Source organism: Diadema antillarum, unplaced genomic scaffold, assembly GCF_040938485.1.
Source record: "Diadema antillarum isolate AM-2024a unplaced genomic scaffold, OU_Dant_1.0 scf00000122, whole genome shotgun sequence".
NCBI lineage: Eukaryota > Metazoa > Echinodermata > Echinoidea > Diadematoida > Diadematidae > Diadema > Diadema antillarum.
The window spans coordinates 1,406,535-1,550,713 of record NW_027271011.1 but is presented as its reverse complement, the minus strand read 5'-3'; the positions used below and the strand labels follow the sequence as shown (position 1 = coordinate 1,550,713).

The 144,179-nt window shown below is 38.7% G+C and overlaps 2 protein-coding genes and 1 pseudogene across 2 annotated transcripts; 1 reads left to right on the top strand and 2 right to left on the bottom strand.

Annotated features, from left to right (window-relative positions):
- The first annotated feature begins 2,336 nt into the window (after positions 1-2,336).
- On the top strand, positions 2,337-15,518 carry LOC139720113 (prostaglandin reductase 1-like). Its single transcript, XM_071631483.1, has 9 exons — positions 2,337-2,609; positions 5,130-5,175; positions 5,957-6,007; positions 7,653-7,820; positions 8,295-8,412; positions 8,865-9,020; positions 11,866-11,971; positions 13,155-13,273; positions 15,230-15,518. The coding sequence occupies exons 1-9, from the start codon at positions 2,501-2,503 to the stop codon at positions 15,338-15,340; spliced, it is 984 nt and encodes a 327-aa protein (XP_071487584.1). The 5' UTR covers positions 2,337-2,500; the 3' UTR covers positions 15,341-15,518.
- Positions 15,519-19,629: 4,111 nt separating this feature from the next.
- On the bottom strand, positions 19,630-22,113 carry LOC139720132 (podocan-like). Its single transcript, XM_071631502.1, has 2 exons — positions 21,282-22,113; positions 19,630-20,231 (listed from the first exon to the last, which is right to left on the bottom strand). Exons 1-2 carry the CDS (start codon positions 22,111-22,113, stop codon positions 19,630-19,632), a joined length of 1,434 nt encoding a protein of 477 aa, XP_071487603.1.
- A 37,644-nt stretch (positions 22,114-59,757) lies between these two features.
- Positions 59,758-137,544, bottom strand: LOC139720131 (uncharacterized; annotated as a pseudogene).
- Between the last annotated feature and the right edge of the window lie 6,635 nt (positions 137,545-144,179).

The following is a 144,179-nucleotide window of genomic DNA, read 5'->3' as shown; positions in this document are numbered from 1 at the left end:
TTTGTTTTACTTTACCTATGATGTTTGATTTTATTTTGTCACTTTGATTGCGCCAATCATAAGAGTGTGCATACACGCTCTCTAAAGTAAAAGCGTGTGCTCTGCTCACCGCGATGCCAAAGGCTGCCTTGAATGGGAAACTGGACGATTTTCAGCATGTAATGGATCAAATTAGCTGCTTGGTGGAGGTCTGCTCTCTCCGAGTGTTTTTATTCCAATTGCATATGAAGTTTTTATTTTGGAAAACAAAACGACTCCATCAATTATATCTTCGTATATACGATCCACTTAGCGCTATGAAATTTTCTTTCAAATATTGATCATCAATGGGATTGCGTGATATACAGATATACATGCTTTGTATTTTGCTTCACATTATGCAGGGCTCGACACTAACGGTGGCCCGGTGGCCCGGGGCCACCAAAAATGAAAGTCGGGCCACCAAATTTCAGAAAAGGGCAAATTTGGTGGCCCACCTTGGGCCACCAAAATTTTTTGAAAAGTGCGTCAATAAATTCGTAACTTTTTGCGCCGGAAATGCATAAATGCATGCAGTGAGTGTGCGACTTATCAAAAAAAAAATGGACTTTTATCAATGTTCTTTTTTTTTCGGGCCACCAAATTTTTCTCTCGGGCCACCAAAAATTGGAAATTGATGATTTTGGTGGCCCATCGGGCCACCGAAAAATAAAGTTAGTGTCGAGCCCTGCATTATGTTTGAGCTCACATTCAAGGAAATTATAATTTCCTAGTTTACCTATATTTGTGTTGGATTGATCCGTTATTTAAAGAATCCTATTATACTGTCATAACTGTTGTACATGAATACATAAGATGACACTATTTTCATGATTGCGCATAAACACGTATGTTGATTACATGAATACATATTTTATATAACAATATATAGTTATGTTGCCATACAATGTATATTATATATTATAATCATATAATGTTTAATATTGTGTGTAATGGTTCAGCTTTTACCAATGCCATGAATGCAGTTTGACAATATCGACCTTTCTCCTTGTAGAGTATTCAAAGGCATTACAATTGTTATAATGTCGCAAATGTCTTTGCATAAAAGCATTTATGAAAGACAGGAAGATCTTAGTTGCTTAGTTAGACTCGAGGATGGCGAATAAAAGTGGGATATATGTCAATAAATGATTCTGCCAAAAATGCTGTTTGTTCTTACAATATCTCTTAATGCCTTGACCTTCTATAAACGCTCAAAAGGGGATCACCCAATGCATATTTTCGATCTCAAAGTTCAAGATGTCTGCGAGTGCAATGTCATTGTTTACTACGTGCCTGGTATATCAACCTATAGGTCCATTGCCCGACATCTTCCGAATCTCCCACTAGTTGGCTATTACTGTATGGAGTGACTCGGGTGTGTTTTAACGCCATTTGTGGTCATCTACGTGCGAATATATAGGCTCGAAATTGTTCTTTCATGACTAGTCATGCCTTGAATATTTCTGCAGAATGTGCCATTTTGACGATATTATCAGACTTATAGAGGCTGTCAAACGTCATATTACAAGCGTATAAACTGCTGTCCTAAATTAATCTATCACTACCGAGATTTTTTTTTTAATGACGACACCATGCGTGGACAGTCATATAATAGTATGCATTTTAGTGCCAAAATGTTGTAACTTTTATTCTCCATGTTTTCAGTGGAGTTACAACTGTGTCAGTCTACCCGCATGTGCAGTTAATCATAAGGCATATGTGACAACGAGTAGTGATAAGTTTTAAGTCATGTTAGCTAAAGTCTTCATTCTTCCTATAGTTAAAGGGCATCTTCCCTCCTATCCTCATTAATAGTGCCCCCCCCCCCCCCCATGAATATGTCATGATTGTGAAACTGCCATGCCCGTTGAACTAATCATACTCGTAAGATATGAGGTTATGGTCGAATATATTGATAGTACACCTTATTATTTTTCCAAACAAAGTAAACCAACTGTATTTCATTTGTAAGATATGTTTAATACAAAAAAAAATAAAAAATCTGAATAAATTGAATTGAAATGGAGTTAAATTGAATTATGGGGAAGCAGATAAAATGAAAATTAATAAACTGCAGATATGCTGTCTCACTCGGGATTTGATTAAACTGCCTAACTACTTGGTGCCTCACGTGTATGTGCAGTATGTCTATACATTATCAGAGAGTGTGCGACTCCATTCTGAAGGTGGTTTGACCAATTATTGTCGACGTGTACGCCGCGGAATGGATAGCAGTCTGACGTCACACTGTGCGCTTTCTATTGTGTGTCATTTCTTTGACACTGCGTTTTTAGAGTCACGATTACTGCCTCAAGTTATCTCGGACCAATGCACATTTACGAGTAGCAAGCTCGGCCAATCAAGGAGTGGTGCCCGTTGACGAGGGATATATAAAAACCTGTTGCTTTCTGAAGGAATCACACTTTTGGGTCATCAGCATCACCAGTAACACACAACCACCCATCATCAGAAAGAAGAGATGTCTGGCAAAGCTAGGAGGATCGTTCTCGCCAAGGCGTTCGAAGGGAATGTGACTGGATCCAATTTTCGGGTGGAGTCCTACCACCTGCCGGCCCTAAAGGATGGTGGTAAGACGTGTTCCTATATTCCTCACGTATACAGCTGTATCGATAATCTCGTTAGTTAACGCGATATTATCTGAAAATCATCTGAAACTGAATATGCATTGATTCGATTAAAGTACATTTATATAAGCTTATGGTTCAGCAACTCAAAATCTTGTGAGGTCAATGTGAAATATATTTGTGCGTTCTGAGGTCATAAGACATCGTTATATCCTTATAAAAAACTGTTTTTTAGTCGTCTTTTGTTTTTAATACTAAAAAAAAAGTTGCGAGCTGGGTGATTTTGTTTATCCATTAGTAGGTGAGTAATATAAATTCCTAATATAGTCAGTCTTGAACTATTGCACTATGTGCACTATGTGCAGTTGTACCATCCTCATCCGATAACGTTTTATGTTGGCTTACGTTATGTTTATATTTTGATGATAGTCAAAATGTGTCACCAATATTATTAGTATAGCAATGCCACTTAAAACGCAGTGTTTCAAATATTACCAACCTCTTGCGATTTTCCTTTCTAATCAAGTTTATGCTTATCGTTAACTGCGCAATGCGCATTTTCGGACATACGTCAAAATCTTATCAGGGAAAAGAAGAGATAAAGTTTTGGAGGAATATACGAATAAATGGATGGAACAATGTATTGATGCTTTTTAACAACAAAATTATCTACTTTCTCTAATTCCTTACTTCATACCTGAATGAGAAGGAGCTGTATATTATGATCCTGGGTTGCAATGGATATTTAATTCAAAGACATGGCAGAGGTCATCATCAAAATAATGGCATTGTCCTACTATCATCCTAGTATCAGCCATATAAACTGGGTCTTTGTCCCCTGCGTTGATAATGACTATAAAAGTCGACAATAAGTCACGTATAAACTTTCATATTAACATGCTTGCATGATTTATCTATATAGCGATTTATCTAATACACAATCCAATTTGCATGCAAATCACCGTTGCGTAAATATGACATGGGTTTTCATATTTCTGTTGTGTGATTGACCAGATTAAAGTACATAAAATTCAAACGACTGGATATTATGTGCTACTCCAAACGTAACGTAGTTATATTCATATAAGATATTGAATAAAGCGAACCGCCCCAACATGGGCTAATACCTTCCCCCCTCCCCCTGTAATCTACAAAGTACTGACATTTTGGATCAGGAATAGAAATCAAGTCAGTTTTATTTATTCTTAGGATTTCATAAACAGTTCACATCGGAGTGACTGCATGAGTGTAATATTTCTGCAGGAAAATCTACAGTGAGCATTGTAAAACTTAATAAAAAATAATTCATATCAAGATACCAAAGAAGATAAAGTCTATTATGTGTGTGTTAAAACCTTAAATTTTCAAATGTATACATAAATATATTGAGTAAGTAGTCCACGTGTTGGTGCAGTAATATCAACAATAAAAAAAAAGAAACAAAGTTTATGCTGTCATCACCAACATCAGGTGTGCCGGAATATTGTGGGTGATGGCAGCATGAATTGGTTTCTGTTGTATTTATACATATCCTATGTATGCATATCCATATACACATATGAAGAGTTTGTTTGCAAAAACCGATAAGTTCATATTTGGCAAATGGAGGTATTTGCGATTAAAGGTCAAGAAAAATAAAGAGAATAATAAGAAAAAATTTGCTTCTTTTAACCATAACTTAAAAACAAACCTTTATATGTATTGATCAATATATCATTTAAAAGATATTATTTTGTACTTCATGACAGAGATCGTACTTCAAAATCTTCAAAAATGGACTTACCGGTTTTTGAAAACAAACTCTTCCTATGTATATATGTATATGCATATGCATATATCAAATATAATAGATATAAAATAAACCCTCGAATAATATTTTATTTACTCATTATTTATCTAGCGATCCACGTCCCACAAGCTTTGCTTTTTAGTGGATCACTATTTTCCATAATCGAATCTATTTTCCGCATGGTCACAAAGTATATAATGTATACATAATTGTTCCTCCTAATTATGGTATATACATATATAATATATATATATATATACATGTAAATATATGTTGTTATTTATCTCGGATCCCTTATGAATCTTTTGCAAATGTTTGAACAATATTATTCATGTCATGTATACTTTGTACTATCTTTTGATTTTCGTTGATTGGAAATAAACTATAATCGAATTGAAATTGAATTGAATTGAATTGAACCCTTCATATATATGAAGAGCTTGCTTTCAATAGGCACTTAATTCATCATTTTCAAATGGTTTAAGCGCCTTCATAATGTATAGTATATGACAAGTTATTCTGCGTATGTGTATAGTATGTTCTAATGAATACATATCTATATACTTGTAGTTTACTACATTACTTAAATACGCCTTGTATTTAAAGATTTCAGAATGGTGGCATTTGTATAATTATCTTGCACACTTATACATACATGTAACCAGTAATGCAGCATGCTAATTTTAGTTTGCCATACATACATTTCTTATGTTAATCCTACGTTTGTATTCCAGAGGTGCAACTAGAGGCTCTTTACCTTTCCGTGGACCCTTACATGAGGTTAGTAATGTTTAGGCAACAGTCGTGCATTTCTACCAATTATCATTATATTTGATTTAATCTAAGTATGTTGTACAATATGACTGATATATTCAATTTCTGTAACATTTTTAACGTTTATGCTGAAAATGGAAAAAGAGTATGTGAAGGAATGAATGAATGATTACTATATTGTATATGAATATTGTCAATCTTTCTGACAAGGTAAAAAAAAATTGTGCTGTTATTCTCGCTGTAGCGTCGATATGATATGAGAAGTAAGATATAAATCGAATTGAATTACGAATGAAACGTGTTAAAGTGACAGCATTTTACTTATCCATGGTCCACTCTAAAATTATTTCAAAACGTGTATGATATGATATTACTATTTCTTTAGGCATTTCAATATTGTGTTTAGGAAATAATATCAAGCACGAGAAAGAAGATGGCACATGTTTCCCTGACATTGTGTTTGAATAACTAAAAATGTGTGTATTAATGTGTTTGCCAAATTGTAATCTATCAATAATTATGCTTCCTAACATTCAACATTTTGGGAAGTATCTCTTTCAACTGCTTGAAAGAATCATTATGTGTGTTAAACATTCAGACTGTTTTGGCTTTTAGTTGCCCTTTTCATTAAAAAAATCAAGTTTCTTTTCGGCATAATGGTGTTGAGAAGTAACAACTCTGGTTAAGAGTAAAGATGTCATTTTATAGCAAAGCGTATGAAATCGTCGCCCCTATATTTCTATCCTCCTTTCGTATCTCATCCCCAACCCTTCTTTCTCTTTCGAAGGGTCTGGCCAATCAAAGTGGACGATGTAATGGTTGGAGAACAGGTTGCCAAGTAAGTTTTCCGCCGCAGAATACCATCGTTTCTTAATAATATTCCCGTAACCATTCGGAGACGGACATTAATGATTTAAGAATGCTTGATATTGAGCAATGTGACAACTTTGTAAAATCGTTTATCCATATAATTTACTGACTGGTTAACTAATGACAAGCTAATGTTTCAGGTATACCAAAAATGGCTATTTATATATTTGCGGTCATTTTGATCACTGAAGCTTGATTAAAATACAGGTGCAAAAGACAACACAAATTACCAATGGGAATGCTTCACGTTCTGATAAGACAAAAGAAATTCATTATTGGAAATGTTCAGGTCCTGATGCCATTTTTGAATGGGAAATATTAGAAACAGGCGGCTTGCAGTATAAAAATTCCTCAAAACATTGTGTAAAATGGTTTTCTTTATCTGCATCTATAGTGGATTCATCTTTAATGTTCGATGTAGCAGTCGAGGAAATTTCAAGCCAGGAATAGATGAATTGATAGGCAAAAATAAAAATGCCGAATACAGGAATTGGCATGAGAAGTTAGGCCATTGATTGTATAGGAGGTATCTTGATATCTCATTGGTTCATTCACGCTGTATAAAGAAATAAGTCAGGCACACTGTATGGGATTTGCACGCAATTTCAGAAGAAATTGTCAGCAAGATCACGTGATGTGCGTGGTAAGATGTCGGTGTGGTGATTTCAAAGCTATCAGCCAGTAAGATATCCAGATATTTTCTATTTTAGATAGAGATGAGCGAGCTCGGCAGACTGATAAATGAATGCAAGATGCATCGATAGGTTGGACACATTTCATATAATTTCATTTCATTATTCTTATTTATTTATTTTCCCCATCAAAAAGAAAACAAACTTATCACAAGTAACAATAAATTATACAAGCAAGTGAAAATTAGGCCTATATCCGGATATAAACTAACTACAAACAAGCAGATTGTAAGTCTACATGATATAGATATCAAACAACCATAATTCATATCAATAAATTTTATATAGTGATAAGATGCGCACCTGCAAAAAATGATATCCATGCACATAATATACTATATCATTTTGATCTTCATGAAATCAACGCGAATTGAAATAGGCCTATTACGGTATAGATGAGAAAGAAAGTGTACATACAGAAAGATACAAATAATATAGAAGCGTTATTTTGTTTGTTTGTTTGTTTGTTTGATTGATTGTTTGTTCATTGTCTACCTGAGAAGATGGCTGGATAGCCCATTTTCAGCTATCTAGTTGATCTTCCGTGGAGTCCAGAGTGTAGAGATGACTGAGCTGACGGACAGAGTAAAACATGTACAGCTTATACTTCGCAAATGAGATGGTTTATGGACATGGAGAATAAAAAGACATGAACATGGACAAGACGATTGTCTACTCTGAGTGGTTTAATAATAACACTGTTGACATTGCCTTTTGAGTCTCAGAAGTGGTGACTATCCCCCGTTCCTCGGTTGCCAATTTAGAGATGATGGATTCTCAAATCTTGCGCTTGTCACCGCAGCAATAATGGCGAAAAAAAAAGGGGAAAATGACGGAAAGAATCACTCACGTAAGTCAGATACCAGTCAAATTTCACCGTCTCCTAGTCTGACTGCATGTTTGCTCTCGTCCCACCTACAGGGTTGTCAAGAGCAAAGATCCAAAGGTCCCCGAGGGTTCCATCGTCCAGGCCCAGACGGGTTGGACATCCGGGTCTATTGCCAAAGGGAGTGACGTCACAATTGTGGCTGACTACCCGGATCCCGACTGGCCAAAGTCGCTGGCTCTTGGTACTCTGGGAATGCCAGGGTAAGTGAATGATTGATTGATTTGTATTTTTATTCCACTTTGAGTTTACAAAAGTATGAAATAAACATAACTAAGTTACAATGATTATTTAAATCATTTCTATACAATAATATTTTGTTCATTTTTTTTTTGTACAAGAAATGATTTAAACAATGATATATGTACTGATAACATCACTTGCAAAACTTGGAATCAAAAGAACTAAAGTGGGGGTGACAATTGAAATCAAAGCACAGCTTGTATTTGTCCCCGAAAAAAAAAAACAAAGACAAAAACAAATCAAGTGACATCATTATGAGACACATATAACAATTATACAGAATATATATTGAAATGGCATAAAGGTCTTCATTTTGTTTTGTTTGTAGATTTACAATTTAATTTACGACATATTTTTATTTTATAGTGTGTTTGATTACTTGTTAGTCAAGAATCTTCTCGGTCTCCACTTTCACTTCAAATATCTCAAAACAGGAAGACCGCCTATTTGGCTTTCCTGGACATCTGCAAGCCACAGCCTGGAGAGACGGTGGTGGTCAGTGGTGCGGCCGGAGCAGTGGGAGCAGTAGTCGGTCAGATCGCCAAGATCAAGGTAAAGAACGAGACTGGTGAAAGGAACGTTTCTTGACTTCATTTCCGTTAGAGCTTCACAGCAGCTGTCAGGGCGCTGCATCAGTTTTCCCGTGCGATGATGATTGGCTATGATATGAAAATCTTATGGCAACACCGTTGTCTTAAATCTCAGAGCATAACAGCAAGCTGAATATAAATATTAGCAGCTGTTGATGAACAGATCGATCCGATCTAAATGATTTTCGGAACTTCAACAATGTCAACGGAATGGTGAAATATTACCTCTAATCCTCCATTTTCATAAATGATAACTCTCCAATTCGACTGTTTCAGCTGTAGGAGCTATACGAGTCGACTATGGACATTCGAGCCATGACCTTTACCTGTTTAACCAACTCCGCCGAAAATACACCTGATATTAATTTTTTTATTCTGCAATCTAAAACTGTCTTCGATTTTCTCATTTCAAAGGGCTGTAAAGTCATCGGCTTCGCAGGTTCTGAAGCAAAACTGAAGTACCTGAAGGATCTAGGGTATGACATCGCCCTCAACTACAAGACCATCAAAGACTTGGACAAGGCTATCAAAGAAGCCGCTCCAAAGGGGGTCGATTGTTACTATGACAACGTGAGTATCAAACGTTCATGCTCTTACATAATATATCTTGGTGTAACTTGCCTCACCCTCCCCCCCAAAAAAAAAAAAAAAAAAACACACACACACACAAAGACATACAAAGAATATTGCTGAATGAGAACTTCCAGATGAAGACAACTAACTGCAAAACATTGCTGTGTGATGAATATACTTTTAAACGTTTTTTTTCTCTTTATGATGCTTATGATGATTTTAATTATGAGACAGGAGAACAAGACGGTACAGAAGAAGTTCAAATGTTGTTTCTCTGCCGTTTCGATGAATAAACTGCTTCACACAAATTTCCACTGATTATAGCATCCTGAAATTTATTATTAAATACTTCCGTTGTTAACGCTATGAATTTTACGATTTTCTTCGTCATCATCACAAATACACTCTTCTGTAATTCTCAGGGCTCAGTTAATTTTGCGGAAAGTTTTGTTGCAATCTTGAATTCACATCTATCGTCTACACTCTCAGTACAATGGGTTGTAGTTAACACGGGTGATAATATGTGTCACTGATTTTTTCGCTCTAGAATCAAATGAATGGAAAACACGACCCTTAAAATGCATCACAGAAATTAAACGAAGAGCATGTGATTGATTAATGAAATTCGCGAATCTATTATTTTTTTAAAAATAGAAATAGACTTTTTGCTGCTATAAAGCAGCAGGCCTGATTTTCATGAACGCACATCGCGCCTTTAAAATTCGGATTTTGTGTTTTTTAAGGCAAAGTCCCTTGTGACCATGTAAATACGGTGATAATACAGGGTATTGACAGATTTTATGTTAATGTGGGTAAATACCCTTCACGGTCACAGCAAGTCCAACGCCAAATTCACTCGCATTATAATAAATCGCTGGACTTTAGCCCCCGGCTTTGATTGGTTCGTGCGCGTCCTTTGCTTGGGCATACAAAAAAAATGTACGTTGATAATTCGTTCAGGAAGTGCGTAGGCGTCCGTTGGTCCTACGGTCCACCGTGACTCAGCGACTTTTCAAATCGCTCTCGCATTATAATATAATTATGCTGATAATATGCGACTGGCTGAACTTTGAACGACTTCATAACTGTGACTTTTTTCTATATAAATGTGCACACTGTAATATGATGACGGTGCAGATTTCAGTCAGCATGCACTCTACCATTCTGCATGATTTCCACGTGGCTGTAGGCAACTATGCTCAGATCCATCACTGTCCATTGGGGCTTGAATATCACACCATTTCTATCTTACAGAAACTATTACTGTGTAATGATTCTGGACTTTGGGTTCTGAGTCTTTGCAGGTATATGCGGGTCAAATTAGTGTATAACACATGTGATATATGAAATAATGTACCATATGTTCGCGGCATGAAATTTTCGCGAACTGCTTGTGGTATTCAATGCACTTGTGTAGACAATAACTTTTGCGAGTGCACTTTAATTTCACGAAATTGAAATGCACGCGAACATTCCTCGTTTTAAAGTAATTCGAATTAAGGTGATAAGAAGGGGGAAATAGGTAAATTTAAGCCTACGAGAGACAGAAAGGGGGAAGGGAGAGAGAAGAGAAATGGACAGACCAACAACAACAACAAAGATGGAAATAAGAGGCAATTAGTAAGGTATGTTGAAGTAGAAGTGTGCCGCATATATTCTTATTCAAGAGGACAAAACAAGTTAATGTTTTTGCTGCTATGAATGTATACATTCATCAAAACAAGGTGCGCAAAACAAGATCCAATAAAACACAATAGTAATAATTGATATCATCCAGTCTTCAAACACAACTAACAATGTTTGACCCGAAAAAAAGAAAAACCACCTAAACCTAACGTAGGCCTGTATGAAAAGATGTGGACCCCTAATTCTACGCACTCACAAACACGCAGAAACATCCTCACACACGCACGAACACACACACACACACACACACACACACACACACACACACAAACCCATGTAAAACTGTCGTTACGCTCCTCCCGAGGACAAATAAAATGTTTCTTTAGTACCCTAGCTGTCCTCAGTCGATTGCGAGTTGATAGCCGCTGATAGGTTTCATCAGGGAGGTGCTAGAGAAGGAGGGACAACTACTGCTCTCCTTTGAAGTCATGCGCGGCACCGCCGAGAAGTTATGCATTCAACTACAGGTATTACCCATGTGCTTTGACAAAAGAGAGCATCAATAATCGGAACTAGCGCTCTCACATCTAGAAATACTTGCCCCTACTGCAATTCGCTCTCTCTTTCAATGTGATGGCAACAATGAATTTGTGTACCTTGAATTGGAGCAGCGAATCAAAATGCAATGTAAAACTGACAATTTTAACAGCAAATAGTTTAAAAGCACGCTGGAACACGCTTTAGCGGAGTACATTATTTGAAAGATCAAAATATACCAGATTAAAAGATAGAAAACTAACATGCGGAAATATGCGCATTTTACAAAAATATTAGGTTTTAAAGAGGGTCTAATTTTCATTTCATTTCGATTTGCGCATTGCGAAGAAACTAGAAATACATGTTTATAATATTGAATTCTTCCCTCAACTATTCTAAATCAATTCGAGTATTTCATTCAAAATTTTACGGTGAAATAAAGCTTGTAATTCAACGAAAGAAGAAATGGGTTCTTCGTCTCCGAACTTCGTCTTGCAACTAGAGCGGTGCCGAGCATGACTTCAAAGCGAAGTGGAATGCTAGACATCCCATTGTAACGCCTTGAACCCAAACATGTGTTTGCATGAATTAAGAAGAGTTGCCACTCCATCTCTGTAACACCTCCCTGGTTTCGTGTTTTGCTTACTTACATACAATTCATGACGCTTTCTTTATACAGGTAGGAGGAGAGTTTTCCAGTTCTGTTATCTACAACATGAACGTCCGAGGACGGGTTTGTGTGTGTGGCTCCATCAGCGCCTACAACTCCGCTGCTCCCCCGAAAGGTTCGTTTGCAGAGTTTTAGGATTCTAAAGGAGTGTCATAGATTAAAATTAAGAGACTAATCACAGGGGGGGGGGGGGGGATGGGCTTAAAGGTCGTATACCCGTTTTGCAAACCTCACGAAATTTTGTATAGCTGAAGAATAATGTTTCCCATACACCACACAGTTAAAAAAAGAAGAACAAATCAGAATGGAGAAGAAATGAAATCTTACCCCATGTCAATCGAGATGACTTCCGTTAAATCCAGTAGCCTACGTGCTTAATACTTCTTTGGTCAATATGTTTTTACCTACGATGTCCCGGCCTATCTGCCCAGATGTATAATTTGGTACCTGGCACCGCCAGGGTAATGATAATGGTAGAGCCCTCCTGTAGAGAAGTGAAAACACTAAAGAGGCTACCCTGGATAAAGAAGACTATAATTGAAATTGTATTCCTGCATTGCAAAACAACAAAAGTGGTCGTCAGACATGGATTTTTAGTTAAAAGCTGATTCTGAAAGAGCAGATTTTAAGCTTCAAAATTATACATTAGTCAATTCAAATGAATCCTTCTTACCCATCTGAATATTGTAAGAAAAAAAACCCACAAACTTTCTAAAATGTGAACTGAGAGAAGGGGCACTGAAGTACAGGGTTATTCAAGCAACTAAGTCGTACTGGCTGTGCGATCAATGGGACAAAAAACAATAAGAATATAAATTACCAGAGCAACAACGATAAGGAGATTATCAGATTAAGGTGAAATTGATCATACTTGATTAACACATTCTGTCAATGATTAATACACGTATCAACTTTAAAAGCAGCAGCATCATTGGTTCTAAAGTTATATTACGGTTAAAAATAAACATCATGCACAGTCGGGTTTTTTTTTTATGAAAAGGGGGAAAAGTCATAACTAATCACATTATTGTGGACAAAAAAGTGTCCCAAACTTTAACATTATGTAAACAAAGAATTGATCTTTCAGAAACTATGTAAAACTCAAGACTGGCTAGACTGATCCATTACACCTATTTTCAGTCCTCACACGAAATCAGCGCGTGCGACCTTTCGTTGCTTTTGTGATGCACGGTTACAATATAGATTACATGTATTATGATAATATCGGAGCGTGCTGAAAATTTGGGCTTAAATCACCAACATTCATCCGCCTCTTATGTTGTTCTCATCATCCATAGCTACTTCCCTCCAACTCGCCATCAATAAGAGCAGACTTACCATCACTGGATTCCTGATCTTTGACCACTACGACCGCTACGACGAGGCCCTTCAGGCCCTGATCGAGTGGGTCAAGGAGGTAGGTCCAGAGGACACTTTACTAGCCTATGATCACCATTGATGAGACGATATCAATGGCGATGATCATGATGATGATGATGGCGGTGGTGATGATGACGATGGTGATGATTATGATAATCGTCGGTTATCATTTTCATGATTTTTATGCCTCCGCCACGAAGTGGTGCCGGAGGCATTATGTTTTCGGGTTGTCCGTCCGTCCGTCCGTCCGTCCGTCCGTCCGTCTTTCCGTCCGTCCGTCCGTCCGTCCTTCCGTCCGTCCGTCCTTCCGTCCGTCCGTAATGAATTTTGTGGACAGGGTAACTACCAAAACCTTTTGAGGTATCCTAATGAAACTTGGCATGTATGTGTATTAGGGGGTGAAGTTGTGCCTATCAACTTTTGGGTGCACATGCTTGAGGTCAAAGGTCAAAAGGTCAAGGTCAAATGCTTAAAATTGTACTATTTCCCCCATATCTATGCAATGCCTGAAGATATTTTCTTGAAACTTAGTGTATACATGTACTACCCAATTAAGATTCTCTGGTGAAAGTTAGGGGTCATGAGGTCAAAAGGTCAAAGGTCAAAAGGTCAAGCAAAATGTTAAAATTTCACTTTTTTCTCTGTATCTTGGAAATTGTTCAAGGTATCTTCATGGAACATAGTATATATGCATCTACTGACTGGCAGTGGTTATCTAGGGAATTTAGGGTTCATGGGGTCAAAGGTCAGGGGTCAAAGGTCAAGGGCAATACTTCAAAATTTTACTATTTTCCTTATATTTATGCAATGCCAGCAGGATTTTTTTTTAACTCGATGTATGCATGTGTAACCCAATAGAGATTCTCTGGGATTTTTTTTTGTTGCCAAGAACGTCAAAGGTCAACAGGTCAAAGATCAAGTGAAAGTGCTGAACTTACTTCTTTCTCCATATCTCGGAAGTGGCTCAAGTTATCTTGAAACCTAGTACATGCTGAATTTATGTATGTTCTGCCTGACAGTGATTCTCTTATAAATCAAAGGCCAGATGAAAATGATAACAATTTACTGTTCAATACAGAAATTGCGCTTTTTCTCCATACCTTGAAAATTACTCAGTGCATAAACTTATGAAATGGTCAATGTCAAGTTAAAGTTCTTAAATCCCCAAATACATGCTCTCCTATTCATCCAATTAAACATAGGTCAAGGAAGGTAAACATTCAATACATTTGTGACAAACATGTCATTTTAATATTTTGCCAATTTTGTGAAAATGTAATCACACATTGTCCACATGTACTATAGACCTATTAGGAGAATCATGCATTATGGCGGAGGCATACCAGTCGCCATAGCGACATTTCTAGTTTTAATTGCAATAGGCATAGTATAATTATGATAACGATATTGAGCATAATTATGATGATGATGATGACTATTATATAATCATTGTCAGTATCATTAGCATTACTATCATGTTATGGGTAGAAGCAGTAGTAGTATGTGGTAGTAGTAGCAGTAGTAGTAGTAGTAGTAGTACACCGTAGTAGTAGTAAAAAAAGGTGGTCACGTGAAATGAAATGATGCTGTTTTAGTGTGAGCATTGTTCCCTTCAGCCATGTTAGCAAAACCAAAATTATTGCTTATAATCTGCTGCACACTCAGGGTTCGTGATAATAACGATGAAAGTAGAGGGGAACTGGCACCTTTTACGTACCACTATAGTTCCTTCTTACAAAACTTTTTTCTGATGTATTTTATCTTGTTTCTAATGTATATGTGTTTATGATATAATTCCTGATTTATTCTGTGTTATGTTTTGTTGGAAGAAGAATGAGAATGAAAATTATTAGACTGAACTGAACTATAGAAAGATTACTTATCATTTTTTTGAATGCATCATTTATCCTACCTATTTTTTCAGCCGTCTTTCTAGACTTTCATTTATCTATCCTTATTTCAATCTTTCTCTTTGTATTCATCTTTGTGACAGGGGAAGATCAAGTATAAGGAGCACGTGACCCAGGGCTTCGAAAACATGCCTAAGGCCTTCATGGAACTCTTCTCTGGTTCCAACTTCGGGAAAGCCGTTGTCAAGGTGTAACCACGCCCTCATGCGTCCGCTTGGCAGTTAACTGCCGAGTATTAACAACACCACGGACTTCTCATTAGTAGAAGCGAGATGAGGTGACGTCACAAGCACACTTTGATAAAAACAACAACAAAACAGAGGGCTCGTGTCACACTATCTCGTTCTGAATTGAAGTTTTCCCGGCGATAACACAACACAAATATGATGTGTACACAAAATGCAGCGTTCTATTAATTAATTTCTGTGTTGAAGTGCAAAATAGGCCTAGCGTGCTGACTACCACATCTTTGAAGACATTTCTTCAATGTGGGATATCATTATCCCCAATCCAGCGCCAAAACAATTTGAAATGTCCAGGCTACGTATGGTGCTTGCACGATAACCCGTGCGAAATCTTTTTGAATCACGCGGTATTTTTTTTTTTTTTGGTAATGTTTTGACCAGTCAAGAATTCTCTCAAAAGTCGCCGTAAGGACTTCATGACAAGAACGCCATGATGTGACAGGGTCTGTATTCTTAGAGCTTAACCTTTTAGGGAGCTCATTAGCATTCTCATGACGTCAACGATACATCCCACGACTTCGCTGTATCGACATGCTTATGGTTCTGCGCGAGATTGCGTAAACCATGACATGAAGCAAGAGTCGAGTACGTACACAATGAAGCCACCAGCGAACAGCGCCCCCGTTCTGTTTGGTGCGGGCAGTGTTCGTAACTATGGGATCAACCTCCTCCAGTTACTTGTAAGATTTCCGTGGTCATGGCAACGAGCCGCATTCTTCGGATTTTCATTGAATAATGATGGAATACAAAACGTGTGTAACATTAGTATGAATAGGCATTAATTCAAAAGAATTCATTCAGTGGTGAAATTTCTTTTTTTTAATATTTTGTCGAATAGTTTTGATCATCAATTGATTACACATTTCTGAAATTAGACGCATTTAATTCTTCTGATTCCCATGTGTTACTCGTCGAACGATGAATCTAACCTATATATAGTAAGTTGATAATTACTGTTTTGTGGAGATGTAAGTGAATGTTCCTTGCACACCTTTGCTGTATAAGGTGAACAAATTTAGTACCTCTAATACAAAACCGTTATTAGAATTATCACATGATGATAAAGTGATGTTTGATAATCACTATATCTCGAGGAAGGAAAGAGAGGTGGATTTTTGATCGCCTAACTACTTAAGTTTCCCTTACTTTGCATTCCCGGTATTCATGGTAACTAAATTTAGTTACGTCAACTGCTTTACGAAAGGAGACTTTGATCATTTCCAACACTCTTAAAACATCCGAGTCAGAACTGACCCGGAACTGGGTCCGTTGGGGTCACACACCGTTCCGGGTAAAAAATGACATGGAATTTGGTTATGAAGACCCCGAATGGGGTCACCCTGACCAATTCATGACTCTGAATGGGTCATATCTGACCCCATTCCTTGTCAGTTCTGACCCGGAACGGTGTGTGACCCCAACGGACCCAGTTCCGGGTCAGTTCTGACTCGGATGTTTTAAGAGTGAATGATAATTCCGAATAATGCATAATACAATTGAATACATGGAAATAAAAACAGTCTAGGTCGAAATTTAGCCATCAACTATGGAGACCCCATGCGAAGTAATGAAAATATAGATAATCGTTCAAATGACTGCTTAACATTTCACTTTGTATACAAAACATATCCGTAACTGAAAACAACAACAGGATTGTATTTGTTTCTTTGGTTGTTTCATTCAAAACTCTGTCTAATGGACTTGGGTCTTTTTTATATTCAGGCATTTGTTTTTTAAATCCTGATGCTATACGGTTCGGTCACCGACGTCATCAATCTGTTACCATGGTAACACATCATCTTCAGACCGAGATGAGGTGAAGGTCTACAATAATGTTCAGCTCTACAACAAGGCCTAAACTGACAAACTCCTTAAGAAGCATGTTTCAGCTTCTTGCCTTCTCGCATTGCCCATCTCAAAAAGGAGAAAGGGGGCCAGAAAGGATTATCAAACATAAAAAGTTTTGCAAAGAAAGTCGTCTATTTGCAGAGTATACAAACACATAATAAGAGGCATGCACCACAATTTCACACGCTGAAGTTATTGTAAACTGAATTAAGGCAAGATTGACAGAAAATGGAAAGGATGTTAAAGAATGGCGACTCCTTTTCCTCCCCTTTTGGGCTAGTACAATGAAAGTGATAATCTGGTACCCTGCGGCAGACGTTTCGGAGTAAAATATGTTGAGTGTGCACGTATCAGTGGCTATGACGGTGTACCTTTTGAACCATTTCTTACTGGGCTTTTTATTTTATTGTCATTTTGAAAAAAAGATCACTCTTATTCCTTCAGTCACACGTCCCTCTTAAATCGTCCCTCTTCTTCAATTATTTTTATTCTCTATCCCTCTTCTCTTTGTCTCTCTACATCAAGACGAAATTGTGATGATTTTCAATTATTTTGGTGTAGTTACTAATAGGTATCAATATACAGTGTATGTGTAATACTTTGTTGGAATATAGATGGAATTGAAATGAAATAATTGATTTTGGAAATTGCGACTATGCATCTTCGCTCAGTCATCAACAAGAATAGAGTTGAAGATCTGTCTTGTAGGACTTGTGAATACTTTCCTATTCACTTTCGAAAGGATGACTTTATTTTTGTGATGCTATGCACTTAAGGAAAAAAAGGCACATTATCAAGATGGTCCCTTTTTAATGTACAATGCTCAAGAATCATGACCAATAAAATAATGAAGACAGGGATCAGTTTTTCTCTGTCTTTGCAGTAATGTTGTGTCATTCGTTCTTTTTTACCCTTTATGGCAAAAAGTAGTCTTCTCAAAGGTTTTCAGATACCGTAGTAATTCTAATGCATAGCCAAAACCCTGAAGAAGATACAAATAATTGTTACTGAATTGTCCGAAACCCTAAAGAAAACGCGTAAATTAATTGTTACCCTGTATAGTTACCCAATATAACCTATATGTTTTATATATATATATATATATATATATATATATATATAATATATATAGTTTACATATACATGTATATAATGTATATATGATAAATTGTTATGAATAGATTATAATGTACTTAATATGAACACATTTATTGCAAAATGAACTAAGCGCCATTTGAAGAAAAAAAGAAAAAGTAAATCCATAATAAGATAGAGCAAATTAAACTTTTTCATTGATAACTTACTTGTAAAATAATAAGAGATATTCTACAAATTATGCCAAAAATATCCTGAATTTTCTTATGATTTTCTTTGTTTTTAGCAGCTTTTACCACAAATATCTCAACTTGATAAGAATAGATTTAGCTCCATTCGCGATAAAACTCTTCATATATAGTTGTATAAGGGAAAAAAGATATAAAAGAGCGATATATCGAACAAGGTGCATTAGTTTTTAAGTTTTCAACTTTTCGGCCTATTAGACAGCTGCGGTGTACACTAAACGATATTCTAACAAATCAGAATATGGACGTATAATATTAAGTTCTACAGTGGTAGATAAGGTATGAATGATAATTCAACAATAGATTATACATACATGAAGAATATAATGATTTAAATATCCTAAACGTCTTAAGGACGTTTACATGATGCGAGTATTAGTTGATAGTGTGTGGATGTGAGAGTATGTGTGTGTGTGTTTGCGTGTGTATTCTATATCTTATACATATCCCTGTACATTAGGCCTACACAGTTGGCTATACTCCAGCAAATACCACCTGCCCTTAAATCATTCGTATACCTGTTCACATTAAACATACAGAACTCGTCTTAGTCCTGGTGCAGGTAGCGTACATGGATTGCATTTCAACAGTAACAACAGTGCGTTTTCCTTCTTATTGGTTAGTCATAGTATACATAGCTGGATTGCGCGTGTGGTAGATAGTGGAGTTTTCGTCAGAATGCGGGGGTCAACTGTAAGTACAGATTTGAAAATGATAATGTCATTTTTACCAATGGGGGCTTCTACATTATCATCACTATTCCACAGGACAAAGTCGTATTTTCATTACAATGGCATCGACATGTGTAACCCCTTTGTACACTTTTGTTGAGAGGGACAACTCGGGTAAAAACGTCTTGTCCACAGCGTTATAAAGTACTAGAAATCAAACAAGAAGCAATCGACAAGTAACAGGTGGTTAAACGTCTCCTCTACTGCTTGGTACGAGAGTACGTCGTTGCCTTTTCTGTATGATTGTGAGTAACAAGACATAAAATAACGTCCTATCTGGGGAACCAAACATATGCTAGCTTGTCATGTTCATTTACTACGGGGGAACAAGAGGGTTACAGTATCTGTTAAAGATCATGTATTTTGCAAGCTGTTCCCAGAAGTAAGGCTGTCCCTCAAAATCTCGCGGCCACATAAGGTACGCCCGATTATCACTGAGGAACAGACGGATCAGGAACGGCAGATCAGCGTCCGGTATTTCTTCCCGAAACACCAGCACGATCTTTTCCGTCTGCACCTCATTAACATGGTCCAGGGCGAGTCTGAATTTTAGAAGGAACATGTGGTCCCTGAGAGCTTTGGCGCTGATGAGAAAGATCACCTTGAAGCTGTTTTCCACAAGAAGGTTGACGGAATCCAGGTAGTACATCCCAAGCCGAAGGGCCTCATCTCCGATGGCAAGTCGGCCATAATCAGGCAGGTTCTCTTCCATACCACGTATGAAGATCCTATCCGTCCACTCCTCGTCGTCATCGTGTGTGACAATGTACATATCATATTTAAAATCTTCTCTTTGCTCCCGTGGGATGATTTCCCGGTAACCAATGAAGTGGATCTTGCACAGAAAGAGCCCGTACCTGATTTTCCAGCGATTGTAGTATATCACGATCAGACCGAGTGTAACAAACGTAGCGCTGGCTACCAATGAAAAGTAGAGTACATACTGTGGGCCACACTCTCTAACTGGATCAAATTCAATCAAAAGCTTTCCTGCAGCAGATTTGAATGAACCTTCGTGAGAACACCTGGTTGCGAGACTATATTCAAGCTTGATAGACCTCTGAGCTACCCACTTAGGTAGCCATTTAAGGGAACAGTTGCATGCCCACTGATTATATTCCAATTCAAGTTCCAAAATAGTATGCAGTATAGGCTCGAATGTTGTGAATTGCAGCGTGACGAGCTTGTTGAATGAGAGATTCAATCGGGTTAGATTCACAAGGTGTTGAAACAGATCGGCTTTCAAGAAATTTAGATTATTGGAAGCTAATGATAGTTCTCTCAATTGGATTGTATCTTTGAAAATATCGCCGAGAATGTAGCGTAGCTCATTGCCTGCCAGACTAAGAATCTGTAGACTGAAAAGCCCATTAAACACTGGAAGTATCGAAGACAGTATGTTGCATCCATTAAGGTATAACACTTGCAAAGTTGGTAGATTTTGAAAGAAATCGGTGGGCATATAAAACATGTTGGTACCAGCAAGGTTCAATACGCGTAAATCACGCAGTCCTTCAAAAGAGGACATACTGTTCTTGTCATCCCAAAGGTCAAAAACATGTATGCCAGTTTTCTCAAAGCTTATTTCCTGCAGAAGAGGTGTGTAGTTTTTGAATGCTCCAGGGGCAACCATGTCTGGAGGAATTCCCTCTGCACCCCAAAAGTTTAATACTCTCAGAGAAGGCACATTCAGTTGAAATGCAACTGAGATAGAGCACTTAGTCAAACTTAGATAATTCAACGAGATCAGATCCGAGAGAACCACGTGCGATAATGGGTCCAGATTGTTGTTCGATAAATCTAAAAACTCTAGATTCTTCAAACCATTGAATGCGCGAGTCCCTATTCGCGCAAAGGCGTTCAGTCCCAGGTAAAGCGTGGTGAGATTTGTCTTCCACACATGATTGTCCAAATTTATAGAAGAAATTCTATTGCCTACCAGGGACAGCACTCGTAGCGAGGACATACCCGAAAAGTGGCTAAGTTCAATCGCTTCCAGCCAGTTGGCATTAAGGGCCAGGTTATATACGTCAGTCAGATTTTCGAATCCTCTTGGAATAAGTTGTCTAAGTTCATTGATACCGAGGTCTAGCTGACGAAGGTATTTTCCCTGTAATGCATCGAATAGTCCAGGTCGTAAGGAAGTGAGGCCCATTTCTCTGAGGTATAGGTATGTTATTGATGACGACGACCTTACACCCTCGAATAGGTGCTGAAGCTCTTTCTCTGGTAGCAGTATTCCACTCATATCTAGGCCTTCGACTCTGAGGGAGGAAATGGTGGCTGGGCTAACGAAGCGTATCGGGTTGTAAGAAAGATCTAGAAGATCTACTCTGCAGTCCATGACAAAAGATTGTTCTGACAGTTCAGTAAAATTATTTCCCGGAAGTGAAACGATGTGAAATGCCACGTTGTGGCAATCCGTCCAGCTGATATTCCGCAAAGCGTTGTCTCTTAAACCAAGTGTGGCTGGTACAATCATCGCCTTGAAGATATCATCCGAGACATGAGCAAGGTTAGTACGATTTAGCTGAATGTTTGCTAGGGCACCTTTGGCAAACATGTCCCCTCGTAGTACCGGTAGACGTCCGTTATTCGACAAATCGAGACTTCGCAGAAACGACATCTTCAAGAACGTGCCACTGTCAATGAAAGAAATATCATTTGACCGAATGATCAGAACTTCTAATTGCTTGTAGGGTGAAAACGATGTTTTGTACAAGGCGGTGATCTTGTTCATGCTCAAATCGAGAATCTCAGTGTCAATGGGCAGATCCCTCGGCACCGAAGTCAGGTCCATAGCTCGACACATCACGAGGTGAATGTCTCGCTCAAAAAGACATTTCCTAGATGCAACTGGTTTAGAAGTCGTCTGCATTGTAGGCATCGATACGAGGCTGTGTATTATTAGAGTGAATAGGACGAGATATGTCTGGGCTGAGTAATGCATGTCTTCTGCCATTATCGCCGTTCTCTGTACCAGAAAAAAAAAACAAACAAACAATGCAAAACATTGACATTTATTCAATCATGAGAGCTTATGATGTCAACAAACAATGTAAATCGACGTATCAGTAATAAGGTCGTATCTAAATACAAACAGTTAAGATAGTGTAGTCAACAGGATTCAGCTGCGAGATGTACTTTTCAAATATTTTTAGGAGACAGAAATATACACTGCAAAGATCCCGGTGTTAAATATGAAACACCGAGCTGGTGTTAAATTTCCGGTGCTCATTATGGTGCTAGATTAACACCTCCTGGTATCATTTAAAGATATAAAATCGTTTTTAATAGTCTCTTAGTTGCTAGTCTTCTATTTGATTTTGAACTTCGACAAGACGATCAAGTATTTTCCGATAACGTACTTGATTTTTGAAAAAAAAAGTGTGAATACATTTACACCATAGCTGGACGGGTGTTATACCATTGCCATAAACACCAGCACTATCAAATCAACACCATGCGATGTCATTGTTGAATTAACACCAACGCAGTGTCAAAATATATCACCAGCTAGTGTCAAATTAATGCCATGAAGTGCCAAGTAAAACACTTTTCAACACAATTACAACACACTTTCTGCACCTGTGGGTGTGGTTCTCTATCTACACTTGATCGGTGTTAGATTTAACACCCATGGTGTTAAAATTCTAACAACGATGACTTTGCAGTGTACCCACACCCCTTGAGTCTGATTTTGTAGCTTACTGCCGCTATTTGGTGTTCTGCAATGTACAGTTTTCCCAGGCAGTCTATTCATCATCAACACTCATTGCCAATTCGTAATTCACAAAACAAAGACCTTTGAGTTAGACAGTGTATTATTGGATTTCAAAACTGACACATCCAATCTGTGCTTCATCATTATGTCCACATTTCTAACATTTCCAGTTTCATTAATCTCAATTTAGAAACATTAAAAATCAAAGACAACAAAATGATTTTATTTTTCTAGAAAGCGTTTAATCCATTTTTGTTTGTTTCCAAAACGTGCTACATCCAATATAACAACCCCTTCCTCAACTGACCAATCAACGAACAGCATTGTGACCTGCCTTAGACTGACCCCATGTGAAAAGTGTGTACCATGTTTGCATGATACTGTACATGCATTATCGTAAACTCTTCAATGTAAAGTTGGTCAAGACACGTTTGCAACACCAGCAGAAAGTGCATTACATCCTCAAAGTCCGGTGAAAGATTTGCAGATCGAAGTACGTACTTCTCTGCTTCAAAGGGTGAAACGTGGTACACTAACTTGTTGGGTACAAAGTTAAGTTGTGCATGATACAGTTTCCAGCAGCTGCATAAAGTACGTTATGATAAGAACACATTTTAGCCTCAAAATCAAGTAAAGGAGTACAAATCAAACTACTTGCACGCATCTGGAGTTGTGAAGATTTGCAAGACACAACTTTCAGCAGATGCAGAAAGGTACAACACATGAAATATAGCCCCCATATCAGGCATAATATACTTGAAAATCGAACTATCCCGGTTTTCAAGCCATTGAAATGAAATTTGGCACACGTGTTGAGTTTAACAGGCAACTATACAAAACACATTTTCCAGTAGAAAGGGCATTGCCATGGTAACACACATTGCTAGTTTAGCCTCTGATTTAAAGTAATGTGAGTTTTAATGTTTAAAGGGCACTTTCTTACTTCTTTTCTGTCATAAATCAACTTGGTCGATCTAAACAATGTAGCTTTAAAACTCGACCCCGTCTTGGTATATAGCAGAGAGCTGCGGACCAAACCTCTCATAGCACCGCCATGGGCCCTAACTCTCAAATCCATTCTTTAGGTACGGCGTGTGATGGACGTGCGAAATATCGATTATGACAAAGAAATCAAAGGTCAAATGCTATAGCCTTAATTACAGTTTATAATTTGAGTAAGCATTACAAAAATCCGACTTCACAATGAGTGCATAAACGTTCTTATAACGAGGCGTGTGTCGAGGGAATTCCCTATAGGGAAAGAACACTGTGTCCCTTCCCTATAGGCTGCTCACACGTGAAACGCTCGAATTCAACAGTGTATAGAGGTTTTCACACTGTGGTCTGTTTTTTTTCACAGGGCATTCACATAAAAGTATCAATGTTCTGTTCACACTGTTAATACGCCCGATTTTAACAGTTTAAAGAGATTTCACACTGTGTTCACGATGTGTTCACGCTGTGTTTCGCACTGTGTTTCACATTGTGGGCCACTGTGTTGTTTTCAGCAGGACATTTTCTCTCTTTTTAACGACGCCCTGATGAGGTAAGCTCCTAAATGCAAAGAAAGTTTATCTTACCTGCGTCAGTCTACATGGAAGTCTACAAACGAGCTCAGAGAAACCATCGGCAATAGCTTTGGTGGCAATCTAGCGACAAATAATCCGTCAGTGGGGAACGACCTTAGTCGAATGCAAGCGTGATCTTCCGATGTACAGTCGTAAAATGATATAAATAATACTTCTCATATAATTTTTATTGTCGATGCGTACCTGCACGTAACCCACATGCTCCAGCTATAAAGCGTATAACCCCGGTGCTGCACTTAAAAGGGATGTTAAAGTATTTGTGATAAAGATTGGGCTTTTAATGTTTTTGTGAGATACCAAGAAACCACATATTAGATAATACAGACCATACATTCCTAATAGGAATTCAAAGTTTATTAGATGGCATCAGTTTTGGAATGCCTGAGACATTAAAAAAAAAACACTCAAAAGCGATCCTTATAAAAGGTGAGTCCTACCTTTTATTAGGATTCCTCTGTTTTGGATATCTCCGCCATTTCAAAACCAATTTCTAACAAGTAAACATTGAATCCCTCTTGGAATTACATGCTCCTTTATATATCATAACAGCTTTCTCATTATCTCACCGAAAAAAGGTAAAATTTTGAGGTTAGGTTTCAACCAAAACTTAATGTACCAACCCTTTAAACACCTGGAAAAAATAAATTAGCCAATTAGGGGAGGGTGACAATTGCAAAGGATAGATGCTAAGTCCGGGTGAATATTGATTGCTAAGAGTAGTCTAAAGCAGTAGACAATGATTGATTGTTGCAGGTTTTGAAACACTTTAGAATGTACACGATGTATCAAGTTAGTTTCGACAGTCTGATGTGTACAGACTGAATAATGTCAGAGATTGATATACAACTAAGTTGCCTTCCATGATTTATTGCCACTTGGTCATATCAGATGATCCACTTCCAATTTCGTCTAATACCACGTACGGCTGAACTCATTTGGTCTACTTTTACTTTCGTGTAATGCCCGTTTAGTCTACTTCTCACTTGGTCTAATGCCCAGCTCGGCTACTTATCGTTTCGTCTTATAGCCAGATGGTCTAAAGCAGTTTTGTCTCTATGGACTTTTTCCCATTTTGTCTGATATACTGTGGGCATTAGACGATGTGGGCAAAGCCCATCTGGAAGTAGATCACCTGGTAATGAGGCTAAAGCCCTGGTCACAACTCGCCGTGCATGCGTTTAGTCCGTACGTTCTTGGCGGAGGCCACAGCATTTACGTTTTTTCTAAAAACGGGGGGGGGGGGGGGAGGGGGGGGGAGGAAGTGACTAGCGCAGGGGGGAAGTACGTCAACGCACGACACTCGCACGATTGCGCAGGATGTAAGTACGTGGCCCGCACGCCACGCCTGGCCATGTGGGGTTACGTGCATCGTACGTTGTGCACGTGGTAAGTGAGTTGTACGTGCTTACAACTTACAATCTGCGTGCGATTGCCACGTTCTCTTGCGGAGGCTGTAATTACACGTACTGCTCACGCACGGTATCCCTACTCTGTCGCATGTTGTAAGTGCGTGCAAGTGCGATGATTTTTTCCCCGTCAGATGCTAGGGGTAGGCCTAATGATAGGACCACCTTCCGAGTTTCTTCAGCTGTATAATCATACGTCTTCTCCATACGTGTAAATGGTAGTTTATCCTTCTGTGTGTCATATTCATTTAATGTCTATAGGAATTTATATTTTGTTGAAAGAAAATGAGATTGAAATAAATGAACTAAATGAAATATGTGCATATTTGACTCAATGACAGAGAAAGGGTTAATAGGCTATATATCAGGTATAGGACATAGGTAACATCACGTACAAAAAGGCATTGTATACCTGATGTAGGCTAATAGACTACTGTCAATATCAGGTAAACAATGACATTGTATAACATTATTTTGGTTGAAACATCCTAACACATTGGCGCTGGAGGTGAGATGCATATGATTTGCTGTTATGAAGTCTGCCATCTTTATACCCAGTTTCAGAGGTGATGGCATTTCAGCCATGGAGGCATTTTGAGCTAGATTTATCAGCATATTACTAGAACAATGAATGTAGGCCTACGGTTTTGCAGTATCTGAGTCTTAAGGTGTCACGTTTGCAATTAAGGCCCTATATAAGGTAATACTGTCATAGATATATCTTCCTTGCTTAATTTCAAAATATACACATTCTCAATTTCAGAGAATGGTACTGACTTTATACTGTTCTGCATACACAATGATGGTCAGTGCCTTTTAACCACGCTTGTGCAGGTCTTGAATGTAACAATTTTTCAAAACTCCAAAAACCTGGTCACTTCATGTACTGACCACTCATGCAGGGCTTAAGATTTCTATATGCTTTGCTTCTTCAAGCAGTTTTTGACTGTGTCTTTAATGTGCCGCAAAATATGATACAAGTGTATATATATTATATATATGGAATTATATATATATATATATATATATATATATATATATATAATTCTTTTTTGATAACCATGGTCATTACTCATCGCCTACCAGGCAGAAGGGTCCTATAACATGACATTTTGGTGTGTGACACAATTCGAAAGAGTTTTGAAAGCCTTTCTAGTGATATATAACAATTATTTTTCTGTGTATGCGATTTTTTCGGTTCCATAATCCTTTCAGGGCATTTCTCCCCGGTAGATGAAACAGAACAGTATGAATATATAATTGCCAACATCAGGACATCTTGGAGACGAAATGATGATACTCGTCTTTCGGCTCGGCTCGTGTACATTGCAGAAATCACTGCGCACAACTTGCGTTTTAAGTGCGGAGCAGGTGCTTATTCGGCAAGTTCGGTACGGTCTGCGTGCTCTATTGAACAGTTGAACTCAGGGAAGTGTCGAATAAGCACGGGCTGCGCACTTATTACGTGCTCAACACGTACCTGCTACGTGCGCCGTCCGTCGAGCAAGTGACGGTGGGAAAATCTTAAAAGACGCACGGAGTCAGCGCGTTGTACGCACGTTCGCTGTAGAGGGCACGTACGTCGCCTGCACTTAGGGTGAATCCGTAGCCCGAACGCAGAGAAAGTTCCTCGTGTCCTAAAAGTGCTACGGCGTGTCTGCGTGCTCCAAAATCCGTACTGAGGCGGTACTTACTACGTACGGATCCCCAAATTTTGCCCACGTTTTTGCAAGTAGACAGCACGCACTTGCAAGTACGGCGAGTTGTGACCACGGCTTAAGTGGCAACTGGACGAAATTATCATGAGACAAACTGGTTGTAGATGAAACAGGATTACACCATGTGGGTTGAGACTAAAGCCGTGGTCACAATTCGCCGTACTTGCAAGTGCGTGCTGTCTACTTGCAAAAACGTGGAGAAAACTTGGGGATTCGTACGTAGTAAGTACCGCCTCAGTACGGATTTTGAAGCACGCAGACACGCCGTAGCACTTTTATGTCACGAGGAACTTTCGCTGCGTTTGGGCTACGGATTCACCCTAAGTACAGGCAACGTACGTGCCCTCTACAGTAAACTTGCGTACAACGCACTGACATCGTGCGTCTTCCTACCGTCACTTGCTCGACGGATGGCGCACGTAGCACTTGCGTGTTAAGCACGTAATAAGTGCATAGTCCGTGCTTATTCGGCACTTCATGAGTTCAACTCTTCAACAGAGCACGCAGATCGTACCGAATAAGCACTTGCTCCGCACTTACAACGCAAGTTGTGCGCACTGATTTCTGCAAGCCCAGCCGACGGACGAGCGTCATTGATATTTTCGTCTCCAAGATGTTGGCAATTAGGTATTCGTACTGTTCTACTTCACCTAGGGGGCATAAATGCCCTTTTTGCCTCGAAAAAAAAAAATCGTATACACAGAAAAATGATTGTTATGTTACATGAAAGAGCTTTCAAAACTCTATCGAATTGTCATCACAAACAAAAATGTCATGCTATAGGACCTTTCTGCCTGGCAGGCGATGAGTAATGATTGTGGTTATTAGAAAAAAAAGAGAGAAAAAATATATATATATATGTGTTATATATATATTATATTTTGCAGAACATAAGAGACAGTCAAAAACTGCTTGAAGTAGAGAAATCTTGATCTCTGAGTGGTCAGTGCATGAAGTGACCAGGTTTTTGGAGTTCTGAAAAAATGTTACATTCAAGAGTTGCACAAGCTTGGTTAAAATGCATTGGTCATCATTGTTTTTGTAGAGCAGTGACAAAGTCAGTACAATTTCAGTTTTAAAGCTGAAATTGAGATTGTGTATATTTTGAAATTAAGCAAGGAAGAAATTAGTATGACAGTATTACCTTATTTAGATTACAAACGTGACACCTTCAGACTCAGAGAAAACATATGCATCTGAAATAACAAACGTATATTCTCAGCTCATGTCCAGTGCCAATGTGTTAGGCTATCTAAACCAAAATGTTTTACAATGTCATTGTATACGCGATGATATATTTATACGTGTACCTGGGCCCCATTTCATAAAATAAGTTAGGATGCCAGTCAGGAAGCTGGATTCTTGTCGTTACTATGACAATTGCCATTCCAGCAAGAGTTTCTATCATATCAACTTTTTATGAAATAAGGCCCAGATGTATTAACCCTTTCTCTGTCAGTGAGTCATATATTCACACATTTCACATATAAACCTGTGGACATGAAATAAATATGGTACACAGAAGGTTAAACTGCCATGTACACGTATGGAGAAGACATATGATCATACATCAGAAGAATCTCGGAAGGTGGACCTACAGGCCTACCTCCAACATCTGACGTGGGAGAAATCATCGCACTTGCACGCACTTACAACATGCGAGAGAGTAGGGATACCGTACGTGGGCAGCACGTGTAATTACAGTCTCCGCAAGATAACGTGGCAATTGCACGGAGATTGTACGTTGTAAACACGTATAACTCACTTACCACGTGCACAACGTACGATGCACGTAACCCCTCACGGTCAGGCGTGGCGTGCGGGCCACGTACTTACACCCTGCGCAACGGTGCGAGTGTCGTGCGTTGACGTACTTCCTCCCTGCTCTAGCCACTCCCTCCCCACGTTTTCAGAAAAAAAAAAACGTGAATGCCGTGGCGTCCGCCAAAAACCTACGGACTAAAAGCACGCACGGCGAGTTGTGACCAGGGCTTTAATGGCTATTAGAGTCAAGTCAAGTCAAGTCAAATCTACTTGACTTGACTTGACTTGACTTGACTTGAAGTGAGAGTAGGCCAAGTAATAGATCACCGTCAGGGAGGAAGCATATCCTATGCAACTATAGCTGTGAGGTGACGGATATTACAGTGATAACTAATCTGCACATGCTGTACATTCATTGTTTTATGCTATAAAAATGAGACGCTTTTCTTTTTTGGTATGCAATTATGCAACCGTTGATATACAGTAGTATATTAAGCATGCTTTCTCGAAGTCCGTATAGTGAGTGTATGCACATGACTACTTTAATAGCATGCATAACACAGCGTTACACCTAGGCATATAGCCTACATCTAGAAATCAACGAGCACATATAAGACGTTTTGATTGGTTAAAGTAAATTTATCGGCTTATCCACCCCCCCCCCCCCCCACCCACCACACACATTTATGGCTGTGAAAAAAAAACCGGAAAATCTCATTACTTTCGAGGCGGGTTTCTCTAGAAGATTCTCGAAGATTCCTGAAGGGGGCAGGGGAAAGGGTGGTTAATGTAAAATTTAACCACAGTAAGATGAAGTTGAAAGGACGGTAGCAACATTATTGCAAAAAATAGGATTTCATGCTATTATAGGAAAACAGGAGTAACAGAACTGATAACGAAAACTGAGGAACAATTTGAGAAAGATTTAAAGCACTTTAAAGCAATTGCAACACATTTTACGAATCTTCTGTTTTTTAATAATTGTCAAAAGGAAACTAAATATCACTACTTCAGCTTGTAGATGCATTTCCCTCTTATCATAATGTGAAGATTATGAGATGTAGTAGACAGACAGACAGACAAACAACAAGAAAAATGCATTCGCACCTTCGGCACCCTTCTGGGAAAATGGAAAAAATGCTCATCACCATGGTTACGCTTTAGCTCAAACATTTCAAATTAAAAAAGAAAAGCGTCACGCTCCCATGTGTTACGCGCTTACGAGGGAAAACAAAATTTAATGAACTTGATAAATATGATAAACGACATTGATAATCGAGTGGCACAGGCAATTCATTAGTTTTATGCATGCATGTAATGGCCTATACCCTATTACTTTAATATCTAATGGCTTTATCAGTAAAGGGAAAACAAAACAAAAACAAGATGTTACCGTCTCAGTTCAGTGAAGAGCATCGCTGCGACAAAATTAATGTAGCACGTATACACGCAGTAAGCGTTTTTCACATTTCCTCGCCCGTCTGGTACAGGTTTAAATTTAGATGTCATTAGTAAACAGATAATAATGCTCGGTACTGGACGAGGAAACCTTTCCTGTCAATCATATTACATGAAAGTCGAAGCTATTAAAGGGTGGATGCAGGAGTTCCGTAAAGGGTGGGGTGGGGGGGGGATCGAGGAAGCGCAGCGGCCGAGCCCGAACGAGCGGGCGAGCAAAGGCAAAGGGGGAAGGTGTTGGGGTGTCCCCCTCCATCACGGATGGGACTTAAAATATATATGTATATATATATATATATATATATATATATATATATATATATATATATATATATATATATAATCATATCTATATCTATATTTATGTGTGTGTATATTCATTTATTTATGTTGGTCATCGTGCGATCTTATGCCTACTTTTGTGTATTTTTTTATGATTTTATATCTCTTTCTAATTCTGGAAATATCAAAATAAGACAAATCAAAGGGGCGGGAGCCCGATGCGCCCCTGGATCCGTCACTGCTATCCCACTTTGTTTATCGAGAAAATATAATTGCAGTAATTTTAATCTCGACAAATTATCGAGCCGTGGCAACAGGCAAACACTGAAGAAGTGTAGCAACATGATATCAATTAATCGGAATTAATCTATCCGTTGTTATCAAAAGGGTTCTGTGAGATATTTTAACGAGTATCAATCGTCCCCTATTGAGCCTGAACGCGTACGTATCTAACCAGCAAACCTACGTGTTAAAAAACAAAACCAAACTGAAATCAAACGATATTGTCTTTCTTCTACACAGCTATTTTAAAAGATATTCAATTCCAAAGTTGGTTCTGGAAAGTCAAAAGTGGTTCCACATCTTCACTAAGAGACTATCACTAGCAAGATGTAATGAGTTGATAAGCTACCTCTGGAACCTCCATAAGCCATTTCCTAAATAGGCTCATGTCAAAGGACCTTTTCTGTTGTTGTTGTTGTTGTTGTTTTGTTTTGTTTTTAGTTGTTTAGGCACTTCAACCGTTTCAAAAAAAAAAACATAATTAATAAGCTTGCCCGACGTATAACACTTTATTGAAAATATGCTGAAACAAATAATGAACTTGAGCAGAACAGGTGACAAGAACGGCATGTCAATTCACACTTGGGAAATCGTAATTTTCAGTGTTTTGCGTTTAATGTATGAAGAAACGTGATAATGTTCCCAAATATTAACACATTTAATATTGCCAAATAACAGGCTTATTGTCAGGTGGATGTGCCGGAAGCACCATTTATCACTAAATGATAATCACTCCACAGATGCTTATCTAAGGGAGGTTACAAACCAACATGGCTGTCAGTCGTGCTAATGGCCCTTTTCTGCTCATGTGCGAAGTGAAATTGTTATTTTAAAAAAAAGGTCTATCGGGTCACCCATTGCCATGACTGGTCACGTGACTGTGTAGTTCCGTGTCTTCTTCAAAACGGTCTTCATGACCATTTTCCGTCGTCATTTTTTCGAGTTAGTCATTATCAATATTGAGATTAGAGGAAGTCAGCACTCTCATGCATCGTTCAGAGAGATGTCATTAATTTTTGAGGGGCAACTTACAAGAGGGTATGTAAACATTACAACATGACATTGATAGTAATCTGAATGGGTTTCAAGATGCTCTGGTAAGCCATCATTTGAACAGGTGTATTTTCTTGTCATTTGTCCTTCTTCTTTGACATTCATTATACAGCTTTTGCTAAAGTGAAATGTTCTTAATGGCTATCAAAGCAATTATTTTTCTTCCTATTTATTTATTTTTTCTTTGCATAGCGAGCGCTCTACCCTCCAAGGTTACTGTTAATGAGATTTTGTCATTACAGTATTTTTCATTTGCTCAGCGATGCATGGGTTTTCATACGAAAATTTAGATTCAATTTTAATTTCATCGCCTGCGGTTACACAGAGGAGATATTTTTTTCTGATAAGTTGCATTTGTTTGAGTTTGAAAAGTATTTTTTTGCTTGAAACACCTTCCCCATCTTAAATTTGTGATGTAGTGCGTTTTTCCAATGAATGTTCACAATTCACTCCACTTACATGACGTTACCGTTCCGCAACTCACTTAGAATCAGTTTGTGACAACTAGAGGACGGAAATTTTCAATTGAAACAGGAGTCGGGCAGCCAATTTGTTTCGGGCCTCAATTGGTGGTGTGCGCCCTGTGTAACATTGCTGGTTTAGTGATAGTACAGTACATCGATGGCTTTAAAGCACTCTGCTGTTTTGAATTTGTGTCTGGGAAGCTGACGGTTGTTTCATCAAGTCACTTGCATAATTCTCTTCCTTGGCTGTACAGTGGGCAACGGATTTGTTTCGTCTTGTTTTGTTTTGTTTTGTTTTTTGTTTTGTTGTTGTTGTAGTCGTTGCTGCTGTTGTTTGTCTTCATGCAGTTTCATAGAGGGAATCGGAAAGGGGCCATCCCACGAGCTCACACCAACGAGTCCTCTCGCCCACGATCTAGACATTGGAGATAGGTCGACAAGTCATACTAGTACAATCCACGAGGTAGACACAAGTAGAACATGCCCACTAGCTATAGACACTAAGTAAACAGGCCCATGAGGTAAACACTAGGATAAAAAAGGCTCAAGAGCACTAAACTAGGCAAATAAGCCCAACGAGCTCGACCTTACGTATATTAAAATGAGCATTATGTAATGTCCAGCTCTTTTGCCTCTTTTTGCCTAATTCGTAGGCCTTTTTCTTTGCCTATAGTGTCGAGTTTATGGGCTTTACTTCGGTAGTGTCTTCGGTCGTGGACCGTATAACTCGTGGACCTATGGTTTTAGTAACGAGTCGAGCCGGTGGGCCTTTTACACTGATGTAAAATGTGGTCAGATAGTATCTGGCTCGTGGGCTGTATGACTCGTGGATTGTATGACTCGTGGGTTGTGTGACTCGTGGGATGTTTGAGTCGTGACGTGCATCCACCAGAACGAGAACATCACAAATCCGAAAACAAGGAATTTTCATCTTCGACCACACAACTTCCACAGCGTTTCACCACCGTTTCGAAGTTCAACGACGAGCATTAACAAGGCAGTGAAAAATGCTCCTAAAGTCTTTCAGAGCAACAATGGTGGGACAAGCTAAAACCGTAAGTCTTAATAATGTGTACACTGTAGGTCTGTTGTCGGGGTTTTTTTACGTTGTTACCCACGCCGATGAAAATCGGCAGGGGGTTATGTAAAGGGTTCCGTATGTTTGTTTGTTTGTTTGTTTGTTTTTTTGTTTGTTTGTTTGTTTGTATGTTTGTTTGTTTGTTTGTTTGTTTGTGTACAAGATAACAAGAGAACGGGTAAACGGATTTGCACGAAATGTTCAGGGAATGTTTGGATAATGACAGGAAAGAATTGATTAGATTTTGGTGATAATCGGTTGACCCTTGCAAATTCTGTGTGACCTTGAAGTTTTGACCCCATGGTATAGTGACCATTCCGAAAATTTCCCGTTTCTCACTTTGCGATTTTCCGCTACCATACGAAAACATAAACTCCCCAACGATCCGACTTCGCTGCTCAAAATGTTCGTAAGAATTCCGAAATTTACGTTTAGGCCTATTTGAGGGACTATGTCCTTCTAGATTTATGAAAGTTCGTTCTCCGTCATCACAAACTGGCCCGTATTTTGATGATTTTTCAAATTAACATTGATTGTTTTTTTCGTTGGAGGAGCATTTTGCTCGGTCGCAGTCACACTGCACGATATGCGTGCTCAATGTCAATGCGTGTGCAAGGCCGCTGAAAATGCATCGCGCTCTACACTGTTGGTGCAAAATTGCACCGGGGACGTTGCGGCGCTCGTTGGTGGCCGAATACTGGTGCAGTAGACATTTGCATTCAACCCTTGCATTGAATAATTCCCGTAGACACTAATCATAGGGGTAATTGCCTAGGGGTACGTAAATTTTGTTTTTCTTTTTTGCTTTTGTGGATACCATCAAAGATCGTACACTCATACGACCTTTGATATTTGATGATTTTTCAAATTAACATTGATTGTTTTTTTCGTTGGAGGAGCATTTTGCTCGGTCGCAGTCACACTGCACGATATGCGTGCTCAATGTCAATGCGTGTGCAAGGCCGCTGAAAATGCATCGCGCTCTACACTGTTGGTGCAAAATTGCACCGGGGACGTTGCGGCGCTCGTTGGTGGCCGAATACTGGTGCAGTAGACATTTGCATTCAACCTAGGGGTAATTGCCTAGGGGGTACGTAAATTTTGTTGTTCTTTTTTTGCTTTTGTGGATACCATCAAAGATCGTACACTCATACGACCTTTGATATCATCACACTCTCGGCTTGCTTATAATCAAAATATCCCGCAAGAAAACGGCGTATTTCTCGATTTTTAGCGCTTTTTTCCGCGACCCGTCGCGTAGACAATACTCTTAAAACTGGACTTAATTCGCGCGCGCTTGGAAAAGTTCCGATTCTGCACTTTTGACGGTGGAATTTGGGGATTTTCGATGGATTTTTGGAGGAGACTTAAGGACTTTCCTGTACGTGAATGAGTGTTAATACCGTATGTGTAATGATGTGATTTGCGTGTGATGTGACTGTAGAACCAAAGATCGTACACTTCAGTGTACGATCTTTGGTAGAACTCACTGGCTGGTGATAAAGCACACTGGCAATTAGGTGGCCGAATACTGGTAGATGACCGAATGCACATTATGTTTACCCCGACTTTGTACTTAGGCGTGGGTCTGCCGCCTTTGACGGCCCCTCTCTAGTTGGTGTCTTGTTTTGTTTTTCCCTTATCCAAATTTGATCAAAATTTGATTGCAGTGAAAAATGTTCAACCGTTACATAAAAAACACTAGAAGAGGGAAACTGCATCTAAAACAAGAAGTTGTGCTAAACAACAAAAACAACTAGAGAGATTAATCCCGAGTATGCTCAGGTAGGTGTCTGTGGTGGAACGGTGTGGTATAACAAAATCAGCTCGTCTTCACCGGCTTAAGTATCCTTTAGACATGGTCTAGGGCAATTACCCCAGACCCTCTTCGTGGCCTTTATCCTAATCCTAATCCTGAACCTAATCGTAACCCTATCCCAAAACTCCTATCCATAAACCTATAACCCTAACCCTTATCTTTACTCGGGGGTAAGTGCTCAGATATACGTTTAGATAGTTAACAGTGACTAAGCATAGAAGATTCGTTACGCATAATGTATTTTGCTTTGAAATGCGGAGACTTCGAAACATTCTATCATCACCCAGATTTACGATACACCACAATTCTATACGAATATTAAATTTCTGCTGACTTGCAGATCGCTTTCCGACACGGAAACGGCAGTGCCTGGGTTGAACGTGCAGTGTTTCTGGTGATACTCATTGGTAAGATTTGAAAGGCTTTTGGTGAAATATTCAATTTCTTCTTAAAGGAAAAAAATCGTATAATGTATAAAATTGAGAAAAAATTGAAATTGTTACCGTATACATGTATTATAGCACTGTCACATGAATGCTTCAAAGGATGATGTTGCAACGAAAAAAGAAAGATGAGTGTAAAGTTGTGATAAGGTTGCATATGATCTTTCTGCTGAGAACTACGTCTTAGCGGGAGTAATTTTGAGAGGGGTGCTGCAGCAGAGGGATTTGAAGGGATCCTGTTCGTAGACCGTTTTGCTCATGGGCTGTGTGACTCGTTCGCGGTATAATTCGTGAACTCTGCGACTCGCGGGCTTTATTACTCGTGGGCCATGAGCTCGTGACGTGCACCCGAGAATTATAGTTAATGTTTAGAAGAGCTTAATAGGTATACTTCACTCTCCTCTTTGATCACTGATTTCAGAACTTGACTGGGATTTTATTATTTCTGTTTCTACTCCAATCGTACATCTTTAATTTAATTTAATTTCTTTTCATTTTATTTTCATTTCCAAAAAACATATAAGGTACTAAAGCAAAATGTAATAAAATTCAAATATATTTTGCATACATATTTGCATATAAAATTTGCCAATACATACCAAATCGATATCTTTCAAAGCGACATTAGTGACAGCAAGCACGGGCGAGGCCTCATCCGTCACTCACGGACCACGCCCCGCTGGTGTGGTAATAACGACGGATGCTGTCGATTTCGGTAAATTAATCGACCCCTGCAAAAGCATTCCCGGATCTGACGGGAGGTCTATCAAAACATTCCCATTCAAGGTACCTAACGTCGCCGGTTTGGCTGGAGTACGGAGCCAAGTGGCATGTTTTCCGATGCCTGCCCGGTTACCTGCGCAAAGTAAGAAATCCGCGCTTATAATATTTAACATTTTGTCCATCCTTAATTCTGACAGCATGCATTCTTGGGATTTTCTTGAAATCAACGTTGAATTAAGCTCTCCTTAGTTTTTATGGGCGTTGCCACTGACAACTACCAGTATTATTATCTCATGCTTAATATGCTGCTTTTGTTACAGTAGCAGTTTTACGACGCCTTTTGGGAGACCCAATGACTGTGAAGTGAAGTGTACGGAATAGCATGTACATTAAAACATACACAATATAGCAGCCGATAAGCTGAATTGTTGTTCACATCACCATTGTTAAAAGTAAACGCTCAAAATTGTTAATTATAAATATAAAAACCTGGATAAGGTGTATATACCCTATTTATAAGCTAAAGCTTAAAATTGTTCAAAAACTTTGAAAACAAGATGCAAAAATGGAACATGACTATGATTCCAAATCACTTATAAAACAAAAAGAAATCATGTAATCACTATTATGAATGAAGAAACGAAAGTGTAAATAAGAAATATCTATTTAATATCTGTGATACTTGCTAGATCTTGTGTTCCATTAATATGTGAGAAGAAAGAAGTCCAGCATTGGAAGAAAGACGAACAATGAAGTGAGAGAAAAATTGATAGAGAAGGGAAGAAGAATGGAAAAGAGATGAGAAGGAGAGAAAATAGAAATGAAAGACAAAAACAGGAAGATAGATAAACAGAGTGAGCAGCAAAAAAAAAAAAAAAAAAAAAGAAAGAAGAGGTGGTGGGGAAGATGGATAGAGAGAGTGAGAGACAAAGAGACAAAATGAAATGGGAAATAACCTTATATTCATGAGTGACTATAGATGCAAATGACATTTGATATCATATAGGTTCTTTACCTTTTTCTTTTTCTATTTTGGTAGTCGATGAGTGCGCAAGTAACCCCTGCTTCAATGGCACCTGCAAGGATGGTGTCGACCGGTACTCGTGCGACTGTAGCGGGACTGGTTACGAGGGAACCAATTGTGAAATATGTGAGAGTCTATATGCTCATGTCCCTCTCTCTTTCTATCCCCCCCCATCTCTCTCTCTCTCTCTCTCTCTCTCTCTCTCTCTCTCTATATATATATATATATATATATATATATATATATATATATATATATATACATATACATATATATATCGCCATCCATCCACCACCTCACTTTTACAGATCAATATCATCACAAAACTACGCAAACCTCATAGGACTGTGCATCCTCTGCATTGCTATTTATGATGATAACGAATGGCGACACAGAGATGTTCTATTAAGAACCGACTTATCTTGCTGTAACACGCATTTCCCATAGACACCTGCTCGAGTTTACTCGGGACTGGTCCTCAACGGGTTAAAATTCTTATTTTGTGCGTTTTTCAGTCTGATTTCATACCGTAAGTTTATGCGGGGTCATCTTTCTGCTGTCAAGCTCTGCTTAATGAAGATGGTCCCCTGTATATCCAGTTTCACATATCATTGTATATTCTCTCTAAAAAAAAAAAATCGAGTGAAAATATTCACTCTTGAAAGAGTGAATACACAAAAAGAGTGAATTTAGAGTGAAATTGGAGTGAATTTCGAGTGAAAATGTTAGTTTTCACCCATTTTGGAGTGACCTCAGGGATCACTCGAAGATTTTGGAGTGATTCCTGACGTCACTCTAAAACGAGTGAAAATGAACATTTTCACTCGGAATTCACTCCAATTTCACTCTAAATTCACTCTTTTTTGTATTCACTCCTTCAAGAGTGAAAATTTTCACTCGATTTTTTTTTAGAGAGTTCTTCATACCAAATTCAAACTACTCCTTATCACACAGGTTACCTTCAGGTTGACACTGCTCTTTATTTTTACTCCCCATGATATGCTTTCTTTATACATGCTATACACTTGTACCCCACTATGAATGTAGATTGTTTGCAAGCGGCAATATCGGTCGAAGCAATCGAATTATGGGAAATTTCAATTTCCTTTGATTTGCAACTAACATAATATGTTAATGATTATGCATATGGGGGACATTAAGATATTGCCCTTCACATTATATCATTATTTGAAGGGCAATATCTCATTTTCCCCATACTTTCAGAAAGAGGTATATTGAATGCTCTTCATTATGCTTAAACAAATGGTTTGTTGCAGAATGTTCTATATAATTTTCAATAGATCGTTGTTCTGCTATGACGTCACAAACTGTTGTAGTCTTCTCATCCAGTCACCGAAAATTGAAACATTTCCACTACTTTTGAAAGGATTGTCAGGTCTTCCTCTAACGTCACTGGTGTGTTCTACTAGTACCGCTGCGATTCACTCAAGCCACATACATACATATACATACATACATACATACATACATACATACATACATTACGTCAGAAACTTCCCTTGAAAACACATTGCGCATTATTATGCAGGACTGAGGGTAGAAGGATACTTTCACAATAGATAAACTCTGAATAGCTCTCAATCTATCAACTTGTCTATCATAAAGTGAATTGATAATCCTTTATGAGGAAAAACTGGATTAAACAATGGATGTGTGGCATGCCTTTCAGCCTAATGAATGTCTATTCCATTGAAGGATATTCGGGTAAAATAAGACGACTAAATGCAAACAGAAATATATCTATAAGGTAACTAGATACAAGAGGTTTTCAATATTATCGGCTCTTTCTCTTTTCTTTTCTTTTTTTTTCAGTCGTAGACGAATGCGCAAGCAACCCCTGCGTCAATGGCACCTGCAAGGATGGTGTCGACCGGTACTCGTGCAACTGTAGCGGGACTGGTTACAACGGAACCAATTGTGAAATATGTGAGAGTCTTTTATGCTCATATCCCTCTCTCTCTCTTTCTACTCCTCCTCGCCCCCCCCCCCCCCCATCTCTCCCTCTCTCGCCATCCATCCATCACCGTCCTCCCACCTTTCACAGATCACTTTTGCAGATCAATATCATCACAAAACATCGTCAAAGCATCGTTCCCCCACTGCACTGCTATTCAGTATAATGATAGTGAAAGGCGACATAGAGATGTTCCATTAAGGACGGACTGATTTTGCTACAACACACATTTCCCATAGACACCTGCCCGAGTGTACTGGGGACTCGTCCTCATCTTTTCAAGATTCTTATTTTGTGCTCTTTAGTCTTATTTTGTGTAGTAATCTATATTGGGCCATCTGCAAGTTCTGCTTTGTTTATGGAGATTGTCCCCTTTGTTCCCAGTTTCATATATTATTGTATATATTCTTCAAACCAAATTCAAACTGTTCCTTTATCGCACGTACCGTTTACCGTCAGGTTGACACTGCTCTATGTTTCAATGCTTTCTTCATACAATTGTACCCCACTAATATAGATTGCGTGCAAGCAGCAATAGAAGTCGAACCAAGTGAATTTGGGGAAAATTTCAATTTTTCTTGATTTTCAACTGACATGTTTATGTGAAATGCATAGTATTGTAACCCATATGCTTTCTGAAAGAGGTATGTCGATCGAATGTTCTGTATAATTTCCTGTATATCATTGTCCTGCTGTGACGTCACAACCTGTTCTGGTCTTCCCATCCGGTCAGCGAAACTTTTAATATTGCTATATCTTTTAAAGGGATTGTCAGATTTTCCTCTAACGTCACGGATATGTTCTACTAATATTGCTGTATTCACTCAAGCTGCATGCATTATTGCTGGAAACTTTCCTTTAAAGTACATTGCGTACTATGTGCGGGATTGATTGCAGAAAGATACTTTCACAACAGTTAAACTTTGAATAGCTCTGAATCTCTCAAGTTGTCTATCATAAAGGGAATTGATAAACCTATATGAGTTTGAGTAAACAATGAGTGTGTGTATGCATTTCAGCCTAATAATGTATATTCCTTAGAAGGACATTCCGGCAAAATAAAATGACTAAATACACGCAGAAATAATAAAATATCTATAAGGTACTGTAAATAAATCAAAGATGCTTTTAATATCATCGGCTCTTTTTCTTTTCGTTACTTTTTTTCAGTCGTAGACGAATGCGCAAGCAACCCCTGCGTCCATGGCATCTGCCAGGATGGTGTCGACCGTTACTCGTGCGACTGTCGCGGGACTGGTTACAAGGGAACCAATTGTGAAAAACGTGAGAATCTGAATATCACTCTCACTTCCTATCCCTCCCCGCCCTCTCCCCAACCCACCCCCTCCACCTCGCTGTCCCGCTCTCGTCACCCTTCCACCTCCTCCCATCTTTTACAGATCACTTTTACAGATTAGCATCATCACAGAACAACGCAAAGCTCATAGCATTGTGCACCCATTGCACTGTTATTCAGTATAATGATAGTGAAAGGCGACATAGAGATGTTCCATTGACGGACTGATTTTGCTACAACACACATTTCCCATAGACACCTGCCCGAGTGTACTGGGGACTCGTCCTCATCTTTTCAAGATTCTTATTTTGTGCTCTTTAGTCTTATTTTGTGTAGTAATCTATATTGGGCCATCTGCAAGTTCTGCTTTGTTTATGGAGATTGTCCCCTTTGTTCCCAGTTTCATATATTATTGTATATATTCTTCAAACCAAATTCAAACTGTTCCTTTATCGCACGTACCGTTTACCGTCAGGTTGACACTGCTCTATGTTTCAATGCTTTCTTTATACAATTGTACCCCACTAATATAGATTGCGTGCAAGCAGCAATAGAAGTCGAACCAAGTGAATTTGGGGAAAATTTCAATTTTTCTTGATTTTCAACTGACATGTTTATGTGAAATGCATAGTATTGTAACCCATATGCTTTCTGAAAGAGGTATGTCGATCGAATGTTCTGTATAATTTCCTGTATATCATTGTCCTGCTGTGACGTCACAACCTGTTCTGGTCTTCCCATCCGGTCAGCGAAACTTTTAATATTGCTATATCTTTTAAAGGGATTGTCAGATTTTCCTCTAACGTCACGGATATGTTCTACTAATATTGCTGTATTCACTCAAGCTGCATGCATTATTGCTGGAAACTTTCCTTTAAAGTACATTGCGTACTATGTGCGGGATTGATTGCAGAAAGATACTTTCACAACAGTTAAACTTTGAATAGCTCTGAATCTCTCAAGTTGTCTATCATAAAGGGAATTGATAAACCTATATGAGTTTGAGTAAACAATGAGTGTGTGTATGCATTTCAGCCTAATAATGTATATTCCTTAGAAGGACATTCCGGCAAAATAAAATGACTAAATACACGCAGAAATAATAAAATATCTATAAGGTACTGTAAATAAATCAAAGATGCTTTTAATATCATCGGCTCTTTTTCTTTTCGTTACTTTTTTTCAGTCGTAGACGAATGCGCAAGCAACCCCTGCGTCCATGGCATCTGCCAGGATGGTGTCGACCGTTACTCGTGCGACTGTCGCGGGACTGGTTACAAGGGAACCAATTGTGAAAAACGTGAGAATCTGAATATCACTCTCACTTCCTATCCCTCCCCGCCCTCTCCCCAACCCACCCCCTCCACCTCGCTGTCCCGCTCTCGTCACCCTTCCACCTCCTCCCATCTTTTACAGATCACTTTTACAGATTAGCATCATCACAGAACAACGCAAAGCTCATAGCATTGTGCACCCATTGCACTGTTATTCAGTATAATGATAGTGAAAGGCGACATAGAGATGTTCCATTGACGGACTGATTTTGCTACAACACACATTTCCCATAGACACCTGCCCGAGTGTACTGGGGACTCGTCCTCATCTTTTCAAGATTCTTATTTTGTGCTCTTTAGTCTTATTTTGTGTAGTAATCTATATTGGGCCATCTGCAAGTTCTGCTTTGTTTATGGAGATTGTCCCCTTTGTTCCCAGTTTCATATATTATTGTATATATTCTTCAAACCAAATTCAAACTGTTCCTTTATCGCACGTACCGTTTACCGTCAGGTTGACACTGCTCTATGTTTCAATGCTTTCTTTATACAATTGTACCCCACTAATATAGATTGCGTGCAAGCAGCAATAGAAGTCGAACCAAGTGAATTTGGGGAAAATTTCAATTTTTCTTGATTTTCAACTGACATGTTTATGTGAAATGCATAGTATTGTAACCCATATGCTTTCTGAAAGAGGTATGTCGATCGAATGTTCTGTATAATTTCCTGTATATCATTGTCCTGCTGTGACGTCACAACCTGTTCTGGTCTTCCCATCCGGTCAGCGAAACTTTTAATATTGCTATATCTTTTAAAGGGATTGTCAGATTTTCCTCTAACGTCACGGATATGTTCTACTAATATTGCTGTATTCACTCAAGCTGCATGCATTATTGTTGGAAACTTTCCTTTAAAGTACATTGCGTACTATGTGCGGGATTGATTGCAGAAAGATACTTTCACAACAGTTAAACTTTGAATAGCTCTGAATCTCTCAAGTTGTCTATCATAAAGGGAATTGATAAACCTATATGAGTTTGAGTAAACAATGAGTGTGTGTATGCATTTCAGCCTAATAATGTATATTCCTTAGAAGGACATTCCGGCAAAATAAAATGACTAAATACACGCAGAAATAATAAAATATCTATAAGGTACTGTAAATAAATCAAAGATGCTTTTAATATCATCGGCTCTTTTTCTTTTCGTTACTTTTTTTCAGTCGTAGACGAATGCGCAAGCAACCCCTGCGTCCATGGCACCTGCCAGGATGGTGTCGACCGTTACTCGTGCGACTGTCGCGGGACTGGTTACAAGGGAACCAATTGTGAAAAACGTGAGAATCTGAATATCACTCTCACTTCCTATCCCTCCCCGCCCTCTCCCCAACCCACCCCCTCCACCTCGCTGTCCCGCTCTCGTCACCCTTCCACCTCCTCCCATCTTTTACAGATCACTTTTTCAGATTAGCATCATCACAGAACAACGCAAAGCTCATAGCATTGTGCACCCATTGCACTGTTATTCAGTATAATGATAGTGAAAGGCGACATAGAGATGTTCCATTGACGGACTGATTTTGCTACAACACACATTTCCCATAGACACCTGCCCGAGTGTACTGGGGACTCGTCCTCATCTTTTCAAGATTCTTATTTTGTGCTCTTTAGTCTTATTTTGTGTAGTAATCTATATTGGGCCATCTGCAAGTTCTGCTTTGTTTATGGAGATTGTCCCCTTTGTTCCCAGTTTCATATATTATTGTATATATTCTTCAAACCAAATTCAAACTGTTCCTTTATCGCACGTACCGTTTACCGTCAGGTTGACACTGCTCTATGTTTCAATGCTTTCTTTATACAATTGTACCCCACTAATATAGATTGCGTGCAAGCAGCAATAGAAGTCGAACCAAGTGAATTTGGGGAAAATTTCAATTTTTCTTGATTTTCAACTGACATGTTTATGTGAAATGCATAGTATTGTAACCCATATGCTTTCTGAAAGAGGTATGTCGATCGAATGTTCTGTATAATTTCCTGTATATCATTGTCCTGCTGTGACGTCACAACCTGTTCTGGTCTTCCCATCCGGTCAGCGAAACTTTTAATATTGCTATATCTTTTAAAGGGATTGTCAGATTTTCCTCTAACGTCACGGATATGTTCTACTAATATTGCTGTATTCACTCAAGCTGCATGCATTATTGCTGGAAACTTTCCTTTAAAGTACATTGCGTACTATGTGCGGGATTGATTGCAGAAAGATACTTTCACAACAGTTAAACTTTGAATAGCTCTGAATCTCTCAAGTTGTCTATCATAAAGGGAATTGATAAACCTATATGAGTTTGAGTAAACAATGAGTGTGTGTATGCATTTCAGCCTAATAATGTATATTCCTTAGAAGGACATTCCGGCAAAATAAAATGACTAAATACACGCAGAAATAATAAAATATCTATAAGGTACTGTAAATAAATCAAAGATGCTTTTAATATCATCGGCTCTTTTTCTTTTCGTTACTTTTTTTCAGTCGTAGACGAATGCGCAAGCAACCCCTGCGTCCATGGCACCTGCCAGGATGGTGTCGACCGTTACTCGTGCGACTGTCGCGGGACTGGTTACAAGGGAACCAATTGTGAAAAACGTGAGAATCTGAATATCACTCTCACTTCCTATCCCTCCCCGCCCTCTCCCCAACCCACCCCCTCCACCTCGCTGTCCCGCTCTCGTCACCCTTCCACCTCCTCCCATCTTTTACAGATCACTTTTACAGATTAGCATCATCACAGAACAACGCAAAGCTCATAGCATTGTGCACCCATTGCACTGTTATTCAGTATAATGATAGTGAAAGGCGACATAGAGATGTTCCATTAAGACGGACTGATTTTGCTACAACACACATTTCCCATAGACACCTGCCCGAGTGTACTGGGGACTCGTCCTCATCTTTTCAAGATTCTTATTTTGTGCTCTTTAGTCTTATTTTGTGTAGTAATCTATATTGGGCCATCTGCAAGTTCTGCTTTGTTTATGGAGATTGTCCCCTTTGTTCCCAGTTTCATATATTATTGTATATATTCTTCAAACCAAATTCAAACTGTTCCTTTATCGCACGTACCGTTTACCGTCAGGTTGACACTGCTCTATGTTTCAATGCTTTCTTTATACAATTGTACCCCACTAATATAGATTGCGTGCAAGCAGCAATAGAAGTCGAACCAAGTGAATTTGGGGAAAATTTCAATTTTTCTTGATTTTCAACTGACATGTTTATGTGAAATGCATAGTATTGTAACCCATATGCTTTCTGAAAGAGGTATGTCGATCGAATGTTCTGTATAATTTCCTGTATATCATTGTCCTGCTGTGACGTCACAACCTGTTCTGGTCTTCCCATCCGGTCAGCGAAACTTTTAATATTGCTATATCTTTTAAAGGGATTGTCAGATTTTCCTCTAACGTCACGGATATGTTCTACTAATATTGCTGTATTCACTCAAGCTGCATGCATTATTGTTGGAAACTTTCCTTTAAAGTACATTGCGTACTATGTGCGGGATTGATTGCAGAAAGATACTTTCACAACAGTTAAACTTTGAATAGCTCTGAATCTCTCAAGTTGTCTATCATAAAGGGAATTGATAAACCTATATGAGTTTGAGTAAACAATGAGTGTGTGTATGCATTTCAGCCTAATAATGTATATTCCTTAGAAGGACATTCCGGCAAAATAAAATGACTAAATACACGCAGAAATAATAAAATATCTATAAGGTACTGTAAATAAATCAAAGATGCTTTTAATATCATCGGCTCTTTTTCTTTTCGTTACTTTTTTCAGTCGTAGACGAATGCGCAAGCAACCCCTGCGTCCATGGCACCTGCCAGGATGGTGTCGACCGTTACTCGTGCGACTGTCGCGGGACTGGTTACAAGGGAACCAATTGTGAAAAACGTGAGAATCTGAATATCACTCTCACTTCCTATCCCTCCCCGCCCTCTCCCCAACCCACCCCCTCCACCTCGCTGTCCCGCTCTCGTCACCCTTCCACCTCCTCCCATCTTTTACAGATCACTTTTACAGATTAGCATCATCACAGAACAACGCAAAGCTCATAGCATTGTGCACCCATTGCACTGTTATTCAGTATAATAACAGTGAATGGCGACAAAGAGATGTACCTTTAGATTCTTATTTCATGCTTTTTGTAAGTCTTACTTTATGCCGTAGGTTTATCTGAGGCCATCTTCCATGTCAAGTTCTGCCAAGATGGTTCTCTGCATTCCCAATGTCATATCATTTTGTAAATCCTTTCAACCAAATCAAAGTGTTCTTTATCGTAAGGTTTATCTTCAATTTGACTTTGTTGCACATTTTTCTTCCCACGATCATGATGATATGACTTCTTCATACGGTCGTGTACCCCATGAAATATGCATTAATCATTTTGTTAATGCGTTGGAACAATTCATGTAATTCATGACATATTGTCAAATTTTGTAATATTGTCAGGATTGTATTGAAAAGGAATATAGAACTGAGCTGTACTTACCTGAATTGAGATGAGTCTCTCTCTCTCTCTCTCTCTCTCTCTCTCTCTCTCTCTCTCTCTCTCTCTCTATCTCTCTCTCTTGCTGTCTTTTTGTTTCTCTCTCCCGTCCCCCTCTATTTCTCTTACTTCTGTTTACTGTATAACATCTCTACCAATAAGATTTTAGCATACACGCGTATTTGAACCTGTTACGAGCGAAGGAATAATGACATTTACGCATTTTAATGCCAAGCAAAAGTATTCCAAGGAGCCGTATATTCATATATGCATCTGTTTGAGTGTGTATGTTTTGATAAAATAAAGTATGACATTGTGAGCATAATATCACTTATTGACGCATATGTATTCTCCTAGCTCTTTAGATTCTCTTCACATAAAGGATGGTACAGTATTGGTGGAGATGGGAATCGGGCTTTCAATTTTTTTGCAAGAAACCAAGAAAACACTTATGAAATAGTACAGGGCATGCCATTTTAAGAGGAATTCAAAGTTTATTTGATAAAAATCGGGTTTGGAATGACTGAAACATCCAAAAACAAAGTAAAACAATGGGATTGTATTATAGAATTTGCTCTGTTTTTGGATATCTCAGCCATTTCAAAATCAATTTTCATCAAATAAACGTTGAATTCTTCATGGAATTACATGCTCTTTCATATTTCATTAGAGGTTTCTCATTATCTCACCCAAAAAATGTTAGAAACCTGAAATTAGGTCTCAACCAAAACTATACTATCCCTTTAACGTTACCAAACATACCAAATGTTGTAGTCTTTTCATCCAGCGATGACGGCAGAGAAACTTTTCAAGAGCCATCGATTTCCATGTGCCCTATGTTTATCGTTTTGACTCCTGGGCGATTAAACACTTACTGCAACATGATGCTATTGATTACCTCTAAAGAAAATTCCATGAATGTATTTCGAATCACGCTTGCGAGCAGAAAAAAAATGTCGCATCAAGCCTTGTTGTAATGGTGGGAGTGACCACTCTGATGGCCGAACCTGCCCGTGCCGTATCGGATTCTTCGACACCGACTGCCAAAGAAGTGAGTTTCTGACAAATTAATGATCTGAAGAATACATTATACTTAAACCGTTGTAGATCACAGTCCATCTCCTTTGGTCTTCTGTTCTTTCCTAATAATCGTTCCGTATAATGTCAACATTGCATAATAATGTGCAGATTTGCAGTCGAAACTAATACGCAGTTAGAAACGCTTGTCGAAATAGTGATTTCTGGTACCATTTATAGCCCTGTTTTAACAGACCTTATACCGCAGCAACGTTGCGACAACGTCCAGAAAACAAAATTCCTCACGTCGTACAATAAAACAGCAAGAGATAAAAAAACCCACAAAAAACAAAAGTTACTGCGACAACGTCCCAGCAAGCTTTTGCGGGGTTCGTTTTAACAGGCACGGTTAAAGAAGAAGAAAAAATAAAAGAAGAAAAAGGAAGAAGAGACATTACCTTGATGAAATACCTATCCGGACGTTGTCGCGGTAACCCTACCTTGAAGGGTTCTGTCAAAATGGGGCTTATTAGAGAGCAAAAGATTTTTCTACAAACGATTTTTTTTTTTACTTACCCTGCTCCCCCTTGTAAATAGTCTCTCTTATGAAATAATGCTCCCATCTCTTCCTCCCCATCCCTCCACCTCTTTTTCTTTCTTGTTTTCTCTATCTCTTTTCTTCTCTTCCCCTCTCGAATCTTGCAGGACTCCCTTCGCTGTTCGTCACGGAGCACACCAATCGTCAAATCATGGTGTTCGATCTAGATAGCTTTGAGTTCGAGGAGTTCCTAGCTCTGGATGACGTTCCTCTGGCAACTGCCTTCGATAGCGTGGAGATGAAGCTGTACTGGGCCTACCTGTCGGCGGACCGTCGAGTCTGGCGGTGCGATATCGTTACAAAGAAGAAAGAGGCAGTCTCAAATGGCACGGAGTCCTATGGGGGTAAGGACAACTCAAACTTTAAGATTTTCAGAAAGGTAACCTCGCTTTGTGTTATTTCTTTATAATAAACAAATATACATTTATGGAATTTTACAATTTTATTCGTCCAACCAGGTCGTAGTTCGAGACTGAGTAGCGTTAAAATGATATCAAAAGTTCATTTTGATGAACATTGATTTGCATAGTAACTTGAACGTGAAAAGAAATTAAATAGCTCTTGTCGTTACGTCACCTTTGTGTAACCTATATTTTACAAACTATGTTTGTTTGTTTGGTGGCTTGCTTGCTTGTTTGTTTTAAGGTTTCTCTATATGATAATCGACACATTAATCGTATGAAATTGATATTACACAATGTACATCACGATTTCATCACTTTAGTTCCCATTTCAAAGCATTATTACTACAAGGTTCCACAATTATATTCTTTTCAGTTTACTTTGTTTTGCTTACGCGACCTTATTCTCTGTTGCAAAGGAAAGTGAAATGTCTATGTCCTTTTCGAAAATGAAATAAAATTTCAATTAAGCTGAATTGAATATCTTCTATATCTATTTATATTCTTCGAATGCTGTTCTTAGAAACCTTGATGAGAAGGGCAGGAAAGCATGGAACTACATAGTGGCTTAAGTTATTTTTTTTTCAAAGATGTTATTTTTTTATTCTTTGTTGGGATTCTTTGTAATAACGTTGTCCTGTGTTTGCGATTGGGTGTGTCAAACACAAGGTTGGGATATTCATGATTGTTTTCCAGAAGTGCAAAAAAAAAAAGCGCCGGATTGCGCAAGTGGTGCACGAGAGAAAGGAAGAGAGAGAGAGAGAGAGAGAGAGAGAGAGAGAGCCGGGGGGGGGGGGGGGGGGGGGGCTCGAACCCTTATAGCTGTGCTCAGCGCTGAGACTTCGGATCGGCCCTTCTTACCGGCATCTCAAAGGTAACGTCGTAACGATGTAACCACATAGCATAGCCGACGAGACGAGAGAAGTCATGGCATATATCGCCTGAGCCACGTGCTTGCAATTGCGTGACACACATTGGATCCATGGATGTCAGACAGATCGGAGTTCCCGACTGAGCATGAGCAGAAAAAGGTCATTTGTACATGTACTAAGGAAAAGAAACAAGAATCTCTCCTTTGAACCCATGCTACGTGCCGCAGAGCTCTATCTCAGGTGTTTATGAATTGCTTCAGCAAAAGACAATTTGATTTTTGTCTTGGTATGCATCATTCCTCAATCAAAACAAATCGAGCGAGCATAAGTTCGCAGTCGCGTTCAATATTTTCGGCAGCGAATACTAGGTGTTACAAAAAACATTCCCTACTTTTGATCCTTAATAGTTCGAAATCTATGCATCAGGGGGGTGTTTTATCAAGTTAGTCAGCGCTGACAAGTTGTCAGTCTCTGACAATTATAATAAACAGGCAGTGATCAGAGCATCTCAGCCAATCAAACCCAAGGATTTTGCTGAAATTGTCAGCGACTGACAACTTGTCAGCGCTGACTAAATTGATGAAACACCCCCAGGTAACACTGTCATTGATATGAGTAATAGCTGAATAGTGTACAATTTAGTTAGAGGTGATTTGAATATTAGAGCATGAATAGGTTTCGTTATATCCATGATTGATTTTAAAGACAAGTTCCAGATTTTAGTCAAATTTGAACCCTCTGTACAAAATTGAACTTTACACAAGAACCAATGCTGTGTATGTGAGTGTGTGCTTACAATGATACTGAACAATAGACATGAATGCCACGAATACCACCTTTTCAGAGCTATGCTGACTAGGCTTCTGGACTCTTGCTCCAAGGAACATGAATGCTTTATTAATAATTCATGATGGGTTGCCCTGGGCACTGCTAGTCTGAATTTATGGTAAAGGGTAAAATGCATACACTTGGAAAAAACAAAAACCAATAGCACACGTTTTCATGTGCTTGTATACGCTACATTTCAGGATGAGTAAAGACTATTTAGCTGTAGAAGTGGAATTTCTCATGAATATGTAATAGAGCATTCCAATCATGGCCATTGTTCAGGACCATTGTCAGGGTGTTAACCACACACTCCCATACACACCCATTGACTTCTGTGCGAAATTACAATTTTGTACAGGGAGTCGAAAACAGAGCAAAATCTGAAACCTAACTTAGAAATAAATCTTGAATTTAATGAAACTGATTTATGCGCTCATTTTTTTAATTACCGCCAACAAAATTGTACACTATTCCGCGATTGCGCATATCAATGTCAGTGTTATCTGATATATAGTTTTTGATCAAAAGTGGGAAATGTTTTTTGAAACAGCTATAGTATTTAATGTGTAGAGAACAGGACATGCGAACAAAAAAAAAAAAAGGAAATTGTACTCCTTTGACTGTAAAAATGCTCCTAAACACGAGGTAATAATACGCAGCAGCCAAACACTTACTCCAAACGATTTCCCTTTCAGGTACTAAACCTGGCAAACAAAATTATTTCCTTTTTTTCGCCTTTACTTTTTTTTTTTAGTTCCCAAAGCAATGACCGTCACCCGGGGCTCAAGGATGATGTATGTCCTCTACGACGGGGTCATTACGCAGGTACCGATTGGCATGCCGGGATGGGAGATCGATATTCACACCCTTAACAACGATACAAGTAGAGGCGCTGCTATTGCAGTTGATGAAAATGAAGGGTACGCTGACCAGATTCAATGTATCAATTAGTACATTCAGTCATCTGTCGATTCGTTCTGTCGTACATTCCTTCCACTACTCAGGCATTGTTGTATGATTTGGGAAAATATTTTCCAGTCCTCTTTTCATTCCTTTGATTACCACTATGGGACATTACTTCTACGTTCATGTTCAATGACGTGAATATTATTGGAAATGTACAAAAATATCAACAATTCAAGTTACGGAATTGCAAAACTTCACATAGTACCAAAATTGGTGGGATCATGATATCAATATTTCACTTTTCTTCTACTGATAAACGCGAAAGTCTTATTTTTTTTTTCTTCATACAACATCAAAGAAGAAACGTGGATGCGTCGCCTTAAGGTTTGCGTTTGAGCAAAATCTTGTGGCTCTGTAGTTACGAGATTGTCAACCTAAACATAACTTCTGAGGTTTTATATGCGCACAAACCAATAGGAGAGTCGTCGGTTATACTAGTATCATCTGATTTTAATTCACACGTGCTTTTGCGACCGATATCACTCTTCTGAAAAAACATAGAAAATGAACTTCCTTTTTCCAGTCTGACTTTGATAACTGTCAAACACGATTTTGTTTGTCTAATGCCTATCTGTGTAGACCCACTGAAACTTGTTGGAAGCTAACTTGAACTTAAACAAGACAGCTATTCATGCTTATCTCAGGGTTAATGCTCTATCATCGAGCCGCAGGGGGTGTCCACTCACGTCACCATCGGGTGGACAGAACTTGTTTGAAACTTGTAGATAACTATATGGCAACAATGCATGTAAAATCTGAATGCATTACAGAACAGGTCTATTGCTCAAGTGCATCTCTCTTAAGTAATTCTTTCCTTCTCTCTCTATCTTTTCTCAGGATCCTGTTCTGGACTGAGGTTAACTCGAGCAATATAAACTGTATTTTCCTGAACAGCGAGTGGCCCTGCGAGACGATCTTCACATACACCATGTCTCCTATTTTCGGTCTTAAAGTAGATCACATCAGTGAGTCTTAAAAAGAACTCGTCCGCTGCTATAAATGCATGACACTATTTCTATTCATAAAAAGGTTTTAGTCAGTAATTGTTATTTATGATTTGATGTGATTTAATTTTGATTAGATATCAATTGGGACTATGTAGTAACAGGGAATAGATATGTACATCCCGTATAAGGGCCACCCCCCCCCCCCCCCCCGCGTAGACAATTACCCCCTGCCATAGAAATACTGGTTACAAATGCTAATGTTAGAGTAAAGATAGGGTAAAGGTTAAGCTTAGGCTTAGAGTTTCTGTTACGGCTAGGATTAGGTTCAGGATAAGGATTAGGGTTAGGGTATGGGGAAGGACCAGGGGTAATTGCCCAGGGGTAATTGCCCTAGACCCGGGGCGTGGGGGGGGGGGGGGGGGGGGGGGACACAGGGGAGCTTGGGTCTAATGATGTATTTTAAAGTCCTTTATATCAATTTTAAACATAATAATTGAAGAATTATCAGTACCATGCAACGTACAAACAACACATCTGCTGCAGATCCCGTGTCAAAAGATTCACTTTTACCAACGTTCTTGCAGGAAACCTGCTCTTGATGGGCTCCTACGATCGGCAGGACGAACCCGCGTACATGGACTTGAGCAGTATCTTTGATAATAACAACGGAAGCGCGAGCAGTGAGAGTGATCCCCTCGTGATCCCCCTGACCTGTGGGGAAATGGGAACGGAAAACCAAGAAATCCTGGGCGTGGCCTCACTCAACGATACTTTCTGTTGGATGCAGAATGACGGCATCTTTGTGGTCACAAACTACACTTCTCAGTCATTCCAGGAGTGTAATTTTTACCCCATTCCGCCAATGGAAATGAATGTCACTCAGCAAGCATTGAGACTGCAGAGAATGGCGATCGGTAACATTCATTGACTCTTCATTCAGCTGTGCCAGCACCTACACTGATGGTAATAGTAAAGTTAGATGAGTGATTATAACCATCGAGTGTTATATGCTCTCTTACAAACCCGCAAAAAAGTGATTCGATACTTTCGATTTCAGAGCTCAGAGGGCGAATTCTAATCACAACCTATATTTTATTGTGTGTTGATGTTCTGATGATGTGTGGCGTTTTAGCTGGAAATATAATAAATACATATTGATCTTTTAACTTTTTCGGAGGCAAAGAGAGTTTTGGTAGTAAGATAACACTTGGTCTCGACTTTCTATCTCGAAAAAAAAATAGGAGAAAAGAAAGAAGGTAACAAATCAGAAATCGGAAGCTTGATGGAACGAATTTCCATATGTTAACATAATCTTAAAATACATAAAGCTGTAGTCTGGAAAATATTTTAGAATGAGAATGTTGTTACAATCATGAGAATATGACGTGAGCAAAGTTCCTTCATTATCACGTGGAAAAATAGCATACTATGCGTGTATTTCTATAAAAGCTATTGAAAGCTTTTAAAAGCTTTAAAAGGTATCTATACACTGTATTACTAAGACGACATCCTTATAATCTCCATCGGAGACTAATAGATACTTACAACCAAAGTGCAAATATCTATTAAGAACTTTGCTCCTACGTTGTAAAACTTTGTCGCAATTGTGACTTAACGTTACACGTTTTCCTTTTAGCATAACCGTAAATATCGATGCGTATGGATTCGTTATAAGAAAAAAAACCACAGTCTTACTCAACATTTTGAATCATACTTGCTATGTCACGCACAGTACAGTAATGTGACACTATGTTTTATGTTTGATGTACGTTATGACTTTTATTATCGTTATCATTATCGTTACATCATAACTATTATCACTATCAAAATCTTGTGCGTATATCATTATTTACATCATTATCGTAGATGATATAATCTTCGTGTTAACATTGCCGCCATTATCTTAATTAGAATAATCGTGGTATCTGAATCGGCAAAATTCAAGTAACTGTATCTTAATAATGTATAATAATTATGATAATAACGTAATCTGAAAAAAAAAAACACCTAAGATTCTTGTGAAGAGGCTGCATGGAAGATATGGAAAAGGCTCTCATCGTTTACGATAGACGGGCATTTTGTTTCCAATCCCCTTAACAAGATCAAAACCCCATACACTATCGGGTGCATGTCTTGAGCTCGACACCCACGAGGCACACAGCCCACGAACCATACTGCCCATAAGTTATAAAGCCCACTCGCTACACGCTATCAAAGTGACCAAGGTCAATGAGTTCGACATCAACTATCAAATTAGGCCTAAGAGCTAGACACCTGGCCAAAAAAAAAAAAAAAAAAATATATATATATATATATATATAAGCACATGAGCTTCATATTGCATCACGGTATAGTGTCGAGCTTGTTGACCTTGCCTCGTTTCAAGCTCATGGGCCTAATTTGCCTAGCGTTGAGCTCACTTGTTTTTGTTTTTGTTTTTTCCTTTTTTATCACATACGGCCTACATGTAATGCATTTCATCAATGCTTGACATCCACGCGTTGAATATACGAATGTGGCCATCGGGTGTGAGCTACTTACGTGGAGTGTGGTCAGTGACAGAACAAACGATTTACGATGTTTTCGGACGCAGAGCAACAGCAAGATTTTTTATTTTTCCAACGTTATGCTCTGATTTAGTCTTTCACAAATCGTCTGAAATTGAATTAAAAGAGAGAAAAAAGATATCAACAACACCTACTATGCAATGGTGCGAAAGAGTTTCAAAAAAGTAAACAAAAAGGAGACTTGGAGATGTGAGCGCATAATAAGTTTCCACTAGCGTGCAGAAAAGTTTCAAATAGAAATATCAATAAGATATCAATAAAAAAAATAATCAAATCATCTGAGTGAAAAAAAAACTAGTTATGGCAAAGAATAGATGTTATTCTATTTTTGATTGATCATGTTGTTCTATTTTAGATTGATCATTCTGAGTAATATTTTTCATACAAAACTTAATATACATATATATATGTATACATATATATATGTATATATATATATATATATATATATATATATATATATATATATATATATATATATATATATATATATATATATATATATATACACTGTACATGCACAAAGACCTACTAGTATACAGACTCGTTTGTATATAGGGCATGTTGTACATAATATACAGCATGAGAATTAAGCGACTTCAGCAATACAGTATAGAAGACATCAGGGAAAGTTTGAGGAAAATCGGACAATTTGTTGAGAAGTTAAGAATTTTAAAGTTTTGGTACCACCATCGGTGGATGAGAGGACTACAACTTCTGACGTCACATATGGAAAACGGAAAATGAAATATAAAGAAAATTTTATACTTTTTTAAAAATAAAGAATAGATACTACCCCCTCGACTTCTTCTAATATAATTACGAAAGAGGTATAACGTTAAGTGCTCGTTATTGTGCTTGATATAAAACAGAAGATTTGAATTCTCTTTACACTGTTTCCCTTACCTGATGTCATAAAATGTTGTACAGTACTGTGCATTCCTGTTATAACACACATGTTAAAGATAGGCCATCCCTTTTGCACTCCTTCCCAAATAGCACGGAACATGATATATTCCACCTGAATGACAAGACTATTGTAAAACTATAACATTTGTGATATTTTGAATGTTGTTAGCCGTTAAGATTCTAATAATGCATCAAACGCTCACCATATCGTATTCTGTGCACTAGGCACAGCTGCATACATTAATCCTCCTGCTGTTGTAATATGATACTTATACTTCGAACAAAAGATATGCATGTTAAAGCTGTCAAAAAAGAAGAATTCACTAGCTTTGCTTACTTTGTTATCGATGGCAACAACGCACCACTTACTGTTCTACGTTTGTACATGTGCAACTCAGTGCATCACACAGGTCTGCAAAACCAGACTAGTAGTTCAGATTTGTAATTTTTTTCGTAGTACGAAAACATTATTGCAATCTTAACGGTCAATTTAACTAAACAAATAAAGACTCTTTGAGTTCAATATTTACAGGAAGTTTCCAAATAGTGGTTTTCTTCAATATCTAAGTGTTCTCACCAATTTTTCAAAAAATTGCATGCAAAAGGGATTGGCTGTCTTTAATAACGATATTCCCTTTACAACAAAGAAAAACTCGGGCCCCAAAATTACCATTTATCTTTGTACTCCCATTTTAACTTTTCTAACAAAAATTTCATATAACAAAACAAAACTACATGTTCCAAGGACTCCTTTACAACGGGGAGTTGCCTGTTGTTTTATCAAGTGATGAAAGATCTCAGGTTTCATTTCCCTTATTCCATTTAAAAGAAGATGACTAGTAACTGATGAGTGGGAATCAGTGGGAATGCGGGAGATGATTGTTCCAATCCTTGTGGGATTCATTACATGTATTATAATTATATCTATTGTGTGAAAATGATTTGCTTCAGAATGGTTTCATATTGAAGTAATGTTTCCAGGTTAGCATGCCTGTACAGTGTCGGGGCGATCGCCCCGACACTGTACAGGCATGCTAACCTGGAAACATTGATTCCCACTAATCAGATAATAGCCATCCCCATTAAAGTCTACCAGGATTTGCACGTGAAGTCACGAAGAATCTTTGTAGAAAAGAGATATAATTTGACATCTGGAACCACCTTTCCTGTACAGTTTGTACTCTTACGTGTACTAACATGCAGCTTAACAGTCTGTTTACAGTTAACTTCGTCTAAGTCGACCTCGAACAAGTCAAAAATTTTGGCAAAGAAAATTTCGGCCCTACTGTATGGATATATTACATGTGTGGTTTCTATTGTGTCAGTCGAAATTCACGGTAGTCGAGAGATTTTCATCAGTCCCTCTGGATTCGACTTTTGAGTAGGTAAGGTTGACTACTAGTAAGTATATTTAAAGACACATTCACACAGAGGCACGGGAACTCAACACACAGATAGCGGCGTAGGGTCCTACACACTAACACACATACACACACATCTTTTTTGATGATATTCTTTCTTTTTTTAAATATATATCACCATCAGATTCAATGTGAAACAAATACATAAAAAAAAATATACAGCAGCAAGTGTTCTTCTCACTTGTGCTGCTTATGAATCTTCTTTTTTACATGAGGAGAAACATCCTTTTTTTTTTTTTTTTACAGATTCACGCCAACAGATAATAAAAACACTTATTAAAAAACAGGTGTGCATAAGTCTTATAATGTACACATACACACATAGGGCCAACACACACACAATAGCAAATATCAACAGGAAAAAGAAAATCGTTTAGTTAAGTGCATTGAACAGACAGTTATGAGGACAGGAAAACATCAGACAAATGGTTGAGTTTTAAGCTGTGTTTCACACTGATCTTTCAGACCAACTTTAATTGGCACAAAAAAATTATACAGAAATATCATTATAGAGTACGGGTGGAATTACACTCCATGATTTATCGTCCACACAAACAGATAGATAAGACTATAACAAAACAAAACAATTACTGGACAAACATAACAAGAATTCTTCACTTTTTTTCTTTAAATAATGAATGACATTCGAAATAATTTCCAAGCAACATATACTAACCCCCTTCTAGCACATAATGAGATACAAAAGTTTGTGGTAAATTATTTGCATAATATGTGGCACAGACAAATATATTCCAGAGAAAAGGCAGAAAAAAAAAATTGCACTGTTAAATAGCAGCTAGGAATAGCTAAATATATTGTAAGGTTTGTCGTACACTAGCAACAACCTCAAAACCTTCAAAAAATGAATGCATTCACAAGAAAGCTATGCTGTCCATGATTAAATCAATCTTAAATATTTGTTATTTCCCTTACCAAAAATATTTTGTCTGACAAAATGTCTGGTAGGTCGATAAGTGCTCTGAACTGGAAAATAATAGGGAAGATTAAATTAAAAAAAAAAAACTGTCTTGATGGAAGAGTGTAATATACAAAAAACAAAAACATACATTCGTATTTTCTAGAAATATTTTATCCAAAACAATATGCAACTTAGATAATTTTTAGATATATTATATCAAAAACAATTTATGCCACATAGAGAAATTTACAATTACCATTGTAAGGACAAATGTCCTTGAAAAAAGGAATAACTAGAACAAATCATTAGTAGGGCACTGAAAGAAAGCCCTCCTCCCCACTTTCGCATTCCAAAAGAAATACACAAAGCCAACTGGCATGACACTTAGGTTATGTTTTATAATAAATTGAGAAGGAAAAAATAAGCAGGTGAAGAGAGAAGGAAAGTGAAATAGAGAGCGGGAGAGTCATGGTTGTAACTCTGTTACAAGGTGGCAAATAGTCATTATTTTTGTCTGTCCTTTTGCACACTTGTACATCTCCATACAAACGATTGCATGCTTTCTGTATGACTGAGGTCATGTTTTCATCGAAATTGCACTCTTTGTTCAACTCTTTGCCCACTCAGCTGCACTTTCATAGGACATTGTGGCAGTTGGACCACAATGGTTTCCCATTCTTAATCCAAATCTGCATATAGGAAAAAATAATCAATTCTGTGTTCATTGAATAAATGAAATGAAATGGTGGAGCTCACTGGAGCACAAAGAGACAAAAGTTATCAAAAATAAGAATACCCAAGTGGGGATGGGATATTATACCTGAACCCTTGTGGGAGAACAGGGGAGGAGGACAAATTAGATTTTCAAGACATGATGAGAAATCAAGATATATCGTGCCACTAAATTCACCTAATCACAACAAAATTAGAGAAGACGAAGAAAATGATGGAAAGAGAGAAATAAAGAGAGACTGTGGGGAGGTGGATGTGGTCGGGAGAGGACTACATTGTACCACCGGTAGAGGACCAAACAGAAGGGTTGTAGTTAAACCCTCTTGGGAGTTCTTATCGCTCGCAGGTGGGATTGGGGACGTTGCTCCTCATTGCTTCCCTCAGACCGCTCTCGCACATTTCGTCCTCAGTATTGATCCTCACCGAACCACCTGCACCAAGACGTGGGGGGGGGGGGGGGATGAGAGAAAGAATGGCTCATAATGAGAATACATAATCTATTGATGCCTTAAAATACAGTTATTCGCAGGCAAGAGTGCGTTAGTGGAGGTGCAGCACATTCAAGAGAGTAAGCTGCATCTCCACTATTGTAGCAAACTTAAAACTGTGCATTATTTGTTTTATGAAACAGGCCTATGAACCTCTATGGGTGCGTACCAGTCCTCTAGCCTACATGTAGAACTTGCTCAAAAGCCAAGATGTTTGAAGAACTGTTCCAAACACTGCACACTGAACATGGTTTACAAATTTAGAATTTGTTTAGTGAATAAGTAATTGAGTGCATGCTTGTAATTAAGAGCACCCTGCTAAAGTATTTACATTGTGTCATAAATGAGCGTGTAGTTATGCTTTTTTGCTATGCGCTTTTTGCATGCCCATGCATGTTATAAGAAAATAAAGAGTGCACACATGACTCATTTCAGCACTTCTGATTTGCTACATTTTTGAATTCTTGAAATAATTCTACAATACTCCGACCTTTCATGAAATATCGAAGTAGACACGAACAGTGTACCACTCACCAAGGGCTCAATTCACATCTTGCATACATTTTCTCACTGACAATCTACAAGTACCACATTCCCATACGGGCAAGATGATACTTTTCACAAAAAGTTTATACCTGTTGTATAACAACAAACATTCACAGATGAGACTTTCGTGAATTGCGGCTGACCCACAATATGTTCATATCTACTGATGACGAGTAGGACCACAGAGCTACTTTTACAGAATCTTAGAAACTTGGGGCTGGGTGGGGTCAGCTTTGAGAGCTTCTATGGGGTCGTGGTGTTCATTTGCATATTTCATCACACTGGTAAAATTACCTGCCAAGTACACTGTACATGTATTTAGAAAATTTGACTATGCAGTTTCTTGGGAGAAAAATGAAAATGAATGAATTTTCGTTACAAACTGAATAGGGAGCTGCTCACCATATTCATCCAACAAAGCTCTCTGTTTGTCTTACTCTCTAAACTGTAATGATTCATAAGTTTTTAATGGAAATAGATTAATCCAAGTTTTTTTTATTGCTTTACACCAGTGAATACTTTACATGATTTGAAGTTCCAATCAAGCTTTGAATTGCTGTACTGTTTATTTTGTTTTAATGTGTCTTATTTTTTTCCTCAGTTTTTTTTTTTATTTACACGGACTTCTCTGGTGCTTTTTCTGTTTTCAAACACAAGCAAGATAACATTATAACAAAATTTCCCTTTTAACATATCACATGTGAGGAGCAGTTCAAAACTTTCATCAGATTGTATGATTCTTACCAATGTTTACAACTTTCAGGATGCGAGAGAAGACATCATGCTTCGGGAAAGGATCGACCGCCACCGCCATCATCAGCTGGTCGTACTCGATGTCGGCAGCGGCTTCGTACTCGTCATCCTGGAGCCTGAAGATCTCCACGGACTTGACGCCGTGGTGGGGGATGGTGTAGAACTTGATGAATCCTGCTGATCCTACAGACAGACAGACAGACAGGATAGGCTTAAAACGGGATTATCTCATGTTGGAGAAGAGACAAACTTCTCGACTGCAACTGATTGACAAATTGCCCTACATCAACGTAAGTACGCCAATGATATTTCATCATGGCTACTAATAAAACACTGATCAATTCAGTGCTTATTTACGTCAATGTAGGGCAATTTGTCAATCATTTGCAATGAAAACACCTCGATGAAAGAATTTCAGGAAAACTTCTGGATGTTGAATCAATCCGATGTGGAACATGCATAGCCTTTTTTCAGGCCTCCTGGCTTATGTTCATTCAACCTATTCCCAGTTAGTCTGTTATGGTTGAGAATGATGACGCAAGAGGTGAATGCATAACTGAGTGATGTCGGCCATTTGAATGATACTCATATAAAATCAAACGCTTATTGCTTTAATGTTATCAAGTACACTGCATCAATAACAGTAAAATATAAACAGATAGTATAGAGTAGCTATCTTATTTCTAAGGGTTGTAAGGGGCACATGCAGGGGCCAGCAATATATCGCCACACTTTACATCAATTGTGTTAAGTGAGGTATCGTTCCAGAGCATCAACCCAGCAAAAAATTGCACGCATGCCGTCTTCCGGTGGAATTGGTTGGAATATTTTTTTGATGATAATAGTTGTGATACATGCTTTTGAGTCAGGTACCGGTCAGACACATGTAGTAAAAATAGATTCTTTACCAAAGGGTAGCCTTTAACACACGGACATAGCTTTGGAGAGTTTTATTGCAAAACAGGTTACCTGTCATTTTCAAACATTTTACACAAGGTTTAATTGCAAAAGAAGGTATGTGCAATTTTCAAACATTTTAAAGTAAGTCTATCATCAAATAGAGGAAAATAAAAACTTTCCAGTGATAACTCACTTGTAACATAACAAGTAATATTCTTGTAGATATGGTAAAAAATAGCCCATATTTTCTTATCATTTTCTCTACTTTCAGCAAATTTCTCAAATCAACACGAATGCAGTTAACCCGCTTTGCTACCAAACCCTTTATTGATTTATTAAAGTGCATTAAGTTGTTACCCTCAAGGCGAAAGAAGTCCACTGAGTGATACTCCTGAACCACACACAAGTAGAGGAAGTTCCCCTCCGAGAAGATGTCCACATCTCCCGGTTGGACCACGGGTACTGTGTAGGACAGGTGAAAAGTTTCATCCTCTGCATTCCACGTAAACACCTGCAAATTGGCAAAGTAAAGAAAGCACACACAGAAAAAGTCATCTTTAACTCACTGAGGATGAATTGATTTTGCTGCAACACACATTTCCCATAGACACCTGCCCGAGCATACTCAGGACTCGTCCTCAATGGGTTAAGCTAAAATCACCATTTGTCACGGTTTCGTGTGCACCTGGTACTGGTTTGATGATCAATCAACAGCATGGGTGATCAGAAGGTGGATGGTACTAGATTTCTACTGCTTGAAAGATACATGTAAGTATTATGCTCAATTTAACGAGGAAAAGGTAAGTTTGATAGGACTCATCATCAGAACTCCGCGTAAACGGGCTCTTAACGATCGCCCCTACACTGTACAGGCATGCTAACGTGGAAACATTGAACTGCACATTATTTGAATATGAGACCATTCTGAAGCAAATAATTTTCACACAACAATAGATATATAATGTACTCTTAAATGAATCCACAAGGATTGGAACAATCATACCCCAGCATTCCAACTGATTCCCACTGACCAGGTACTACCTATCCCCTTTAAACTTAAATGGGTGGAAGGGCACATGAATTACTCATCATATCTCGCGGGAACTTTTGCAGAATCACCAGTTTGTCACTGGTAAATTGGCAACTCTGGATTTCAGTGCATCATCAATGTATTTGATACTAGAGGCAGGTCAGAAAGATGAAATCCTTCTGTCAAGTTGTTTTTATTGCAACTGATTGACAAATTGCCCTACATTGACATAAAATCGATGGAGGGCAACATGTCAATCAGATCATAAAGGAGTTGGCAAAATTTATTTAAAAATGTGTAAAGTCTGAACGAAATTTACAAGAAAACTTGATATTTTGAGACAGAAATGAGAACTTGATTTCTCCATAATGTGTTGCCAATTCTAAGATCAATAATAAAATTAGAGGCACAGAAGCCTTGAAGAATTCTTCAACTGAAATAGACTAATGCATATGACTGACAAAGGGTACATACAAATAAAGAACATGATTTATTCTACCTCTCAAAGAATTAGCAATGACTGTTTAACATTATATCAAAAAGATCTAAAAAAGGGTCCTTTTTTAGATTTGCTAGCTTCAGGCATTTTGAAATGATACAAGTTATCATTATATCAAGTTAGACTAATTATTGGCTGCAGTGCTCACCCGAACTTGAACCTCAAAAGTAGCATCGACATCAGTGACACTGATGTGGTCCGCCAGAGCAAATCCATGGGTATTGTCATAGTGATAACCTGTGACCTCACGAGCATGCTCAGACTCAATCTCTTGGTGGAAGACGAATTCCTGAATGACAACCCATTAAAAAAAGAAGGAATCAAAATGGAGTGTAAGAAAATATACGTCTTTGGTCCAAAAGGGAAGAAATGTAAAAAAAAAAAAAAAAATACTGTCCTGTGATATGTCACGAATGATTTTACGTACGTATGGTATTAGAGGGTCATAACTTATTAAAGTGACTACAAGTATTATTGATCAAACTGTTGATAAAGTTGTACAGGTAGCAAGCCCAGTCAGTGGTAGCCTTTGGATAAGGCCTCCGTTCCCTTGAATGTAGACTAAGCATGCCCAAAGGGGATATAAGTCCAGTTGGTTAAAGGCAAAGTCAGGCGTAGCAATGTGCCTCAATCCAACAGGAAGTTCATGTGACACAAGAGGATTTAAAGGCAAAGTTCACCTTCACATGTGGGTGGATAGAGTGAATGCAGCAACATTGGTATAACATATCATGAAAGTTTGAGGAAAATTGGACAATTCGTTCAAAAGTTATGATTTTTTTTATTTTCTGCGCAGTCACTGCTGGATAAGAAGACTACTGCAGTTTATGATGTCACATGTACACACTTAAAGAAGTAAGGCAAATATAGAGAGTATTCCACAAAATTTCAGTTTTTTAATAAACCACACATTCCCTTAGCTTGTCAGTGATGTATGTTAAGGTCATATCATTCCCCATGCCTTCTGAAAGAGGCAGGTCAAGTGCTTTTTTATCATGCCATAAAAATGAAATTATGTTGAATTTTCCTTTTATGTCTTTTTTTTTACGTCATTGTACGCATGAAAAATCACAAGCTGCAGTAGACATCTCATACAGCAATGGCAGTACTGACTTCAAATATTCATAACTTTTGAACAGATTGTTTGGTTTACTGATGTGTTCTACTATCTGTTGGTGGATTGAGAGGCAGCATTCTCTCAATCTTTTGTATGTATATTAAAGGTACTTGTACTGTTAACCACTGGGAGCAGTGATTTAAAAAAAAAAAAATTAACATATCATATTTGATGCATATGTGTTGGTCAGTTGTACCACAAAACATCCTACCATATAGATATTTTGCAATAATGCCTAAGATATGAGGAAATATCACTATTTTTTTCTCAATAAACAATAATTGTAGATGGTTTGGTCTAGAAAAATGTTTATTATAACTATTGTTCACATTTTGTATATTCAACAACACGAACAATATTGATCACACTGATTCAATTTTTTCCACTGGGTGTTCCTATCCCTAACTCACATTAAGAACTAAATTGAAGCACTAAAGCTGGGTTTTCGTTTCATCTGCAAATCATAAACAATGCCTTTTAATAAGGTAAATTTATCCTATGATGAATCCAAAATTTTTCATTATGTTTACACACCTCATCGTCCTCATCGTAGACATACACCTTGGAGATCTCCAAGAGGTAGAGACTGAACACGAGGAAAGTCTTGTCCTCGATTTGGATGGACTCAACTGAAGAGGTCACTGCAGGAAGTAAGTGCAGAGAACGATTTGAAAATTTATCAATATGATTGAACAAAACTTTAGAATAGGCGAGACAAAAAAGTGGAAGAAAATTCTAAGGGAATCTTTCTATTTGCGTCACATTCGTCCCTTTTGCCACATTTAGATTCCTCAAATATTTCCTAAAACTGGAGTTATTAAGCTTTGAAGCAAACTTACCGTACGACATTATTCATACTTCAAATATATGAATACACAGCACAATGGATATAAATTTGGTCTCTGTTGCAAGTATTTCATGAAATCAGGCTGCCATTTCATAAATTTCGACAGCAAAAACAGCCAAAGATGCATATACTCTTCATCCGTATTCACAACACGTGTCGACAAATGTTTGAATACCACTATGAATTTCATCTACAGTTGCCCTATATCATGAAAGTCTTAACGATCAATTGATGTGTCACCCTTCTTTCTCTCACCCCACTAAGAGAGATTATTTTTGCAGACTCTACATCAATCTTTCAGGGGTGTAACTTGAAGTTTTAAATATCATATCTAAGATCCTATGATGCCATAAATGATGCATCAAGATTTGATTGTGGATACTACTGTCCAACCTGCCTCAGCAACCACCTGCCGTAAAATACCACTGGAAAAAAAAAATTCCTCTGAAAGAAAAGATATGCCAAAGATGTCAATATCAGCAGCTACTGGCCTACATTACATAACAACTGGGTTTTTCTTTCTTGCTCTTGCGTGGCCCCTACAGACAGGTTAACTGTATTTGCCAGGGGATGCTTTACAAGGGCTAAAATAAATACTGCAAAGAAGGCAAACATACCCGTCAGATTCTAACAACACATTCACGATAATTACACATAGTACACGAACATACATGTATTACCACAGATGCAGCCTTAAATAATGACACAAAGTACTGCAATACCTCCTGTGGAAATGTCTTGCATAACCTCAAAGTCCCCTGTGCCATTATTGTAGACATAGACAGTGGCTATGCTGCCATCGTACGTGGTGAAGACCAGACAGTCCTTTTCGCCGACGGTGAAGGCATCGATGTCGGACGTCGCGTCCATGGCTTCGCCGGCCGACCCGACGAGAGTGAAGGAGCCATCGACAAACTTGTAGATGCCGTTACCGGATGAGGTGTCTGGTGAGAAAAATGAGGACAATCAATGAATTGAGTATTAACAGTCTGAAAACAGTATTCAATGATATCCTGCATTAAGATATACATACTGCAAAATTAATGTAATACAATATTTTGTATACTGCTTGTGTACACAGTTATGTAATAGCTATTTGATGTCCAAGTCAAGCTTTGAATAGCTTGCAATAGGACGATCCACTCATACATGTACAAATGTATATGACACATAAATTTGTAATCCATGGCCAAACTATATATATATATACACGGTGTACATGTATATACATGTATGTATACAAAGTGTATGTATGACAGTATGTATACATGTTTTTCAATTACAGTAACTCAAAATTAAGCAGTTAAGATGTAGATGTGAACAACAGCATTCTAACTGATCATTTTCAAATGGTCACTATTACAGAAAGAAAGAAAAATACTATATATACAGTGTATAATATATAGCCTTATACATGTATGTTATTTGAACATAGTAATGCTGATCCTTCTATAAAATGAAAATGACGAAAAATACTGTAAGCTCTGGTACAATATCAGACATGGTTATTACTAAGCTGTATAACTCCAGAGTCAGCTGCATTGAAAATACAATTTGAATTTCTGTCTGATCACTGTTGTCACATAATTATGTGACCACCGAGCTCAAAACTTCCCAATAGTTGCAGATTAGTATTCTCTGTATGTACCGAGATATGTATGTCATCTGGGTGGACCGAGTCAAAATTTTGAGCTTGGCTTATCTGGGAGTCATAGTAATCTTTTCCCGGCCCTGTATCAAAATTTGGCAGCTTAAAACAAAACCAAAATTGATATATAAGCAGTTTCTTGGACCGTTGTTTTTGGACAGGCACTGTTTCTCGCTGGAAATAGAATATGGTCTCATTGATACTTCAGCACGGCACGCCTGAGGGATCCTACAGTGTATATGTGGCCATGCACCACAAAACGAACATAAAGTCGCACACACTGATTTGGCGTGAGGAATGACAATAAGTGAAATGGGTCAACCTAGCCGATCTTGACTTTTTCATATTTTCTGAAAGAGCAGGTCTTCTTTGACATTATGCTAAAATTTGGGATAATAAAACGGGTGGAAAAGTGTGTTTTTTAGCAATTCATCTCGAACATTTTTGGTAGAATAGTGTGATTAGGTGTGTCTTTAGAGTCCATTTTTCCTTTCTGAAAAAAACCTTGTACACACTCTTCACTTTCAACTCTAACAAATTTTGAAAGGATAGTGCCACTGCTTTGAAAGTTGGCATTAATTATGGACAGAATGTGTTAATGAGGCATACTCAATTTCAAGTAAATCTAATAATCTCTTCATTGTTGTTACTCTGGTGGTGTACTTCCTGTTTCTTTGTCCCATTCACTGCACAGCCAGCACGGTTTGGTAAAGATTTAGCGCTTGAATAGACACTGTACTTCAGAGCCTCTTTTCTCAGTTCACACTTTTCCTGAGTTTGCGCATTCTTTCCAATATTTAGATAGGATAGGAGAGTCCATTTGATTTGAGTTATACATTATTTTAAAGCTTATAGTCTGCTCTCTCAGAATATGCTCTTAACTAAAAATTCATGTCTGGCGACGTTTTGTTTGTTTTGTGGTGCAGGGTCACATATAAATCCTCTTTTCTCCTTTTTCTATGAAACTGCATCTTCTAATTCCATTTTATATCATCAGCTTTTGAATGGGTTAAAATGGTCCAATTTAAAAGAAAAAAGTTCTATATTATTTTACAGCTTAACCCACTGAGGACAGTCTGACTTTGCTACAACAGGCATTTTCCATAGATACCTGCCTGAGTATACTTGGGACTCGTAATCGACGGGTTAAAGGTTTTGAGCTGGGCGGTCATAAGCCCTTTTTACACTTGTGTTTCTTAACCCCGTACTTTCTCTGACCCAGGACTATCATTAGTCCCATACCAATTTTTTCAGCTTTTTACACTCGCAAATAAATCCCGTACTAAGCTCTTGTCTTGGGCTAAGGAGAAAACTGACCTTTTTACACTCATATTTCTTAGCCCCGTACTTTCCAAACCACATGAATATTCATGATTAGGCTGTGCACTGTACAAGTACACGCACGCACCAGCAGCACTTGATTACCTCGTTTCTGATTGGTCAGTGGGGGGTCGGACTTCGTCTCCATCGCTTAGCCCCAGATTATCTTTTCGTTCTGTTTACACTCGCTTGCTTGGCACCGCAATTGCGGTGCTAACCCTGCTATTTTGCAGGGCCAGATAGTATGGGATTATCGGTGGGGCTATCCCAATTTCGCAAAAACAAGTGTAAACAGAAAGTGGGCCAAGGAAAGTCCGGTACCAACGGCGGGGCTAAGGCCCCCCCCCCCCCCCCCCCTTAGCCCCACCGTTGGTACAGGACTAAGCAAAAATTTGCAAGTGTAAAAAGCCCTATAAATGCTGAAGCTGAGAACTTTGTTCTACCAACCATGACATGGAACATGTCCAGAGTTTGCCACGATGAGGTAATTCTCTCCTCCAAGGACGAAGTGTTTCCAGGCAACGGCACCATTGGTGTTCAGTTGCTCTTCGGGATGACAACAGCAGCAAAAACATAAAAATAGACATTTGATTAATCGTATACATTGTACAACACTCACTTGTTTTCAAAAGAATTGCAGTGAGGGAGGAATGCTTTTGGCTTTAAAATGATAAGGGAATATACAGTGTACACGTACAGCAGAACTAGAAACTTTGTATACAGTGCACTCCTGGTATAAGGGACAAGGTTATAACAAATTCCAGTCACAACGAAGTAATTTTTTTCTCTTTTTTTCTTCCATTTATTGTAATTGTACAATGATATGGTTTTCTGTATCAAGGATACTTCAGCAGTGTTGCCACTGCTTGACCAGAGGGCCCTGTTAAGATAACATTTTCAGTACTTCTTTTAATACTAAATGCATGATGGGAAAACAAATGAATCTTTGCATACTTTTTTATCTAAATGTGGAGGCGACTTTCATCACAGCATTTTGAAATGGTAAAATTTAACAGGTCCATTTGGCAAGAATTCAAATGATACCCCAAATAACTTTTTAAGTTATCTGAATGATTTTATACTAAGCATTAAATAAAACATACTGAAACATGTCATGAAAAGTAATTGGCAAATTAGAAAACTTTTTACTTAAAAATAGATCATGTGTTTGTAGTTTTCCTTATTCTACACATTTCTGTAAAACTAAAACACTTCAAAATCATGACAACAAATTAACTCTTTCTGTGCCACATTCGCATGCCCGACTCAGTCGACGACATGCCAAGTTCACGTATTCTGCTCAAACTTACAGACCCGCTCAAGGCAATTGATAAATTGCCAAATGTGAAAGTACAAGTGTACAATGAAAGTGTTTCTTGAGATTCCATTCCTGCCACAGGTACAGCTGTATATAGCTTGCATTTTATGTGGTGAATGACTATCAAGCTGAGTTCGCTACTGGATCTGCGAGTAAATTCTAAGTTTCTATCCCTGTCTTGCATGCAAAAGACATGCCTCCATTATAGTGTAGCTCCTACCTATGTACCTGGTCATTTGAAAGAAAAAACAATTATACAATATAGATTTGTCATATAATTTACATCAAAGCAGAGTTTGGAATTTCCTCTACAACTTTACTCATAACACGTCGAGGGTAAAAAATCTCTAGAGGTTACATTGATTTAAATAACAAAATGTTTTCCCAAGGCATGCTTCTGTTGCTGTCTCAGAGTAATGTGGCACACAGGAGGTTTACACATCGGCACATAAAGAGTTAAAATCCCCAGTGTACACAAAGGTTCAATGAATTTGTGATTTCAATAGCATTGATGCAAAGATTTGAAACTTACCAAGTTCCTCAAACTGCGAGGTTTCTGTGCTCCAGCGATAGATAATGCTGGTTGTACACACGTCCCTGTGTTCATCAGCGTAAATTGCGGCGGCAAGATAGGTTGTCCCGTCCATTGAAAAGGTCTCAAACTTTTGAATATGCTTTTGAATGACTTGTTCCTCTTCTACGTAGTCAATGGCATCAAGAAAATCTGAAAAAAGGGAAAAAATTATTCTAATCTACATTGTAGGAACACAAGACACATTTCTAATTAACTATGGTGTCACTAGAGCAAAGATAGGTTTCTGATAATCTATGTTTGCTCCCAACTTGTTCACATTTAGGGAGCCAAACACAAAATAAAGACTTCACTCTGTGCAATACATTATCTATTGAGACTGTCAAGAAAACTAGCAACTATGACGTGATTTGATATTTTGTTTTAACTATTATTGTGAAATGTCAATGGTTATGACCCATCCTTAACCAGTGAAAAGGGGGGGGGGCATGTCAGCCCCCCCGACGTTTACGCGGGATTATTCCGCAACGCGCAATGCTCTTGCCGCGACATTTTATGACTTTTTTCTTTCAAGTATCGTGCAACTTTTGAGACCAAATTTGTTGCTCCTGAGCATACCGTTTTGAAGCCACGCCCCTTTGAAAAATATTTGTTGATCCAAAAATTGCTCAAAAACATGATTTTGTATACAAATCAATGTAAATTGTGTTTTGCAATGAATTCATATAAAAATAAATATTTTTACTTTCAGTGGCTGATGATGATTTATCTTAGCCTGATTATGCTTTAAAAGGTTTCTGCGATAAATTTTGATGACAAACAACAACAAAATCAAAAAGTAAAAAACAGAGGAATACTTAAGAAATTCAATGAACAATAAAATACATAAGAAATAATTAAGAAGCCCAATTTTTGCTTCAATATTATTGTTGAGGATATTGAAAAGAGCATGTTCACCAAAAAGTAGAAGTCTTGGAGCTTTATTTTTTGATTTATAGGCAAAACATCATTTTTGCATAAATTAGCATAAATTAATATAAAATACAAATTAAAATGTGAAAAATCTAGCTATACTTGTTTAGGTCTGATGGTGTATTCAAGATTAGCAATATTCATTAAATAAAGGTGGTCATGGTAATTTGATAGCTTACAGTGTATTTGAGGAAATTAGACAACTGATTGATGCTGGACAAGAATTCCTGCAACATGTACATAATCACTTCAACAGAAAAGACAAATGCAGTTCCTCTTTCCCAACGGAAGAGGTTTGATATGCAGCAAAGAAACAGAACAGTTTTTGTTTACAAACGGTTCATACGACATTGAATTTTAATCCATTAAAACGGAACTTTTGTAAAGTAAGATATTACTCACTGAGTCTATTAAACATGCTTTTATTCTTTAAGCTTCACAATATTCTTGTACTGAACCATACAAACAACGGGTGACAGGGCATCAACTCTCTATATCATTTTGCCGCTTTTCCAATATTTCATACGGTAGATGAGGCATTTCGCGCAATCAGAAACTAGCGTGAAAATAAATACACATGAATGCTTTTGCTTCCCACATGTTCCAGTAGTTGATGTCTTGATTCCGTGGCATCAAAAACACACAAAACTCTTTTTACCCGGCCTAGTGCTAAATATTAGTCATGCGAAAATATCTACTTTTAAAATGTGACCTGCAATTGGTATATCTGATTGTGCACAGAACCTCTAACTGGCTTAATTGAATAGGTAAAGTATTCTATTGGCTCACTGTTGACAACTTCGGCAATAGCCTCGGTTCTCTCGCACTGAGTCTCAGCGAAACAGGCCAGGTCATAGATCTGGTCCTCATAGCCAGTGTGTCTCGACGCTTCTTCAGCAGCCAGTTCAGAGAGGTCCACCCCGTCGAAGAGGTATGCCGTCGTCACGTCCGCCTCGAACGTCGCCATGTCGTTGAACGTGAGGCTGCCCGTAACGGTGTTTCCCCCGGATAGGGTGACGCGCTTTGAGTCAATCTCAGCCAAGTCGATCGTCTCCACAAGACCTGACAGTAAAGAGAAGAATTCACGCATTGGACTTGTGAGTGATTGGCAATGATTGGCAAGTTAAATGATATACAAAATTGCTGACTTTGGACCATGCTATTAAAACTCATTTAAAAAGTGATAGAAGTAAGAGACAGTTAGGAGGTACATGTACCATTTCATGGAAAAGGGAGGAAAAGAAAATATAAAGATACAGCTGTAAGGCTCACCCAGGTGTGCTGTGTAGAAGTATCAATGAAAAAATATTCCATTTCCGAGTGAAAGGGGAACATGTCAGACAAAACATCGGCTAGAAAAACTGGTAATATCTCTAATCTAATTTGGTTCTAAGCCGCCAAATTTCGACAGTAGGTGGAGAAAAGCTTTGGCCCTACTATCCACGGAAAGACAAACTTTCAAAATTATGAGTCAGTCAACCAAGATAACACATTTTGGTCCATTACTAGGAATTCTATCAGTGACTTCTCGTTGATTTTCTAACTGGGCGGTCACAGATGTATTACCTCCAACTGTGATGCTGCCAGTCACTGTGGCCTCACTATTGAAGATGTGGTAGGCTGTGACAGTTTGCTCTGTGCCCAGCGTGAAGCCCTCATCAAGGTCCTTCCCATCCACCAGGCCGTCCACCTGCAGGTCGCCGCTGATGGTTGTGTCGCGGCTGAACGTCTTCTTGCCCGTCATCTTGGACGGCGAGTCGAAGAAGAGGGTGTCAGCATGGGCTTCGGAGATCTCGACGTCGTTGACGGAGCCTGCACGATCAATGAGGGATAAAGAAATGGAGGGAGAGGGAATGGGGAGAGTAGGTGGGGGTGGGGAACAGAGTGTTGGGCCAGGGGGTACACCTGGATAGGACTGCAGGAGACCAGGGAAGCAGTGTTGTAAAGTGGATGGGTAACATGGTACAAGATAACAAAGTCCGTGTTAATTATTATATTGTCAACAAGGCAAATGTTGCTCTTTACAGGCGATTCCCATTATGGCAAAGTCCTTGGGACCAGTTTTCTCTTGCTAAATAAATTGAAATTCTGTTATAGCCAAACAGATATAGTGTAGAGTGATAAACTTTAATAGATGATCATTTTTCTATGGCTTTAATATGTTTGTACATTGTATATATATTAGTGCGTTGTTATATTACATGTCTTAACTTGCCTTTTCAGGGGTCTTATTATACAAGCTTGCTTTTCTAAGACCCCTCCACTTTACATCTATAATGCATCTACATGCATTATCAATTTATATTCAAATATTCTGCAAATTGTTTTAATCGCATATATTCAACAATGTATTCCTTGTTACATATTATTGTTCTTATGTAATTTTTTGTATTGTGGAAACTTTGAATAAACTTGAAAATTTGAAACTTGAATTTTGGCCGGGTCCTGAATTTTACTTATTACCTTTATCATATCCAAAATTGTTATAACCTGTGTTCGTTATAACAAGAGTGCATAGTACTACCATTTGACAAGTTAGTTTTGGCAGTTAAAAAACTCAGCATCATTCCAACAAGCACAAAAGCCTGTTTCAGTAATGTATGAACATTTATAGATGTTTCTTTTTTCTCTGGTGTAGTAATGACCAATCTATTCACCACTTTCCTCCAATTAAGCTTCTTAGGTGGGAATTCCCAAAAGTTAGCATTCCTTACTTGCTAGTCATGACAAGTCGCTGGTAAAATTTGTGGTTGGTAATGTAATCTTCTGCAAAAAAAGCATGCATAGAACTTGAAATATTACAAAAACAGTCTATTTAGTTTCACATGCTACAGGGTGTAGATTGAGAAAGGTACCTTGCACTACACGGTTGATGATGGCAATGTAACATATACAATCATGTAATACATGTATATGGACGGGGCTGCGAAATGCAGAGTCTGTCTCCATGGCAACTAACCTGTCAGAAGGATGTTTGCGTTTGTCTGCACGTCGCACGTGTCAAATGTTTTTGCTCCAGTGATCGTCTGGGCCCCTTGAAATTTAAAAATAAAACACAAACATCGATATGACGTTAAAATGCACATGGGTGATTGCTTCACACAAATTCTTAGATGGTAGGATGTTTTGTGATACCACTGACTTACACATATGCATGAAATGTGATAACTCGAACATTGAAATCACTGCTCCCAGTGGTAAACAGTACCTTTTAAAAGGTAGAAATTCAGAACAGTTAGATGATTATCCACCAACTACTTTAGACTCGTGTTCATGAAATTCTTCTGTCGAGGTGTTTTCATTCCAACTGATTAACAAATTGTCCTACATCGACGTAATTAAGCACTGAATTGATCAGTGTTTTAGTAGTAGCCACGATAAAAAATCATGGGCGTACATACTCCAGCAGGATTCGAACCTACGACCTTCTGATCTCCGGACAGGCGTCATCTCCACTAGACCATCGAGCTTCCGCCCGACAGCAAGTGTTGGTTCTAATTTTTATAGCATGCAGCGGGTACTGCATAATTATTCGAAGTGCTTAATTACTTGTCTATATGAATTAGCAACTCAAGAAACATTGATGTAAGTGAAAATGTGTAGGATTATTAGCTTTGGTCAAGTTTATCCTCACCACTGCGTGTGACCAAGTTTCCAGCAATGTCCACACCGTCTACGAGGCCAGTTACCGCAACGTTGCCCTCCACTGCCACGTTACCGGTGAACGTCTTTTCACCTATTGACATAAATGTTGCATTAAATTAGAATAGATACATTGCAGACAAATAATGTTCTAGTCTGTGCCTTCTGCTACATCCATACTCTTGATAAGCTTCCAACTAATCACGAGATATGAAACTCGTCACACTGACGAGTTAGGTGATACGCTTGGGGTCATCAGATGTCGGTCATCTGTGATCGACAAAGAAAAGAATGTGATATAGGCACCTTGAAGTTATATTGAGCGTGCATGCAAAACCATTTCTGTAACCACTCATCCAAGGGACATCCACGGAAATGGTAAGGCAAAAAAAAAATGTATAGATATTACAGGGGGGAAAAGTCAATGTCCACTCAACAAACGTGGCCGCGTGAACATGTATTGCATTGTTGGACGGAAAAATGCGGCCTTGTAACGACTGATGTCGCTCTGCCATTTCTGGCAACTTGAGAAAAATACGTCCCGTAGACATAAAACCTATTATCGGCTGGTTTTGATACCTTGCCTTTAATCACAATTTTCAGTGTGATGACGTCATCAAAGTACAAAACAATGACATGGTCTTGAAAGACAATTGTTCAAAGTACAACACCTCCGTCGTTGTCATTACATACTATGATCGGTTTGACAAAGTCAGCCTGCAAAATTTTGCAGCAGTCGAAGCTATGTGGTCTCCAACACAAAAAAGAGGGATATTGTGTGTGTGTGTGTGTGTGTGTGTATAGGTGTGTTTATATACGAACGTGATTTCTACATGGACGAATATGTAATACACCATCGAAGAAAAAAAAAGTAAAATAGCTAAGTAATTTGTTTCGTGATCTTGTGGGGTTCGAACCCGCACGTGTGCAACCTCACGTCTCTGAGACGTCGCCTTTAACCACTCGGCCATACGTCTCGACGAGAAAATAAGAGGAACGTAAACTTGCGTATGTGAAAGATGAATCAGGAATCGTTTTGTCCACATTCCATTCTCATTTTCTGCGAAATTGTCAACCTGATGAGGAGATTTCACAAAATAAAATGCATGAGTACTGCAGCTTATTGTCTCAGCTGCAACATACTTAAGTTTCAGAGGAAATGAAGCAAAATCAGCTGAGATAAAGGTGCTTAAACGTTGTCAAGTCAATGCATGGTTTTAAAAAAAATCACCTCCCATAGACATAACACGTAAACTTGTCCGATTTTACGCCTTTACCTTTAATCACAATTTTATGTATGATGACGTCATCAAATTTCAAAACCATGACATGGGCTTGAAAGGCAAATGTTCAAAGTACAACATATCTGAATTTGGGATAATATTGAGCTTAAACAATAGAGATACGAGCAAATGAATGTCAGAAACAGTACCTGAAAAAAAATAATTCCACTTTTTTTATTTCAGATGATGATATGATGACGTCATAATGTATTTATGGAAATATTGGTACTTGAAACATTATTTCCAATTCATATGCTTTTGTAATATGCAATAAAAACATAGGGTCACCGGACGTTTTAAAGAGCTATGGCGAAATAAACAAAGACATGTTTTTCGCTATATTTCCACATAGACACGCATACGAAATTTCAACTTTGACGCCAGCGCATTCCTTTGTTATAGGTGAAAATTGATTGGAAATCAATGGATATTGTTACTTAATGTATCAGGAATCCAAATCTGTCAAAAAATGTGCATTTTCATGTTGCTTACGCGCACTATGCGCGAAAATACGTGGACGGACCCGAACGCGCGGAACGCTTAAAATTGTCTGAAACTTCGAGATTTCCCATTGGAAAGTTGTTTTGAGCCTTTTAAAAGTTTGACGCGTGCGTAATGATGTCCTAGGTAATTAGCATTAAAAAGTATGATAGAGCGTGACCTGAACTTTATGTCCACCGAAAATGATACAGAAATGATATTTAGTTATGAAGTTATGATCGATCATGTAACATGGTCCGAAAATCACAAAATGGCGCCTAGATGACGTCATAGGTATGTTACTGTCATGAAAACCTTATTGTGGCTAGATATTGTTATGAGAAGTGTTGACTGAAAATGTCATGTCATTCCGTAACGTCATTGTTGAGATATTGACGACACAAAATTGTCCAGAAAGAAAGAAGAATAAAAAAAATAAAGAGAGATTTTGATAATCACAATAGGTGATACGCTGATAGCGTATCACCTAATTACATGTTACATGTAATTGTGACTATGCATCACAAAACCAACAGAAAATGTCATGCCCTGATTCTACATTGAAGGATTCAAAATGGGTGAAACACGTCAAACTGGTCAATCTTGAGTTTTAAATATATTCTGAAAGAGCTATTGCTGTATTCTTCTTCTACATTATTTTACACTTTGGAATCATAAGTCATATACGCAAAGTTGCGTTTTTAGCAGATTTTTAAAGTACACTGGTTTTGTAGAATAGCAAGATGTAGGTAGTGTATGTCTTATAAGCCCCTTTTGCATTTGTGAAAGGATGGTACTACTGCTTTGAAAATTGGTTTATTTGTAATAGTTAGTGTTAATAGAGCATGATCAATCTAAGCTTAATCTGATAATCCCTTCCTTGTCATTGGTATAGTGTTTTGCATCTTGTTTTTGTGCCTTTAATAGCACAGCTTGAATAGACCCTATGTATACTTCAGAGCATCTTTTCTCAGTACACACTATTCCAGATTGTGTGCACTCTTTCCAATATTTAGATTGGTTAGGAGAATCCATTTCAACCGAGTTATACCTGCTCTCTCAGAATCTGCCCTTACCTAAAAATGCATGTTTGGTGACTATATTTGTTGGTTTAGGGAAGCAGGGTCACAATTCATCCACCAAGACATGCCTGTTCACACAGGCATATTTTCATAAAATGCTACAACCCCACTGATCTCACTTTGTTCATATCTACTTAAGATTAATTTGCTGAAGGCACAGAAAGTGTGAAACCCCCAATATCTTCAACATTATGTATCATTCTACATCCATGACATTAATTTCAACACTATATATCCTGAGGTACATTTTTTTGTCCAGTTGGACATCCTGTAAACCTTTCTGCGCCACTTAGTCAAATGTGCACAAATTCTACAGACAAACTAATGGACAGAAAATAAGCGTGTCACAAGAAGGGTTAACAGCTCTGTTACCTGTGATAACCCTGTTGCCTTGGAGTCTTACAGCATCAGTGAAGAAGCCAGAGAGATCCGTCGTGTAGGCGGAGTCAGCGGCTATGTTACCAAGGACACTTACGTCAACATCTCCCTGCATCGTCCCAACAACCTTGTGTGCACCGGTGATTGTCTGACAGCCATCAAAATAGGAAAAAAAAAGAAAGATTTGCTTTTTAAGCCATTGATTCCCCAAAATTAATTCCAATATAAAAATTCTGCATGTATATGTGGCACAATTATCTGGCTCCCATATGTGAAAAGAAAGCCTCTAATCAAAACTTACAGCTCATTATTTCTAGCTTATTAAAACTCACATTTCAATTTTACCCTACAAGACCTGGGGCCCGTTGCATAAAAGTTGCAATTATGGTAACTTTGCCATCCAGTGGTAACTACCATGGCAACAATACTCAACAGCCAATCAAAATAAAGAATTCTATGGAAGTTACCATTGGATGGCAAAGTTACCATAATTGTAACTTTTATGCAACGGGCCCCTGAAGTAGTCCACTGCACTATTTCATTTCAGGTCAAACAATAAATTGAAGTTCAACTTGCCTTCGAGAAAAACACAACAATATAAGTACTGAAAAAGTGGATATTTTCGCGCTCGGCGGGGTTAAAAGAGTTTCGCGTGTTTTTAATTCCGCGGAATGAAGACACCAACTAATGGAACATATGGCAAGCAAAAATATTCGCGTGATTTTATTTTTGCGCTTGGTTCTGGTGACGCGAGAATTTCAACACCGCGAAAATTTCCACTTTTACAGTACTACAAATCACATTATGCGCAGAGAATACTTTTTATCAAAATATAAAGTCGAGATATTTCTTTCTTCTCTTTTGGTATGGGTATTAAAGATATAAAAAATAATAATACCTGAGTGGTATCCTTTCTTAAGACAGTACCAGCCCACGCCTGGAAGTTACGATCATGGACAGTCCCAGTGACACTGAGGGTGCTGCTGAAGGTCACAGGAAATTCAAAGTTCACCGAGTTTGGCAGGGTGAAGGGTTCGTCCACAAACTTGGCCAGGTCCTTGAGAGCTGAAAGGTCAACAGTATCGACGGTCTCCTCGTCCTGGACCGTGATGTCTCCAGTAACAGACACACCTGGGACAGCATTGATTTTTTTTTTTTTGAAGGAAAATGGGCATTGCAGTGTTGGTTATTTTGATTCCAGTATCAGAGAACAGGGGTAGATCCAGGAATTCTGTAAAGGAGGGGGGGGTGCAACTAATATTTCTTGTGCCACTTCTGGGTTTCATTTCATATTTTTCTATTTTATTTCTTTTGTTTTTAATAAAAAATACTCCTAAGGGGAGAACAACAGAATACCCATGGTTCATACTTATTTGTTTTATCTATACATGGGTTAAAATACTTGTGGAACAAAAAGATGAGAAAGAAAAAAAAATACACAACACTCTTTGGCAGAATCAAATACAGAGCAGTAAATAGCAGAGGGAAATAAAATCTCAGAAAAAGAAAAGTCAAGAAAAAAAAAATGAAGTGAAACTCATATATAAAATTTGAGAATTTATGCCCATCATAGAGAGCTTTGAAGCTTCCCTGATGGAAAGAACACTGTGTTTCACAGTGTGTTCACCTTGGCGACTCTAAACACACTGTGTTGGACAACGGTGCTTCTCTTTTACACAGAGTATTGAACACTGGACCGACTCTTTTACACAGAGTGTTCACAGAGTACTAGTATGTGAACACACTGTGTACATACTGTTGGACGCTGTGTTCACATTGTTACAACTTTCTAATTTCACACTGATTTAAAATGGGTTTTATTCTGCCCGGCAGGGCTATGTAAGTATTCATCTCTTTTGGAGACATATTCTTCTAAAAAGAAAAAGCTACATCCCATCGAAACACTAAAAAAGAGAAGGGCTGTATGATAACCTGCCTGTGAGTGTGCTAGCTCTTTTCTTTTTGTACTTTCCTTTTATTGACTTCATTTTCAAATGATATCGCCAATTGTGTGATTACGCAGAGCGACTCTTTTTTCTTTTTTTTTCTACGGTAACTTTTGAAATGATAAATTGGATTGATTGATTTTAGTTCCAAATGTATTAACTCTTTATGTGCCATGGTAGAAACCCCCTTGTGCCACATTATTCCGAGACACTGACATATGTTTTTCAAATCTATGTAACTTAAACAGGTTATGTAGAGAGCAAAGTTGTAGAGAAAATATCCAGCTTTGCTTTGATGTAAATTTTATGACAAATATAAGTTTGTTTTTCTTGCAAATTACCTGTAGCTACATTTCTCTCAAGGCATGACATTTCCACACAGAAGAGTAACAGAAACTTAGCATTTGCATGCAAATCCAGTAAGAAATGCTGCATGCTAATGTCAATCTACACATAAAATGCAAGCTATGAGTGAGTGGAACGAAATCGCGAGAAACACTTTCATTGTACTGTGGCATTAGGCAATTTATCGATCATTTTGGACGGGTTTGTGTGTTTGAGCAGAATACGCGAAGTTGGCACGCTGTCGACTGAGTCAGGCGTGTGAACGTGGCACATAAAGAGTTATAGGTCTTGATTACTATGGCATACCATCATTGAATTCCAGATGTGAGGACACGGTCTGAACCCTGTCTTTTCTCATGGTGTCAGCACTCAGTGCTGCAATGTCTACATCGTTGATCTCTCCGTCCACATTTAGCTCTCCATTGATTGTGACATCATCGTAGAAGCTGTATTCTCCTGGATTTTATTGTAGTTGGTGAAGAGGGATTAGAAGATGGGAGATTTTAAAAAATGGTATACTGCATCTAATGATATTTCAGAATGTCACCTTAACCCACTGATGACTAGTCCCAAGTATACTTGGGCAGGTGTCTATGGAAAATGCAGGTTATAGCAAAATCAGCACGTCCTTAGCTAGTTAATTCACTTCGGTGAGCTGTCAGGTATATTTAGAATAGATTTACTGTGCAATGAACAAAATTGACAACAAATTAATGATACCTTCTTTCCCCTTTGAGAAGTTTCCAAATTGTGAAGGAAATTTGGAAAAACAACTTAAGACAGAGAGTTATGAAAAAAAATAATGCTTTGTTTTTGGTAAAGTGTTCGTTTGATATGAAAATACATTTTGCAGCAATTCAGCTCAGGTGAGCTAATAATTAGTCACAAGAACAGAAAGTTTGGCCTGAATTAATGCAGAACAAAACTAGAAATGTCGCTATGGCGACTGGTATGCCTCCGCCATAATGCATGATTCTCCTAATAGGTCTATAGTACATGTGGACAATGTGTGATTACATTTTCACAAAATTGGCAAAATATCAAAATGACATGTTTGTCACAAATGTATTGAATGTTTACCTTCCTTGACCTATGTTTAATTCCGTGGATGAATAGCAGAGCATGTATTTGGGGATTTAAGAACTTTAACTTGACTTTGTTCATTTCATAAGTTTATGCACTAAGTAATTTTCAAGGTATGGAGAAAAAGCGCAATTTCTGTATTGAACAGTAAATTGTTATCATTTTCATCTGGCCTTTGGTTTATAAGAGAATCACTGTCAGGCAGAACATACATAAATTCAGCATGTACTAAGTTTCAAGATAACTTGAGCCACTTCCGAGATATGGAGAAAGAATTAAGTTCAGCACTTTCACTTGATCTTTGACCTTTGACCTTCTTGGCAAAAAAAAAAATCCCAGAGAATCTCTATTGGGTTATACATGCATACATCAAGTTTTTTAAAAAAAAAGTCCTGCTGGCATTGCATAAATATAAGGAAAATAGTAAAATTTTGAAGTATTGCCCTTGACCTTTGACCCCTGACCTTTGACCCCATGAACCCTAAATTCCCTAGATAACCACTGCCAGTCAGTAGATGCATATATATACTATGTTCCATGAAGATACCTTGAACAATTTCCAAGATACAGAGAAAAAAGTGAAATTTTAACATTTTACTTGACCTTTTGACCTTTTGACCATTTGACCTCATGACCCTAAACTTTCACCAGAGAATCTTAATTGGGTAGTACATGTATACACTCAGTTTCAAGAAAATATCTTCAGGCATTGCATAGATATGGGGGAAATAGTAAAATTTCAAGCATTTGACCTTGACCTTTTGACCTTTGACCTTGAGCATGTGCACCCAAAAGTTGATAGGCACAACTTCACCCCCTAATACACATACATGCCAAGTTTCATTAGGATACCTCAAAAGGTTTTGGTAGTTACCCTGTCCACAAAATTCATTACGGACGGACGGAAGGACGGACGGACGGACGGACGGACGGACGGACGGAAAGACGGACGGACGGACGGACGGACGGACAACCCGAAAACATAATGCCTCCGGCACCACTTCGTGGCGGAGGCATAAATACTATGAAGTCAATCATGCATTTTTCATGACAGAACAACCATGAAGACAGAGAGAGAGAAAGACAGAGATGGTTTAGATACACATTAAATGTTTGAATCACAACATACTGCAATATCTTCTTCTATTCTCAAATATACCAGTAATGTCCTGGGCATCGATGACCACCAAAACCTCCTCGCTGAGGTCGATGTCATTGACCTCACCGCTGACCACCATACTCTGGGAGACAGTGAATCCATTCTCGAACTCCTGGAAGGGTCAAAGGTCATTTGCAACACATGGCTTGTCATATATCTAAAAACATATAGAACAAGTAAGTAAGAACAAACTTTTTATAAAGTGCCTTGTAAAAGATGTCCTGATCTGGTTGCACAACTAAAATACTGTAAAAGTGGAAATTTTCGCAGTGTTGAAATTTTCGCGCATTTCGAAAAAAGCGCAGATATAAAAGCATGCGAATATTTTTGCTTACCATATGTTCCAGTAGTTTATGTCTTGATTCCGCGGAATTAAAAACACGCGAAACTCTCATGAGGCAAATCTCTCGTTTGAAGAAGCTACACCCCTGTAGACAATGCCAGTGTATATCTTGGCAATCAAGGACTTAAAAACCAAAGATATAAAACACCTGTTTCTTGACCCTGGCCTAATCTAAGCATCAGTCACCGCCACGGGGGGGGGGGGGGGGGGGGGGCATCCGCAAGAGGAGGAGATTGTTTTGGTTTTTGCATGGGCTATGTAGCTCCATGGTGTGTGTGTGTGTGGACAAACTTCTACAATGCTCTCCTTCTTATTCCTGTATTTTCGTTATTTATGGGTCAAATTTTTTCGTTCGAAATTCAAAACGGATGACTATAGAATTTCTCTATAGAATATAAAATCTAAAACTTTAGAAAGAATAGAGAAAATTGGGAGCACTTTGAATGGTCTGCCACAGGCAGATATCCTTGTCATGCTCTTACGTAATATGACAGCTGTTGCGGTCATTAAACCCTGGCTTGGCCTCCAGGTTTGCCACGCCTGAGTGGAAAGTTATTTTGCAGTGGACAAGTACATCTACTCCTACTTCTCAAACGAGGAATCGTTAGGGGGGTATAGCACCCCATCAGCCTCGTTTGGCGATGGGGTCTCGCCTCAAACGGGGGTTTGACGGCATATCTCACCACGCCGAGCGCAAAAAATTAGTCGAAAATATCCACTTTTACAGTAATCAAAACAATTGTAATCATATACTACACACGTAAATGTATGATAAATTTACAAACATAAAAATAAATTTGCCATTGTGAGGATCAAACAGAAGATATTAACATGTATAAATAGACATCATCGTCCAAGCAATTGTAATTCTTTTTCTGATGGGTAGTCATGAAATACACAAAATTAAGATCAAATTTATCCTTATAGCCATCAACTCTGGTATTTTCTTTTCTCTAGAAAGGGCTTCCTTTTGGTTCCACAAGTACATGTATACCAAGCAGAACTCTGAGCTAAATTTATTAATAGGAGCACCTTCTATCCACCTCATCCCAGCATTCTCCCCCCTCCCCCTCCATCCCCACCCCACAATGTTCGGGACTCAAGAGATGCAAGCTGGTTTACTTTCAAATCATAGCATATTGAATCCTTAAAACCTTAACAGCATTTTAAAATCTTTTTATTTTTACCCTATGCATATGTGACAAATTATACGCATGTGTGAAACCTTTACACTAATCCCATGTGAAAGAAATCTCTTTAATACAGAGATGCCTTCACAAAGCCGACACGACACCCTCCTACACACCCACCTTGGTACCAGTGATCGTTTGGGGTCCATCATTGGTCCAGACGATGTCGTCGTTCAACTCCTCCAGGTCGATGAGGCTGAGGAGGCCAGAGATTGAGAGATCATTCTGGACACCGAGGTTACTCTTGAAGGTCTAGGAGAGGAAAGCAAAATTGTGTTATGAACTTTAACTCTTTATATGTCATGTTTGCACGCCCAAGTCGGTTGATGGCGTTCCAACTTTGCATATTCTGCTCAACGCACTATCCGGCCCAAACCGATCTATAAATCGCCAAATGCCACAGTACAATGAATGCGTTTCTTGCAATTCCCTTCCTCTCACGCATAGCTTGTATTTTATGTGATGATTGACTAGCAAGTAAGCAGTGCTGCTTACTGGATTTGTCTACAAATTCTTAGTTTCTGTCACTGTTTTGTGTGCAAAAGTCATGCTTTTACAATAATCTAGCTACTGGTAATTTGAAAGAAAAACAATTATAGATATAGATATACTGTAAAACGAGAAATGTTCGCGTGCATTTTAATTTCGCGAATTTCGCGAGCGCCAAGATTCGCGAAATTAAAATGCACGCGAAATTTCTTATCTACATTATATGCATTGAATGCAAGAGGCAATTCGCGAAAATTTCTTGCCACGAAAAAGGCCGTCGGCTCCAATTCGCGAAAATTTCGTGCCGCGAATATATCATGTTTTACAGTATATTATTTCGATCATTAAAGGACAAGTTCACCTTCATAAACATAAGGATTGAGAGAATGTAGCAATATTAGTAGAACACATCATTGAAAGTTTGAGGAAAATCGGACAATCCGTTCAAAAGTTATGAATTTTTGAAGTTTTTGTGCAGTAACCGCTGGATGAGAAGACTACTGCAGTGTGTGAATAACTTAGATGTCACATGCGTACAACAATATAAGGAAAATATAAAGAGAATTTCACAAAATTTCATCTTTTGAAAAAAGTACACATTCGTCCTACTTGTTACCGACAAATGTTATGGGTAATATTATTCCCCCTGCCTTTAGAAAGAGGCAAGTCAAGTGCTCTTTTATTATGCGAAAAAAGTGAAAATATGTTGAATTTTCTGTACATTTTCTTTATACTGTTGTACGCATATGACTCAAGCTGTAGTAGTCTCCTCATCCAGCAGTTCCAACACAAAAATTTTAAAAATTCATAACTTTTGCATCGATTGTCCAATTTTCCTCAAACTTTCACTGATGTGTTCTACTAATATTGTTGCATTCTCTCAATCTTTATGTTTATGAAGGTGAACTTGTCCTTTAATGCCTGCATGAAAAAGTCTTCAAGATTTAAATTTATTGTTTGGACATGAGAATATCATTGAAGACACCGCCAGCCTATCATAATTTTACGTTCATCTTGAAATCTAAGGTAGATTTGAATTTTTTCTGAAAATCCCCCCTGGTCCCACACTGGTGGATGTCACACTTATTATGCAGCCTGGAGAACGGCCGTAATCTGGCAGAACTCCCTAAGTCGATTTTGGTCGATTTTCAGGTTTTGAGTGTTTTGTGTGTTTTTTCTCATGCTCTTTCAAGTGGGCCAAAAAATAAGTTGTGAATCGGTACAGAAAGTTATTTTTAGAAAGTAATTTTGGCAAAATTCCTGAGGAGAGAGGGCGATTAATCTGGCAGAACTGCGCAAGTCGAGATTCGAAATGAATTTTCCGATGTTAATCAGGCAGAACTGCGTAAGTCGACTTACGACAACGCTTGGACCAAGGTGTTCCTGCATCCCGCACGGACATGGTATATCTTAACACGCGCGTGCGCGACCTTGGTAGTGACGAACGCGCTGCGCGTTCAGGCTAGCAGTGCCTAGCTAGCTAGCTAGACACGTCGTACGGCTACGTGTATTGTACACGACGATAGTCGCGCTAAAGCAATAACCCTCGTTACTCTTGGGGGAAATTGCCACTTTCTTTCCCTTCATAGACTGGCAGGCTTCAAAACAGGTCAATATGCGGTATGCCTTACTATTAAGTTTTGCTACAATCTAATGCTTTATAAGCCTATAGCATTTCTAGATCTAACAAACGTTATAGTTTGCATCTTGTCTGACATCACGCTCCAGTCAACTTTAGGCCTACTTAGTACTGCTGTAGCACTTGTCCATTGTTAGTGTACGTGAAATCAATGTACTGTGCGGTAGCGTAGGTCACGCGAACAACAATATCTGTAATCCATTGACCATAGCTTCTTATTTTGTTTTTCATTGTAATAAGCGGTTACGTGGGCTTGGATCTATGGGATTGATCTCGAGAAGTTTAATGAATATCTGGGATACCGTCCATAACGATGGCATTTTCGATCCAATCCTACAGACGTCAGAAATTGACCAATACTAACACTTTTACAGTTTACTTTTTAATACGGGTACCGTACCGGTACTCTCAGTAGAGTTGTGCAGTAGGGGCCTACTAGACTACTGGGGCCTACCGTTACTTAACTTAGGCTGAATCGCCGGTTATTCTGTCTTTACTCAGTTTTCTATTTTTCTAGATTTGATTCGGCCAGACATTCTTGAAATCTGTAATATGAAGAATCTAGAATCTACAGGTTAAACGCTAAATTATAAACATTTAGCCCTAGAAATAGATCTGAAACTTAGATTTAGATCCGTGTTCTATACATTACTACTAGTACTACTACTATAGGCTATAGACTTTATAGTCTTACCGTTAGTCATTATAGATAGGCAGGTTAGGCTTTACGTTGTTCTTAGATCTACTACAGCTGTATAACATTAGTACCTTCTAGGCCTAGATCCCCAATAAACAGTCTAGTTGTAGATTTAGCCCCTACCTGGATATAGAGTCTAGATCTAGAGTCTAGACTAGAAAATCTAGAAACTCATTTTCATTGATCTACTAGTCTGTTATAATGACGCCCCAAAATAGACGTCTGGATGTTACATAGACCTAGACAATCGAGTAGACAGAGTTCGAGAGTTCTCGTACGTTTTTAATAGGCCTGCGTAGATAGTAACGGTTAGAACACTACTACCCTAACGTTAGTACTGTAGTGACAATAAGGCCTACAGTAGGAGTCGACACAAACGAGAACTAGGGTCTATTTTTTTATTTTCTAATACAGCTGTAAATAAACTTTTAGTCAGGCCTAGCTCCTAGTATTCTTTAGTTTAAATAGAGTTTAGGCCTTCAGCCAAAAGGGTCTAGGCTTACTCTTACTTTGGGCATAGAGTAGGAATACTAGGATAATGATGAGATCAGTAGGCCTATCGTATGCAGATTCCTACGTACCGCTCTACTAGTCTCTAGATGTCTAGTGTATCGTTAGGCCTGAATAGACTACGGTCTAGACGGTCTACAGTGTAGTACCTGTAGTCTTGATGAACAATATAGCTTAACCCGTTCCTTCCGCAATTCTCTGAGTGCCTTTAATGCCCCCAAACGAGATTCTTCTCGCCCGTCGACAGAGAGGCACACAGGTTGGTAATCCAGCTGTGTGAAGGCAGTCAAGCGGTTCATTGTGTCCCCCTTTCTACGGTCAACTACATGTGCCCGTGAACAATGGAAATATCGATCGGGTGTGATGTATGAATAGAGCGTGCGCTGATGAGCTCTCAGAATCTTTTGTTCTACACAAAACCAGGTACCTGAATGAGGTGACTGGGGTCAGCGAACCTGCATTTCTAACTGATCTCAGCCTTGATCATTATGTACATGTTCGTACGAGTTTACAGCAGAACAAGCAAAAAACTAAATCAGGAAAAGGTACATAATAGTGTGAAACCTCCTTTTTTTTAAACAGCAGGAGAACAAATCCTGATAGAATAAACTCTGATCTTTTTATCAAACCCACTTTTCTGAGCATTTTAACACAGAGAAAGATGAATTTAGGCCACTGAAGCAGGCACCCTTGTCTTCATTTTGGGAACCTGGTAAACCAGGTTCCCGTATATCAGTTGCTCCCACGGGAACCTGGTAAACCAGGTTCCCGTAAGGAACGGGTCAACATCTAGAACCAAGTCTAATATTATTCTTAATCCAAATGCAATGCTTCATGAGATCGACAATAACCCAAGCAGCAGCCAGGCTTTTGATGTAGCAGTACTTCTTGTGCCGCTAAATAATACTGAAACATGAACACAGACTGACAACATTTGGGGAAAGCAAGTTATTTTCCACATACAAATGAATGGATAAAATGAAATTAAATGTGAATCAATAATGATGACTTTATACAATACAAATATTTCAAAAAAAATTGTACTCGATCTAAAATATTCATTGTTTTGACACTGCATCCGCTGAATAGTGAGAGGATGGATGGTAAAATACGATAGACAACCCGCAGAAAATAGACCGAGATACGTAGTTCTGGTTGATAAACCACGTGTTTATCAGCCAGAACTGCGTATCTCTAGGAGATACGCAGTTCTGGCTGATAAGCACGTGGTTGACCACGAAAAGAGATACGTAGTTCTGCCTGATGAAACACGTGCTTATCATGCAGAACTGCGTAACTCCTAGAGATACGCAGTTCTGCCTGAAAAACCCCCCGCATGGCCGAAAACTTACGCAATTCTGGCTGATCAACCCGGGCACGTGACCAGAGATACGCAGTTCTGCCAGATTACGATCGTAAAAATTTGGCGACGATTAATCTGGCAGAACTGCGTAAGTTTTTTAAATTGGTAATTTTTACTACTTAAAAAGGTCAAATTGTCATTTTTTTGCTGGAAATAAATTCTTTAGACCAATTATGACCGAGAAAAGAGGAAAAATGCAACTCATCGTATCTCAGTTTAGAAAGGTGTAACATTGAATCTTTAAACCCGATTTCTGGTGTAATGTGTTAAAGGAGATACGCAGTTCTGCCAGATTACGGCCGAGAAGGACCATAAAGGGCATGGCATGTCTAAACCCACAGAGTGAGGAAAACAGACGTCACCAAGATGGTGCAGTGTCGGCACTGATGATCGAGATGATGTTAATGATGGCAGCCATTATGATGATTGATGATTCACAATCGGTGATGATGGTTGGTGATAATCGATGGCAAGGATGATGACGATGATGATGATGATGATGATGATGATAGCAATGGTGATCGATGGCCAAAAAATAATGACAGAGGTGCCCATGGTGATAGTGGTGATGATATCCTGATGATGAGGACGATGAATGGGGATGATGGTGGTGCGATGATGGTGACGAAGATGATGAAGATGATGACAATGATGATGATGATGATGATGATGATGCACATGATATCATGGCAGTAATAGCAAGATTTGACACTGATCATGATAACAACGATGGTAATAGTGCCTGATGGCAATGACGATGATGATATGAGGATGACGACAATGATGACAACAATGATCACCTTAGTCTGCGTGATGGTCTGAGTTCCATCATTCAAGTAGATGGCATTTGTCTTCATTGGGTCAATGTTTACTCCATCTAGGGAACCATCAAGAGTGGCTGTTCCACTGACAGTGGTTGTACCTGTGAAGAGACATCCAGAATATTTTGCTTCATGAATTAAAAAAGAATTTAAACACTATGGCCCGAATTCACGAAGGTGCCCGAATTCACAAAGGTGGATATTAAAAGATATACACATTCATAGGCCTGAATTCATGAAGGCGGTACAATTAAAACCATGGTTTAAATCCTGGACAAAAACCTTGGGGCGCCAAGTGTCGCATCAAATATTTTGTTACAAAATCAGTCATTTCGTTGACGAAATGACCATTTCGTTGACAAAATGTTCATTTCATTACGAAGTATTGTCATTTCTTTACAAAATAATAATTTCGTCTGCGAAATGACGAAAGTTCTTGTTCACACTACAAATGTATATGCATTGAATGCCAATTGCAGTTTGCGAAAATTTCATGCCGTGAATATATCATGTTTCACAGTAAACTGAACAACACACTGTTCTCCTATCATGTGCATGGATGTTTGCAATGGTGGCTGACTGCTTACCTGTAAATGTCTTTGCACCGGTAACAGTCTGGTCACCCGTGATGTAGAGAATCCTGCTGGCTAGCTGTGGGAGGTCCACCTCATTGGTCTCATCCTCATTCTCGATGTTACCGGTCACGCTCAGCTGGTCAGAGAACGTCACTCCCCCTGTCACAGTCTGACAACATGGAAAATACACAGAACACTTGGTCAATGCAAATTCTCATCTTTCAGATGTGCTTTTAACTAAGCAAAAACACATTATTCACCTTTGATATCCATCAGGACACACTATTTTTTTCTTCTCTTTTGTGATTTGAACTTTTGCTTTATTTGCTATACAATCATTCAAGTCCTTTTTATTGCGCAAATGTAACACTTTCTTTACAGTTGTAGAGTTTTAAATGCATAGTCATTACCATCAATTCATTACCTCCGCCAAGGGGGAGGTTATGTTTTCGTTATTGTTGATTTGTTCGTTCATTCGTTCATTCGTTTGTCCGTGCGCAAAATAATTAAAAAAGTAGTTAACGGATTGAAATGAAACTTGCAGAAAAGGTTGAGAGTGACACAAGTACCAAACAATAACTTTTGGTACTGATCCGAGAATTTTGGGGGAATTTATGAGGGATTTTTGATATTTTAGCAGGTAGGGCCAATGAACTTGAGAGTTCAGGCTGCGCGCATTTAAGGTTTGCATGCGCGCACTAAAGCGCGTGCTCTAGTTTCTGTTAGGGCGAGGCGCGCCGTGCAGCTGAGGGTTTATGACGTAACAAAGGCTTCTATATTGGGATTCGGGTGACTCTGCACACAATGCAGTATGTATGGGTGGAAATAATAGAAGTACAAGATCAGTGGTGGAAATGAGCTGCATGCTTGGCGGAGGTCTGCGCTCTCAGAGTGCTTTTCTAGTTACTGATTAATTCTTAAACGGGCGTCGCATTTGAGATAAGCATTCCTGCTTAAGTCTAAAATTAACATTTTTGCTTCATTTACTCACAATGACTAGCTCCATCAAAAACTTTCCAATCTTTCTCCAATTTCAAGACATACAAAGAAAGTCAATAGTGTCAATTTACTGATGACAAATTACTACATGAAAATGTGTGAAAAATATAGATTGCAGAACTTTCACATTGATGTGTCATATTTTGACACAATCTCTATATTCGTGATCATCTGATTTCACTCTATTAGAGCTAAACGATGCTAAAATGAAGAAAATGTTGAGGAAAAACTTGTATTTTTATCACTTTTGCAAAGATGGTCACCTGATCGGTGGACAGAGTGACCCTGTCATTGACAAAGTCTGTCCATGTTTGACTATTTAGAGTCGTGGTTCCAATGTTTCCAGTTACAGCAACATCTCCAGTAGCTGTGACACAGGTGAAGAGCTTTTCTCCTGTGAGAGATGAGAAACTGGGGCTAAGCAAATACATCAGACATACAAAAATACAAAGATAAAAATGTATACAGATCTGAAGAGTTTTATCGCAAGACAAGCTAACTCAATCCTTGTTGAGATATTTGTGATAAAATCTGCTCACAAACAAGTAAATGCAGGATATTTTTAATCAGAACTTCTGGAATGTAATGTCACAAGTGAGATATTAATAGAAAGGTTGATTTTGCTCTATCTGATGATGGACTTCCTTTGAATTGTTTAAAAATGGCACATAGCTTGTTCTGCGATAAAACTCTTCATATTCATGCTTCATACACCAGGAAAACCTATTGTTTATATTTTGCATCAACTTAAAATAGCTTCCTTAAAAACACCTATTATTTATATTTTGCATCAACTTTAAATAGCTTCCTTAAAAACACCTCATTTAACCCTAAAAAGACTGGGGGGGGGGGCCTAAAAGGCCCCCCCCCCTCGACATTTCGCGCGATTACTCAGCAACACGCAATGCTCTCGCCGCGATGCTCTATGACTTTTTTCTTTCGAGTTTCCCGCACATTTTGACACCAAATTTGTGATGCCCGGGGGTACGGTTCTGAAGTTACATAACTTTTTGTACATGCACGTGAGACCGAAAATGGCTCAAAAATGTGATTTTGTGTACAAAGTCAATACAAATTGAGTTTTATCACATGGTTCATATAAATATGCTTATTTTTACTCTCAATGGCTAAAATCAATTTGTTTTAGTAGTATTATGCTTCAAAAAGGGTCTGCCACAAATTTTGCTGAAAAAAACAACAAAAACAAAAGGTCGAAAAAACAAAGAAATACATAAGAAATTCATAAAACAATAAAATAAATAAGAAATTAATTTTGATACCGAATTTTTTTTCAAGTACATTTGCTAAGAATGCTACAAAGAATATCTAGACCAAAAATGAGCACTTTTGGAGCTTTATTTACTGATTAAGATAAAAAAGTCTGATTTCTTGCATAAATTAGCATAATTAATCAAAATAAAATAAAAGAAGACTATTTTGGAAAATTTAAATATACGATCTTGTAGATTACATCGCACACTACCATTGTGCAAATTTCCGCGGCGATCGCGCGATCCACGGCCGAGATCTTAAGGGGGGGCCCTTTAGGCCCCCCCCCCCCCCAGTCTTTCGAGCTACCAAAATAGCCCAGTCTTTTTAGGGTTAATGAAGCCACCATTCAGATTGGCAGTTTATTACTGTGGGATGTTTCAGCACTATGGAGAGGTTTGGGTTCTATCAGGCTGCAGGCAAGAGTTGAATTTTATGCCCCTTGGGATCTCAACTCCATGGCACAGTCCTAACAGCAACAAAAAAAAAAAAATATATATATATATATCTATTAAACATAAGACACATACAAATGTGTAGTCATGATATGTGATGGAAGAAAATAAAGCAGTGTGAGAGGAATGAAGAATACTGGCAGGAAATCAAACGATGAAATCAACAATCACCTGTAATTACTTGCTGTCCACTCAGCATCACAATATCCTCTGACAGGTCAATGGTGTTTGTGTCTCCCCCGATGCTCAAGGCAGCTCCGACGCTGGCACTTCCTGCAAAAGTCTTTTTAAAAAAAATCAGAAGAAGCGATCAATAGACAAAGACCGACAGGAAACAATTTTTTCTCTATTACAAATCAACTTACATTGTATCAATGACATAACAAAAACTGCGAGTGGATTCGTGAGAACCTGTTGTGGCACTAGACCACAAGACCACGACCACCAATCACAAGGTCCCTGGTTCAAATTCCTGGCAGAATGATTGTGCCCTTGGGCAAGGCACATTAACCTCATTACATGACTGCATGACACTTTGTGCACAATGATCATTTCACGAAAGTAAAAACATCTTAAATTTGTGCCAACACACAAACACACACAAACATTAACTTTGAATTTTTGATTGCGGGAGGAAATGACTAAAATTCATCTTTAGTTCCTACATACTACACTAATGTAGGCCGCTTACTCAACATACAGAGTAATTTCAGGTAAGATTTATGTATCATGTACAGTGTATATCAAATTTTTATAATTATCTATTAAAAACAGAGAAATCATGTTGCACTACAAGACTTTCTAGAATGGTAAGAATAAGAAATTAGCTTACAATACTGACTGAATAGACTAGAAAAGATACAGAGTTAAAAAAAAAAAAAACAGTTAACTCTTTGTGTGCCATGTTCCCTCCAGTCGATCAAGTCAACCCAATCAAGTCAACGACTTGTCATCTTAGCATATTAATTGCTCGGCCGCACGATCAGGCACAAAAACAATTTGTTATGAGGACTGCATTTATAAGATAAGCAGCCATAGCTTTGTCCTAGAATTTACATCACACCAAAGCTTGCAATTTTCTCTGCAACTGCAGTGCATGTCTAATATAAATGCTTCTATAAAAAGTTGCTGTGCTTTCAAGAACGGAATGCTTTCCAAAAGCGCTTTTGCAATGCAGCTAGCCTCAGAATAATGTGGCAAACTACAGGTTTACAAGGTGGCACAAAAAGATCGCATTGAGCAAAAGTATGTAGAGATCGAGGAACCTTGTCTCCGCCCAAAGTCTCATCTCTAGTCGTCAATGCAGCCGAGGACCATAGAGTTTCGATGGTCACTCCGTCCACAGTCCCTCCAACATCCATATGGGCTGAGGCCTGGAAACCGTCAGTAAATGTTTTTGCTCCTGTCATAAAACCAACAAAACAGAATAATACCTTGTTTGAGTACAAGAGCAGTTATTGGTAGTCCTCTTTCTCTGTTTGTATTATGTACACTCTATGGAAAGAAAAGTTTGAATTAGATGCAATACAAAACAGACCATGTTTCCACTTCTAATTTCTTTCAATGTCCAGCAGAATGTCATTTTGGTCACTTTACATATTTTTTTGTCAGTTGTCATGACTATTACCCTTTGTATGGATGACCAAGTATGTAACAATCATTATTGACATAATGATACATACCTCTCGAGGAATACATCATATTGTTAAGCAATACTTATATTATATTGGATGGCTATGAATGGGATACCAGGGAATATTGCACGAGTTACGGCCAATATTGCACGAATCGAAGATGAGTGCAATATTGACCCTAACGAGTGCAATATTCCCTGGTATTCCATGAATCAAGGCCATCCAATATAATTATTATCATCTATACAATCAAGTAGAGCAAGCATAAACTGCACAAAATTACGCGGCTTCCACTCGTCTTGGAAGTTGACTCGGCAGTCACATCCAAGCGCTGAAAAGGGGAAGCCCCTAAAACTGCGAATGAAACAAACAACTAGCAAGATGTTTGCGCGCTTGTGAATTGTTATACAAATGATGCACAGGATAGAGTGCGTTAGTGTAGGCGTAGTGCACTCGAGGGTTTTTACAATTGTGAAACATGCACGAGGCGAAGCCGAGTGCATGTTGCACTACATTGTAAATACCCGAGAGTGAGCTACGCCTACACTAATGCCACGAAATAATCCTGTGCATCATTTGTTTTATAAAATGGGTCGAAAATTTTTCAGCGTTTTTCACGTACCTTTGTGGGTCAAGACGTCCGAAGATGTTCGTCCCTAACTTTTACGCACGTCGCACTCGCGGAAGTCCCGCACATACAGTATAAGTATAATGGGGGGTTGGGTTTCCGGACACCCGCATGAAAACTTACTTATTTTGCATAGAATATGCACCCTTTACCTTAAAGACTTGATATAGACTCCTCATATAGGCCTACTAGACAACATACTCTGAAAACGGCGTGAGAATTAACCTGCTAAATCGTTGGATTTGCTCTTCAAAGTGACTCCATGTACGCGTCCGGTCCCATAACGCTTGGTCTACTGTACTGTACAAAGTGTACGTATAGTACAGTATACGTACGTACGTACGCCACATATGTTATGCACAAGGGAAGACAGGCCGGCCGGCCGGCAGCCCGAACTAGAAGTTGTTTACAGGATTGACAGCGCGTACGCGTATGCATGCAATTCATCAAAGGAGCCGCCGCGCGCACAGACGATCGGCAATCTACCATAGGATTACAGGCAGTGCAGTTGTACTGAAGTAAAGGAAGGAGGTGTGTCTCATTTCAGCGCTTCCTATTGGCTACATTCTTGAACCCATTTTATAAAACAAAATGACGCACACTAGTAGCAAGCGTTTGCGCATTCAGCAAGCGCTCGCGCAATAGACGAGACAGAATTGAATATGGTGTGATCTTGAACGGCAAGTAACAACGGTAGCCTATGGAGAATTAATACGTTGGCCTATGCATTTCGTTCAATATGCTCTGATATTGAACGGTAAAAATTGAGCGGACTACAATACGCGTTTTTAATGCGCCGCTAAAACGTCCTATATAGATGATAATTTCTGGTACTGCACAGTCTATAGAAATATTGGTCAGTAACTGGTTATAGTGCAATCACTTGACTAATGCAGCAAGGATTGAAATTATTATTGTGACATGACATCAGGAAATCCATACAATTCAAAAATCTGAGCAGCTGCCAATGTTTCGGCTCAAATGATAAGATGTGTATTCAATAAGCAGATCATATGACATAACAACATTGCCTCATCTTTCATAGTGATGTACAATGTAACACTGGGCAGTCCCTCTGGAGTTGCACTTTTCTGCAGACTTTCATCTGAAGCACTGCATGCTTTGGGAAAATATGATCTCTTGGGCAGAGTATAACTCCTGTGTGGATGTCTGGTGTTTTATTACACCTCTAAAAGGGCATCATCTGTATAATGTCTCCTTCCGTGCTAGCCAATATAATGTTAGATAAGACGGGATATCACTGGGCATACCTGAGACAGTTTGGGCAGTAGAGAGATCCAAGAAATCTGAGCTCAGGTCATGCGTGTTCACGGAACCACTGAAGGTGATGTGACCAGTGGAAACACTGACAGAATCCGTGAATGTTTTGGCCGCCGTTATGACTTGTTCTAGGTGAATGGGGGTGAAGGTGAACAGAAAAATATGGGGCTCATTGGTAGAAGACCTACAAAAGTTAGACATGTTTGAAAGTTTTCAAGGATGCCATACCTTCAACCAAACATTACAGCAAAACTGAATGGACGTTAGCGAGACTTCATTCATTATTCTTACTGCCCATGTGTGGTGCTTGTAGGAAACCTTCAAAGCCTCACTCAAGACACACCTTCTTCACCAGGCATTCAGTTGCTAATTTACTCTCTTGGATGAGTCTGTGCCTTTGAACATTTCTACAACAGACATGTGGCGCTATGCAAATGCTATGGATCATCATCATCAACATCATCCCCATCCTCGTCAACATCATCATCATCAACATCCTCATCCATATCATCATCATCATCATCATCATCATCATCGTCATCATCGTCATCATCAAATCAAGTCATAGTTCACTCTGCATCAAAGCCCTGACTGCTACACTAATTTTGTGGTTGCCACTTACAAGCGTTTCTTGGTATTATGGCTTGTTCTAAAGAAAATAAAAATCCATTTGTCTGTCTTTGTTCCAGTAACAGAAATTTTCCTAAAAATCATACCTATATCATATCTGTTGCCACTTACAAGTGTTTTTTGGTACTATGCCTTGTTCTAAAGAAAAGCAAAAATCTATTTGTCTGTCTTTAATTGTTCCAGTAACAGAAATTTTCCTAAAAAATCATGGCTATATCACACTTGTTTTCAAATCATACCTGTTTTCTCATTTTTGTAGACGGCATCCGCCTCAAAGACGCTCAAGTCCTTGCCATTGACATTCCCTTGGACGTTGACATTTCTGTTTGCTGTGAGAGGGTTGCTAAAAGTGATGTCCCCTGCAAGTGGAATATATCATCATGTGATGATCGAGAGATTGTGTACAGGACTGGATGATGTTGATGACAACTGAAAATTCTATAACACAGTGCACAAGCAGGTCAGCCTTGAGATGGCAAAACAACCAATTCACATCCAACATCATTTCCAGTAAATCAAATTTGAAGTTTCGCAAACCTACAGCTCTTTTTCTGTTTTTGTTAAACACTTCATATCTTATCCTAGAAGGACCAACATTATCAGTAATACAATGAATGCAAATTGATTCAACTAGACCCTTTATTTTCAGAATAATTTGCATTTAATCAGACATATGTTGTTTTGCCGTCTCAACATAACCACGCTATTGCCATTGCTACAGCAAAACTATGTAAGTCTCAATCGCTGGCGCGCATATAATGTCCACCAATGTCAATATGCGCACGCTTCTGCAGCCGCACGCAGACGCAGCCTACAATGTATTTGTAATTACTGCGTATATGTATAGATGGCAAAACAACGTATTGCATGTAGATACGTTGTTTGGCCAAGTCCATGCCCGACGTGTGCTGAGCAGGAGCAAGCGTATCATCGCTTACGTTGTTTTGCCAACAAAATTTGAACAATTCCCACTGGGAGGGGGCATCATATCTCAGTAACGGAATGGCTTATACTGATTTCAAGATTTGGTCAAGGTTTAGATTACACTTAGACTTACAATTTTCATGAATTTTCGGCATACATTGTACATTGTTTTGCCATCTCTAGTCCGAGATCATAGTATGATGTATGACATTAACTCTCCACCTTTGGCAGGAGATCTCTCGCTTTGCGACCCGTTTAGCAAAATCTCCCGCTCTCCAGTCTGACTTCGAACTTCTCCCACACTAGCAGCAGGTTTTCCCATTAAAGATGAACTTAATACCACTTTTTACCATAACTGCAACCGCAGAGCTGAATACTGGCCAAAAGGGATGTCACACTTCATGCTAGCGATGTGTGGAAGTTTGCACGGCAGAGTTTCCAGTTTGCCAAGGAGTCCAATCTCAAGGGTTCCAAGACAATTACCCCTGGACTTACCCGAGACCCTTCCCCTGAAGCTAACCCTAATCCTAATCCTCAACCTAACCCTGAAGCTAACCCTACTTATCCTAATCCTCAACCTAACCCTGATCCTAACCCAAATTCTAAAGCTAACCAATACCCTAATCTTAACTCTAACCCATCACTAAAGTGTATTTAGCAAGGGGTCAGTAATTGTTCTTGAAATATACAATCACAAGAATCTCCAGTTTAACACATACAGCTGTAATGGGGTTGGAGTCGGCACCTGACAAGAAAGTACAGAACTTCACGACTCGAGCAACCTCGCTATCAAACCACTTCAATACTTAATGTCGTATGAGAGACACAATGCCCTCGTCACTCACACTCTTGTTTACCTTGAACGGACTGCCGGGTGTTGAGGGTCATAACCTTTGGGGCAAGGTCAGACACGTCCACTCCGTCGACCTCCCCCGAAGTGTGAATGTCACCCTCTATGGTGATTCCATCTTCAAACACCTTGTCTGCCCCAATAGTGCAACTTGCTGTGGGCAAACATTGTATGAAGGAAATAATTTAAAAATACAGAGGGATACAGTAAAGGACTCATAGATATATCCGCTGAGATATACATGTATAACAGGATATATAGGTAAATATGTCATATGTGTGTATGTGCATGTATACTGTAAAAATGGATATTTTCGCGCGACTAATTTTTCGCGCTCAGCCGGATAAGAAGAGTTTCGCATGTTTTTAATTTCGCGGTATGAAGACATCAACTACAGGAACATATGGCAAGCAAAAATACCCGCGTGCTTTTATTTTCGCGCTAGTTTCTGATTGCGCGAAATGCGCGAAAATTTCCACTTTTACAGTATATAACATATTTTCAAACATTATATTCATATACATCAAAACATACAATTGTATATTTTGTTTGATGACTCTTAAATCACAAGTTCAAAAAGAATCATTGTAAGACATTATCAATATATGAGAAGGGTGCATGATATCTGAGTGCACATGTCCTGTGTTCAAGACCACTACATCAACTTGATGAGAGAATAATGCAATGCCAGTGTTTAAGATTTCTTTATACACAAAGTTTTACTCTTATCTATTTCCATATCTGCTGGTTTGTTTTGTTTGAGTTTTGTGTTTTGTTTTGTATCTTGGTCAAATTGACTTGAGTAATTGCATGGTAAACTCCTCCTATAGACAGTACTTTGTTCTGGAAAATGTTTGTTTTCATTGGTAGATCAGCCTACCACTGAGCATCACCCCCTCATCGATGTCGATCCCGTCAACCAGACCCTCAACCTGAAGAGCTCTGGCCACCCTCAGGCAGTTGGTGAATCGTTTGTGTCCTGTGATCAGTTGACCTATTTGGGTCAAAAACGGGGGGAAAAAACAGCAAATTTGTGTGTGTGTGTGTGTCTGACCTGTTTTCTGGCCACTCCAGGACCGACAATGTACATAACTGATTGATATTCACCCGTAGAGGTACATAAAAAAAATGCTGTTAATTCTTTACTCTTTTTATAAAACAAATAATGCACAGGGTATAAGTTTGTGACGTTAGTGGAAATGCCGCTCACTCTCAGGTATTCACAATGTTGTGCAACATGCACTCGGCTGTACCTCATGCATGTTACACCATTTACTAAATACCCATGAGTTCAGTGCATCTCCACTGGTGCCCTCTTATCTGTGCATTTTTTGTATACTATTAAGGGAAGTTTCGCTGGAAACTTTTCGAGATGATTTGCCGTCACAATTAATGCCCAAACTACTCGAAGCAAGATGACAGGAAGCGTATCTACAAACATGTACATGCATACAATGCAGTTTCACGTAGCGTGACAGCAGCTATCTTGTTATCAATACACAAAATTAAATGCACAAAATCATCTCAGTTGGGGATGGGGTGGGGGCTTGGAGACCCCCATCAACATTTCACATTGTATGTTGCCATTGCCAAAAACTGTGTATTGCTGCGATGTTTCATGACTTTTTTACTTTCAAGTCTCTTGGCATCTTTTGACACCATAATATGCAACACCCTAGTGCGCGATTTTGAGGTTACTGCACACATACATTTTAAATATTTACCTGCATGTCAGATCAAAAATTGCTCAAAAACATTTTTCATATGCAGTCAGATTTCATGAAAGCATGATTATTTTTGCTTTTATTGATTAAAATTAATAATGAAATATTTTCCTGCTTGAAACAGTGTCGTCAACAAATTTCAGCAAAAAATCAATAAAAAGACAAGAAGTCTAAAAATAAAAAACATTAAAAATTTAAAACTAGACATGTCGCTATGGCGACTGATGCCTCCGCCATAATGCATGATTCTCCCAATAGGCGTATAGTACAATGTCTTCACAATGTGTGATCCATGACATTTTCACAGAACTGGCAAAATATTGAAATGACAGGTTTGTCAGAAATGTCTTGAACTGGGTTTGCCATAATTTTCTAAGAGTGCAGGTACACATATTTGGGGAATTTGGGGGAAGTTTATGCATTGAGTAATTTCAAAGGTATGAAGAAAGAGTGTGATAACGGTACAAAATATATATATATTTTTTTTTTGGGGGGGGGGGGGGCATTGAAACCTGGTCTTTGACCCTTAACCTTTGACCTTTGACCTTCTGGCTGGAAATTTCCTGGAGAATCTCCATTAGGTAATGCATGTACTAAGTTTTGACACTAATAATGCAAACATTGCATATACTAGTATATGAGGGAAATAGTAAAATTTTGAGGAGTTGACCTTGACCTTTGACCCCTGACTATTGACCCATGACCCCTAAATTCCCTAGAGAATCCCTGCCAGACAGTACATGCGTATGTACCAAGTTCCATGAAAATACATTGAACCATTTGCGAGAAAAGTGATATTGCAACATTTTCACCTAACCTTTGACCTTTTGACCTTTGACCTTATGACATGAAACTCTCTCTGGAGAATCTTTACGCAGTAGCACACGTCCACACCAAGTTTTAAGAAAATGCCTTCGGGTATTGCATAGATATGGGGGAAATTGCAACATTTGCAGCATTTGACCTTGACCTTTTGACCTTTGACCTCTTGCCAATGTCACTAAAATCTATTCAACTAGTTGTCCCATCATACATCATCCTTGGACCAAGTTTGGTGAAAGCTGCTTCATCAAGTTTTGAGTTATCACGTAGACAGATAAATTTTAGGATTTGACCTTGATCTTTGACCTTTGACCTCTGTCCGATTTCACTGAAAAACTAATCAAGTAATTGTTCCATCATACATCATCCTCAAACAAAGTTTGGTGAAATTTGCTCCATCCAGTCTTGAGTTATCGCGTAAAAGATACAATTTCATGATTTGACCTTGACCTTTGACCTTTAGCCGATTTCACCCAAAATCTAATCAACTAATTTCCTCATCATACTTCATACTTGGACCAAGTTTGGTAAAATTCCAGTAAACATTACTCAAGTTATCGCGTAAACGAAAGCGGACGGACGTACGTATGGACGGACGGACAACCCGAAAACATAATGCCTCCGGCACCACTTTGTGGCGGAGGCATAAAAACATTAAAATATTTAAATTCTTATTGATGGCACATTTTTTTCTCTTTCATCTGCTAAGGACACTAAAAGTAATATGTACACCAAAAAATGTGCAATTTTGGAGCCTTATTTTAGAAGTAATTTATACAGCCTAACACAAAGTCCGATTTCATGCAACCATTAGCTAGAATAATTATAATTTTGGAAAATCAATGCTACAGTTTTGTAGGTTAGATTGCAGGCAATGTGTGTGCTGATTTTTGTAGTGACCACAAGGTTGATGGTTGAGATATGGAGCGGGGACCTAGGAGCCCCCCTGCCCCCCCCCCCCCCTATTCTACTTTGGGTTCAGCAGGGGATATCTACTGTAGATATGAATGCATTTGTTCAGAGTGAAAAGCAAACATGCAAGGACAGGATGTTGGGAAGTTCCATGCCCTTTAGAAGTTTCACAAAAAAGATATGAATTCATTTGTTCAAAGTGAAAAAAACAACCACAATGAGGATGCAAATCACGATGTTGGGAAGTTCCTAGCCCTTTAGAAGCTTCACATAAACTTGAGAAACAGTTGTGATGCTACCAAAAATTCCATCTCAGTCGTGGTATTCATCAATCCATGATGAAGAATGAATGATGTCTGTATCCTACAACTTTGAGCAGAGAGTCATGGATAAAGAATTAAACACAAACAACGTAACTCTTTATACATGCCACTGTACTGGAATCATAAATTGGCAAAGCTCATACTTAAAATAAAAATGCTAATATATGAAGGGTTTGTTTGCAAAAACTGATCAAGTCCATTTTTGAAGGTTTTGAAATACGATCTCTGTCATAAGGTACAAAATAATACCTTTTAAATGATATATTGGTCACTACATATAAAGGTATATTTTTGAAATTATGGTCAAAAGAAGCAAACATTTTCCTATTATTCTCTCTATTTTTCTTGACCTTTAATCGCAAATATCTCCATTTGGCAAATATGGACTAGTCGGTTTTTGCAAACAAACTCTTCATATGTTTTTTTTTTTTATTTACGAACCCATAAAAAAAAAAGGGGGTAACTATTTTGTGGGATGGGGAAATATAAATCTTGAAATAGGAAAAATTACAAATTTTTGCCTAGTACTGTGGGTTAAAACAAATATCCCACTTCTCATTTGCAAAGAAGACTTGATTCATGCAATTATGGATCCACTGCAAAGGTATGGAACAGGTCTACCTTTGAAATATGTGGAAGTGTCTTTGACATGGTCAATTTCAAGTACCCAGCGCCCAACTGTGTCCGTGTTTGTTCCGCCATCGATGTTGACTATGTCAGCCGTCCAAGAACCTGGGATCTTGTAATAGATTTCGCCGTCACCGGCGTTGTATCCAGCCTGACAGAAAGAGAAATGAGTTTGCAAGTGAACCCATAACAATTGGACTTTTGGACTTTTGGAATTTTGGCAGTTAGCTACTCCATAATTTGGCTCTTTCCATTCTCATCTTTTCATCGCATTTTAAAGTTACAATTCAAGCTACTGTGGATCCAATAATTTCTCAGTACAAAATCCAGGAAAACTTCTGAGCCATAAGTACTTACGGTGAAATATTTTTGGCCAGTTCACATGCAATTAAAAAAGAAAATGATAAAAAGCTCTTCCTATTAACATATTCTATGAAACATTAGTGATAGAAACTAGATGTCATAAGATCTTTGCACCTCATCTGTAATAAAACAATTCCTCCAAAATCAAGTAATCTAGGAACAAAATCCTTTTTTTATACAATGTAGCTTTACACCACTCACCAGCATCGCTCTCTAAATTGAAAGCTATTACTGTATAAGCTGTTATTTTCACGAATTTAGAAGGTCACAAACATTTTCGCAAGATGTTGTTTTCGCGAATTGACACCAATGCTATCTTGCGTGCATTGTTACTTTAGTGTATGGCGACATTTTCGCGTGTTGTTAAATTCGCGAAAATTAAACCCTCACAAAAATAACCACTTATACAGTATGTTTCCATGAAATGAATATAAATGTACTGTACTATTATTGCATGCGTCATTAGGCCAAAAAAGATGAGCCAAAAGTGAGTATCATGGGCAAAAAAGGGGGGAAGGTGTACAACACAGAGAGGAAGATTTCTACAGGACAACAGCACATTGGTCACTCACTGGTCACCATCTAGTCAACTTGTCTGTGGGGCACACAAAGGAAAATATTCACAACACTACAACAGGGCTGCATACTGATCCATCATTGGTCCCTAACTAGTCAGCTTATCCTTGCTGCACGCTAAGGGTAATTTCTCCAGGTTATAGTCCCACACACTAATCACTCACTGCTCACTATAAACTACAAATGTCGTCAACTTGTCCTGTGCTGCACGCAACGGAAGATCTCTACTGGACAACAGCACACTGATCACTCACTTGGTCACTAACCATTAACTTTAATATCCTTGCAGCACACTAAAGGAAGATTTCTTGAAGTTTAGTCTCACACTGGTCACTCATTGATCACTAACAAGTCAATTCATCCATGCGACACAGAAAGGAAGATTCCTGCAGGACAGCAACACATTGGTCACTCATTGGTCACTAACTAGTTAACTTGTCCAAGCTGTAGCACTGGTCACTCACCATGGCAGGTGTTCCCCCAAGACCTGTCTCTGCTGACCCATCACTAGCTGTACCCGTTGTCCAGTTGATGTCCTCGTAGTTGAAGATGGCAAACGAGAGTGTCCCATCAGTGACCAGCACCACTTGGAAAGTGTTCCTCTGCACACAAAAGACAACAACATCACTCTCTACAAAAATAACTTCTATGATACTTTTTTTAAACAACTCTTTCAGTTTGTTTTGTTTTTTATTCTATCACCTCATTACCAGCAATGACAAATTTAATCATATTATCATTTCAGTCAAACATGTCTCTCTGACTGTACAAGATGTCTGGAAAATAGCTGACAAGGAGTGAATACTCTATCTCCCCAATACAGATTGTGTCAGTATGGCTTTATTGTTGGACAGAGGCAGTGTTGTTCTTGACTTGCCTCTCCAATTTACAAGAAGGCCACAAATTCAGGGGGAAATATTATATGACAATGGAAAAGGCTTGTCATTAAGTTGCATGCTAGCGGTTACATGGTCCCCAAAGAGCATTAACACATCAAACAGAGAGACCAACTGCAATGTATGTTAGATCAACCCCACTCAGGAAGAAGAATATGGCAGTCATCCTGAAGGAATCAAAAGAATCACGGTGAAGAGAAGGATATGGCAGTCCCTATTCATTTGGCAAAGAAAGGTATACTGACTTTTATTACTGTACAAGGATTGTTAGATCAAACGCACTCAGACGCATCAATATATTGTGATATTGTGAGTAGTGCATAACAACATTTGGAGAAAGAAATCAGGTAGACTAAAAAATTCCTGTTGAGAGCCATGCCTACAATGCTCTTCATTCTCCACACAACTTAACCCGTTGAGAACGAGTCCCGAGTATACTCGGGCAGGTGTCAGTGGGAAACGCGTGTTGTAGCAAACTAAGCTATCGAACTGTCCTCAATGGGTTACAGAACTTTGCAAAAAACACAGAGGTGAGAATTGCCATTGGCGCGGGAAGAAGCAAGGGTTCACTTGAACACAATCTTTCTAATTGCAAGATCTCTTTGGAGGAACTTTGAGGGAAGGACTTGTATACCTAATTGGAGCAGGGAGATGCCCTGCTTGGAGGCACACTGAAGTCTTGAATTTGCTACATTTGTATGTACTGCTCTCCACAAAGGAGTGCAAAATGAATACCAGAAAGGATGAGAATGTTGGTTGATCAGCATGTGCATGCCTGTAAACTGGCAACAGGCTGGCTGCTCCCCAGGGAGTGGATGCTACACTTTATGTATATGTCATGAATCTTGAGACCAGAGTAGACTGGTCGAGTGGGGAACCTACCGCAGGGCCTGTGGCTCCAAAGTACGCCACTTCGTGCCAAGTCGCGATGAGGAGCCAGGTCGAGTCGAAGTGCAGCTGGAGCGTCTTGCAGACGATGCGGTCAGCCTCCTGGAAGACGGAATCCTCGCGGGACGTGCGCGTCTTCTGGCGGTACGAGATGGTGCCGGCAATGTTCGTGTTGACGTCGCCCCAGAAGGGGGCAATGTAGCTCTGGTCAATGCCCTGATGAAACTGTACAGGGGTGTAGGTGGTGATCGCCTCACCAAAGGAGATGAGACCGTTGGTATTGACCTGCGTGAGGAGGATAGTAAGGAAAGAGTTGATTGCAAGGAACAGCAAGAGTACATGGGACATCAAATGCAGAGGATGTAGAGTGTTTGTTTTATAAAGCCATAAAAGATGACCACCAGCAATAGCAAAAAAGAAAATAAAAATAATAACAATATTGATAATAACAATAATAATAATAATAATAATAATAATAATAATAACAATAATGATAATGATAATAACAGTAATGATGATGATAACAAGAAGAATAATAATTATAGAAATGATAATAAAAAAATTATGATAGTAATGAAGTACAGTGTAGTGATGATAATGATGATAATGGCAGTCAAAATTCACTCATCTGTTGTCAATGGCATAGAAATGTTGCATTTAAATGAAAAATGAGTATGGGGTATTCGCATCCAGAAGCAGCCTTACTCCCCTGCCCCAAATGATTCTTGCCAAGTTTGGTCAAAATACAGCTGCCTATTTTCAAAATGAAAACGGCCACCACCTGTTTTCAAGAAAATGGAAAATCACTTGAGCCATTTGGCCCATAGTAATGAAATTTGCAACTGATCCACAAGTATTCATGATGATCATCCTATCTATAATAACATTAAAATCAACGCTGCCAATTCATCTATAATGTAAAAAATCTAAACACCTAGATGTACAATGTACATCAAACACCAGTCATTACAATACATATGTATATGTTGCGATAACATAAAGAGTGCATACATAATCAGAGTGTCTTGAAATTTCAAGCAAAGATGTAGATTACGGACGCAAAAATTAAAGACAGATAAAGTGTATGTAGAGCTAATTTAACAAAGATTCATAAAATACACATGACAGAAAATTATGAGGATAATGAAAATGAAAATCAACTAAAAGAGATTCTTGGTTGTTCTTAAAGATGGTGAATGGATGCAAAAGTTAAAGACAAATATTAAAATGGATATCAGTCATCAAACAAAGATACATAGGCCTAAAATGCACATGGACAAAAATTCCAGTGAAATGCCAAAGTGAAAACAAAGAACTCACGTAGAGTGACGTTTGAGTTGTCCCAAAGAATGGAAACTCCTGTTCAAGGGCAGTCGCGTTAACGGATACGTCATCATTGCTGGGGAGGAATGTGTCTAATCCCTCACCATACGGGAAGAGTAGTCCTGTACAGCACAGACGATTTGAGGTCAGCTTTCATTAATTCATCGAACCATTATTCTCCACAAGTATCTCAGTCATCATATTACAATAGACCTATACACTCAAATTAACACCAAAGACTATTCTTGGGCTACAATGTGTTATCCTGATACTCCCAGGCACTGACCACATCTATAGGTTAGCTACACATGATTGCTTGTGATGGGAACCAATAAAAAAGAGCAAAACCAACAGCAACCAGTACACTTTGGGACTATGCAGAACATCCTGATGGTTAGCTACAGATTATTGGTTCCCACTGGTAACTGACAAATGCCAGCAAAACCAACAGAAACCAATAGGACTAACAGAATATCCTGTTGGACCCAGCACTGAGTGCATGGGTGTACATGCAAGAGGGGGTCGCGAGGGTCGTACGACCTCCCCAAATTTTGAAAAGGTCCACTTTTTGTAAAAGACATTTCTGTTTTTCGAGGGCTTTTTACCCTATTACAACAGTAAAAAAGTGACCAGGTGGTGTTCCAGCAAATTATCAAATTTGGGAGGGGGAACACCCCCCTCCCACACCCTCCCCCCGCTCGGTCGCTCCGCAACCTCGCAAAGGTAAAGGTCCAAAAATTTTGATGACGACCCCCCCCCCCCCCCCCCCCCCCGAAAAAATTCCTGGATACACCCCTGGAGTGGGTTCCCTGCAACCAACAGAAACTAAACCAATAGGGACCAATGGGACTTATGAACCAGTGAAACATATTGGACATCCTGTTGGTATGATGTCTATGGGTTTGCATGGAATTTCTGATGGTGTTTTCAAGTGAGCATTTAACTTCTGTACTTCTGGATGGAGTCAGTAAGAACCAATAAAACCAAAAGAAACCAATATGAGCTTCTTCTTGGAAAAATGACAGCTCCTAAAAACAAATGGCATTTTTCTATAGCTACTGTCAAACTGGCAAAATCTTGTTAAATTTAAGATTGCAAAGTCTTTGAAATCTGTGGTTGTCCGTCCACACTGGCGGACAAACTGCTCAATCTTTAAGTTCTCGAAGTCTGGGTCACCAGTATGCATGTGCAAGACAGAAGAAAGAGCACCCTGTCTTCTGAAAGCTGGGGATTGTGATGTAACAATGCAGACCTTTTACATCACAATGACTACTGTATACGCCATATATTTTGTGGCTTTCTCGAATCAGAAATTCCCAACAATTTCGCTTGTGGTTAATTTTGCAATCGTGGAGTCCTGTACTGAATGGATACAGGTACACGTGTACGTCACATCCATATTAGGATCAGAGCCAATATTTTAATGTGTTTTTAATTTCGCGAGTAGCACCTGACTCGCGAAATATTTGGCGTATACAGTATGCCTTTTCAAGGAACCGTCCACAAACAGATGGTGGACTGGTCAAGTGACAATTAGGCTTTGTGACAGTTCAGTGTTCTCCCTGGCAAAAGATCAGGAAGTTTGATGGGGGGTCTGAGAAATAGCCCTCGTCTGAGTGGGAAGTTTCATGGGAAGTTTTGCAAGAAGTTTTGTGAGAAGTTTACTGTCACAATGGCAAAACTCTGAGATCTTTCCAAAGATAAGTCTTTTTCCAGCATGGCTGGTTTCTTTTTTAATTGTTTTTTTGCATTGTTTTTTGCATTGTTTTTTTTTTTTTTTTTTTTTTGGGGGGGGGTCATTACAGCACTAAAATTACACCAACACCATGTTTCCTCTGAATGCCATGGCCAGCTTGAATCATGTCCCTACCTGATATGTGACTCTCAGTCGGATTTCGGTTCGATTCAGCAGAGTTGATGAGAAGCGTGTCGCTGAAGACTTTCACACCATCAATGGTTCCATCTGGATGGAGCTCACCCTCAACTGTGATGTCAGCACTAAACGTCTTGGCCCCAGTAATCTGAAGGATGATGATTAAATTGTTTAATGCTACTTCAGGGTCTTAAAATACAACATTTTTAATAGCCATGTTTTTCAGAAAACCCCATTTAATTTGATTATTAAAGTAGTCAAAGAGAAATGTGGATTGTTGTAAACCATGACATGGGTCTGATTCTTCCAAATTTAGTATTTGGATGCTTTTGATTGCATAATGTGTGAACACAATGGACAGACCTTGGAGGGAAGGAATTCCTGACATGCTCTACAAAACTCCTCATATCTCTTTGACCGCTGAAGCAAATCTGATGGGGTTTCCAGCAAGATGTGTGTAATAAGTTTTATAGTTTCACACCCTGAAATTGTATTTGGATTGGTTCACTATTTTTAAAGTTACCACTGCAGAGGGTTCCGTTAATCATTTTTACTGGGAAATACGGTACATTTTTAGAGAACTTGTTAGAGTTAAATAGCCAAGAATTATTCAGGCACTCTGGTATTTTAGTTTATGTTGAGCAACACTTTAATCATTGTAACTCGTGACTTACGGTCGTATCCACATTGTGTCGCACAGCTCGGCTGTCAAAATCTGCAAGATCGATTGTGTTTGCTGTTCCGCTGATCGCTACATCGCCAGTCACAGTCACGGGACTGGAAAACGTCACTGGTCCTAAAGGAGGAAAGATTTTACATCTCAAAAAAGAGCTAGAGAATCGTAGTCTTCCTTTTACTGGCTGCAGTTATAATAGCACATCATGACTATGATCAAAAAAGTTTTCTACACATACAGTTGTGCCTCCTTGCAAATCAAATAAATTTTCATTGCTGATTATCTCCTTCCAAATCAAAAATATCTAATCCAAAATTTATTAACAAACAGGACCGTGCATACAATGAACAAGAGACGAGATTCTTTTTGCGGGTTGACAGAGAACGGGCAGGTTGGTAATCCACCAGTGCAAAAGTGGTACATGTACCCCCTTTTCACAGTCAACTACATGCGCCATCGAACAATAGAATCATGGATCGGTCGCAAGGTATGAATAGAGCATGCGCTGATGGGCTAACAAACTCTTTTGCTATACAGAAAAGACACACCTAAATGGAGTCAGCGAAGTCAAAATATCTACTGGGCCCATCCTTGATTGCTATTATGTACATCTTTATATGAGTTTTACAGCAAAACAAGCACACACTACATTGGAGAAAAGGCAAATGATATGGCCATGCAGGCAATTTTAGTACGGAAAGAAAACAGACATTGATACAATGTAGACGATACTCTAATCTTTCTATTACAGCCATTTTTGTGGGAAGCATGACACAAATTAACATGAATTTAGGCCACGAATGCAGACACTCCTGTCTACATTTTGGGAACCTGGTACACCCGTGGCTCCTGTATATCAGTTGACGCCACATAAACCTGGTATACCAGGTTCCTGTAAGGAACAGGTTAACAACACACAAGTTTTACCTGTAACAGTCTTGGCTCCAGCCTCTCGAACTGTGTTGGCGTCCAATTCTGAAACGTCCACACCATCCACTGTGCTTGTCGTAACAATGTTCCATTGATGGTCAAGGCGTCAGAGAATGTGATGCTTTCTATTTGAAATATCACAAAATATGCACGTGAAACACTGTGAGTATACATACAAAAGTACACAGGTATGTTTCATGCTTTTGCTGTTTTTTTTAATTGTGACCCTGCACCACAAAAGCAAGAAAAAGTCGCCAGACGTGGATTTTTAGGTTAAGGGTGGACTCTCCTAACCTACCTAAATACTGGAAAGAAAGCACACACTCTGGAAAAGTGTGAACTGAGAAAAGAGGCACTGAAGTACAGGGTCGATTCAAGCGCCTAATCTTTCACCAATCCGCGCTAGTTGTGCCATGAAAGGGACAAAGCACACAATGTCATGCACCGGAGCAACAACAATGAAGAAATTATCAGATTAAGCTGAAATTGAGCATGTTCTATTAACGCATTCTGTCCATGCGTAATGCCAACTTTCAAAGCAGTAGCATTATTCTTTCAAAAGTTGTTAGACATGAAAGTGAAGAGTGTACAGAGGATTTCAAGAAATTAAAAGGGGCCTCTAATACATACCTGATCATTCTACTCTCCCCCAAAAAGGGGTTGTAAAAAACCTTCGGAAAACACACTTTCTTATTCGTGTTATGATCCCAAACTTAAGCATAATGTAGAAGAAAGATAGCTCTTTCAGAAAATATGAAAAACTCAAGATTGACCTAGTTGACCCATTTCACCTGTTTTGGATCCTCACGTAAAATCAAGGGGTGCGACTTTTTGGGGGTTTTTTGCGATGCACGGTCACAATTAAGAGTCATCTTGAGACCACAGTCAAAATTTGATTCCAAAGTAGATTACATGGGTAAGAAACAGAAATACACCATTTGCAATATTCAACTCTTTAGGAAGGAATAAAGTGGGTATTTGATATACCAAAATATCTAATCAAAATACCAAAATATGCTTGTATCTGACTGAAATTTGCCCATGGGTTTCACAAATGCAGGAGGAAAGGCGAGAAAGAAATGAACAGTAATCACAGGAAGATATACATATCTACGTATTCCACACAGACCTCAATTCCATATTTAACATATGCAGGAATCTACTGAGAGTAACTTAACGTTTGGCTTTTCACAAAGTTTGAATTAGAACAAAAATGGAGACACTTTAAATAATGAGTGCAATAGCAGGCATGGTGGTTTATCAATGCATGATGAATAGCATATCTGACAAAGTTATTATTCATGTAGTCCTTATAAACGGTGGTTGCCAGCACATCCACACGACAGTAACAATGTCTTCATTACAGCCTGGTATTTGGCAATGATAATTAATAGAAAAAAAGAATGTTAGTTTCTTTGGTGTTTTTTTTTTATTTGTTTCATTTTCAGTCTGACAAGATGGCTTGCATGATAACTCGTATTTAGCTACACTAGCTGGCCTTCCGTGGTGTACAGTTGATTTATTGATGTGAAACAATGAAATAAATGCTTTCCCAAGATTTAAATGATGGACTATTCTGGTCGACCTGGCTTACTGAGGCAAGTTCATTCTTTGTTTTAACATGAATTCCACAACTTGTAACATTAGGCCAGCTTTATATGGACAATACTTTGAAAATGATTGAGTTACATGTAAGTGTGTGGCCAACTGAGAAAAAGGATGGAAGGGCATTTGGGATATGACGTGTACATGAGATAATCGATCTATGGCAACTTTCGGAAACAAGAAGTGAATGGGCTTGTGTCGTAACTTACGATCCAGCTGATGGGTCCCAGAGAGAGTGACCACTTCCTCCGACACATCCACCGTATCCAAGGTAACATCTGCTTGGAAGACCGCATCGCTAGATAACGTCACAGCTTGGCTGAAGGTCTTGGCACCTATTCACAATGAAGTGTTGTAAACAAGAAAACGTGACTCGACTCTTTTCTCTCTTTTTTTTTTTGCCCCTGAAGTGAATCTATTGTAAAACAAGCGGTCGAGTTTGTCCTGGTTTTTCTTTGAAATAAGTAACATCTCAACCCTTTATGTGTATTGGCATTTAGCTTATACATTGCCAAGAATTAGTCAACATTCAGTAATAGGTCCAAACCTGGACTGCTTACAAAATTAGCAAGCCCATTACTTAGGTGCAGCACTGTGTCTCAGTCCAAAACAAGGATTAGGGGGATTTGATAATCTCCATTCATTGATAGTGGTTTCAAGACATCTGTCTTGGCTAATCAGCAAAGAAAGCAGTTCATCATGCGAGCAAATGAGCAAAAAGAGAGGATTATAGTGTTGACTTTTCTCATTTTTTTTTCTTCAAAAAGGTACTTCTATGTACATGACAATCTCTCCAATGTATCTTATATATTGGGAAGTGAAAGACTTGTTTCTGTGATGAAAGAAATCCCTTTGAACTTTGAACCTTGATGACATTTCATTGTAATTCCAGAAGCAGCTCTTTCTATGCTAAACTGGGCGTGTTACAGGACAACACAAGAAGACTTTTGTTTCATGACACAGAATCCAAGCATGGTTGCTAAAATTGTTTTAATTCATACCATAAGCAAAATTAAGATAAATGCCAATAACTTTACAAATTTGCCAAGGAGGTACAACTACAGAAACAGCTACTCAATCTAAGAGTAGTGAATCTACATACAGCTGTATGACTTATTTTCAGTGATATGCAATTCAATTCTCACATACAATGACAGATTTTAAACTAGAAATGTCGCTACAGCGACTGGTTATACCCCCGCCAAACAACATTTCATAAGCTTTGGTAAAAAAACTGAGGAAGTAGTTAAATCCGCAAGATCTTTCCTTGATCTTCTGCCATTAATATGCCGTTACCATGACAACGTACTTTCGGGTACTGTCGAAAAATGCGTCTTGCACATCTACAACCAAAGGCACACATCTGTACCAAGTTTCATGGAAATTGGGCAAAAACTGAGGAAGTAGTTTGCAACACAAAATTTTCCATCATTTTGGCTCATAATATGTGAGCTGTTACCATGGCAACATACTTTTTGTCACTGTCAAGAAATGTGTCATGCTGACCTATATCCTAAGACAAACATTCAATATGAATTCCATGAGAATTGGAAGAACACTGATGAAGCAGTTTTGCCACGAAGCATTTTGCCCTATATTTTACCAATAACATGCCGTTACCATGGCAACGCACTTTTTGCCACTGCGGAAATATGTGTCTTGCACATTAACATATTCAGATGAACATCTGTACCTAATTTCATAAAAATTGATCAAAAACTGTGGGAGGAGTTCGCGACGCAAGATTTGTACCCATTTTTGCCCATAACATGCCGTTACCATGGCAACGTACTTTTGGGTACTGTCAAAAAATACGTCTTGCACATCTACAACCCAAGGCACACATCTGTGCCAAGTTTTATGGGAATCGGTTGAAAACTGAGAAAGTAGTTCGCGACGCAAGATTTGCAACGGACCGACCGCCCGACCGCCCGACCGCCCGACCGACCGCCCGACCATCCGCTGATTCCTATATACCCCCTTCAAACTTCGTTTGGCGGGGGTATAACTATGTGTACTCATGAGGCCATGGAAGAAATGGAGTTGAAGGGCAAACAGTGTTACCACTTATAGTCTGTGCTCCAGTCTCCGTGACAGCTTCTCCCATGTCGAAGCCGTTGACCAGAACTCCTTCGGGGAGGACGACATTAGTTGTTGTCGTGTCATCGTTAAACGTGAGCTCCCCGGTTAGCGTTTGCCCAGGAACATTGTTCCTACGTGGAGAGAATGTTGAGAAGAGGAGAAATGACGTCATGAAACTTGGAAATATAGGAACAGTGTACACATCCTTTTTTACAGAGTTTTCACCCTTTTTGGAGTGTCTTACCTGCTGAAAAAAACAAAGAAACAAAAACACACACAGAAATTTAAAACTTTATAACTTTCTGGTTTCATATTTACCCGTAGTTTTGCTGAAACTTGTACCATTACAGTAGATTTGTCTGATTTGCTTTAAACTAAGACAAACAAGGTGTGGATCACACTTTTTTCCATCAACTTTTTTTCAAGGACTTGCATTAGGGGAATTACCGTGTCTACATCTCTTTCTCTTCTTCTCTAAATAGATCTCTGTAATATACCCTCTCTCTGTAAATATATCTCTATATCAATATCTATATCTATCTATCTATCTATATATATATATATATAAAAAGATAGATAGACAGATAGATAGATAGATACATCTCTCTCTCTCTCTCTCTCTCTCTCTCTCTCTCTCTCTCTATTCCTCTCTTGATTGTAAGTTCTCCTTCAAGTAGTATCTCAGTTCTCACTTTAGTGTTGTACTGTCCAGGGTATCGACATTAACTCCGTTAACGCTGGTGGCCGAAAGCGTGTTGGCTGAAAGCTCGCCCTCTATTGTCAAGCTGCGGAAAATCTTGTGGCCGGTGATTGTGTCAGGTCCGCTCAGTGAGACGCGATCTTGTGAAGACGGCAAGGTGAATCAAGAAAACGTAAAAAGTTCAAAGTAAAAGTACCACAAGCTAATTTGTTTTTCAGTGGGTCCCCCCCCCCATCTCCATCCTCTGATTATTCTATCACTACAATACCTACTTCTGCAAGTCCCATCTAAAGTATATAATGCACCTCTTTTGTTATTGCTTATTCATGTTGATAATTCTTTACTTTCATGTACATTGTACAGAAATGTTATTATGTTGAGATGGACAACAATAAAAACTGAACTTCAACTTGAAAGTTTACCATGCAACAAATGGACCGTATTTTAGCTATCTTTAACAGGATTTTAGAATGTAAAAGAAATTTTATGAATTGTAACCACAAAAGATATTGATAAATCTATCAACACAATGACTTGCTTTCGTATTTCCAGATTTTCTTGACTAATGTGTCCAACATTTCCTTTCAACAAACCAAGCAAAGACCTGGTTAGAAAAGTGTGTTATCTGACAGACAAAGAGTTAGGAAAATCTGCTTGCTGTTCAGATGCAGTCAAGCACAATAAAGATGACAATGATATAGGCAAATTCAATAGCACTATACACTACAACAACAAGTGTGATAAAAATTAATTTTTCAACATTTTTAGACTTCCAATGCAGGATAGGTTAGGGTGGAGACATTAAACCTTTAACTTTTGAAGGAATATCAGATTTCTCTCCTTTTGTTAGATAAATTAACCCTTAATCTTTCGGACTTCTCATTACCTTCATCAGAATATGATGGCGAACGAATATGAGTATTATGAGTATTATGGTCTTATAGACGAATGAGATATTATATTCAATAAGCGCATTTGAGGAAATGTGATATATAGGCACAAAATGTAGAATGCAAAATTTCATTCATGAAATTACATTGTGTATTCACCACATATAACTGACAAATGAACACAGACGTGCTCTTTTAACGGCTTTAATGGAAATATTGTATCTACCATTCATCAGAGTTCTTATAGCTGTGAACTATTTGATTATTGTTTCTGAAATCACTTCTAGAACAAAGGAAACAAAAAAAAAAACACACATACAGGTCATACATTTGGTGGAAATGGTGGTGAGAAAATAATCTATTCAAAGAATTTCCAAACTTTGGTATTTTCACACTAAAATTTGAATCACATCATGTTTTCTTCCATTCATCATTATTGAAGCCCAAACAAGCATTTGAGTAGTTTCAGCAAGAATTTCCTTTTATCTTTTCGTTTTGTTTTGGGTTTGTTTGTTTGTTTTTTGTTGTTGTTTTTGGGGGGAGTTTTTTGTTGTTGCTGTGAGCGTCTAATGGTGCAGTAGCTTGTTTGGGCAATATCCACACCATGGCTCGACACTAACTTTTTTGTTTGGTGGCCCAATGGGGCCACCAAAATCCTAAATTCCAAATTTTTGGTGGCCCGAGAGAAAAACTTGGCGTCCCGAAAAAAGAAAAAATAAAAAACATTAAAAGTCCTTTTTTTAATGAGTCAAATATTTAAGTTTTATGATAGTAAGAATTAGAAGTTGGACATATCTACTCATAAATAAACTTCAACAAACTTGCAACACTCACTCTCGGGCACTCATTTAGTCCTTTTCATCCATCCTTTAAAAAAATTTAACTGCTAATTTCTGGCAAAAAGTTACGAATTTATTGACATACTTTTCAAAAAATTTTGGTGGCCCGAGGCGGGCCACCAAATTTGCCTTTTTAAAAATTTGGTGGCCCGACTTTCATTTTTGGTGGCCCTGGGCCACGGGGCCACCGTTAGTGTCGAGCCCTGTCCACACTCTTATGCTGCGCATCTCGCCTAAAGTAAACCTACGCAGAGTACATGCATATTCCACTAAAGAAAAAACTAAACTAAACTAAAGAAAACAAACCCCCTATCCCTCTTTCAGTGACCCATTACTTTTATACAACTTTTTCTGTTTGAATTTTTACTGGGAAGTTGCTAGCATACGATAATGAGTGTTCCTTTCAGATACTGCTTATGGGAGGGTTGAATGGGTTAGCCCCATACCATCAAAGAGTGTCCTCAAAGCACCCACGTCACGCTGATTTTGTGTCGCTTTCCGCTCTAGTTCGTCGAGGACGTCGCCAAGATTGCGTCCGTCCTCTGTCATGGCAATTCGCCCAGCGAAAGGAAGAAAGAACATGAAGCTTGCACATCCCACAATCATCATTTTCACTCCTACAAAAGCAGTATTTTGTTTTCCCTTCAAAAAATTATCTCTCCAAAAAATAAAATACAAAGTCCCAATCTTCAAGAATATCTGCCATTTTATTCTTATCTTTTATATTTTTTAGCTTACATACAGCAGGGTGCGTTCAAGCCTCTAAAAACTTTAAATATGATCTTTTGGGAGGCCTGAAAAAGAAATCTATTGACACAAAGCAAACAAAAACATAACAATCCATTTTGTATCTTAGATGCCAATCAGGCAATCTTATGCAAAGAGTTGGCAACTGTCCTCCTTCCTGCCATAACCCTATATACCAAAATATTAGAGAATTTATCTAAATCATACTTCAACTGACAAGAAATATCACAAGGTTCAACAGACTAATTGCTGCATGAGAGAAAAAAATTGTGATATGACTTTAGTCACAAGCAAATTCAATATCGCTCAACAGTCACTATCATACACCTGTACTTAGGTCATAGAACAGTAAATTCCCTGCCCACTGTCATTAAACTGTGTGTTTTCATGAAAAATAGTTTATATTTTACGGTAATACCCTTCATAAAGATTTGTCCTATTTTAGATTTCAATTTGCTTATTGCATATATCAAAATACTGGTAAATAAATACAAATAAGCATTTCTGCAAATACATGTTGCCCATTTACCTTATTCAATAAAAAAACACAATCAATAAATGATGGATCACACTCACCCACTGAATTATCAGCAATGACATCTGCCAAACAGAAAAAAAAAATGTACATCAATGCCCATACTAGACAGTAAAGGCTGCTTAAATCTACATCAATTCTTTTCTTTCAAGGTTAAGGATTTGACTCATTGCAGCTGAACCTCAATTATCCTAAGGAAACTGGAGACTACATGCAAGAAGTTTTGCAAAATACTAAAACAACCTTCTTTTAAACCAATGAGCACAAATGCTCATCAATTTATCGTGGGGTATCTACAAACAAATACAATGTTGATGCAGATATTACTGTCCTATCATATTGACACTGCTATGTTTCACTGCATTACTGACAGAAGGGTCTGGTCAGATCAACTCAATCTGTACAAAATGGAGGGAGGTATCAACCAAAAAAAAAAAGATTGCCAATGAAAGTGAGAAAAACAGGAACATGGCTTTCTAAACTGTGTTTCCAATTTAAGAATCAGGTACAGATCTAGCAATAACAGGAAGGGTCTTGAAAATTGTGTGACTCAAAGACTCATTCGCATGTGCAAGTAAAAGCCACAAATGATTTTTGTCTTTTTGATCTTTGACCTTTAATTTGGAACACTACAACTGCATAGCAAAAATCATACTGAGAAACATACAGCAGCATATGAAAGAAATGAGTTTTCTGGGACCAGGGCCATGTTTCATAAGGCTGTTCGTAAAGGTACGAACGACTTAAGAACAATTGTTCATCAGTTCTGATAATAATAATAATATGAACACTTCATGCGCCGGTATCCATCATGAAAAGATGCTCATGGTGCAAGAAAGAGAGGCAGAGAGAAAAAAACCAGTGAACAGGAGGTATGAGAAAAGGAATAAAGGAAATGTTTACGAAAAAGCTTGTCTAAATAACCAAGTTTTAAGTGAGCTCTTAACACTAACTAGGCCGGGGGGGGGGGGGGGGGGGGGGGGGGGTGGGGGGTGGGGGGGCCTCCGAGGCCCCCCCCCTCGATGTTCCGCGCGATGTATCGCAATCGCAAAAAGCTACCGCCGCGACGTTTCATGACTTTTTTTTTTCGAGTGTCCTGCATCTTTTGACACCAAATTTGCGACGCCCGGGCACGCCGCCCGGGCACGCCGCCCGGGCACGCGGTTCCGAAGTTACGTATAAATATGTACATGCATGTCAGACCAAAAATTGCTCAAAAACGTGAATTCGTGTACAATTTCAATGCAAACTGTGCTTGCAGGCAAATTTCATAAAAGCATGATTATTTTGGTGTTTTATTGATTAAAATCAATGAATAACATATTTTCTTGTTCAGAGCGATGTCGCAAACAAATTTCATCGAAAAAACAATGAAAAACATAAAGTCAAAAAACAAAGAAATACGTAAGAAATTCAAAAAAACAATAAAATACTTAAGATTTTTTTCTGATATCACAATTTTTTTTCATTACACTTGCTAAGGACACTAAAAAGAATATTAACACAAAAAATGTGCCTGTTTTGAGCTTTATTTTGTGATTTATACCAAATAGTCTGATTTCATGCATCATTATGCATAAATTAGCATAATTTAGCATAAATAATGATTTCTTGAAAAATTAACTTTATGGTATTTTAGATTACATCATAGGCAATGTGTGTGCCAATTTTCGTCGCGATCGCGCAGTCGACAGCCGAGATCTGGAGGGGGGGCCTGGGAGCCCCCCCCCCCCCCCCCCCCTCCCCCCGGCTCTATCAACTACCTAAATAGCCCGGCCTAGTTAGGGTTAAACTCACTTAGAGAGGACAGATTGCGAATGTTATGTGGGAGTCTATTCCATGGGAATAGGCCAGCATACAGAAATGATCGATCACCCCAAGAATTGTGAGTTTGTGGTACGGCAAGTAGAGATGAGTTTGAAGACCTAAGGCGCCCAGAAGGATTGTAAGGGGTAATCAAACTACAGTTGTAGTGAGGAGCAGTTCCATGTAATGAATGAAAAACAAATAGCAGTAACTTGAACATGATTCGATAATGAATGTGCTATACTTATCGGAATTTCCATAATTCAGTGCAAGAACTGATCACAAGTCGTTCGTAACTTTACAAAGAGCTTTATGAAACACCCCCCAGATGAGCTAAAAAAAAAATGATAAAGAATTGTACACTCCATGTATATGGTCTTACCATCTGCATCCACCCGCTCCACCTCCACCGTACCATTGAAGATGATGCTGCCGTTGAAGGTGATGCCGCCCCCTACCTCCAGCTTCCCGTCCTTCAGAGAGATGGAGTCCCTCAATTCTTCGGTCGCATCCACGACTTTCTTGTCGTACTCTTCAAGACGTTTCTGTCCGGGATAATACAACAAAGTAACGAGCTAGAAAATTTGGCAAATTGGAGCTGACAGCCTTTTTTCATGGCATGAAGCTTTTATAAATTGCTGACGATGAAAATATTACAAGCATATTTTACTTCTACTTCCAGTTGATTGAGTAGTAGCAGTACTGTATGTCCCAAAAAAAATTACAACGGGACCCTCCACAATGATATCTTTTAAAATAGTGAATCAATTTAAATACAAATTCAGGGTATGAAACTATAACTCATTGCCCACATCTTACAGAAAACCCCGTTCGATTTGCTTCAGTGGTCAAAGAGAAATGCGGAATTTTGTATAGAGCATATCAGGAATCTCTTCCCTCCTGTCTATTGTGTTCACACACAGGAGCATCAAACTTGGAAGAATCAGACTCATGACATACTTTACAACAATCCACATTTCTCTGTCACAGCTTAAGCAAATTGAATGGTGTTAATAGAGCTAAGACGTTATATTTTAAGACCCTGAAGTACAATTTAGACAGGTCAAACACATTGGGTGCTATCAATTCGAAATCAGATTGTAAGTTTTTTTGGGGGACATACAGTAGACAAAAACATCTGCTTGCATTTTACTTTCAGGAATAAAGGATCCTCATGCACCTTCCCCTCGACTCAGCATAACTTAAATGTTTCTGTGATATTAATGTGACTAACAACAGACATGGCGAGGGAACATGCAAGTTATGCTGAGTCAAGGAGACCGGTGCATTCCAATGTCTTTTGTTAAACATTTCAGTACTTTAGCAATGATTGACCGATGAGGTCATCTCAAGAATATTGGTTTGAAAGGATTTTTTTTGTGGGTGTTCCCAAGTAATCTGAAGAAAAATAGAAGAATACGTCGTTAAAAACATATAGAATGTTTCTAGATATTTGTTTTACCGCAAAAGTGATGTTGAGGATATCACAAAATCAACACAAATCAACATGCATTTGGATTTCTGGGGCCCTTTAAACTGTTGAGGATGGCCCAATTTTGCCACAACACGCATTTCCTATAGAGACTTGCCCGAGTATACTTGGGACTCGTCTACGTGGATTAAGATTAACTTCCATGTGCAATTTACTTATTATTTTCAGAACCGACCTCATATGGTAATCAAAATTGAGAGAAAAAGTCATCTGCACCACTTTTTGTATATTTACGGCTGCATGGCAAAGGTTCTAAAACTTGTATTTGCATTTGCAGCTCAGAGTATCAACAAAGATACACACTGCATACCATAATTTCCAGTTTATCTTTATAGCTTCAAGATCAATTTACATTCTTTGTGGACCCCACCCCCTCCCCCTTTAAAAAAAAAAAATGAATAAATATATGTGCTTGCACACAAGTGTGTTTACAAACAAGTGGCTGATGCAATCAGCAGGTTTGGTACCATTAGTGGAAAAAGAAAGAAACAAAATATCTTCACAAGATTTTCCTTTCTTCCTGACAATATAATGACACAAGAGGGCGTACCTCAACGACTTTGAAGGCAGCTTTGAAGGCAGTCTGAACCTGCTGGCCATAGGGACTAGGGACTGGCTCAATTTCCTGATCAAGTTTCAAAAGTAACGTTCGTGACCTTCCACCAGGAGGGGGACCAACTTCCATCTGGATCACCATATACATCTGTCCCGCCCAGTCGGAGAAAGGAAAGGTTCTCGTAGCTCCAGTCAACCTTGCACTCAGACCAGCATACTGGGCTTGGTCCAATCCTGCATGCAGATGAAATAATGAAAGGATTTGAAACTCATTTTAAAAAGATCACTTCATGATGCTGAGAGCTGGGATGGTGGAGTGGGGATGGGATGTGGGGGTTGACGAATGTTAGCTCCATGCCAACTTCAAACCTTTATACCATTATACCTTTATACCTTTATATCTACACTGGCTGTTAATCCCACAACGAATTCCGTTCAAGATCCTTCTCATCACCAACAACATCACCGTTCACCCTTATATTCAGCTGACCTGATCTCATAGAAACCCAGACCGGCTACATGCATGGACCTCAGATCATCATCCACAGCTCAGCTCAAACCTGGCCCTCGCACCCACAACTGTTATGGTGACCGCGCTTTCTCCGTTCATGCCCCCCTTCTTTGGAACACCCTCCCTACTCATATTCAGTCCTCCACCTCCATCGACATTTTCAAAAAGAAACTTAAAACCTGTTTATTTTTACAACAGAACTGATGATTATGTATACATGTAGCTGATTATTTGTATTCGAAGCTGATTTGTATGTTTGTTTGTTTGTTTTCACAGTTGTAAAGTGCTTCAAAACATATTGTATTAACTGCTGTATAAACATTTCATATTGTTATTATTAACATTATTGTTATACCACCTTTGCTGAAGTTCATCATAAGGGTAATGTACAGTCAATGAACGTTAGATGATGAATGACATTATCAAAGAACCATTCCTGGGCAGCATGGAGATCATAAAACTCACAACTCAGTAAAGTAAGTCCAATTGACTTAAATCCGTTGAGGACGGACTGATTTTGCTACAACACGCATTTCCCATAGACACTTGCCCGAGTATATTCGGGACTCGTCCTCGACATGTTAAAAAAACATACACAAAAAGAAAAGATATTTCTGGATTCAATTAGCAAAAACATGATCTCTCTTGTTAATTTGTTTGCTTTTGAATCTGCTATGGAATGTGTATTTCTCAATTCAGTTTATATTGCCATTGGTCCTGGATGCATCGAGTGTGGAGAGAGAGGTTTTTATTCTAATGCAGCTTTTGCCATACGCACACACAGGCAGCCTATTAATTATACATGTAGTTACAATACCTTGAGATGCTTGAATTCAAGGAATAAACCACCGTCTTGTATTCGAGTGTGAGGTCTCTGCATTACACAGAGCACAATACATAAAAAGTCATGTGTAATGAGGTATCTTCTTTTCTTTGCTTTGCAGGTGGGAATACCACACTGAATTAAGATTCATTCATTCATTCATTCATTCATTCACCCATCCATTCATTCATTCACCCATCCATTCATTCATCCATTCATTCATTCATTCATTCATTCATTCATTCATTCATTCATTCATTCATTCATTCATTTGATCATTCATGATTACAAAAATCATGACAGCTCTCTAGTCTTTGCAACACTCCCGTCCACTTCAAGTATCTGCAACATTTCCCACCTGACATGTAGCCCCCAACGAGCTCGGCGTTTTCTACCGAAAAGACGCTTATCGACTGTTGCCACGGGAGACGGGAGGAGAGTACCACCAAGGGCACGTCTTGGCAGGTATTCGGCTCCACCGCGATGGACCACGAGATCGCGTTTGGCGTGGGCAGTGTCTGTGATTCGTGGAAGTGGAATCCTGATATGGGAGAAATGGGGAGAAGCGATTCTGGTTCAACACCTACCAACTTATTAAGAGAGTATAGTCAATCCTGCCCTGGAGGCCACCTGCTATATATGTGGCCACAAAAAAAAACCCTCCCAGATAAAAGCCATGTCAAAAAACCCTGTCCATAGTGGCCACCAGTTTATAAGAGCCACTACCTCATCTTCCTTTTGTGGACACTTTAGACAGATTTGACTTTACATATTTAAAGAAGGTTTCGAAGGTGGTGGAGTGGAGTGTTTAGTGGTGGGTGTTTTCACAGTACACTATGTATATTCTGTCGTGGATGTGAATATTTCTGTGCAATATTGTTTATAGAGAGAGATGAAGGGGTCAAAGAATCGCTTCAGTCTGATTGGTTAAGAGCTGAATGCACACAGTTTGTTACAATAGTCATCATTAACCAAATCCAGTTCCTGCATCCAGCAAATTAATGTCCTTCATCTGTAAAAGTTGATTTCATGCGTACAGCATTTTTTTTAAATCACATACAGGTAAGAATACTTATGGTTATGAAATGATTCTTTTCATATCAATGTATAATTTTGTATGTACATCTGTGCAATTCGACTATTAGTCGCCTTCTCAGATCTTTAATAAAGACTTTTTAATCAATCAATCAATTTTGATGCCCAACACTATGTGACAGGGATGATGTGCCACTTTGTTTCTGATAAATGCAATCATTTTTATGAAATGGGTCCTATGGTTGAATCTTAAAGATAAATATGACAAAATTTTCTCTCCCACAAACCCAATTCTTAACCCATTGAGGACTGACTGATTTTGATACAGCACACATTTTCTATAGACACTTGCCCGAGTATACTCGGGGACTCATCCTTAACGGGTAAAACATTCACATACCATCCCAGTGAAAGAGAGTAGAGGACTCTCTGTCTGCTCCAGTGAAGACCAAGAAACTCTCATAACCTTGGCTGAAGAAGACTACATCAACGGCGCCATCAGGCATAAGCCTTGGGGGGAAATATAGGAAATATCTAATTATCACATCTGATGCATGGTTTTTGTTTAGTGTCACATATACTGTACTAGTACTAGTCATACAAATTAATTCTTTATATGCCATGGTATAAACCCCCTGTGTGCCACATCTTTCTGAGACACTAACCCAATTATGCCTTGGAAACTTTTTTTTTTAATCTATGTAACTTTACAGACTTTTGTTACCCCTGGACTTGTAGTGAACAATGTTCTAGAAAAAAATGTCAAGCTCTGACGTAAATTGTATGACAAGCCGAAAGATTTTTTCTTTCAAATGTCCAGTTGTAGCTACATTACTGTAGAGGCATGATGTTTACACTAAAACAGTGACAAAAACATAGAATTTACTCGCAAACCCAGTCAGGAACACCGCTTCATAATCAATCACCACCACCAAAAAAAAAAAAACAATGTAAGCTACGTGTGACAGGAATAGAATTGTGAGAAACGCTTCCATTGCACTGTGGCATTTGGCGATTTATCTATCAGTTTGGGTGGGGTTGTGCATTTGAGCAGAATAAGCAAATTTATTGGCAAACCATTGACCAAGTTGGGCGTGCGAAAGAGGCATATATAGAATGAAGTATGCAAATTAGCGCAAGAATAACTGACCGCTGAAAGGTCACAAACTGGGCCTGTCTAGTATTGTACTGCCAGATGGTGGAGGCGTTATTCTTGTTGACCATCAGGATAAAGTAGCGTCCAGTGATCTCAAAGGTTTGGACTTTCTGAGCACCATAAGTCTGCACCCTCTGCCGTAGGTTGAACTTTTTACCTTCAAAACAAAGAAGTACAAATTCATTTTTCAGTCCACATTCCCTCGACTTGTTCCTGACACATCTTAAGGATAATATTATTATAATTCCAACACCTCTGAAGACAGAAGTGTTCTTACTACCGTATTTTGCAGAAAGAAAACATTTAGAATTTTCTTCAAATTTTCTTTATATCCGTGTCCATAATTATGTGCTGTCATGAGTTGTGGTAATCTCTCATCTAGCAATGGCGACACTAAAATTGTGAAAATTCATATATTTTGAAAGTCTTGTCCGATTTCCTTAAAACTTTACTGATGTGTTCTATTCATATAGCTGCAATCCCTCAATTGAGGTATAAAGTAGTACTTGGGAATTATTCTCCTTTATGAATATAATATCTAAGTATTTGAACAATAAAAAATGATGATTTAAAAGCTTTGGTACATGTAATTGATGAATGACAACATTTTTTCCAATATAATGTATGCTGGATTAAAGCTTCATGTATCTCATTCACATACAACAAATAAAGAACAGATAAACAACATATCACTCAAATCAAATCAGTAAAACAAGAATTTTGTTTTCATATGACCTTTGACACTAACCTGTAGCACTCCAGAGATAGATTGGTGACTTTTCTCCGATTGGGTCCCCAACATCCCTAGAAAACACCAAGTATGAGTCCAGGCCAATCGAAAAATACTCTACATCGGTGACGTCTGTGGGATGAACTGTGATGTTTGTTTGCTGTCCAAGCAAAAGATGAGACAACAAAAAAAATGAATGCAGATTAAATGGTGAACAGTCCATGCGTGTCAAATTAGATGAATAAATGCAAATATAATTTGGAAGAGTTGGTCACACTGTGCTCATTTCATTTCAAGTGTATGTCCAAAATGAGCTGTTATTTCCTGCTTTTACATTGGGCATCCCCATGTGCAAACACCATGACTACGATCAGTCTGTTAATACCAACATTACTTCAAGCAAAGTCTTCAGCAGGGGGAATTCAGCTATTCCTTTACTCTGAAGTAGGGGCATTTTTCCCGTAAGGTCTGAAACAATTAAGTCACAATAAGTGATCAACAACATTCTTAGTGTTAAATCATGCATTGCTCACCTTCAACCAGAAAATATGTGACCATGCACCACAAAACAAACAAAAAGTCGCACCCCTTGATTTTATGTGAGGACTCAGAAAAGGTGAAATGGGTCAACCAAGTCAATCTTCAGTTTTTCATATTTTCTGAAAGAGTTATCCTTCTTCTACATTATTCTTAAGTTTGGGATCATAACATGAATGGGAAAGTTTGTTTTCAGCAGTTTTTCTGCAACCCATTTTTGGTGGAGAAAAAAATGATCAGGTATGTCTTGGACCCCGTTTACAGTGCGGGGATGGGCCCAGCTGTGGCCCAGCCGCAGCCGAGCCCAGCCTCAATTGCGAGGCTGGGCCCCGCAATTTTGTCCGTTTACACTGCCGGGCTCGGCCGCGCTTTTGATTTAAACCTTTCAATATTTTGTCGTAGTGGCGCTCTGCTGGTAAACAAATGCAATTTGGTATTGTGTGGTTTTCAGACCCTTTGCCAAATGAATTCTGTGGCGACGAAGTCGCCGTTCGGGCGAAGGCCTTTGCCAAAGGAAAAAATCCTTTGCAGGACAAAACCACCTTAAACTATACTAGTTTTCGACGATGAGGGGGTTAATATCCTGAACAGCGAAAAAGTACAGGCAGAGGGTGTTGAAGTCAGACTAAAATTGGCCGCGCATTTGGCCCAGTTTACGTTTACACTGAGAAAAGGTCGGGCTCGGCCGCGGCTGAGACCACCTCCAGAGCGAGGCCAAATGCGAGGCCAAATGCGAGGCCTCGCATTTGGCCTCTTGTGCCTTTACACTGAAGCGGGGCTGGGCCGAGCCGCGGCCGAGCCCCGCACTGTAAACGGGGTCTCAGAGTCCCCTTTTCATTTCTTGAAATCTTTTACACACTCTTCACTTTCAAGTCTAATAACTTTTGAAAGGATAACTCTGCTGCTTTCAAAGTTAGCATTAATCATGGAAAGAATGTGTGAATAAAACGTGCTCAATTTCAGCTTAATCTGGTAATCCCTTCATTGTTGTTGCTCCAGTGGTTTACATCCTGTCTTGTCCCTTTCATGGCACAGCTAGCACAGCTTAGTAAAGATTAAGCACTTGAATAGACCGTGTACTTCAGAGCCTCTTTTCTCAGTTCATACTTTTCCAGAGTATTTGCTTTCTTTCCAGTGTTTAGGTAGGTTAGAGGAGTCCATTTGTATTGAGTTATACATCATTTTAAAGCTTACGGTCTGCTATTTCAGAATCTGCCCTTAACTAAAAATTGTGTCTCGCGACTTTTTGTTGGTTTTGTGATGCAGGGTCACGTATTATCCTGATATCTACTTTAGATGTGAACACAGCTCACTACTTTCAGTTACAGATCATTTTTTTTTGTGTGTGTGTGTGTGTGTAGCCTTTGGGCGTCCATCTGAAAGTCTGAAAGTCCAACCAACTTACACATATTTCTTAGATCCCGTTTACAGTGCAGGGCTGGGCCGAACCACGGCCGAGCCCAGCCTCAATTGCGGGGCCGAGCCCCGCAATTTTGTCCGTTTACACTGCCGGGCTCGGCCGCGCTTTTAATTCAAACCTTTCGATATTTTGTCATAGTGGCGCTCTGCTTGCAAACAAACACAATTTTGTATATTCTGGTTTTCAGACCCTTTGCCAACTGGATTCCGTGGCGACAAAGTCGCCGTTCGGGCAAAGGCCTTTGCCGAAGGAAAAATCCTTTGGACAAAACAACCTTGAACGATACTAGTTTTCGACATTGAGGGGGTTAATATCCTGAATAGCGAAATAGTACCGGCAGACGGTTTGGAAGCCAGACTAAAATTGGCCGCGCATTTGGCCCAGTTTGCGTTTACACTGAGAAAAGGCCGGGCTCCAGAGCATGGCCAAATGCGCGGCCAATTTTGGCCCCGCATTTGGCCTTTTGTGCGTTTACACTGAAGTGAAAGCGAGCTCGGCCGCGGCCGAGCCACGGCCAAGCCTCGCACTGTAAACGGGGTCTTACTTTTCTGATTAATAATCTAGGTTAAAGATGTCCTTTAGAGAATCAGAAAGCTCTACGAGAGTGAGAAGGACATAACTGCATATTAACTGGTCATTTGTGTCAAAGACAGCTTGACGGTGTGATAGTGACACAAGCATGCACTCAGGTAAAATGGGGACTCTGGGATAATGCATACATTAGGGGAGTCAGTCATGTGAATCTTTTGATATGCAGCAATCTGAAGGCATACACAATAGCCATGTTCAAACATATTTCTAATCAGAGAAAAAGTTTATGGCGCAGCAATTAGAATTCAAATTTATGCTTATCTTACAACCCTGTGTCCACATAACGGTCATGGGAAGAAACTTTGACCAATTTACCACGGCCTTTGTGGGGATCACCGTGGAGGGACGGTGTAACTTCCGGAAGTGGTAGCGCCGTGCACGTCAACCATACCATTGTTTTTTTACCAGCGGCATTTCTCTTCTCCATTCTGTTGATGAGAATTTCTGAGAGCTAGCTTCTCTGTCGCAATCGACTAGGTTAGAATTGTACTGCATGTGCACGTTTGACTCCGGAAGTTTTACCTACTGTAGGTCGCATAAGGTTTGTAAGGTCATAGATACTCCAAGGGCTTGTCCGCACGGGCAATTTTCTCTAATAGGCTAGTCATGGTAGCGAGATACACTGAAAAAACTCAGGAGTATCTTGGTCCGAGGAAGAGGTCGTGGTAAGTTCCCCCAACTGGAGGAAGTTACCATGACCTTGTTCAGACGGGCACTACGCCAACCTACCCTCCAAAGTTACTCCGACCAAGCTTCCTCCGACCCTTCCTCCGAAGTTACTCCAACCAAAGCTCCCTCCGTCTGAACACAGCTATAGACTATTAGTATGTCGGCTGCTTGCTTAGAGAAGCACAAATGCAGCCCTCAGGCAGACATGTGAATTGTAAAACATGAACACCGCACAATCAAGATGTTAATCAAGAACCTCTATAAGAAGAGTTGAGAGAATCACATCCTTCAAATCTACCTCAAATGCTGTTCCATCGGTGTTAGCCACGAGAATGAGGGTCTCTGTCTCAGACACAAGGATAACCTTTTTCTCTGATGCTGCCGAAGAATACCCCTGTGTGAACGCGGCCATGCTTTGTGCATGGACTGCAAAATGATGGTTGGGAAAATGATTTGTCTACCATGATACTTTAAATAACAATGATCATCAATAAAGAGGAAATTTTGGTCAATATCAATTTAATTGATTTTACAACTGAAAAAATAGATGACAGTGCAGCAACAAAGCCCTCCCCAAAGTAAATGACTTAGAGTCATGTTGTACATGCATAGCATACGTAGTAAGCATGCAATTTTTATTAGATGTATACACTGTGCCTTCAACGATGTTAAAACTTCCGAATGAAAATGTAGATTTTGGAGACTTTTTCATGCAGCCATTATACTAAATGAAATATATGACAAAGGATCTTTTTCTACAAATATTGATAATATTTTAACGTGGATTCTAAAAATACTGTTGGATAAAATTCAACACGGAAATCAATATTTTTAAGCAAACTACAATTGTAAATTGATCTTTAATGTTAAGATCATTTTAAATGTTATTGCAGTTCTTACACGGCTGAACATGAACCGGTGTCACTGTGATGTTGGGTGTCGTTATAACCTGAACGATGGCCACAAAGTCTGCGATCTTTGCCCTGACGTTGTAGACAAGGAAAGTCTTCTGACCGATGGCAAAAGATGCCATGTCCCCAGTAACAGATAGGAATTCTCCAACTATCTCAAAGCCGGTGATCGAGAAGGCTGAAAAAAAATAATTAAACTTGAGAGCATGGGCTGGGCACCATTACATGCCAATTTGGAGTTAGCTCATTTGCACAGTAATGCCATCCTTGTTTCTCCCAGCATCTATTGACCGATTCGGGTTCGTTGAGGGCAGCAGACAATTTGTGGCACTGGGCGCAGCCATAAACTCATTTTGCGGTGTCCCAGCCAACCCGCCTCCTCTCCCCCACCCCACGGGCAACATGTTTATTGCGCACTTGTAACAAAGGTTCACGCACTAAGCAAGCATTCGCGCACTCAGTACGACACGCCCATGGGCTAAAACAACCATGCATCAATTTTTAAGTCCGTGCGCGGAAGGGGGGTGGGGAATAGGGGAAGTCGGCTGAGACACCGCGTAATGACGCTGCCCATGCCAAAAATACACATAGCGCGTCACAGAATCGGTCAATAGGTTAGGCACTTTATTCATTTTCAAGCAACATTATGCATTCTCCAAGCATGCCTGAAGTAATAATTCATAGAATTCATATTCAGACAAAGAATGAATTTGCATAGTCCATGAGACCAGAATCTGTAAATCAATACTTGGGGGAGCAGCCACTTCTTCGTGTAGTATTAAATGCACTAAAAGCATTCTTGTAGTAATATATTCCTAAATTCCAGGCTTGTTGTCAGGTGGACGTACTGGCAAGAGCCTTTTCTGAGGATTACATGAATAGTCCTCATATATCACAAATGCTCATCTCAGTGAATGTAAAACCTAACATGACTGTTTGAAGAAATGACCTTTTCTGCTGAATGAGAAAAATGAAACTCCAGTATAGCTATGATTTCACAATTTCATTTGAACATATGTTCTTATTTACAAAACTGGGTTAGAGGCTTAACAAACAGGTTTAGGCTCAGAGTTAAGAGTGTAGAATTTATGTTTAAGGATTTTGGCTTTGGCTTAGGTTTAGGCTTAGATTCAATAAGTTTAGGGTTGCTGATTATCCATTTATAAAGAATGTGTGTAATCCCAGAGAGCGATGACGTCGAAGATTGAAACCAATATCGACGTTTGAGTGGATCAATTTTACAGCATTAGACTCGGGATCAATTGGGATAAGACTGTGGGACTCCATTTCTAGAACCTCCTCCCTCTACAAGTTCTTTTTGACTCTGATTCCATGTTCAATGTTGCCACTCAAAAATATTTCAAGTACATTCCCATGTGGAAAATTGGGGTCACCTAACAGACTTGACGAATGGATTCATAACTGATGACCAGCCACTCTCTAAGTCTTCTCTATGATGGAAGTTACATTGTACTATTCTCCACCGTATACTTATGAAAGATGAGTGGTACGTAATTGCAGACATGAAGATGCGGAAACAGAAATTGTGCAAAGATTTAGGGAATTAGAAATCAAAATTACCTTTTAGGCCCTACTTGACATGTCTGGACACTAAAAATCTGGCATATCAAATTATGAAGACCTCGACTTGCATATATAGCTTTACTTGTCAAAACGTTAATAGGAATTAAAGTATTACAAAATTGGCTTTCCAGGTAAGGTTTTCAAACACTTGCACAACATACAACTCTGATACTTTTTTGCACATATTTCTGGACAGGACTGCTTTTAGAAGCATTTTGCTATGAGGTAAAATTTTACTTCATTAATGAATAAATAAGCTAAAAAGTAAATTTACCTGAGATTATTCTAGAGATTAAAATGAATCTTGGGATTGCTCAGAAAACTGGTGCCATCAGAACTTGATTACCAAAGGCACAACTGCACCCTGTCGAATTCTCTCACAAGATTTTTCTTTGTGCAAACACTCGGTAACTTTGAACGTGATCAGAAACATTATCAAAAACAAGTTCCTTTGTAAGAATGAAAAAAAAAAATATCTAAAGTGAAATTGAGAAGTTGGTAACCATGAAACATGTAGGCAAACATGAAAATGTTGTTGATGCACAGAGTAAAGGTGGAAATGCCTTACCCTCACGATTACCAACTCCTGACCCAGGCACGAAGCCATGGCGAAGATCTTGGATGTGGTAGGTGTCGGAACGCCTGTGCCTCATGCGGGCATGTTCTTCTCTGATCTTGTCAACGGACCTTTTGAATATGAACAAAAATCTTTGTAAATTCAGAAGAGAATTCAAACGAATCACATTCTTGGCAGGTCCCCTGAAATTATACTTTATTTGTCTATTGAGATCATTCTTGAAACATAGGGTGATGGCTATTCAACTAGATAAAAAAGTACCAAAAAAAATGGTCACACTATTGACAAAATTGAACTGCAATGCCTTGACATGAACAGGGATTTATTACTATTCATTATAAAAAGTGTTTCTACAGCCACAAAAACAACTGAACATACACCTGGTATATGAACGAAGAACAAATTCCAGTAGTAGACAGACATCCTCACCGAGGTGTCATCAAGTCAACACTGCTTCAGAATCCAGTTTCATATCATCGCAGAGGGGCATAAACACCAGGTGAGGATCCAGGAATTCTGTAAGGGGGGCGCCTTTCAAAATTAAATGGGGCTAACGAGCACCCCTCAACTTTTTCTCTTTACTTCATTTGTTTAAAAAAAAAAAAGTGAATAAGGGCCTGCAAACCCCCCCCCCCCCCCCCCACCCCTCTGAATCCACCACATAACCCTGTTTGCTCTCATACATGTAGAAGGGTCAGCCTCACAAAAAACTTCTGGCCTCCCACCATCGCAAAGTTGTGGTACATGCACTGTATCCCAAGGATGTTGTACAGTGTTGCCGCCCTGAAGTTCACTTAACCCTTAGAGGACGAGTCCCGAGTATACGCGGGCAGGTGTCTATGGGAAATGCATGTTGTAGCAAAATCAGTCCGTCCTCAACGGGTTAAGATCAGCGGAAAAACTCAACTCCGACGCGACGCACCATAGAAAATAAGCACACCTTTGCTCTATGGAAGCAATGTAGAGACCTTCCAGCCCCGCCCGGCTATAGAATGCTCCCAGCTGCCCTAGGCCTGCCCCACACCTCCGTAGTGCTTTGAGACTTCGTTCCAAGGTGGGGCCTATGCTGTACCGATACCTTATTAATTGCCCTAAGCCTGGCAGGCCGGCCTATGTATGATTATAGCATCATGACAACCCACTCGCCATGCAGCCACTGATCCCTGAATACTGGGGGAAGAACAATCTAGTAGATGCCTGGTCTACTCAGTAAATGCTTGTCATGGAGTACAAATGTAAATTAACCCGTTGAGGACGGTTTGGTTTTGCTACAACACGCATTTCCCATAGACACCTGCCCGAGTATACCTGGGACTCGTCCTCAATGCCAACGGGTTAACTGTTGTAAATATACTATGCATGCATGTGACTGGAGTTCTACAATGCACAAGTACTTCAATAAATTAAAATGATCGACTCAGTGCACCTGAGTTTAGAACAAATTCTCTTCACTCATGGCAGTAGGACCCTACTATAACTAGAGATCTAAATTATACACGTAGATCCCCAGGCATTCACACGTTATGCACTTCAAAAGGAAGTCTCGCCTTATTCATCACGCGTACCGCTAATTAGAGTCTACACCCTTTGCGGCCATCAATAATTATTAGAGTCAGTATCCGGTCATAAATACTTAGGAGTTGTTTTATCAGACAATTTGAAATGGAATAGACATACATTTAAAGTTACAACCACTAAAAAAGCCCAATTAAGCAGCCAGTATGATTGGCTTGAATTTCTCCGTCATATTTCATAATTTACATTTTCGTCATGCACCAAGAAATGTTAAACTCCAACTGCAAGGATTACCGTTAGTTAAACTCCGACTGGTTTAACTGCAGTTAAACTCCAAAACCAACTGCAAGACGCCAAGAACAAATTAAGACAAGAGATTATCAGTAAGGGCCTACGTCCCCACTTGGGGTATTTAACTGTGCAATTGTGGGACCCTTCACTCCACTTAAATTTACGGTACATCAATAAGATTCAAGCAATACAAAATAGAGCAGCTAGCAGCCAGATTCATCTGTACAAATGGCTGTCTTCCACCTCCACGGATCTTCACCTGTTGCTGTAGCGTAGGAACCTAACGTTAGCTTTAACTAACGTTAGTAACCGCTAGTTTACTAAAAATTCTTAGACCTAAGATGTTACAACTTACAAGTTATTACAGTTAACATTTTATAGCTGGCGTGGTATATAATTAATGATTTTTTTAGTCAATTGTTCATGGCTTATTGTTATTTGTATGTTGTTTAGTTGTAAGCCGTTTCGTCATTAATGTCATTCGTCATTAATGTCTTAAAGACATTAAGTAAAGTAAGGCCCATAAAATGAGGTAAGGAAGAGTCATCAACATTACCGTCTGTGCTGCGCGTACATTTCGTCTGCCCGCAGCTCGATACGGCGGACATGGTCCTGCAACTCCCGCTCCACAGCCGCGGCGAGTCTTTCAGAGATACCGGCTGTCGAGCGAACGAAAACTATGGCAAAGAAAGCCAATATAAACAGTCTTCTCCAACATATTGCCCGAAAAGAATCTGAAACAAACATAATTCGTGGGAGAACTGGTAGAATGATATGAAAATCATAAATAAACAAACAAAAGAAAATTAAAAATCATAGAAGGGGGTTTAAAGAAAATGAGAACTAAATGACACGCTCTACCCACACTCGTTCTCCCCTTAGAATGGTTTCATTTTTTTCAAAAAACCGCGCGCCAGCAGCGCGCTAGTCTGGCTTCCAGACCCTCTGCCCATACTATTTCGCTATTCATGATATTGACGCCCTCAATGTCGAAAACTAGTATAGTTTAAGTTGATTTTGTCGCGCAGAGACCGCCTTTGCCTTCGACAAAGGCGGCGACTTCGTCGCCGCGAGTCCAGTTGGCAAAGGGTCTGGAAACCAGACTAGCAGCGCGCCACTTCTAGGGGCAGCGCTTTCTAGCCCGGTGCACGTGCGTGCCGACCGAGCGTCTCGCGCCACTGCTTTGCGCCCGGTGCGTGCGACCTTGCGAGCCTAGCCTGCACGAATCATTGTGTGCATGCAGATGAAGCAAACATTCCAACGTGCACCAGTTGTTGTTGTTGTTGTTTTTGTATTTAAGGCGCGTCATTCAAATATGAATATTTACGCCTTTATCTTTATAATATAATTATTTTACATATAATAAATCAATAAAAAATTATAACTTTTTACTATCATTTTTATGCGCGCTATGTGTCTGCTGTTATACGGTTGGGACAAATAAGTTCTGGTGCATGCTGATGGCAAACTCTGATCAGCCCGGCTCGTTACGGAGCAGGCTTCTCGGTCGCACTCAGGACCCTCTGCCCAACGCATATATGGTGCACAAGCAGACTCCCGAATGCGATATATAAACATCAAAATTATAATATTATTTCATATATACTTTCCATTAAATAAACATATAATTTACAATAATTCTTTTTTCTTCATTATGTAATAAGCAAACATCCGGTTGTGCAGTGTGCAAATCTAAATTAAATAAAACTCAAAAGATAATTATCTGTATAACTCTAGAAGACTTATATAAGTCTTTTAGAAAACCTTCTTGTTCTCTTCACATATGAGATTAATGCCCTCAAATGATCAACATTTTTTGTGGATAATACTTTTCTGATATCCCGTTGATCTTTGCCTCCAATGTTTGCGATCAACATGGCTCTCTCTATCAAATATTTCGGACAATCATATAAAAAATGACTTAAATTTTCCTTTTCGGGGCAATAGGGGCAGTTGCCTGTTTCATGCAAATTTACTTTCCACTTATCATAATTCAGTCCAATATTACCCATACGGACTTGATGAATAAGTATTTGTTCTTTCCTGTCTTTTAATCTGCATTCATATTTTCCACTTACATACTTCTGTACTTCTTTTAAAGGGGACTGTGTTTCTTCCCATCTTTTTTGCCACTTCTTATTAAAATAACTACTCAAAACACATTTAACTTCCATCTTATTGAGTCCATTATTGATTCCAATATGTTTCTCTTGTAGGGCTGTTTTTGCCGCTTTATCTACTGTCTCATTGCCCGTGATGCCACAGTGGCCGGGCACCCATTCAAAGTGTACTATCATACCCCTGAACAGCAGGTGCATCGAAAGAACGTGTATTTCTTTCACAAAAGCATCTTCGAATTTACATGTTTCAAGGGCCCGGAGAGCAGTAAAAATTACTACTCCTGTATACACATTACTAAGTTGTCTCAACCAGGTTAATGCCATAAAAATTGCAGCAAGTTCCGACCTATATGATGACGTGAAATCCTGCAGTCTTTTCGATTCACTGTATTTGTAATAGGGTGCGAAAAAAGCAGCTCCCACTATGCCTGTTTGACTTCTGGATCCGTCCGTGTATACATGCAAGTAGTGACTCCACTTCTTTTGTGTAATTTCTAAACTCATTTGATTTTGAAACAATGGATTATCTGACTTCGATATTAATCCACTTAACTCAGTTGAGACATTCACTTTTGGGATATGCCAAAGTGGGATAGTTAAAGGAGTTACCGGCTCAACAGGCATATCGAGGTAGACTTCCTCTTTCATCTGCTTTATCCTGTTTCCAAAGGAGTTACTTGAACAAGTTTTGTTATCATAAAATCTATATTGCCAACAGTCCCCTACATCTTCCAGCAAGGGGTGGTCGGGAGTTGTTTCAATTCTCTTGATATACCTTGCACTCAGCAATTTTCTCCGCATATCTAAGGGCATCTCTCCTGACTCTGTTTGGAGAGTTCTCAGGGAGGTTCCGACTTTGCTACCCAAACATATTGTCAGAGCCTGATATTGAACTGAATTGAGTATATTTTTGACAAAATCAGATGCCGAGTCATATGCTTCACATGCATAATCCAATAAAGAAAGAATAAGGGATTTATATACTGTTATCAATCCTTTATTCCACCACTCCATTTTACATATGCCAAACATTTAAGTATATTTATTTTCTTTTTACTTCTACATGCTAAGTCTTGTATATGAGATTTCCACGTTAACCTCTTGTCTAAAATAACTCCGAGATATCGGTGTTCTTTTCTCTGAATAAGTGGTTGTTTGTCTAGATAGAGTAAAATGGGCTCTTCTTTGTTGGATCTTGAAAACAGTATTGGCACTGTTTTGGGGGATGAGATGAGCATGCCCCATCTTTTGAACCACTCGTTAAGTATATTCAAGTATCCTTGTAAGCATAACACAACCTCGGTGATGTCGTTACCTGATTGCCATATTACGCAATCGTCGGCGTATAATAGGACTTTGGGGTTAGGCCCAACTGGAATATCCCTGAGCATCAGGTTGAACAGAATGGGGCTCAAAGGGCTTCCTTGGGGTAATCCGTTAACCATCTCCATTGTTTCAGATAGTGCATTGCCCACACGCACCTGAAAGGTGCGCTTTGACAGCATGTTTGCTATAAAATGTAGCAAATTCCCTCGAATGTTTGCCTTCCACAGTTTGACCAGGACGGCTTCGGGCCACAGTCTATCATATGCTTTAACTAGATCAATAAATACTGCGACTGTTTTAATACTCACTTTCAAATTTTTCTGTATTTCATTTTCCAGGTGAATTATATTATCCACACAGCTTCTGCCTTTACGGAATCCACTCTGTATCGGAGATAATAAATCATTCTTTTCCACCAAGAAGTTTATCCTCTCTTTAACCATAATTTCCATAATTTTCATAAAACAGGGTAATAATGTAATTGGTCGGTAAGAACTCAATTCTGTGGGGGGGGGGGGGGGTTATTTGCTTTCAGGATTGGGATCAAAATTGAGTGTTTGCATGCTTGTGGTATAAGATTAGTTTCCCAAATTCGATTGTAAATTAATAGTAAAAGTTCTTTAGAATGTATGGGCATGTTGCAATAAACCTCATATCCTATTCCATCCAATCCAGGCGTTGTGCCTTTTCTTGAACTAAGTGCTCTCTCTAATTCCCGGAGCTGAAAAGGTTTATTATAAACTAATTCACGACTGCTGTCAGAATCTGTCCTCACCGATCCCCAAACTTCACATATATCCTTATTTTCTCATCATTCTACACACGCAGGTGCGTGTGTAGCCTTTCATCAAGGCGTAATTGAAAGACGATCCACCCCTGCACACACACAAATGATGCATTCTTCTTCCAGGATAAGACGAAGGAAGAGAAAAAAAGGCACAAGTACAAGCCTAATAAAGTTATATATAAAGGGACATCGACAGCTGCTAAGGCAGCTAAAATAAATACTAGCCTACATGGTAAATGTTCCAAATGGCGCAAATAATGCAATCCATCAGTGCAGGTATCAAACGCAATAGGCGGCCTATAGGTACCTATACGATTTATCTAGGAGTCGACTCAACAATATCAAAATGTTTTTGCATTGCCCAGCCCTCCCTATGAAAAAAAGGTCACAACAGCAAAGAAACATAGATATAATAAAACATGAATTTTATGTATTTTACGCATTCAGTTCCCAGTTTCTTTTCAGTTTCTGCCCTTTCATACTTTTAATTGTTCCAGATAGCTCTGGCTTTGATCCACGAGCGAGATCATGCAAAATACATTCTTTTTTTTTTCTTTTTACAAAGTGTGATTCCAATAGGAACTGGTGACGAATTCAGATCGCCAATTGTACCTAAGTATGCATTTTTCTAATTATACGACGACAGGCCCTACTTAGGCTCAAAGACGGGGGGGGGGGGGGGATCCATCCTAGAGACTTCATCACAGGACAGCTGCGATTTCGAGCTCTCCATTTTCAGAGGCAATGCTTTCAGCAGCACTACCTATTAATGCAATGTCAATATCCCTTGTCTATGACGGGTACCCCCGCAGGGATGCCAAGTTTAAAAAAAAAAAAAAAAAATATGAGTGAGATTTTCATGATAACCGGAGGGCCAAACCCAAAAAAGTCGCTTACTTAACGAGTGAGTTGCACTCTCTCTACAAACTAAGTAGACCATGCTTATTTTCAAGTTTTTATTGTAACAAACAACATTCCACTGGTCTACCTCAAAAAATTTGTTGCGAAAGCCTCCAAATCCAAGATGGCGTCCAAGATGGCCGCCATATTTACTGAATTTGTTATTTGAAAGATAGAATTTGATTGAAACATCAGATTTCAACAAATTTGATGTCATATGAAAGAGAATAAAATTTTCTACAAGTTGATACCATTTTTGTGGGTTGTTGTGATAACTGGATTGAGATTTTAAGGAAAAAACACTCATTTTTTGGTATTTTTCTGAAAAAAAGAAAATCATGAAAATGCTTGATTCATCATAAATCAAAGAAAGACTGAAGGATTATCTTGAAACATCTCAAGAATTTTGTTTGACATATAATTGATATTTGGAGAAAATTAGGGGTCAGTACCGTTTTTGGTTCAGGAGTTACAATGTCTCAAACTTGAAAACTCACTATGTAAAAATGACCACTTTAGTTGTGACAAGACTTTATTGGTCGTAAAAAAAGCATGCGCGCGCCTAGACTACTACACGCACCACTGGCACTGACGCCTGTAGCAGTGCCAGTGGTGCGTGTAGTAGTCTTGGCAAACGCAGAATTTTCTTTGACAAACAAGGGTTTGTGCCTGAAACTAACTTTTCATACCAAGTGGTAGCTCAGGTGATGCTGATTGCTATTATTTCAAAGTAGATTGTTCTGAAGCAGATGAGATGAAGCAAAAAATATCTTTCAAATAGAGGTAGAAGCTTGAAATAACCTTGCTATCGAAAGTTTAAAACAAAATTTGGATCAATCACTCAAAAAATTCAAGATTGCAGGCCATCAAAGCTGACATAGTGTATTGCGCCAAAGTAAATGTATCATTTCGATTTTTATACAATTTTGTCTGTTTTGGTGTCTATTTATATGGTTTTTATATATTCTGAACATTTTAATGCTATTTCAAACCATCTTAGGTTTTTATGGAGACATTTTTTTTTTTCAGAATGGACCATGAATATTTCTCTAAAATGTTACAAAAAATTAAATTAAAAATGTTTATGAAAACCATGCAGAAATTACAATCTTTCCCATATAATCAATATTTGGAGGTCAGTATTGTATTTGGTTCAGGAGTTATAATGTCTCAAACTTGAAATCCCATTTTACATGATATGTATTTGCACGCATCTGTTCCCAAAGACGTCACAGAGGGTCAAATCCAAGATCGTGCTTACTTTTCGAGTTCCACTCTCTCTATAAACAAAACCATACATAATATTAAGCATACTAAGCAATGTTCCGTAAGTACACTTCAGTAGATTTGTTGCAAAAACCTCCAAAGTACAGATGCGGTCCAATAGGGCCGCCATTTTTATTGAATTTAACATTTCAAACATAAAATTTGATAGAGACATTGGATTGCAACAAATTTGATGTCATATGAAGGAGAGCAAAACTTCCTAAAAGTTGATACCACTTTAGCTGTGTATTGTGATAAATTGGGGGGGGGGGGGGTTATTTGCTTCTCTTTTTCGGGGGGGATCCATATTTTTATATTGTTTTGAAAAAAAAAGAAGAAATTTAAAAATGCATGATTTAGTATTTATCAAAGAAGAACTGAAGAATTATTTTGACACCTGCGATTGAGATTGAGATTTACTGAGATTGAGACATAATTCATATTTCTGGAATTACAGGCAATATCATACACTGTTCACAAGTTAACATCTAAAACTTGAAAAAAAATATATTCATGCATTATAAATTTTGTATACAATGTGTTTACATGGTCACATGTAATACTGTAATGGTCTAGTGACTTGCAAGTACCTGCATGCAAACTAACTTTTCATGCCAAGTGGTAGGTGACGCTGGTCGCTATTACTGTAGCATTTCATCATAGTAGATTGTTCTGAGGCAGATAAGATTGAACAGAAAGTATTTTCCAAGAAGAGATAGGAGCTTGGAATTGGCACAAATTTTTCCAATGTGTAATAATTAGCGATAAAAACAGTATCCACACAAAATTCAAGATGGCGGTAATTAATCGAGGTTGTTGTTCAAGGCATTATTTCCCATTAGTGCACGTATAACAAAAATCCAGCTTTACTTAATTCCTCAAGCTAGTTCTAAACTGTGAGTTAAGAAACAACTAATGTACAAACTTAAATCAGTATATTGTTAGATGTACTAAATAGATCTGATAAGAATGTTTTTTTTTTTACATAATTCAAATTCAAATTCAAATTCAAATACTAAATTGTTAACAGTTATCATGGTTATGGTTTCTTGAAAAGATATGGTGATATCTTCGTATGTTTTAGGCTTTATTATGATTTTTTTACATGGTAGAATGTTTTGTAATACAACTAACCTGCACATATAAATCGAATGTGATATCTCTCCCAATGGCAAACAATACCTTAAGTGTGTTGCGTCAAAGTTAAATCTCAACTTATAACTTATAATTTGATATATATTTTTAATCTTCTTATCTTTCTGTCTATTACATGTTTCTATACATCCGAACGATATTGTACTATTGTAAACCATATTGAGGGTCTTTTTTTTGGGGGGGGGGGGTGGAGCTCATTCCAGTGTTTGGGTAAGGCCCAATCTTTCATTAAAAAAAAGAAATGCTTCTGTATCAAAGATACTATATGCTTTTTTACTTGTATGTTACTCTGCTGTTGTAGAAACGTGAATGATGATGGTATAATTGTGTAATAATGTCTGATCCGTAGATGTCCTTGAAAGCCCTTCTGTTCCGAACCCCCCCCCCCCCCCGCCAAAAAAAAAAAAAAAAATCCGACATGGCGGCAATTTCTCAACTTTGCTCTTAAATGTGTTGTGCGAAATTACTTTTCAGTATATTGTTCGAATAAAATTTTCCGAATTGATTATTCGTGCTGTATATTCCCCATTTACAAATAAGCATGCTGAAACTGTATGTACTGTTATCAGATTGTTTTTGGGCTGATTTCATGTGGGTTATAGTGTCACAATTGATCTGAACTTATGCCATTGGTAGATGCTTTCCCATACTAAATATCAGGATCACTCGAGAGTGAAAATGTTCATTTTCATTTATTTCAGAGTGACCTCGAGATCACTCGAAAGAGTGACGAGTGATCCCTATTCAAAGGCAGGGCTCGACACTACGTTGGTCCGGTGGGCCACCAAAATGTCAGAAATGAAGAATTTGGTGGCCTGATCGGGCCACCAAAAAAGGTCGGATATTTGCCTTTGGGCCACCAAAAATAAAAGTTAGTGTGGAGCCCTGCCTAAGGTCACTCTAAAATGAGTGAAAATGAACATTTTCACTCAAAAGTCACTCCAATTTCACTCTAAATTCACCGTTTTCTGTTATTCACTCCTCACATCAAAAGTAAAAACTTCCACTCGATTTGTCAGTTTTTTCTTTTTCAGAGAGTAGAATATCACTGGTCTTAAAAATGTGTCCATAAAAACCTAAGACCGTTTAAGATATCACAACAGACAAAATTGTATCATAATTGAAATAATACATTTAATTTGGCGCAATACACTATGTCAACTTTGATGGTTGTCATCTTGATTTTTTTTTTTGAGCGGTTGATCTAAATTGTGTCTTAAACTATCTATAACAAGATTGGTGCCAAATTTCAAGCTATTACCTCTATTTGAAATTTTGTTTGCTTCATCTCATCTGCTTCAGAACAATCTACTTTAAAATAATAATGGTCAGTATCACCTGAGCTACCACTTGATATGAAAAGTTAGTTTGCAGGCACAAACCCTTGTTTGTCAAAGAAAAGTCTGCATTTGCCAAGACTACTACACGCACTACTGGCGCTGCTACCAGCGCCAGTGCCAGTGGTGCGTGTAGTAGTCTTGGCGCGCACAGACTTTTTTATGACCAACAAGGTCTTGGTTACAACTAAAGTGGCCATTCTTACGTAGTGAGTTTTCAAGTTTGAGACATTATAACTCCTGAACCAAAAATAGTACTGACCCCTAATTTTCTCCAAATATTAATTATATGTCAAACAAAATTCTTGAAACGTTTCAAGATAATCCTTCAGTCTTTCTCTGATCTATGCTGAATCAAGCATTTTCATGATTTTCCTTTTTTCAGAAAAATATCAAAAAATGAGTGTTTTTTCCTTAAAATCTCAATCCAGTTATCACAATAACCCACAAAAATGGTATCAACTTGTAGAAAATTTTATTCTCTTTCATATGACGTCACATTTGTTGAAATTTGATGTTTCTATCAAATTCTATCATTCAAATAACAAATTCAGTAAATATGGCGGCCATCTTGGACGCCATCTTGGATCTGGAGGCTTTCGCAACAAATTTTTTGAGGTAGACCAGTGGAATGTTGTTTGTTACAATAAAAACTTGAAAATAAG

Excerpts from the sequence above, each read along its gene's own strand:
- LOC139720113 (XM_071631483.1), top strand. The coding sequence starts at position 2,501 with ATGTCTGGCAAAGCTAGGAGGATCGTTCTCGCCAAGGCGTTCGAAGGG. Across the intron at positions 6,008-7,652 it reads GTTGGAGAACAGGTTGCCAA|GGTTGTCAAGAGCAAAGATC; the intron begins GTAAGTTTTCCG and ends TCCCACCTACAG. Across the intron at positions 9,021-11,865 it reads TCGATTGTTACTATGACAAC|GTAGGAGGAGAGTTTTCCAG; the intron begins GTGAGTATCAAA and ends TTCTTTATACAG.
- LOC139720132 (XM_071631502.1), bottom strand. The coding sequence starts at position 22,113 with ATGGACCTGACTTCGGTGCCGAGGGATCTGCCCATTGACACTGAGATT. Across the intron at positions 20,232-21,281 it reads TGAACTTAGCCACTTTTCGG|CCAGCGCTACGTTTGTTACA; the intron begins GTATGTCCTCGC and ends TTTCATTGGTAG.